This window comes from Capsicum annuum, chromosome 12 (genome assembly GCF_002878395.1).
Source record: "Capsicum annuum cultivar UCD-10X-F1 chromosome 12, UCD10Xv1.1, whole genome shotgun sequence".
Taxonomy (NCBI): Eukaryota; Viridiplantae; Streptophyta; class Magnoliopsida; order Solanales; family Solanaceae; genus Capsicum; species Capsicum annuum.
Window position 1 is genome coordinate 77368064 of NC_061122.1, and position 144179 is coordinate 77512242.

Genomic DNA, 144179 nt, shown 5'->3' on the forward strand with positions numbered 1-144179 from the left:
ATAATTTTGTAACCTTACCCTAGTACAATTGGGTCAAGGATTTCATTAGTATATTAGGATTTGGTTATTTATTTTATTAGTTTAGTAGGAGTAGGATAGGAGTATTATAAATACCCTATCATGTTAGAGATTTTAAAAGAGAAGAAGGGAGACATTCTGACAATTCATTCATCTCCTTACAATTAAGACATCTTCCTACAACCCATTCTCAATTCTTCATTCTTCTACTCTTAAATTCCACAACAAGAGAATCGTTACTTGCTACGGAATCACTAAAACCACACGCCAAACACCTACTATTCACGCCATCCACCATGCAAAACGTGATATCCTTCGCATTCATGGGTAACTAAATCTCTTAGTTGGGGTTATGGAAGCCGAATGAGTTACTATCTATAGCTATGAGTTTGTGAGTTCAAGACAAGTATATTGCTTATATCATTATTCTCTTCATCTTAAATCTACATTCTTTGCGGTTCAAACACAAGAACACGCCATTCTAACATCTAACCTGTTCGAGAGAAAGGTTATTTGTCTAGAAAAGAAGACGCATAGACCAACGCCAGTCTAACATCTGACTTGTTCGAGAGAAAAGTTATTTGTCTGGAAAAGAGATAATGTCAAGGTAGTAGGACACCCTTTCCTATTAAAAAGCTAGTGCCGTACCTGGACTAACTTCTTGGAGAATTCGTACCGTTAGTCACGCTTTAAGCTCGAGAGAGTTAAAGTGAAATAGTCCTTGTTTAGGTCGAGAGACGCTTGGATTTACCATCGACTACAATTCTCTATAAGCAATTACATGTCAAGACTCTACACACTCATAGCCAATAGAGACGTATACCTCAGAAGGTGGACATAACCCCAACGCCTCAATTCTCATTGTTTACAACACACGTGACAATCTCTCTTTATTTTGCTATTTTCAGTTCTTACATTCTTGTTTTGGTTACATACTACAATCCCCCCTTTCCTACGAGACTTGCACTAAAAGTCTAGTAATTTCTCTTGCTTGTTGGCCAAGCTATTCTCTGTGGGATCGATACCCAACCCAGGTTGGGTTCTATATTTGCTAACGACCGCTTTACACTCCCACGAGAGCTGTAGATTGAGCGTTATCACAACCCAACATTCTCACAAGATTAAGGAATCATTAGCCTATAAAAATAAGTGAAAAACAAGATAAATTAGGGATAAAATCAAGCCCTAAGGGTTTTGAGGTTTTGAGCAAATAATTAAGAAATTCCAACAAGAAAGGGTGAATTCGTACCTTAAACCAGAAGATTATCATGAAAATAAATATTAATTTGGTTTCCCAATCACTAGCAAGCTTTAATTTTAAGGTTTTACACTATTTAAGGCTTTTTATCTCAAGAGAATGATTGAATAATGAGTAAAATCAGGAAAATGGGGTCATTTATATCCAGTCCAGGTACTCGAGAGTTGCTATCATGGCCCTGAGGTGTGCGATCATCATATCTTGTTGTTTCACAGACCAATAGTGATCGCAACCTACCCTTAGTGATCACATTATATTTGGGTTGCACAGGCTAGTTACGATCGCAATCCATTCCAGGTGATCACACCATCGCGATCAAGGCCCTAGGATGGCGATAGTAGCTACACCAGATGACAATTCTGCCAAGGCCTCAAGATTCATCCAAAATTATATATATGCAAACAAACTATTTAACCACACTAACTTTAATGCTCCATATGCATTAGAGCACTTAAAATTTCCATCTGAGGTCGTTTCAACCAAATTTGAGTCCTACACCCATGTTTTTAATTTCTCAACTTTCTGACCAATAGGTCAAAATTAGCTTGGGTGCCTCAGGACCTAAACCAAAGGGCTATGTAGCCTAAAATCAACATTCCAAAGATAATGGCATAGTCAAAATTTGCGTGACATTATTTTTTTGAATTTTTTTCCCGGTGGCTATTTGGAACCACTGAAGACTTTAAAATAAAAAATTAGCTCTAAAAAACAAACGAACTATCCGGTAATCGAACTGTCAGCTCCAGCAAGTCATAAATGACTTGGTCGGCAATGGAAAGGATCTAACGATGAAAACATATAGAAATTTGGAAAATAGCTTAAAGGGTCATTACATGATAGAAGTAGCAATAGTGAGCACATGCTATGCAATCGGTTGTTGAAGCGACAACCACCATTGCTTAAGTTGCCCTACAGTAGATTGAACCAGATGAAGAGGTCAATATTTTAGTGATATGAATTTGTAAATTGACTATACTAACACCAACACGAGTTCTCAATAATTCAAAGTAGATGTAAGCATCTAAACCATGCTCAATCCTAAGGGGCAATTTTCAAACTCTAACAATAATAGCCTCTATTAGCAGTTGAAGAATTTCATTGGAATATGTGACATGTATAATTAAGCCAATATCCATGATGCATAATTAGACAAAGAGTATCCATGTACTATCTGATAGGAGAATTAAGAAATTGTCTCTATAACTTGCCTAAAATCTTCGCAGCCACATGTACAGAGTTAGAAAACAAAGAACCTATCTCCATAACTTATAGTTGTGGTTCCTTCAAACTTAAAAATATTAATAGTGATGACAAGATCAGACAATGGGTTATTAGGTGTCACAAGAGCCATTGTGCCCATCTTCCATTAGGCTACCGAAATATAGTCCCTCATAATGACTTAGGCGGTGAGTCATTGTATGTGATAATGAGCTGTCCTGGAACTCATCCATCACTAGACAGCAATTTCAGCTACATTTTTATTAGGGACCTTTTGGTTTTTTCCCACTCTTCAACACCTAAACTATGATGTTTAAGGCTATGCTAAGTGGGATTAAAGGGAACTAGTCAATTAGTTCGCCTCGTTATCTTTTAGAACTTAGAAAAATTTTAGAGAAAGCAATTCTTTTCCTCTCCAAAAAAAGAAAGCTAAATTTCCTCTCCTGAAGCAAGCAATTCTTTTCATCTCCAACAAAAGAAAGCTAAAGTTCCTCTCCAGAAGCTTTAAGTCTAAATTCTTAGCCATAATTCTCTAAATTCTAGGTATGTGGGTATTAAATGAGGGTCTCCTTTTTCCTCATACCCAAAGATGTTTTCAAGTTTAGTTTTATGAAATTCATAAATTAGGGAAGATCCCAATTATCTCAATTTTACTATTTCTTTTAGTTATTGTGTTTCTAGATATCTTATGACCATTAATATTAGTGTATGCATGATTTTAAATAAGGAGTTTATATATTCTGGCATGTAATAAACACACAACCCTAGATTCTTGAATAATAAGCATAAAACCTCAAACTAAAGCATAATTTCAAATGGGTATTCAATATACCATGTTTATCGTAATTTTCAAAGATAGTAAATAACATATAACTAGTTATATAGTCATCTTCATTTATAGTAAGTTGAGCTAGTTTATGTATTTTACTCAACTTCCATTATAATTATATGTATATGATCATGGTAATAGTACTTAGCACCAAGAGGACATGGGTTTAGATATTCCAAGTTTTAACTTAAATGCTACCATAGGTTAAAGGGGTCATTGCTAGTTGAGAGAATTTCCCTTAGCCAAACTAGTCATGGTTCTTACCCTTGGCAAGGTATAGAACACCCTCCCAACTTGAATTAGAGGTTGGATTCCCTATTTCTCATATGGTCTATGTTAATTTCGAGATCCTTCCACATTTTTAGACTCAATCTGGTGCATGACCCATAAATCAGTTTGTATTTGCTTAAACTCATGATTTTTAAGATTATTATTTCATATCCATGCTATACTTAATATGAGTGCATTCCAAACAAGGTCATTATACTTTGGTTCAATTTTATATCTCAGTATAGCATTTCAATATTTACCAGTATAGTTTATAGGTGCACAACTCGCATGCTTAGTACATTTTAAGTGCTAATTTCATACCCTTTTCTTGCATTGTATCATATCATGTTATAGGTTTGGAAGCTTGGCATTAGCTCTATAGTCGATATGTTCGGGTGCAATCCCAGCAGTTTACAGTGGTGAGTCCTCCTCATTAAAGGACAAGAGTCTTTATTAATTTTAGTATTTCTTTATAGTTTTCAAATAATCTAAAGTTAGTTGGGGACTTGTCCCAGCAACTCATTATTTAGTAGAGGCTTTCAAACAGACAATAGATTTTCAACTTTGTGGTTTATGTCAAACATTTTAGTTTTCTATTTTAGTATTATTTTTTGTTTAGACTCTTATATAATGAATTTAGTTTTATCTTATGCTCAGTATATTTTAAATATATCCAATATTCTTAGTATTATGTCATGGGCTAGCTTGGGGTCAGTTATGTCCCTAAGCACCACATTACGAATAGCATGTACTCCTGGGTCATAACTTGATGGAACCAACTCTTATGTCATTTAGGTGTTTCATCAATCGATACATATTAAAAACTACTTTTTCATCATTCAATCAAAATGTTAATTCTCCTCTGTTCATGTAAATAAGTGCCTTTTTTATAGCTGATAATGGTCACTTTGTGATTATGGGGACCTTAAAATCAACCCCGCAGTCCAAGATGGTGAAATCAATAGGAAAAATAAAGGTCTCAACCTTATCCAAAATATCATACAATAGTCTAACCAAACACTTTTCAGTGTGATCTACCATAAGTAGCCGTATATTAGTTGGTTTGGAGATCCCAGACCCAACTATTTGAATATAGTGTAATGGCCCTCTAGTTTATTACCTTCATTTATGTGCTTACCTAGAATTTTGATCCTTTTCACAACAGCTATAGGTCATTTATGACTTACCAAAACTGTTGGTTCAGTTATTAAAGAGGGTTTTAGGCTCATTTCCTTATTTTAGAGCTTTTACTATTAACAAAATAATCTCAGACCAAAACTCCTAATAAACGACCTCGAATGAGAATTTTGACACCGCCAAAAACTTTGAAACATTTATTTTAGGCTAAGGAACCTTTGGTTTAGGTCCTAAGGCTTCCAAACTTTATATTGGTGGATTATGAAAATGGGAATATAGGTATAGGCTCCCCATTAAGTCAAAACATTATCGAATGAAATTTTCCAAGGTCCATTAATTTTGAAATTTTGAATTTGGTATGTAGCATAGTTTATTTGCATGCACAGGTTTCCAAGTGAATCCCATGCACCCAGTCAGAGTCCATTTTAGACTTATCAATCAATTGCATGGCACCATCTGGTGAAACCATGTCACAACCTGAACTAGGGCCTTGCTGTGATGGATATCCCAAGTCCACCGAGGAGCAGAGACCACCCTTTTTCACCTAGTCAACCAGAACATAATATAATATAACAACAAAATTCCAAACATAAAATAATATAGATAAATATGACTTAGACTCAAAAAAGTCTAAGAGTTCAGCAACCAATTCCCATATCCACAGTACTGTCCAACAAAGCTGCTAACAAAACTAAAGATAGACTGGTCGGGACATGCCCCCAACCATAACAAAAAATAAGTCCAAAGTAAGACTCATAACATAAAGGAACCCAAATAAAGAAATGGGGTCTTCCAAAGAATGGAAGCTCACCACTTTAGTATAACTCATGAGCTGTTTTATGATCAAGTAATCAGTATCCCAAGGGAATGGAAGTATGGCCAATTCCTACATTGTATGGGGATACAGCATCTGAACACGGTTAATGGTTGGAGCTCTAGCATGTAACTAGGGGAATAAAGGATAACGTAATTCCATGAAACATAATACAAAAACCATTATAATTAGTGTACAAAATCATATTCAATACATATACATATACATATATATATATATCAACTAACCAAAAAAGGAATAGGGCTTTGCATGAATTTTAAAAATCTTAGCCGGGATTGAGTAGTATAACCATTATAATCAAGGTACCCACGGGCTATATGATCCCATCTCGCCCCCAGCTAGAAGGTCACCGGTGTGTGGAGCCGTACGAACCAGAGGATAATCATACGTGCATATGCCTTATGGGGGACTTAAACCTCCCAGCATATATCTAGGTAGCTTAAGCACCGAATTATGTGATATGGGGGACTCAAACCTCCCAATCATATAAAATGGGGGACTCAAACCTCCCGATCATTTAGACCCCTACGACGGCAAACACGGTTTCCAGTATTGGTCCTTCAGAACCTCCAGTTTCATGGCCCGTCCACACAGCCCTCTTTTAAACCAAATTAATAATATTTTGCACACATTCCCATTAATTGACCAATTGATTCATTAAGTTATCCCGTTGGTATTCCCATACCAACCCCACTTTCTAGTTCATTACCATGTCATAACCATTAACTATCTCACGGGGGGAATTTATGGCCTCTTAGGTTCAATTATTTAGTCATACAAGGAAAATATAGTTCCCAAAGTTCAATAAAACCAATCTGTGGTTCATTATCCATTTATTCTATGCAATAGTATAAGTGAACAAGTTCAATAATGTGAAAAAAAACCCTATTCAATATCAATTTCACCATTTTGGGGTTGAGGGACACAATTTCCAAAATCATTAACTTGGGGAAAACCATGGCCCCTTAGTTTATTCTCCATACCCATGCACCCCACAAGTTCAAAACCATAAGTAAATCATAAACGATCTTATGTAAACCATGGGAAACATTGTTCAAAGATAACATTCAAAACCCTCAACCTTTGTTCCAAAACCAACATCAAAACTATATGAATAATGAATCAATGTCATGCCATAAAGAAATTATAAGTATAGGGAAAGAGGTACATGCCTTAGACACACGAGAATTGAAAAGAAATTTGGAGGTTGAAACCCAAAAGATAAATATGCGTTGAAATCCTTAGGCTCCCTTGGGGTTTTGAGTTTTAAAGTGGAATTAGGGATGTTAATCCCTTAAAACTAAAAGAAATACGTCATATAATGCTTCAGGGCTGTACATAGGTGAAAAGACCCCAATACCCCTCATCCCAAATAAATAAAACAACACTACATGAATTTTTTATAGGTCTATGCCACAAACCTTATCACAGAGGATAAAATCCATGCCATAGACCCTAACATGGAGAATATGCTCCATGTTATAGACCCTAATAGAGACTATACTCCATGACACAAGGATATCATCAAAAACCACCCCAAACCCCATTCAAAAATTCTAAAACTCGTCTAGGATACCCCTTTAACATACCTAAACACAATTTGAGTAAAAATAGACATTTCGAATATGAGAGGACAAAAATAAAATTCTTAAAATTTTGAGGGTGTTACATTATCCCCCTCTTAGGATCATTCATCCCCGAATGGTGAACTAGGACACTTTTCGCATGAGAATAGCAATATTACACCAGAATAAAATGATAAACATGAATAATTATGAAGAAGACAAAATTAATACCTTAATCTCCTTCATCTGACATGTGAACAAGAATGGGTACATAGTCTTTATATCTTCCTCCGCTTCCCAAGTGGCTCTTCCACTCTATGTTTCATCTAAAGGACCTTTACTGAAGCTATGTTTTAATCCTCAATCTACGAAATTATCTATTAAAGATCTTCACCAGAACCTCCTCATAAGATGGGGAATCTGATATACCAATACTTTTAGTAGGCCCCACCAAGGAAGGATCACCCACGCACTTCTTCAACATAGACACATGAAATACAGGGTGAATAGAATCTTAACTTACAGGCAATTCTAGCTTGTAAGCAACATTCCCCACTCTTTTCAAAATCAAATAGGAACCAACAAAATGGGGACTGAGCTTCCCATTATTTCTAAATTGCATCACTCCCTTCATAGGAGACACCTTTAAGAGTACCCAACCACCCACATCGAACTTCAACTCTCTTCGCCTCACATCCTTGTAGGACTTTTGACGACTTTGGCAATCTTAAGACTATCTTAAATCACCTTCACCTTCTCCATAGCCTGGTGAACCAAGTCAAGACCAAATAACCTTTTCTCACAAATCTCAAACCACCTAATAGAAGATCTACACCTCCTACTAATATAAACTCTATGAGAGGCAAATGGTCAACCCATCTACCACCAAAGTCAATCACACAATCTAGAAGCATATCTTCCAAGGTTTGAATGGTCCTTTCCACTTATCCATCAGTCTATAGGTGGAACACGGTACTAAGGGTTACCTTTATCACCAAAACTAGCTGGAACAATCACTGAAAGTAAGATAAGAACCGAGTACCATAATCTGAAATAATCAAAACTGGAGCACCATGCAACCTCACCATCTCCTGAATAAACAACCTTGCATAGTTCTCAGTAGAATAATTAGTCCTCACCGGCAAAAAATGAGCAGACTTAGTCATCTTATCAATAATGACCCAAATAGAATTAAACTGGTTTTGAGATCGCAAAAGACTGGTAACAAAATTAATGTTAATCACTTTCCACTAACACACAGGAAACTCAATTTCTTGAGATAACCCATTGGCCTCAAGTGCTCCACTTTCACTTATTGACAAACTATTCACTTAGCCATAAAATTATCCACATACCCTTTCATTTTATTCCAACATAAATCTCTTTAAGGTCAAGATATATCTTTTCGAACCAGGATAAACCAAATAACACGACTCACAAGTTTTAAACAAAATTCTACCTCATAGCCCATCCACATTGGGAACACAAAACCTTCCTCGGTACCTCAAGATACCATCACCACCAATCATAAAATCCATCACCTTATGCTTACCCACATCATCCTTGATTTACATCAAGATAGGATCCAATACTTCTTCTCTTTCATATTGTTGCCAAGAGATAACTTCTCCACCTCTTGTACAAACACACCACGATCCTTAAAGTCTAAGAGACAGACTCCAAGATTAGCCAAATGGTGAATATCCTTCACCAAGTCCCACTTCTTTTTATCCACATGAGACAAACTCCCCATAGATAACCTACTAAGAGCATCAGTAACCATGTTAGCCTTACATGAATAATAGTGTAGACTTATATCATAGTCCTTGGTAACTCAAGCCATCTCTTTTACCTGAGATTCAACTCCTTCTGGGTGACTATATATTTTAGGATCTTATGATTTATGTAACACCCCTTACCTTCCAACACATATACAATTAAGTAAATTTGACAAAAATTATTTAAACTCAAGATAGTAATATAATGCCCGTATTCTGCGTATACTAATTCTAGTCATATGGCACTTGATGTAACCTCTTATGTAGGCTAGGTACCAAGCCTCTTAAAAAACTAGTAATGGTTTAAAATAGATTAGGAGTTTACTACAAAGCCCATACATTTCAGCATGTGTTTGGCCAAGTTAACTTAATGGAAGTATTTAAGTGTGAGATAGTAAGGTGGTATTCTATATTAAGGTTTATAGTGGCCAAGTATATATAGAAGATTAAGGTTAAAAAGTAAATGGGCTAAGATTTAAAATATAAAATAAAATAAGTGAGTTTTTTGCTTGACTTTAATTAAGCTAGTAGGTGACAAGTAGGTGAATCACCTACTTTGACTTATTGACCAACCTAAGAACCAAGTAGGTGCATCACCTACTAAGAAAATTTTTATAAGTGTATGGGCTAAAGTACAACCATTACCTACTATACAAATCTATCCCAAATATGAATGAGAAGAATGGGCAGCCCAAAATCCCCAATTTACAAGGCTCAATATTATTAATCCCAACAAGGCCAAAGTCCATTAAGAGTCATAAATTATGGACAAGTAGGTGTGTCACCTACTTTGGCATTTTACCAGCTTAAAAATGGCTAAGCAGGTGCATCACCTATTTGATCAAAATGTGGCTAAAATTGGAAAAAAATGAGGCAGTTAAGCCATCCCCATTTTAAGGTCTAAGACCAGCACTTTCTCTATATTTTTCTCTTATAAAATTTCATATTCTATTATTCTCTCTCAAACTCTCTCTTAGCTTCATATAGCAGCCCTAAAATCCTTTAGGGTTCCTAGAAATTCATCTTCTTTTCAAGCCAAGTGTAGGATAATTCTTTTTCTCCAAGCTGGTTGCCCACTCTCTTCAACTCTCTAATGTGTTTTATCTTATTTTCTTGGTCCAAGTTTGAAGAAAAATATTATGTTCTTGAAGGAGTAAAAGTTAAAAATCATAAATTTAAAATGAAAGGTAAAGTTACTTCCCATTCTTTACCCTTCCTTATATGCAAATTTGGTGGAGAATTTTGTAAGTCTTTTTTCATGAACTTGTGGGCTGGTTATTGAAATCCCGAAATTCAATGTATTCTTGTTATGTTACAGAATGTTTTAATCTATTTAGGAGTTGTTTTAGATGTGTATATTGGGGGAAAGTTTGGTTGACTTTGAAAAATGACATTGGTAGTTACATGTAAGTATGGACGGAGTTGGTGGTGATATACCACATAATTAGGGTTTATGGGAGCTTGTTTCTTATCATATTTTTCTTTACTATTTGTATGTTTTTTGAAGCCCAAAAAGTATCAAGGGATCTTTTATGAAGATAATATAGTATATAGATATGATTAGAGGAGAAGGAGGTGGAAGAGCATACTTGATTTGAGGAATTAGGGGCTACTGCCCAGATGGTATTTCGGTGAGGTCAAGTAGTTTCTAATTTATTAATTAGCTATTCATACTATTTTTTACCACTCATTTCATTGTAGATTAATAATCTAAAGGAGAGAAGGTTAAGTCATAATATTTGTGTTGTAAAACAAGGTATGTAAGTCCTTTCGATTCAATATTCTTTGGCATGAAATCTTATTCTTTTTTTACTGCCAACAAGGGGAGCTTCTACGTGATACTTATGGTAAGAGATATATATTGATGATGTGAAATCTCAATGTAGTTAATAATCACCTTCCAACTACCCATGGTTTCACAATTTTGTCAAAGTACTTCTACATATCTTTATTATCCTGTATCAGTGTGTTTGTACTTCCAAGTACTAGTACGATAAAGGTACTCTAAGCGCCAAGTTTTATAGGTCATACTCTAAGTAAACAAGGTTCATTGAGTCAATACGACCCTACATTACACATGTTATGAGTATTTATATGTTGGAGGCATATTATGTCCAATATATATTTTGCATATATCCTTATATAAAATGTTCACTTGTCCCTAATATGGATCTATTGTGGTCTCACAAATATGTTTTGTAAGTCCATATGTATTCATTTCTCTATTCTGCCTAATTATACTTCCAAGTATTGGTATGACAAAGTTATTCTAAATAGGAAGTTTTATGAGCTACCCTAGGTCAAATAAGGTTCATCTTGTTGGATGAGTTCTTAAATTGTTCCATTAAATAGTTTAGACGTCCTAACTTATGATGTATATTATGAGTTCTTAAATTGTTCCACTAAATAGTTTAGACGTCCTAACTTATGATGTATATTATTCTTATGTTAATCTGTCCATGCACTTTATTGGTTCAAATGTTCATGTAACCCCTTTCATTCGATATCATATACTAGGTATTTTACCATTATATCATTGAATTAAGTCCATATCTCGTGGCTTGATAAGTGAAATGTCTCCACTTGATATCTGTTTTAGTTTGAGCTATCAAACGCTTATTGTGTCATAAAAACTCCTAAGTATTACATTGGTGTTACAGTTTATTTTTGTGTCATTGTTACCTTAAGTTCATAATCATATATCTCCTACTATGGTTAGTTGTCCCAAAGCCAACACTATGGCCAGAAAAATAACAATCTAAAAGATTAAAAAACTGATATAAAGTAAATATACTTATATAAGGGTGGTAGCTCAGGAGCAAAAGCCTAGCATGGGATGATCCTAATTCATGGATTTATGAGTGGTATCCCAGGGGTGGAAGCAACACCTAGCATAGGTTGATACCATTATCAGGTGGTATCCCAGGGGTGAAAGAAAAGCCTAGCATGGATCGACCCCAATTTGTGTATTGATGAGGAATGTATCCAAGGGGCATAATGCCTAGCATGGATCATCCTCTTTTACCATTGATCAGCTGGTCACTTGTATCATATATTAACAAAGTTAATAAAACAAAGTAGAGCAAGTAAAGAAAGGAATGTAATGTATATGATTCCACAAGTCTAAGCGAAGGTGGTCTTTTATCATTATCTATACATTTGAACCTGATTTTTCATTTGAGCTCATGTTTTACATATAGTTATTTTATTCCTTACATATTCAGTACATTCTCTCGTACTGACGTTCCTAATAGGGCACACTATTCAATGTTGCAAGTATAGGTACTCCAGCTATAATAGATCTCCCCAATAAAAGTGGAGGATATTTTGTGGCTTGTGGTGAGCTCCAGGTTGATTTAGAGCTTTGCCGAGTCTGTAGCATGCATTTTTGTATTGTATTAGTTAAGTGTATTGCAGATTCCTATCCCGACCTAAGCTAAATTGTCTATCTCTTAGAGGCTTTGTAGACTAATGTTAAGTAAAGTGCAGTGGGGTCTTGTCTTTTGGTATTAAAGGGTTCATTGGCCAAGTTAGCCATGCCCATAAGCCTACATATGTTGGTATTTTATTCGAGCGTCTTTTTTATACTTGTCATAGTCTTAGGATTATCACAGTTGTATGTACGGTAAGCATAGGCAGTAAGTTTGTTCTCTTGGTCCGTTAAGGCATCGAGTGCATATCCATCTCATTAGTTTTGAGGCATAACAGAAGTGGTATCAGAGTAGGTTATCCTAGGGAATCTACAAAGCTGTGTCTAGTAGAGCCTTACTTATGAATGTTACGCACCATATTTATAATTAGGGGGCTGCTTGGACATTTAGGAAATGTCTCTTCTTTTGTAATCTAAATCGTGTGATAGAGCTAACTTCAAAAATATATACCCATCTATACTATGTTCTACCATCATATAAGTTATTCCTATTATAGATAATAACAAATATTGTAAATAGCTAAGGCTTGTATTTCTTATGAGGCAATCTCCAGAGAAAGGTCTCATGTTATTAAAAGTTAGAGAAAAGCTTGTTGAGGTTTCTACATTACTTGCATCGACATCTGTATTTGCACCTCTTGTATTATGTAGTTCATTGGAGTGGGATATAATAAGATTATGCATATGCTACAAAGTAAATAGTTACTTAGTCATAGAGATGGGCTACGGTATTTCTCTCTGTATAGCCTCTTAGGAGGATATGACTAATTCATGGGATCGAAATTTCCTCAAACACATCTCTTCAGTGGTCATAGGAATCCTATAATGAACATTTAGTACTTTGTTAGTAATATATTTGGAGTCTTTAGGCATATATTAGAGATAAAGGTGGTTGAACTAGCTTTATTTTAGTTAAATAATATGGCAATAGTATAGTTCGGTAGGTGAACCTCAAATGGTGTTGGTTACAGATTAGTAGGCTAATAGAGCCCATGTTCTTATTCACAATCCAGGGTATGTTAGTAGTTGGAATTATTGATATGTACATATGACAACCCTAAATAGGTAAAAACATGTAATCTTTTAAGTTGTTAGGAAACTCATAGGATAGTTGTTCAATTATTTCATGTAAGAAAAGAATATGTATAATAATACTGTCTTGTTGTGATCTATATTTTAGTTATAGAAGAAAATGTGACTAAAAATTTAGGTTGAAAATGTTAAGGGGTTAGATATAAGTTATGATATGCTAGAATATTCAAATTAAAGGAAGGCTCTATGTTAGTCAATCACTAGTACAATTGTATTTGGCTAGATGATATAAAGGAGAACGACATTTTTATACCGTATAATGGAGAGATAAGTTGGTAAAGTTCCCTAATATTATAGGAAGATAACATATAGGTGATGCATGGTGTACCCTTATTATAGAGGATGCTTCTAAAGCATATGTTGTTAAAAGGAGATATTAATGAATCAATCTTAACCAATTTTAAAGGCACACCAAAAGCACTCCTTAAAAAATGTCTTGAACTTTTATTAGACAAATAAATCAATTTAGTATCGATGTGAATTTTGGTACCCAGTTTTAATAGCTACGTCAACAAAGTGGGCAATCAAAAATATCACCTCAATTTGGTACCCTAGGGGTAAACATGAATTATTTGTATAAAGGTCATTTATTATCTATATGCATGTTGGGGTCAACTATATAAAGCTACTACAAGGTTCATTTGATGTATGCCTGTAGTAGAGCATTCGTATGATATACCAGTTGTTTTTATTAGTTCCTTTGCCTAGAAAGAGGATGGAGCATTTTTACTTGTTGTATTATGGTGAATCTGTTAGCATGGAAAACCTAACTTGTTAAGACAAAGTGGTTATTCCTTATGTGCTACAAAATCAAAACATGTGCTAACATTATGTATGATTATGGTGCCCTCAAAATTTATTTGTTCATTTGCTTATTTGATCCTTAATAAGGAATCAAACATCAAGTGTAATATGTATTACCGACCTGTAACAAAGACATAGTTAGACTCAATTCCCACTACTATAGACATATTTATAGGGCTCTCTACCCTTGTTCCAATGGTTGGATATACTCAGAAATTTGCCTGGTTTAAATGGTCGGAACACTTATGAGAAAATTCTCAAAAGATAAAAGACAGCATGGGAAATCAATTTCACATGTTTTGAGTAAGGAACACATACAGAACCACCCCACCCATAATTTAAACTAGTGGCAGTGTTCTTATACTTAAGATATGGCAAAGAGGTTCTATAGGATATACCTAGTTTTTGAAGGTTGCATGCCTTACATCTCATTTATTTGTAGGTCATATGCCCTTTAGGGGTACTTTTATACATGTTACATATGTTACTGAAAAACACTTTCATGTAGGTGTTATTTGCTTCATAAAATGCACTTATTACCATATGTTTTATAGGATGTTGTTCTATTTAATCAATCACTTGGCACAAATCACTTGTTCATATTTTATGTGTATTATAAATTACTATTTTATATGCTATAGGTAATACAGATTACTCTATACATATAATAAGTCATATGTCTAGATGCCACGTGATTCATATTTCATATTCCTTTTATTATGTGACTACATATCTAGTCCACTTATTTATATGTAATACACCTCTTATGCTTTAGGTCCTTCCGCTCACATGTTATATGCTTACCTAGTCCATTCTCTCAATGTGTTTTACAATCCACTTGGTCATGTACTTTAATTTTGTAATTTATCTAATGCATCTTCCCGCATACTACATCTCTTATAGTTTTAGTTTCTTATGTGCTACCTAGTTCACATGCCCATGTATTGTAGATTGTACAACTTACTTGTGTATCAATCCTACATCCCAAAATCTAAAATATCTATGTGTAGTATACCTCATACATATTTATCATATGCTAAATGCACTTTTTTGTAATTTATTATTCATATATAAGGTTATCTCTGTGCCCTCCTACTTATGTGTCATAGACTTTATGCGACTTATTTGTTTGTATATTATATGACCCTCCGTGCCTATAAAGTTAAGTATTAAACATGTTGGGATAAAGTTCGCCCATATTATGATGAAGTGAGGATTTGACAGAAAAGGTTGAGAATCTAGTAAGTGTTAGCATGACCCATACCCACAGAAAGATGGATAAACAAAATGACGTACTTGTAGCCTCCATCTAAGTATTATGAAGGAGTCAAAGCATTAAGAGGCTACATGGAAATAGGGTGACCCCATTAAGTCTAAGTATTCATATTTGTTTGAAGAACCTATATGTTATGTGTCTTTCTCAAATAATTTATAAGTTTCGTATGCAGATTCACTTGTTCATAGGTTTTATAGATCATTATTTAACTTGTTGCTCCCTTTCCCACATGCCATATGTTTGGACGTATAGTTCATAATGTGATTCTCGTATTCTAAGTATTTCACCTCAGATTGGTGTAAGAAGAGGGGGAAAAGAAAGGTAAGTTATGATGTGCATAATTTTTGTCACTAGATTATATACTCAAGAGGAGCCTTACTGGTTAGTTGATTATTTCATATGCTTTACTTACTAAAATTCCCAATGAAGTTTGTTTATACATGCTTCTGGCCAGTTGACACAATTTGGATAGTCGTGTTTACAAAGGAAACCCGGGTAAAAATTTTAGAGAAAAATCCAAAGTTAAGCTTGTTTTGAGAAATACCCCTCATTCGAGGATAAATGATCCAAAGAGGGGAATGATGTAACACCCCATACCTTCCAACAAATATATGATTAAGTGAATTTGATAAAAATTGTTTAAACTCGAGATAGTAAAGTAATGCACGTATTCTGTGTATACTAGTTCTAGTCATATAGCGCTTGATGTAATCTCTTATGTAGGCTAGGTACCAAGTCTCTTAAAAGACTAGTAATAGTTTAAACTAGATTAGGAGGTTACTACAATGCCCATACATTTCAGCATGTGTTTGGCCAAGTTAACTTGATAGAAGTAGTTAAGTGTGAGTTAGTAAGGTGGTATTCTATCTTAAGGTTTATAGTTTCCAAGTATATATATAAGAGTAAAGCTAAAAAGCAAATGGGCTAAGATTTAAAATATGGAATAAAATAAGTGAGTTGCTAGCTTATCCTTAATTAAAAAAGTAGGTGACAAGTAGGTGAATCACCTGCTTTGACTTATTGACCAACCTAAGAACCAAGTAGGTGCATCACCTACTAAGACTATTTTTATAAGTGGATAGGACAAAGTACAACCATCACCTACTTGACAAATCTGGCCCAAATATGAATTAAGAGAATGGTCAGCCCAAAACCCCCAATCTGCAAGGCCCAATATTATTAAGCCCAACAAGACCAAAGTCCATTAAGAGGCATAACTTAAGGCCAAGTAGGTCTGTCACCTAATTTGGCATTTGACCAGCTTAAAAATAGCTAAGTAGGTGTATCACCTACTTAATCAAAATAAGGCTGAAATAGGAAAGAAAAAAGTGGTTAAGGCAGCCCCTTTTTATGGTCTAAGACCAGCACTTTCTCTTTATTTATCTCTTATAAAATTTCAGATTCTATTATTTCTCTCTCAAACCTTCCCTTAGCTTCATGTAGCAGCCCTAAAATCCTTTAGGGTTCTTAGAAATTCATCCTCTTTTCAAGCCAAGTGTAGGATAGATTCTTTTCCTCCAAGTTGATTGCCCACTCTCTTCAACTCTCCAATGTGTTTTATCTTATTTTCTTGGTCTACGTTTAAAGGAAAAGATTATGTTCTTGAAGGAGTAAAAGTTAAAAATCATAAATTTCAAATTAAAGGTAAAGCTACTGCCCATTCTTTTCCCTTCCTTATATACAAATTTGGTAGAGAATTTTGTAGGTCTTTTGTCATGAACTTGTGAGCTGGTTATTGAATTCAATGTATTCATGTTATGTTACCGGTTGTTTTGGGCTATTTAGGAGCTATTTAAGATGTGTATATTGGGGGACAGTTTGGTTGACTTTGACAAGTGACATTGGTAGTTATATGTAAGTATGGAAAGAGTTGGTGGTGATAAACCACATAATTGGGGTTTATGGGAGCTTGTTTCCTATCGCATTTTGCTGTACTATTTGTATGTGTTTTGAAGCCCAACAAGTATCGAGGGATCTTTTATGAAGATCATATAGTAAATAATATATAGATGTGATTAGAGAAGAAGGGGGTGGAAGAGCATACTTGATTTGAGGAATTAGGGCTACTACCCAGTTAGTTTTTTGATGAGATCAAGTAGTTCCTAATTGATTGATTAGCTACTAATACTATTTTTACCACTCATTTCATTGTAGATTAATAATCTGAAGGGGAGAAGGTTAAGTCATAATATTTGTGTTGTACAACAAGGTATGTAAGGCTTTTCGATTCAATATTCTTTAGGATGAAATTATATTCTTTTGTTATTGCCAACAAGGGGAGCTTCTAAGTAATACTCATGGTAAGAGATACATATTAATGATGTACAATCTCAATGCTGTTAATAATCTCCTTCCTACTACCCATGGTTTCATAAATGTGTCAAAGTACTTCTACATGTCTTCGTTATCCTATATCAGTGTGCTTGTACTTCCAAGTACTAGTACGATAAAGGTACTCTAAGCGAAAAGTTTTATGGGTCATACTCTAAGTAAAACAAGGTTCATTGAGTCAATATGATCCTACATTACACATGTTATGAGTATTTATATGTTGGAGGCGTATTCTATCTAATATATATTTTGCATATGTCCTTATTAATAATGTTCACTTATCCCTAATATGGATCGTTCGTGGTCTCACAAATATGTTTTGTTAGTCCATATGTATTCATTGCTCTATTCTGCCTAATTATACTTCCAAGTATTGGTATGACAAAGTTATTCTAAATAGGAAGTTCTACGAGCTACCCTAGGTCAAATGAGGTTCACTTGTTGGATGAGTTCTTAAATTGTTCCATTAAATAGTTTAGACGTCCTAACTTGTGATGTATATTGTTCCTATGTTAAATTTGTCCATGCGCTTTATTGGTTCCCATGTTCATGTAACCCCTTTCATTTAATATCATTTACTAGGTATTTTACCATCATATCATTGAATTTAGTCCATATCTCGTGGCTTGATAAGTGAAATGTCTCCACTTGATATGTGTTTCAGTTTGAGCTATCAAATGTTTATTGTGTCACATAAAATCCTAAGTATTATGTTGGTGTTATAGTTGATTTTTATGTCATTGTTACTATCTTAAGTCCATAATCACATATCTCCTACTATGGTTTGTTGTCCCAAAGCTAACACTATGACCACCAAAATAACAATATAAAAGATTAAAGAACTGACGTAAAGTAAATATACTTATATATGGGTGGTAGCTCAGGGGCAAAAGCCTAGCATGGGCCGATCCTAATTCATGGATTTATGGGTGGTATCCCAGGGGTAGAAGGAACACCTAGCATGGGTAGATCCCATTATTGGGTGTTATCTTACGGGTGAAATGAAAGCCCAGCATGGGTCGATCTCTATTTGTGTATTGATGAGGAACGTATCCCAGGGGCATAATTCCTAGCATGGGTCATCCGCTTTTACCACTGAGCAGCTGGTCACTTGTATCACATATTAACAAAGTTAATAAAGCAAAGCAAACCAAGTAAAGAAAGTAATGTAATGTACACGATTCCACAAGTATAAGCGAAGGTGGTATTCTATCATTATCTATACATTTGAACCTGATTTTTCATTTGAGCTCATGTTCTACATATGGTTATTTTATGCCTTACATATTCAGTACATTCTCTCGCACTGATGTCCCTAATGGGGAACACTGTGTTTTATGGCACAGGTATAGGTACTCTAGCTATAATAGATCTCCCCAATAAAAGTGCAGGATTTTCAGCGGCCTGTGCTGAGCTCCAGGTTGATTCAGAGCTTTGCCGAGTCTGTAGAATGCATTTTTGTATTGTATTAGTTAAGTGCATGGTAGGGTCCTATCCCAACCTAAGCTAAGTTGTCCATCTCTTAGAGGCTTTGTAGACTACTGTGAAAGTAAAGTGCAGTGGGGTCTTGTCTTTTGGTATTAGAGGGTTCATTGACCAAGTTAGGCATGCCCATAAGCCCACATATGTTGGTATTTTATTCGAGCGTCTTTCTTATACTTCTCACGATCTTAGGATTTTCACAGTTACATGTATGGTAAGCATAGGTAATAAGTTTATTCTCTCGGTTCATTGGGGCATCGGGTGCATGTCCGTCTCATTATTTTTGAGGCGTGAAAATTTGAATAAATGTCAACATGGACCTCACATAGATAATTTCGCCAAATCTTTAATGCGAACACCACAATCAGCAACTCCAAATTATGAGTCGAATAATTCCTCTAATAACTTTCAACTGCCTAGAAGTTGATGCTACCACCTTGCTATAATGCATTAACACACAACCAAGTCCCACACGGTATGCATCACTAAAATAACAAAGCCATCAGTACCCTTGGGATGGGTCAAAATTGAAGCACAAGACAATTTATCTTTCAGCTTCTCAAAACTCTCCTCACAAGCATCGGACCACAGAAACTTCACCTTCTTTTTAGTCAACTTAGTCAAAGGTGTGGAAATCGATGAGAAGCTCTCCAAAAACCTCCTATAATAACTAGCTAAACCCAAAAAGTTCTGAATGTTGATTGGATTTGTGGGTCTTGGGAACTTCTTAACCACCATAACTTTTTGTGGATTCACCATGATCCCTTCAATAGAAACGACATGACCCAAAAAAGTAACAAAATTCAACCAAAATTCACACTTTGAAATTATAGCATACAATCGTTGATCTTTTAGGGTCTGCAATACAATACAAAGGTGATTGGCATGATTCATCTCACTCTTTGAATATACCAAAATATCATCTATAAAAACAATTACAAACAAGTCCCAAAGTTAATGGAATACCAGTTCATAAGATCTATAAATGTCGTTAGGGCATTGTTCAACCTAAAAGACATGACAAGAAACTCAAAATGTCCATACCGGGTATGGAAAGAAGTCTTAGGAATATCCTCCTCCTTAATCTTTAACTGATGATAAGCAGACCAAAGTTCAATCGTAGAGAAATACTTAGCACCCTGAAGTTGGTCAAACAGGTCATCAATCCTAGCAAGACGGTACTTATTCTTTACTGTTGCCTTATTCAATTGATTATAATCAATATACATCCATAGAGGACCATCCTTCTTCCGCACAAAAAGAATAGGAGCACTCCACGGAGACACACTAGGGTGGATAAAACCTTTGTTAAGAAGATCTTTCAAATGCTTCTTAAGTTCCTTCAACTCAGATGGATCCATTCTATAAGGAAGGATAGAGATAGAAAGAGTGTTTAGAAGAAGGTCAATCCCATACTCATTTTCCCTATCGGGAGGGATGCACAAAATATCATTAGGGAAAACCTTAAGAAACTCATCAAGCACGGGAATGGATTGTAAAGAAGGACCCTCTGAGTTAGAATCTTAGACTAGGACCAAATGATACATACATCTTTGCGAATTAATTTTCGGGCTCTAAGATATGATATGAACCTCTCCTTAGGAATTAGGGAACTCCCTTCCCACTCAATAACCAAATCATTAGGAATTTGAAATTAACCTTATGGCTCTAATAATCTAAGGAGGCATAGCACAAATGTAACCAATCCATCCCCAAGATAACATCAAAATCTAGCATGTATAATTCAATCAAATCCACCATAGTTACCCTACCACTAACAGATACCACACAACCCTTATAAACCCTTCTCGCACCAGTGAGTCACCCACTAGGGTAGAAACAAAAAAGGGTTCTGAAATACACTCGAGACAGAAACTAAAATGCACAGCCACAAATGGGGTCACATAAGAAAGGGTAGACCTCAGATCAAGTAAACCATACACATCACAAGAAAAGAGTTTTAACATACCATTGATGACATTTAGAGATGCATCAAACTCCTAATAGGTAGTAAGAACATACAGGTGATTTCAACCAAGGTCAGTAATAGAAGTGGCACTCTTTGGTGTAGAAGCTGATGAAGTAGCAGCAGGGACCTTATTGTCCCCAGAAGCTAATCTAGAAGGACAGTCCCGCTGCATATGACCAATCTAACCATAAATAAAACACCCATTCCTCCCCTTCTTACATTGACCATAGTGCAACTGACCATAGAATATGTAAGAAGGATAGAATGGAGCTAACTAGGCCCCACTAGCCTGAGATTAGGCACCCTGTTCCCTATAACCATCACCACTCTGAAAATAATGATCTTTGAATGGCTTCAAATAAGGTTCACAAGCCATCAAATAGGAACCAGAGTTGCTCCACTTTATCTTAGACAAGCGCACCATCTCTATCACCCTGTTGTTGACCTCCACCCTGATCCAAATATTAAAAATTCTTGCTCTGCCTCTCCCGCACCTCTGCTTGCTTCTTTTTTTCCTCTTTAACTAATTTATATACACCACCAGTCGAGAGATATCCATATACTTATTTAATAAGGCAAGTTTTCTCTCCACAATCAATTCTCAAGACAAACCAAAAGCAAAATTCCTCATTTTAGCCCTCATGCTAGATGCTAGCTCAGTAGAATATTATGATAGCTAGTGGAATTTCAAGTCATCTTCTATCACTGTCATCTGGTCTTGCAAGCAGCAAATTCCACATCCTCTACATTAGTAGCATGCATAACCCGGAAGATCTTCTCTATCCTTGAGGATCCTCCTCACCCTTAGTACCAGTGAAATTTGAAGGGCTTAAAATTATAAACACACCAACTCTAGTGGACTCATATCAATTCCCAACAATACTAGCAGAACTCATCTGTTGTGACTGAGATATCACTAAGTGGGCCAATAGATAAATAGGTTAGCAAAAGTCAGCCATTAGTAATATCTCTCTAGGGTGACTGAGTATGAGTACCACTAGATGGAGAAGGAACAGTAGATATAGGTGGAACTACATGAGGGCAATTAAAAGCAGTGATCTTTGATTGGGTCTACACCCCATGAGTTGGACGAGATCTGCCCACATTGTCCTCAGGTGGGATAGATAAGTTTTCATGAGATTCAGATCGTCAGGGAGAAATGATATAAAAGGTGAATAAATTGGAGTTATAGAAATCCAAGACCTTAGACTCTATATCCCAAAAATAATACAACAAGAAAGGGAAGTATTCCTAAACGCCTTGTAGTCTCTCCCTTATAAGTGTGGCATACTACACACCCATAAAATAAGGAATTCCAAACATAAAAAAAGTTAGAAGAAATAACTCAGACTCAAAGAAGTCAAAGAGTTCAGCAACCAATTCCCATATCCACAGTACTGTCCAACAAAGCCTCTAAAAAAAATAAAGAGAGACTAGTCTAGACATGCCCCCAATCATAGCTAAAAACAAGTCCAAAGAAAGAGTCATAATATAAGGGATCCCAATGAAAGAAATGAGGTCTTCCAAATGATGGAAGCTCGCCACTTTATTTTGACTCATGAACTATTCCATGATCACCTAATCACTATGTTGGGGGAGTGAAAGTATGGCTAGTTCCTGCATCGTATTGGAATACAGCATTTAAAGTCGATTAGCAGTTTGAGTGCTAGCATATAACTCAGGGATAAAGGATAATTTAATGCCATGAACCATAATACAAAAACCATTAAGGCCAGTGCACAACATCATATGTAATACATATATATATATATATATATATATCAAATATCAAGAAAGAAAATAGGGCTTAGCATGAATTTAAAAAATCTTAGTCGAGATTGAGTAGCATAAGTATCATAATCAAGGCACCCACAGGATATATGGACCCATCTCTCCCCTAGATTGAAGGGCCCTAGTATGTGTAGCCGCACAAACTAAAGGATAATCATATATGCATATGCCTTATAGGGGACTCGAATATCCCAACATAATCAATGTGATTTAAGCACCAATTCATGTGATATAGGGGACTCGGACCTCCCAATCATATAAAATGGGAGATTTGAACCTCCAAGTCATTTAGACCCCCTCGACAGCAACCACCGTTTTCAGTACTGGTCCCTCAGAACTTGCACTTTCACGGCTTAACCACACAACCCTATTTTAAGCCTAATTAAAATTATTTAGCACACATTCCCATTAATTGAACCAATTTATTCATTAAGTCATCCCATTGGTATCATCATACCAACCTCACTTGCAAGTTAATTACCATGCCATAACTATTAACCATCTCACGGTAGAAATTTATGGCCCTTAGGTTCAATTATTTAGTCATACGGGGAAAATACAGTTCCTAAAGTTCAATAAAACCAAACTGTGGTTCATTAACCTTTTATGCCATGCAATAGAATAAGTGAACAAGTCCAATCATGTAAAAAATTATATTCAATATCAATTTCACAATTCTGGGGTTGAGGAAACATAATTTCAAAACAATATGCTAAACCAAAATCATTAACTTGGAGAAAATCATGACCCTTTAGTTTATTTTTTATACCCATGTACCCCACAAGTTCAAAACCATAAGTAAAGCATGAATGATCATATGCAAACCATGGGAAACATTATTCAATGACAACATTCAGAACCCTCAACCTTTAATCCAAAAATAACATCAAAACCATATGAATAATAAATCAATGTCATGCCATAAGTTTAGGGAAAGAGGAACATGCCTTAGACACATGAAAATTGAAAATAAATTCAGAGCTTAAAACACAAAAGAATAACGTACGTTGAAATAGTTAGGATCCCTTGGGGTTTTGAGTTTTAAAGTAGAATTAGGGATTTCAATCCCCTTAAAATAGAAAAAAAATACGCCATATAATGCTTAAGGGTCGTACAAAGGTTAAAAGACCCCAATACCCCTCATTCCAAATAAATAAAATAATATTGCATGAATTCTTTTCATAGGTTTATGGCACAGACCTTATTGCGGAGGCTAACTCCATGCCATGAACCCTAACATAGATAATATCCATCATGTAACTAACCCTAATACAAATACTATCCTTTATTAAATGGGGATATCGTGGAGGTTACTGACTTCGAGGTCCAAAAACACCCCTAAACCCCATTAAAAAATTTTAAGAACTCTTCCATGACACTACCTTAACATACCTAAACACAATTTGAGTCAAAATAAATATTTCAAAAACGGGATGACCAAAAATAAAATGCTCAAAATTTTGAGGGTGTTAAAAACCCGTTAAGCATACCATTGGTCGCTTAAGAGGTAGCCAGTTTAGTGACCCTTAGCCATTTTTGCATCCTTGGACATTTGGCTGAGATCCACTTTAACGGTCAAGATACACTTAAGCATATATCTCCTTAGTAGCTTGGAAATCATTTTAGCAATGCACGTGTCCCGATGCCTGACCACTTTAGTGGACTTATGCCACTTAAGTGATAGGCACTTAAGAAGATAAGTGTCAGCTTTAGCGGCACCTGGAGATTGTTAAATCCCCTTTTTTCATCCAATTTTCCAGCATTTTCTCTACTATTTTGGAAGTTGAAAGGGAGGGAAAGAGTGGGAAATCATCCACTGAAGCCAAGGTAAGTTAACCTAACACTCCTTTGTCATTTTTCAGTATTTTTCCATCAATTTCTATTTTATTTTATTATAAATTCTTGAAAATTAGGTCTTTAAGTACTTAGAACCTAGGGGCTAATTTGGGTCCCAATTTATGCACTTTTTGTTCTCAAATTTTGAGCTCATCCTTGTCCTTCATAGGACCTCGTGATGGAATCAATTTTGGATTTTATTTATGGGCTCGGTGGGCCTATTCTTGACCCAAATTTTGAACCAACCTTTTATATTGAAATATGAGTCTCATTTTACTCCTAATTATATATAGATTATCATTTTGATCATATGGAAATATTTTAATGTTGTAGAGAAAAGACGAGCAATTTAGAGATGATTCAAGGAGTATAGTTTGGCAAAAAGGCATGATTTGATCTACTTTTACTTTTAAGATAATGTGTAAAGTATATTCCATGATAGGAGGGTATTATAGGACATTTTATGATTAGTATATCATGATTTAGCCTAATCTAGGAGTTTGGGGATAAAAGGGTGGATCGACTCTTAAGATGAAATACTTACGATAGTTATAGAATCCTATCATCCTAAGTCATAAGCAAGTTGATCATAGATAATATTAGAGATCCTTTAGTATAAGGTTTACAATTTGACCTGGTGGGTTGGATTATATTTTTCTAGATTATAGTATTATATTGTGTTAATCATATACTATTGGGACTAAGGTCATTATTATGATACCAGTTGAACTCTAGGTGAGTATTATATTCTTAGAAAAGTATGTGAACTAGTTATAGTACCAGTTGAACTCCAGGTGATTATTCTATCCTTAGAAAAAGGTGTGATTGTAGTAAAGGATACTTAGGCACCTTATGTTGTATAGTTTGGATACTAGTGATAGAATGCATATTATTATGTGCGTTCATGCTCACTTAGTTCCTACATTTCACTTATAAAATAGATTCTTTTATCATGGGGATCGTACCACTTTATTTGCTAATTTATGAGCTCTGGGAACTAAAGATGATATTTTGGAAATTAGATTGAGATAGATTTTGTTCCATGGTTTATCCACTCTTTTACCACTACTATTTACTTTAGATGTGATATATTCCAATCCATTATACTCTATTATGATGATTTAGTCTCGGGGTTGATCTGAGGCAATGGATTACTGACTACACTCTTTAACTATGATTTGAGACTACATATTATATATATATATATATATATATATATATATATATATATATCTAATATTGGACAGAGTATTCTAATGATGATGATGATTATAAATCCAAGTTTGGGACCAGGTAAGTGTAGATGGATATTTCTAAATCCCCTAGGGGCTCATCCAAGAGCCATTATATTAGAGAAGAGAATTCGTCATTGTAATACCCTGAGAGTCCCAACCGATAGTAGAACTTTGCTTCAAGCTCATGAGAAATGAACTTTAGTGTTTTGGTAGTTTTATGATCAAGTTTGATGTATATTAAGGCCTCAAATGCATCCTAGCTATTAGACGAAACAAAACATCCCTTACAGATTGAATTCTTGAGAAGAATATTGTCATAGTCAACTTCAAACAATCTTATATCCTGTTTTACATAGAATTTTTGATCTCATGACCCATCAATAGATATATAATTGAATTATCTTTCCAACGATACCAATTTCTCCAAAATTTGGTATCGAAGTAAAAAGTTATGGCCGTTTTACTGAGAGCTGTTCAAACTAACCAGGAGCGATGGGCAAGCTGATGAACCGTTAAGTCAGTGATGGAATATTACTTTGGCCATTTCAAATGAGGAAGTAAGGCCATTTTATGGCCCAAAACTGATGGTTGGAGTGATGGTCAGTCACCAGAGTGACGGTCCATCACCCAGACCGTTAACTTTGTCTGAAACAACGCTGAAATAATGTTTTAAACGGCTTTTGGGGTCTTTTTCCACCCTTTTTAACACCTAATTACATCAAATCAAAGCACATAACTCCTCATTCATCCATAACATCAAAATTAGGGTTTCTTTCAAGATCAAAACCCAAGAACAAGATTCAAACCCTTCTTCAAGAAAACTCAAGAATCAAAATGTCACCATTTAAGAACCTTCAAGAAAGGTTAACCTCCTTCAAGATTCAAGATTTTGAGGTATTTTATATGTTGATTCATGGGTTTCTTCCACCCATGAAGTTCAAGAATCCGTTTTGATTTATAAAGATTGTGTATTTATGATTTCCATGATTATGATTGAATTGAAGTTTATATCTATGTTATTGTTGGGTTATAATTCATGTTTTAGATTACAAGTTGAAAGTTTTGATCCTAGTATGTGATTATTTGCAAGATATTCCTGATAAACCCTTCAAATTACATGTTGATTGATGTAGCCATGTTATTTAGATGTATTATTTAGTGTATAACCAAAGCATGCTCCCCATATGTTTGATTAAATGCCTATGTGAATGAAGTAGTGCCATTATAGCATATTAATATGAAATCCCCATTTGTGTGCAAGTTAATGTATGCTAAGTGTTTGTTGAAAGGCTTTGGTGAATAAATTATGAGACATTAGTGTGCATGCCTATACATATAGAAGTTATGACTTTCAAATACTTAAAGAGACGCTTCATTGATTGTATTGTGAATGATAGACAATTGCCATGTTGTTCAAGAATTGTTATGCTTTACTTTTATGTTATTGAGTCTTGGGGGTATTTAATACCTGAATATTTAGCTAATTGTCTAGAGCCAGTGTCATTTTTCAAGATACTCTTAATCAAGCCTCAATCAGTAGAACTCAGTCAGTCACAGGACTTAGAAAGACTCAGTAATCTCAATATCAGTCTATTCTAGTTTAGTATGCAGTTCATACCTCAATAGTATTCAAGTAATCAATTCAGAACTCAGTAGCATTCAGCCAGTTAATATAATTTAGTAGTACTCCATCAGTCAATAGAATCTAGTGAACTCAGTTAGATTATCCAAGTAACATGATCACTAACAAATTTAGCTCAGTCTAGTACAGTCTAAGAATCAGTTTGGTATCTTCAGTTGGGAGTAGGATTCAGCACCAAGCAAGGGCAAAAATAATGGCCTCCCTATTAGTCAGCCAAAGTCGTTAGTAGAAATCCCTATGCTTCAGAACTGCATAGCTAGCACAGGATTAGGAGTCACCCATTAGATTAATTCTTGACTACCTCCCAGGAGTCACCCGTTAGATTACGCTTGACTTTTTATTTAGGGTCACCCATTAGACAGGTTTGACCATAGAAGTGTCTTTACCCATAGCACGGTACTGACACCCTTCTAGCTGGGGTTATAGTTTAGACCCTACTATTTTAGATTCGGGGTATGTCGGTTTGATAACTACCTCTCACAGTCTTAATTTCAGATTCATTCTTAGTAATAGAACTCAATTTAGCTATACAGAAATCAGGACTGTCAGATACAGTCAATCAGCTCAGTAAAGAACTTAGATAGTTTTAGAGATTCAGAGATCACCTGTTAGATAGGCTTGATCTCATATTTAGTCAATCATTATCAGTATCAGCAGATCCAGAGATAACTTGCTAGATAGGCTTGATCTTAGATTCAGTTAATCAAGTGTCATACATCAGTAAACCTAGTTATTAGTAATCCAATTATTAGAACTCACTATTCAGTGTTACTATAATTTCAGCTATAGTTTATGCATTTATGCATGTATTTCTCATTTAGTTTACTTATGTTATTCAGTCAGCTATAGTTCATGCATATGAGCCTTTGCATTTATCCTTACCTCATCTAGCATACCAGTACATTCTTATATACTGACGCCTACTTTTCTGCGCTATGGTGTTTTATACTATAGATTCAGAAGCATGAGATCCAGAGCACCCTCAGCAGTTTAGATTCAGCCAGCAGTAGCAGACTTAGTAGTGAGTCCTTATCATTCAAAGATGTTCTATTATTTCATTATATTTCTAGATTCAGTATTTTAGTAGATGGAGTTAGTTGGGGGATTGCCCATCAACTTCTTATTCATACAGTTTAGAGGCTTTCAGACTAGATGTTCCGATAGTTGCCTTAGTATTTTTGATACTTTATTTATTTGTATTTTAGTTTTGAACCTTATGGCAAGTTTTTGCCAGTTGTTTTCTGCATTTTTATAGTATATTATGCAGTGCTCAGTTATAGGTGCTAAAAAAGGGTTAGCTTATGGTCCTTCGGGATCATAAGAACTATGTAGGGTCTAGGGTTCAAAATTTAGGGCATTATAGTTATAGGTTCTTCCTTTGCAGGTTGTTGAGCTTGAAGAGGTGAATACACTTAGTATATTATGGAACTTGGATTGGTTATAGTACTGCAGATTTAGTTTGTATTTATTTATTCATATACAGTACCTATCACTAGTATGTTGTTTAGGCACTTATATTTATTAGCCTAATGGGGGTTGCATAGATATAGGCTATGATTGTTGTTTGCTGATTATTGATTGAACCTTTTGGGTCTATGAGGCCATAATTAGGTATTGTTTGCCTGGACTAGCTGATTACTTTATTGTTGTTACTGTGGTTAGCTTATGGAAAGCTAATTATGGATAGTTATTTATGTTAGATGTATGATTCTAATCCTTTTTTATGGTAATTACATTATGGCCATTGCATTCATGGTTAGACACTTGACTATAGGCTAGGATCGTGCTAGTATAAGCTTTTCTACTTGATTAGGATTCCGTGGAGAGGTTAGGTTGGCTACCTTAGGGTGTTACCTTAGAGTTAGTCTTGTCTACCCATATGTATATATATCTATAGCTATGGTATTACCATATATACCTCTTTTCCCTTGTTTATTTATATTTTATATGTCGTCCTTGGCTTTGTATACTATAATATATCCTTCTTCCATCCTTTATTTATATATTTGAGAGTATTATAAATTATAATACTTTAAATCCTGAATACGACTTGAACAAGATAGTTTATCCTTATTGCCTCTCCATCTTTATTATGTTAGCTATCTAGATATTTACATATAGTTTATATTCCTACTTACATATTATCTGTATTTGTATTATCATTGGAGCTCAATCGACAGTTGCCAACTAAGTACCATGTGTTTGGTACTCATATGACACTTCTAGTAGTCTGTAGATCATAGTATGAATTCTCACTATTGGTGTATACATCGTGCATAGCATATATGTATTAGATATTTAGGATGAGTTCCTAACATTCAGAGCATTACTTGTAATACCCCATACTTCTACCTTGCTTGAAATGATCCCAAGTATGTTAGAAAGTTACTTTGAAAGATGAATCCACTTTTATATATGTGGAATTTTTAATATTTTCACTTTATATCATATGGGAAATTAAATTAACTTTCCAACGATACTAATTTTGTCCAAATCCAACATCGGAAGAGAAAGTTATGGCCAAAAAATAGAAGGCAGTTAAAACTGCCTAGGTGCGATGGTAAGAGCCGATTGACCGTTGAACTAGCGGCGGACCCATCACCCAAGCCATTGCAGCAGAAGTAGTGACACTACCTTCTTCCTAAGAGTGATGGCTCAGTCCGATGGACAGTCGAGCTAGAGACAGACCATCGTACAAGCCATCACAGTAGAGGTAGTGAACCCTTATTCTTCCTAGGTACGACGGACAGGACCGACGGACCATCGACCCAACGATGGACCATCGCACCCACCGTTGTATAGTTCATTCAGTTATTTTAAAGTCATTTTTAAAAGGGTATTTGGGTCTTTCTCCACCTGTTTTAACCCCTAATAATATCATATCAAGGCTCATAAGTTCATTATCCATCTACAACATCAAATTAGGGTTTTCTCTCAAAGATAATCCTAAGAACAAGATCCAAATCATTCTTCAAGAAACTAAGAGATTTTAAGTTCTTTAAGTCCAGGAACTTCAATAAACTCACAACCCAGGTATGTTATGTGTTGATTCATGGGTCCCTTTCACCCATGAAGCTCAAGAATCTCTTTTCAAAATCCAAGATTTTTGTATTTATGAATATTCATGATTTAAATTGAATTGAAATTCATGTTCATGATGTTGTGGGGTTTTTATTCATGTTTGAAATTACATATTCCAATGATTGACCCTAGGATGTGGTGGCTTGCATAATAATCGTGATAAACCCTTAAATTTACACATTGATTGATGTATCCATGATTAGTAGATGTGTTGATGATTCTATTACCAAAGCATGCTCCCCATGTGTTCGATTAAATGCCTATTTGAAGGAAAAGTTCCATGCTAGTATGATAATATGAAATCCCCAATTATGTACAAGTTTATACATGTCAAATATTTGATGAAATGTCTTAGTCAGTGAATTATGGATACATGTGTAGCCCTTGTGGTGCTTTAGAGCTTCTACTTCATGAAATCTCCAACTTATTGTATTATGGATTATTATGTTGGTCATGTATTCAATAAAGTCATTCTTTTTTAGTGTCATGCTATCGAGTTTTGAGAGGTACTTGTACCTGACAATTTAGCTGTGTGCCTGGAGCTAGTGTCATATTTTCAAGATACTCTCAGTCGAGCCATGTCCATAGAACTCAGTCAGTCATATGACTCAGGAAATCTCAGTAATATAGAAATCTTAGTACTATTCTGTTAGTCAATGGAACTTAGTTAATTCAGTCCAGTTCAGTTCAGTAATCCCTATTCAGTGTCAATTCAGATGGGAGTAGGAATTAGCACTGAGTGAACCCAAGGATGGGAATATATACTGTCAGATGAGGGTGTGATTCTTAGAAGTTATCCTTGGATTCCAGAACTATGTAGCCAGTATAGGTTGAGACATCGACACTGTCAGATATTTGGCAAAAAGGGAAAGCTCAGTCCCTAATATGTCGGTCCCTCTATCGCATATTTCATTCAGTTATTTTAAAGTCATTTTTATAAAGGTATTTGTGTCTTTATCCACCCGTATTAAACCCTAATAATATCATATTAAGGCACATACTTAGAGATTCCAAGTTCTTCAAGTCCAGGAACTTCAAGAAACTCACAACCCAAGTATGTCGTGTTGATTCATGGGTCTTTTTCACCCATGAAGCTCAAGAATCTCTTTTCAAAATCTAAGATTTGGGTATTTATGAATGCTCATTATTTAAATTGAATTGAAATTCGTGTTCATGATGTTGTGGGGTTTTGATTCATGTTTGAAATTACATATTCCAATGATTGACCCTAGGATGTGGTGGTTTGCATAATAATCATGATAACCCTTAAATTTACATGTTGATTGATGTATCCATGATAAGTTGATGTGTTGATGATTGTATAATCAAAGCATGCTCCCTATTTTTTGATTAAATGCCTATGTGAAGGAAAAGTTCCATACTAGTATGATAATATGAAATCCCCAATCATGTATAACTTTTTTCTTGTCAAATGTTTGTTAAAATGTCTTAGTTAGTGAATTATGGATACATGTGTAGCCCTTGTGGTGCTTTAAAACTTCTACTTCATGAAATCGCCAACTTATTGTATTATGGATTGTGATGTTGGTCATGTATTCAATAAATTCATGCTTTGTCAGTTTCATGCTATCGAGTCCTGGTGGTACTTGTACCCAATAATTTAGTTGTGTGCCTAGAGCCAATGTCATGTTTTCAAGATACTCTCAGTCGAACTATGTCCATAGAACTCAGTCAGTCATGTGACTTAAGAAAGCTCAGTAACATAGTAATTTCGGTACTATTCCATTAGTTAATAAAACTCAGTTAATTCAGTCCAGTTCACTTCAGTAATCTATGTTCAGTGTCAATTCAGATGGGAGTAGAAATTAGCACTGAGTGAACCCAAGGATGGGAACACACAATGTCAGATGAGGGTGTGATTCTTTGAAGTCATCCTTCCATTCTAAAACTATATATCCAGTATAGGTTGAGATATTAATACTATTAGATAAGGGTTGATGAGGTTGATAAACACTATCAGATGAGGGTCCCACCATTCTCTTTTGGGTAAACTGTCAGATGAGGGTCACCCATAGCTTGTCCTTACCAGTAGTGTGGTATTGACACCCTTCAAATTAGGGTTACAGATCGGACCCTAACTCAGCTATAATTCATTATTTGGTTCATATTGGTTAGATGACTACTTCCTATAGTTTCAATTATAAATTAGGACTGTTAGATACAGTCATTCAGTCTCAGAACACAAATAGTTTTATAGAATTTAGGACTGTCAGATACAGTCAACTCAGAATAGCATCGAACTCAACTTAATCCATCAGAACCTATACTGTAAGATACAATCGGTCCATATTAGTTATTTCAGCTATACAATTATCACTATCTCATGTTATCAGCATCAAGCTCAGTAATCATGTTATCATCGAACTCAGTTACAGTTATTAGATATTCATACATGCAATCTTACATTCACGTTATCCAGTTAATTAGTAGAGTTTATGCATATGAACCCTTTATATTCAGCCTACCTCACATGCATACCAGTACATTCAAATGTACTGACATATTTGTACTATGGTATTTTATACCATAGGTTCATAAGCACGAGCTCTAGAGCATCAGTAGCATTCTAGTCTCAACAGTCAGAGTTAGCAGTGAGTCCTCATTCTTTGAGGACATAACCATTACTTTATTATCTCATTAATTAATTTATTTTAGTAGTTGGAGTTAGTTGGGGACATATCCCATCAACTCCTTATTCTGACAATTTAGAGCCTTTCGGACTAGCATGTTCAGACAGTTATTTCATATGTTTTAGGTATTTCATACCCTCTCCAGATGTTATATTTTATCAGTTATGTTACAGTTTTGAACCTTATGGTCTTTTAGCCTTTATTTTCATATTCATACAGTATATTATGCAGTTTCTAGGTACAGATATCAGTCATGGGTTAGCTTGTGGTCCTTCAAGATCATGAGCATTGTGTAGTATTCTGGGTACCAAATTTGGGGCGTTACATTACTACTCTCCTTCTTATATATTATATCAATATTTAGGTTGTCTTCAAAGGTTGTATGTGTATACTTATTCAATATTTGACTTTGTACTCATATTATATTAGAAGCTCTTGTACTAACTTTACTAGATCTTAGGGTTGCTTTATTTTTATTAACCCCGTTATCATATTTCTTATATTGTTTTTATTCATTTCTCTTGATAGTTCATTACTATACTGGTAGGTTATAGTAGGTGTCATCATGACTTGAGAAATTAAATTGTAACAAATTGGTATCAAAGCCTAGGTTTACCCATGTGTTAGTACAAGAGATAAGTGTTTAATAGAGTTTTATGGATTAGTGTAAAGACATTTGTATCCTATCTTTAAAAGCCTACAACGTATTCTTAGGAAATTCCATTCTTTACTCCTTGTTATGTGTTCATATTTCTATGAACCTATAGTAAATTTTTTTACTCTATTATGTTCTATATGGATGATATGAGGTTATAAATAGATGAAGATGGGACTTCTGCACATATTTTCTAGAGTTTTAGTATAATGTCATAATAGGGAGTCAGAGATTAATATTAAAGATTTGCAGTACCAGCAAATGGATTTGGGGCTAGCCTAGGCTCCGATGGAGTTTGTGAGTACTTTATCCTTTCAAGATTTAGTATTGGGGATTTTGAGACTTTTTATGGATACCTCACATCCAAATATAAGATCTGATTCATCGAGTAGTTCTCAAGCCAGAGTTTAGTATTTTGGTATTCAGTAGGATTCCTTGTCGGTTTCAAAGTATAAAATTGGGTATCTTAAGTAGGGCAAGCATATTCCTATGCTATATCCTTCTGGGAATGAGATGGTAAGTAAATTTATTAGAGGACTAGCATTGCCACTCCATTTAGCGTTGGAGTATTTGATAGCAATTGGGTCCTTTTTCTCTTAGGTTAATGATTACATGAGTTATGGAGGTAGTGGTAAGAGGTCATGTCATCAGTACAATGCTATTGGTATTTTATTCAGGAGTAGGGATCTTTTTGACGGGGATAAACTTTACTTTTAGCCTGTTAGCTACACTTAGGTAGCATCTTAGGCTATAGATGGTTCTCAAATTAGGCTTGGTAGTCCTAGGAGGCTAAGTTCTTGTCAGACCTTGTGGAGTATTCAGTATGGATCTTTACGCTGTGATAGTCATTTTAGATCAGTGGGTGTAGTACCTCAAAGTGTTCCAAGAGTTTATCGTGGTTGTGGCAAAATTATTTATTGGTGTAGAGAGTGTCACAAATATGAGTTTGTTGTTCATACAGATTTAGCATATGTTCCAATCCATCCTAGAGTTCCTAGGTATATTATCATCATAGAAAGGATGATTATTTTAGTAGGGAATGTCCCCAGTGTTAGTTGGTCAACCAGTTGGGGTCAGCTTATATTTCTTGCTAAGTTAGGGCTTCAAGGATTTTCTATGACTGTAGAAATATCTATCACTAGTATAGAGAGTGTTGTTGATGTAGGATCATTAGCTATTCCGCTCATCTAGATTAGTCTTATAGTGTTATGGCACCTTTAGTTAGAGACATCATACTTACTACCATAGTTGATGATTCATATGCTTAGTTTAAGTTTTGACCTGATCAGATTCATACCCCTTCAGGCACATTAAGCTTGTGATTTTTCATTTTCTACCATGATAGGTGCATCTTTTATTTCTATTATTTACCGTCTATTTTTATTTGAATTGGGATTTTCATACCTATAGATGCCTATATGTCATGGTATTTTATATTGGTTGATGTATGCCTTAGTGTAGAGTTCATGATTAGTAACTAACCCTGTGGATGATTTCTTTAGTAGTGGAAAGTATGTATCGGTATGGATATTTCCTTAGGGGTGTAGCATTTGGGTTGGAGTCACATTTACCGTGGCATATTAGCATTCTTATAACCTTATAGTGGTACTTTTTGTTGATTTTCATTTTTGTACCACTTACTATTTATAATGATGTTTATATGGCTGTTGTTATTATTGTCATTATTTGGTGTTGATTGTTTCTTACTTAATTGGCATCTAGACTAGCATTATCTAGTTAGAATTCCCTTTCTTATAATTTTTGTTCTTTAGCCTAGTTAGACTAGCATTTTTGGTGTTGATTTTTGTATGTTTTTCCTCTTTCAACGAGGTGAGGTTGGTCGTTTTCTACTTTTGTTATCGAGATTAAATTGATTGTTAAGTGATCTATAGAAGTGAAGGTAGGTTGGCTTTTTTTGGTTCTGTTATAGTTTTAGAGTTGGTAATTTTATTATATTGCCCATTTTTGAGTTTGAGATTCTAGGACTTGCCTTATGGTTTGTAGAGATTTTTAGCTTTGGCTATCCTTCTATATAAATCCCATTAATGAGATTAACTAGCTTGGGATTCTCTTTTCTAATTTGTCTAGTTCATTGCCCGATAGTAGTCTTAATATTGATGTCAAGAGGTTTTTGGCTTGCCTTTAAGGTCTGTTGGGTTTGTTTCTTGGTGATAGTTTTGATCTAGATATTGGTGTGGAGTTGGATACTTTATTTTTATGGTGATGTGATTCTTGTTCTAGTAGATGTAAGAGAGGTAGGATAGGTGATCTTTTCCTATTATAGCTTCTTAAGTTGGAAAATTAGGAATTTGTTATCTTGATTTTCTAGGTTCATTTTTTGATAGTGTTCTTGACCTTGGCACTGATGTTGTGATTGTTATATATTCTTTAGTGATGCGATTCATGGTTTAATTAGGTTAAGGTTGTTTCCACAGGTGGAACTAGGAAATCCTCTTTCAATATTTATTCTACCTAATATGACTTTGTGGAGTGCTTCTCCTTTGTGATGTGTACCAATGGGTATTAAGGGAAGTAAATCGAGTATTGGATTGACCGAATTCATGATAAATTTATATTTCGTTAAGGTTCTTGAGTTTTGGTCAGCACTAGTATAGTTTGCAACCTTGGTGAGTTCTTGGTTATGCGTTGTGGTGTATTAAGGCTTCAGCAGATGTAAAGCTGACTACTTGTGTCTTTAGTCGATAGTGTTCCCCAGTTGTGGTTATGTTCTTCAGTGATATTTTTCTTTTGGCCCTAGTAGGAACCAATAGAGATATGCCTGATTTATGATAGTAAGGTAGATTTGAGTATTTGGCATTAGTCTAAACTTGTCACTTCAATTTTGATTTGATGCCTTAGAATGGCAGCTTGATGGTTATAATAGGCTTGGAGTATGGATGCTTACCTATCTACACGATTATTTTGGATAGTTAAGATTAAGCGATTCAGCCTTGGTGTTGAGATTTCAAGTAGGAGTTGTAGAGCTTGGGTGCAAGATTTGTTTTCAAATTTATCTTATTGGGGTTTCACCTATAGGCTTGCTAAGCCTACTCTTTATCTACCTATTTGGTCGTTTTTAGTTTAGATAAATTGTGGTTAATTGATGTCTGGGGGATAGCCCATTGACACTAGATGATGGTTTCTTCTGCTTTTGATGTTGATTTTCAATTTTCATCAAAATTTCAAATTATCTACTCAGTAGAAGTGTTGTGCTCAGGTGGGGCCTAGCATGGTTTTATCCTCAGATGGTGAGATATCTTGGAGTGGATCATTCAGTAGTGAGTATTTATACTTCGAACTATCGATTATCATTTTTAAGGGTCATCTAGACCAGCTATAGCATTGGCAATCGGTTGCAGACATTGGTCATCAATATTTGTGAGCCCAGGTAGTACCTTATGGGTTTATACTTATGCTCACCATTATGGATTCTGGTGGATCATCCTCATTTCTCTGAGTTTAGGTTCAGGGGTGTTGCACGGACAGGACTGGGAGGACTTTCTACTTGGATTTAAGTGGAAAGTATGTTAGGAAAGGCAAAAATAAAGTTATATTTGAGTGTTTGAGTTGGTTGCATGATTCATGCCTTGGATTTTCTTTGACTTGTATAAGTTTTTACTTGGTTGTGCTGGTATCGATGCGGTACCAATGTGTTGTGGTTTGGATTTGTGTGCATCAGCCTTCCTCAATTCAGTTGGAGGTTATTTGGTCGTTGAGGTTGAGTTTTTGTGGTTTGAGATGTAAAGAAAGTTGGTTGAAAAAGGGTTACGTAGAGCAGAATCCCTTGGAAGTATTGTATCTTTCTAGAGACTACTTATGCAGTCTTGCTTGGAGCATGTAGGCCCAGTACCTTGTCCCTTCGAGATTTCATGCTCTTTTTATTAAATGAGGTCTGCAGATGAAAGTCCTTTTAGTAGTGGATATTATAACGAACTTCTACTTCGTTACCTTGATTTATGCTCATTCCTAGTGTTTTGAGCTTTCCCACAGCACCTACGACTCATTTATGACTTGCTAGAATGATTGTTAAATTATCAAAAAAAAAAATTTGGGGTTTTAGTCTCATTTCCTATTTTGAAGCTTTCATTGATAAAGAATTGGTCTCAGACCAAAACTCTAAGTAAATGACCTCGAATGAATTTTGACAACCCTTCAGGTCATTTTCCATATTTTGCTTATTTTCATGGTTAGATCTTTTCTATCGCTACCCCAAGTAATTTATGACTTGCCGAACTGACAATTTGGTTATCCAGCAGTTTGTTTGGCTTTTAGAGCCAATTCTCTATTTTGAAGTCTTCGCTAGTTCCAAATCAACACCGGGAAAAAACTTTAGTCAAATTAAATCAAATACAAATTTTGACTGTTACAATAGCTTTGGAATATCGATTTTAGGCTAGGAGGAATCTTATTTTAGGTCCCAAGACACCCAGGCTCATTTCAACCTATAGGTCAGAAAGATAAGAAAATGGAAATTGGGTATGGGACCCATATTTTGTCGAAATGGACTCGGATGGAAATTTTGAGTCTACCTTTCAGCCCGCATAAAATTTGATATGGTTACATAGTACATTTTCATATATGGGATTCCAAATGAATCCCAAGGTCTTGGCGGAGACTTAGAAATTTTCCAAGTCTCCATGATCGTGGATCATGGATCGCAATCACGATCTGACAGCATCGGCAAGTGCCGTAATTGTGACACTTCAAGTTATGAGTGCGACTCCTTGGGCAGGACAATAGAACCACGATCGCGATGGGGTAATGTCGCGGTCGCTACATCTTCGTCTGGTGCTTTGAATCCCAATCACATAGTCGGGCCATGATAGTGAGACCTGAGCACCTGGTAAATGTATAAATACTATATTTTAGCTTGACTGTGCTCATTCTTCATCCATTTTCTTGATAGCTAAAATTCTAAATGGTGAGATATATTACACTTGGAGCTTGTGGATGATTTGGGAGCTTGTCAAACATGTGTTTACGCGATTATCTTCCAATTTGTGGTAAGATATCACCCTTTTCGTGGTAGAAATTTCCATTTCTCTTCCAAAAATTCCAAAACCTTAGGGGCTTTATTTAACCTTAAATTAGCTTAGATTTTACCCATTTTAGAGGGTAATGACTCTTTAACATGAGGGAATATTAGGTTGGTTTTGGAAACCTGGTTTTTAGTAAATAGGACCCACATAGGATTTTGGATGATTTTTGGACCCGATGCATAATAGATCAAAATGGGTATCATTATTCTCATATGAATGTGTCGAATGTGGTTTTGATATCTTGGTATCTTGCAGAAGCTTCTTGAAAGGGAAAAGTGGTGATTTAGAGAATCTTTGAGCTTTCTTCGGCATTAAGGTAGGCTAGGTTTTACCCCTGTTAGATTGAGCTAATTCATAGTATGTTTATGATAATGTGTTAGATTTGGGATGGGTTTTAGGTGGTTGTAAGATGAATTATAATGCTTGGGTTAATTGGACCATTTATGTTATTTGGAAACCACAATTTAGGCATAATTAATCTAGTTGCTTATGTTTTAGGTGAATTTCTTATTTTAGGGATAATTGAGGCTTGGTTAACATCGAAAAGTGAATTTAGATACCTTTAGACTAGTTCGGGTTACCTAAAATATAACTTTTGGGATTAGAAGTAGGCCTTGACCAACCTTAGGCTAAGATGCGTGTTAGCTTATGTAGACCTTTATACGCTTGTTAGACTCTTGGAAATGCTTATTGGGGTAATATTGAGAAACCTTGACACTAGATGGATATATTGGTTGATGCGAGAGCTGATGCGTATTGATTATGCTATTAGTTATGCTATTGATGATACTATTGATTATATTGATATAGTTATAATTATGATTTGAGTCCGGAAGATGCATATGATATTGATGATATTTACCTGGTTCGACTTCGGAGGATGATTATGACTATTGATTATATACTTATTGGTTCAAGTCTGGCTATTAATTATATTTACCAATTTTATTTTGGCTATTAATCATATTTACCGGTTCAAGTTTCGCTATTAATTATATTTACTAGTTCAAGTCTGGCTATTGAATATATATATATATATATTAGATTTAGTTTGGATATGCATATTATACAATGATGATATACTTATTTATGATATAATGACATTGGGTGTGGATTGATAATTTAGCTAAGTGGAAAATAAGGAAATGGTTACAATATGATATAGATGGATATGATGACATTGGGGTGTGGATTGATAACCTAGCTAAGTGGACAACAAGGAAATAGTTATAATAGGGTATGATATAGATGTATTCTAATGAAATAATGATTAGATGATAAGTGTTGATTAATTGACAAATGATGAATATGTACAACAGATAGCTATAGTGTGGCATGACTTAGATAAACTTCAATTGTACTATGAGAGTTGATAAATAACGGTGGTAGGTTATTTTATCTTTTTTGTACCTTCCTGACTTATGGGGTCTTGGGATGGGCTATTTACATTTTTTACACTAATTGGCATATGGGAGCCAATTTTGTAGTTATGATTGTGTGTGTTGATGCTTTACGTTATGTTATGCTATTATTTTGGTTTGCTTACCTATTTATGCACAGCGATGTTGGAGATGATTCAGGTTCATTCCTACCTTGACTTAGTTATGTTATCTTGCATTTTATCATATTTATATCATGATTTAGCTCAGTCGCCTGATGACGCCTACTGAGTACCCGTGGTTTTGGTACTCATACTACACTTCTATACCTTTTTGGTGCAGATCTCACTACTAATTAAGTCCTTGATCTCATTTTATGTCGTGTTGATATTCGGATATAGGGTGAACTCTTGGAGTCGGAGTCACCTATTTCTTTCTTCATGTCTAGTATTTAATTTCAAGATCGGATTATGTTCACTATTTTAAGATTTAGGTTTATTATTGTTACTAGATACTTTTGTACTAGCTCTACTAGGTTGTGGGATGGTATCTATGTTGATTTTTGTTTATTACAAATATTATGCTTCTTTATAAGTTGTGTTGTTTATTTTCCCCTATGTTGGGCATTTTCCACCAAGTTAACCCATTACGTTTAGCTCTGGATTACAGTTTGGCTTACCTACTAGCGGGATAGAGAAGGAGCCAGCATGATTCATAAATTTGGTCATGACACTAAGGCTTCTGGACTCATTTTGGGTGGATTTTATGAAAATGGGACAATAGGTGCAGGACCCATATTTATTTAAAATGATCTTGGATGAAAGTTTGATGGTTCCATTGAGTCCCAAATGTCAAATTTGGCATGGTAGCATAATTCATTAGCGCATGGGATTCCGATCAAATCCTAAACACCTGATCATAGTCTATTTTGGAAGTAGAAAAATCTAGTACATGGCACCATCTGGTGTAACCGCTTAAATGGACCATTGGTCGCTTAAGCGGCAGTCACTTTAGAGACTTGTATCCACCTTATTGTCCTTGGATATTTGGTTGAGGTCCACTTTAGCGGTTAAGGACCACTTAAATGGACAACGCTTTAGCGGCTAGGATACCATTTTGGCGATGCCCACATCCCTAATGCCTGACTGCTTTAGCAAACTTGTGTCGCTTAAGCAGTAGACGGTTAGTAGACAAATGGCCACTCTGGCGGCACTTGGGGATAATTAAATCCCTTTCTTCATACAATTTTGCAATATTTTCTCCACTATTTTTCACTAATTTAGGAGCATGAAGATAAATATTGAGGAATCATCCACCGAAGCTAAGGAAGTTAGCCTAACACTCCTTATTCATTTTCCATTAGTTTTTCCATCAATTTACATCTCATTTCATTGTAAATTCTTATAAATTAGGTTTAAATACTAAGACCTTAGGGGCTGATTTGGGCCCTGATTTATCCACCATTTGTGCTCAACTATTGAGCATACATTCCTTGTTCTTCAATGGACATCGTAAGGGATTCAATTTTGGATTCTGTTTGCAGGCGTAAAAGACCCATTCTTGATCCAAATTTTGACTCGACTTTTTATATAGCAATATGGATCTTATTTTAATCCTAATGTCATGTCAATTACTATTTTGATAGTGTGGCAGCATTATGAGATCATGGAGCAAAGGTGAGCGATTTAGAGATGATTCAAGGAGTGTAAATCAGCGTCGACGTAGGCTTCGATCCAATTTTCTTCATAAGATGATATGTAGTGTAGATTACATGCTAGGTGGGTATGATAGACATGTTTATGATTAAGATATCATTATATATCCTAATCTAGGAGATGGGGGTAGAAGGATGGACCGACCTTTAAGATGAAATACTTTCTATAGTTATAGAATCCTAACACCCTAGGTCATAAGCATGTTGATTATAGTAAATATTAGGGATCCTTTAGTATAAGGTTTACCATGTAACATAGTGGGTTGGATTATTTTTTTCCCAAATTAATATATTATCATTATGCTAGTTATATACTGTAGGACCTGAGGTCGTGGTTACAATACCAGTTGGACTCTAGGTAAGTTTTCTACCCTTAGAAAAGTGTTTCATTATAGTTATGTATGCTTAGGAACATTATTGTTTGGATGTTGGTAATGGCATGCATTCTACTATGTGTGTTCATGCTCATTTAGTAGTTGATTCCAACCCAAACCATGATTTAACTACTATTTTATAAAAAGGGATTAATTCCTACTTTTCACCTGTAAATGAATTATTTAATAATGGGGATTGTATCACCTTATTTACTAATTTATGAGATTTTGGTCCTAAAGATAATGTTTTGAAAATTAGATTGAGATAGATTCTAGTCCATGGTTTATCCACTCTCGTACAACTACTATTTACTTTGATCGTGAGAAATTTTAATCCTTTCTACTCTATTATGATGATTTAATTCCAGAGTTGTGTAATGACCCTTCATTTCATTTTCCATATTTCTGCTTATTTTTTCTATAGCATCCCCAAGTCATTTATGACTTGCTGAACTGATAGTTTGGTTACCGGATAGTTCATTTGGCTTTTATAGCGAGTTCCTTGTTTAGAAGTCTTCGCTGGTTCCAAATAGCCATCGGGTAAAAACTTTAGTATAATGATCTAGAATGCAGATTTTGACTATGACAGCAGCTTTGGAATATCAATTTTAGGCTAGGTAGACCTTTATTTCAAATCGTGATACACCCAAGCCTATTTCGACCTATTGGTCAGAAAGTTGAAGAATTAGAAATTTAAGAGTGGGGCCTACATTTGATTGAAACAACCTCAAATGGAAAATTCAACTTCATCATTGCATCTGTAAAGTTTAATTTAGCATGGTTTCATAGTTTATTAACATATATAGGATTCCGAATGAATCCCGAGGCATTGGCGGAAATTTGGAATTTCTTAAAGTTTTAGTTGTCACTGTGCTGACAGCAAGTAGTGCGATTGTACAAAGGAGTATGGTGATATCCATACCTGCTCCTGCAGCCAAGTAGTGCGATTGCACACTTGGTTGTAAGATTTCCACATCTGAGGACCTGGCATGGGTATAAAAAAACCCCTTAGGTCACATTTTTGCCATTTCTCACTCATTCTTGAGAGCCAGAAACCCTAAAATAGTGCTCTATCATTAAATTGTGTCTTGGGTGACTTAGGAGCTTAATTAACATATATTTTTGTGAATATCTTCAAATTTAAGGTAAGAATCTTTCAAATTCAGGCTTGAATTTCTTAAATTTTTTACCAAAGCGTTAAATCCTGTAGGGATTGATTTATCCCCAAACTTAGCTTGGTTTTCACCCATTTTTAGGGTTTTGACTCCATGAACTTTATCTAATGTTGGATTGGTCTCAAAAATATGATTTTCATGAGTGGGACCACATAGGGTTTTGGCGTGATTTTTGGACTCGAAGCACAATGGTGTAATATGGGTATCGATACTCTCGTATTGATCTGTAGAATTTTTTTTGATAGCTTGGTATCTTGGAAAGGCTTCTCGAAAGGTGAAAGCAAAGGTTTAACAGATTGTTGAGCATTCTTCAACATTGAGGTAGGTTGGGTTTAACCCTGTTTAGATTGATCTACTTCATAGTATATTAATGATATTGTGTTGGATTTGGATGGGTTTTAGGTGTTGGTTTGATGGGTTACAAAACTTGGGGTTAGTTGAGCCATTTAAGCTATTTAACACCGTAAGCTTTAATCCTTTAGCTTGTTTCCTTGTGCTTTAGATGAATTGGGCTTTATCCCTTATGCTTACCAAAAGAATGACTTAGGTTACTCATATTAGTCATAATTAACCTAGTTACTCATGTTTTAGGGGAATTTCCTAGCTTGGGGCTAATTAATGCTTTGTTGACATCTATGAGTGGATTTTGATATCTTAAGCCTAGCTTGAGTAGAAATTTGCCTAAAATGGAACTCGACGAATAGAAGTGGACTCGTAACCAACCTTAGGCTATGCCATGCTAGTTTTGGTGAACCTTTATGCTTACTAGACTCTTGAAAAGGCCTAGTGAGGCATGAATGAGAAATGTTGATACTTAATCATCATGTGGGTGATTTTTTTAGGATTACTTTTCTTGATATTTATGTTATTGATGATGTTATTATTATGATGGTTATGATATTTATGTCCAGTTCAATTCTAAATCTTGTTGATACTTATGACTGATTTAAATTCGAGTCTTGTTGATACTTATGACCAATTCAATTCCAAGTCTTGTTGATATGTATGAACTATTCAATTCTGAGTCTTGATGATACTTTTGACTGGTTCAATTTCGAGTCTTGTTGATATTTATGACCGGTTCAATTTTGAGTCTAGTTGATATTTATGACTGGTTTAATTTGAGTCTTAATGATATTTATAACCAATTCGATTTCGGGTCTTAATTATATTTATTCCCGATTCAATTTCGGATTGATGAGTATCGATATTCCATGTTGCAATATGGTATTAAAAATTATATTGGTTAATATTATGATGGCAAATGATAGAGAATGCCTAGTTTGTAATAATGGTGAATAGTGTATGGATGGTCGATAGTTGATAAATAATGTTAGTGATTAGAGGAAATCATTGGCTAACTAGTGGATTGTAGAATGATATTGGTAAATTGCTAAGTGATGGTATAATTCCAAACAGTGATGAATAGTGAAATAATGGTTGAATTATGGTGATAGTTAGTGTAAATGATGCATGTGTAAATTATTTTATCCTTGTGTGTACTCTCTATTAGTATGGGATGTTGTGATGAGTTCTTTACTTTTTGCACCGATTGACACATGGGGGAAAATTTTGTACTTATGTTTGTACGTGTTTGATATTTTTACGTTATGTTATCATATTATTTTAGTTTATTTACTATTTATGTACAGTGATAATGGAGATGTTTTAGGTTCCATTCCATACCTTGATTTAATTATGATTATTTTGCATTGTATTATTTTTGTATCATAATTTAGCTTAGTCGGCCGATGATGCCTACTGAGTACCCATTGTTTTGGTACTCATACTATACTTATGTACCTTTTGGTATATATTTGAGTATTAGTTGTCGATGTTGACAGCTATTCATGTAGAGTTGATCTTTCAGAGATAGGGTGAGCTCTTGCAGTTCTGGGTTGCCCATTTCCTTCTATATTACTGTTATTTGGTCATTTGTATTGAGATAGATGTATTGACTATATTTCAAGTCTTTTGGGTTGTATTATTGTCATTAGATGCTCTTGTACTAGCTCTACCAGGTCATGGGAATGGTATTTATATGTTGACTTATTTATCTATTTAGAACACTAGGGTTGTTTATGACTTGTATTTATTGAATTTGGCCTGTGATGGGCATTCCATGCCAAATTAACCTATTGCATTAGCTTGGGGTTATGGTATTAGCTTACCTACTGGTGGGATTTAGTTAGTGCCATCATGACTAGTAAATTGGGTTGTGACAAATTGGTATTAGAGCTTAAGTTTCACCAGTATTGTTGGTACAAGAGAAAGTGTCTAGTAGAGTACTGCGATTGGAACGTTGATGTATATTTCCTATCTTTGAGAGGCTTTGAGACATTATTAAGAGTTCTTCACTTCTTTTACTCATATCGTGGTAAGAGTCCGAGTTGGTTTGTAAAAGTATTCCTTTGAATTTACTCTTTCACATATGGCCAAGACACGTGCTACTGTTACATGAGATGAGGGTCCTGAAACTGAGCCCAAGGATCTTTCTCCTATTCATGGATGGCCTAGAGGTCGTGGAAAGCCTCAAGATGTTTCCCCTACTAGGGGCCAGGTATGCCACCTTCCCCAGACCCTATTCCTACACCTAAGCTAGAGATTCTTCCACCACAGCCAACGGTGGGCCAAGGACCAGCCCAGGCTCAACCAGGTTTTGTACATTCTGTAATGTTTAAAGATGTGTTGATTCAACTTTTGGGGCTATTTAGTGGTGGGTCATCTGATAGTGCATAGTCTACTAGTCAAAGTGGTAATGAGGCGGGGGTCACCTATATCCAGAGTTGAGGTTCCTCCTACACCGGTAGTTGCTCAACTAGTGATTGCCCAGCCTGCTATGTGTTCTGAGGAGCAAAAAATATTGGGTAGATTTTTTAGATTGGCTCCGCCTAGATTTTTTTATGCTCCAAGCAAGGATGCATATGAGTTTCTGACTACTTGTGAGGATAGGCTTCGTAATTTAGTCCTTGTTAAGAGTCATGGTATGGATTACACCACATTTTAGTTGGACTTATTTGCTCGTCATTGGTGGAGAGGTTATATGGATTCAAGACCAGATAGATCTTTTCCCTTGACTTGGACTCAGTTCTTCGAGATATTCTTGGAAAAGTATATGTCTTGTAGCCTTAGAGATCGTTTGAGGAATCAGTTCTCTAGATTGGAGAAGGACTCCATGATAGTTAAAGAGTATGAGGCTCATTCATGAGTTGGCTAGGAATACAACTTTTATTTTGGACAGTAAGTATGATAGAGTTTGTTTCTTTGTTAGAGGGTTAAGACTTCCTATTCGTATGTCTACTCAGAGCTTGGTCACTACGGGTAGATCTTTTGCTGAGGTTTTAGATCATGCTCGTATGATAGAGGAGATGCATCATAGGGCCTTAGAGTGCAATGATAATAGGGATAGATATCAGGGCAGTTTTAGTGGGAGTCGTAATGGTTCCCAATTCAGAGGTAGAAGTTCTCATAGCGGTATTCTCTGCGTCCATCCTATCAGCCTAGTCATCCAATTCAAGCAGGTCAGTTTAGTGTTAGTAATCACCCTAGTTAGGGCAGTGGTCAGTCTTCTAGGGATTCACCCTCTGGTTATTCTTGTTGTGGTGTCTATTCTGGGTCAGCCGGATCTATTGGTTTTGCATCATCTCAGATGGTGTGTTATGATTATGGGTCTTTTGATCATCTTATGTTTGAGTGCCCAAGTCGTGAGGCGATTGTTGTTTCAGCACAAGGTGTTTCCCCTATTAGAGCAGTTCATCCCTCATCCAGAGGTGGTTTTCATAGTCACAGGGGTAGTTCTTAGGGTATTGAGGAGGTTCTTAGGCAAGCAAAATAGGAGGTCGATTAGGTGCCCAGCCAAGTGAAGGGTATGGTCAGTTGTATACAGTACCTACTAGAACCGAGGCTGAGACTTTGAATGCTATTGTTACAAGTACGATTTGGTGTGCCTCCAGTCGGCCTTACTTTATTTGACCCGGGATCCACTTAGTATTGCGCCCAAGCACACACACAAGTGTACGTGGTCTGACCAAGTAGTAAAGTGGCCCTTTAGAAGCTAAGTATCGATCCCACAGGGACTTGTGTTGACAAATATCCTATTCTAGTTCACTATTGGGATTAGTTGATACAAGCATGAAGAGCACAAAGAGTACAAGGTCTTGTAGAAGGTTCAAGTTTTAGTTTTTTCAAGTGATTAAAGACCTTTTTGAAGCCTTTTCAAAACCTTGTCCAAGTGAAGAAAGGAAGAGGGTTCCCACACTCAAGAGGCGCCTCAAGTGAAGTTTAATGAAGACATTTTACACTCCAAAATGACACTCAAGAGGCGCCTCCTTTAAGCTCTCATTAAGGGTATTTTTGTCATTTGGCATGTAATACTATAAATAGACCATTTCTTCACTCTTTTCATTAGACTTTGATGAAATAAAATTAAGAATTACTCTTAGTGTAGTTTCTTTCCTTAGTGTAGGGATTGGAGAAGCCATTTTAGTGTAGGTCTTGGAAAAGACATCAAAAAACTTGAGAGTTTAATACAATTGTTGGATTTCATTTGTTTTGAACATTTGGCAAGAAAGGTGTGATTGAGGAAGTGTAAGTCCTTTGGTCCACCTAAGAGAAAGGTTTGAGCTTTTATTGGTGAGGTGTGATTGATGGTTTGATACACCATCTTTTGTTAATTACTTGGTAGGAGTAAAGGTCTTTCTACTATCTTTACATTTTATGCAATCTTCTTCATCTCCCTTTCTTCTAGTTGCTATTTTTTGTTCTTTGTGGGGGAATAATCAAGTACAATTGAAAGTACAAGGGGGGACGAATTCATTTGAAGCTTCAAAAGGGCTCCAAACCTTTAATTTTTTCCTCCCAAATGAAGATTCTTCTTCTCCAAGGGTGTTCTAGGCCGAGACTTGAAAATTTTGGGTAAAAAATTCTGAAAACTCAATGCCCAATCATTGAATTCCATGTCATCATAGCTCAACAGCCAAATTAAGTTCTTAGTTAGATTTTGTAGTTGTTAATTGTTGTTTCTAGTTTCAATTTCGTTGGTTCTATCACTAATTAGCAAGCTAGTAACAACCTACTAGTTTGGTAATTAGACTAGAGTCTGTTTGCTTCGCGTCTTTGATTTTTTGTGTACTTTTCTCATTTTTAAATTCGTAGTGGTTTGTTGGTTCAAGTCCATACATCGTTTTATTTGAATCATATCAAACAAAAATTGATTCTGAACCAAAGCATATTCACCACTCATTCACTTGCCGAGTATTGCCAAGTTTTCAACACTCGTGAAACCAAGTGTGGGGTAAGAAAAGAGTGTGAGAGTGGTGAGGCCTTTTTTAAACTAACTTGTTTGTTCGTTTTGTAGGTTTTTGCCTTTGCTGTTTTTTCTTTTGCTCTTTTAGGTACATTTGCCATGGGATTCGAAGGTACTACTTCCCAACCTTTGGGAAATGATGCTATTGGAGCCTTGATGGCTCGGCTTGAGGCCTTGGCCCAAAAAATAGATGATGATAATAATAGTGCTTTAAGGAGTGATAGGGATGCTTTTAGAAGAGATATGAAGGGTTATGTGGGATCAATGAAGGGTGACATGACTAGAATAAAAATGGGCGTTGATTGACTATGTCCACCAAACCCTCAAAAATTGAACCAAGTCCAACAAAAGGGACTTGGTACTCAAATGCTACCCAAAATCCAAACTATCAAATCCCAAACCCAATTAACCAAAGACCTTATCCTTCTCTCCAAATACCACAAACCTGAAATCTCCCCATCTAAATAGAAGAAGAGGAGGAGTTAGAAACCCAAGAGGATGAGGCTAAGCCTCAAGATGGAGATAAAATAGATGGTGAGATACAAGGGGGATGTGAAGGAAGGAGGGAAAAGGAAAGGGAAGCCACGGGTAGTGAAATTAGAAGGGAAAAAGAACACTTGATGTGGATCTTGTCCACAAAGGATCCTTGATATTCACTAACCCAAATACTAGCATTTTACCTAGTATTTTCTCTTCTCGTGTGCAGGTTCAATACCCTAGCAGTCCCAAGGAGAAGCCCGAGGAAGTTCCCTTCAAGCCCTTTGGCCAAAAGTCCCAATTTTGGGATAAGTGATGAAGAAGTGAGTCCAAAGGGAAACCTTGACATATTCCCTTATAATGTGGATCATGAAGTCTGCCATGATGCAAAACCAAGTGAAGAACACACTTCCCATGATCTACAAGGTAACAAAGCTATCTTCTAAACCCCTAGAAACTTGAACTGTTATGATGTGGCTAGTAGTGGCCAAACTAGTGTAGTTTCGGATTTGCTTAGTGAAGAAGTTATGAATCTTCCTTTTGTGATACTCTTGGTATTGTTAGGTTGCATAAGTACCAAACTCTTGTTGTGAGTACGCAAGCACTAGTTGATCCTTTAGATGACAAAATCAATTTTTTTTGTAAGAATGATTTGTGTCCAAGGTGAATCTACATTGGTATGTGAGTTACCAACAACTAGTGAGGGTGTGCAAAATGATCAATCGGGTGAAGCTGACCTTGAATTGTTGGAATATGTAGGAAACCCGAATTGTGATTTTTCTTGTGAACATGTTTTTGTGTGTGATCCTTTTGCTTCTCATAGTGATTTATATCTATATGGGGATTACTCTCTTAAAATATAAAGTGGTGCATGCTTAGAAATTCCATTTATTTCTTCTTTGTGTGTTTCCTATGTTGAGCATCCTAGTGGTGATGAACTTGGAATAGTGAGTACTTGCATAAGGGAACCATAGTTGAAGTTAATTTGTGTGATACTTTTCTCTACTCTCTATTTTTCTTTGATGATGTGTATGCTATTGTAGAGAGTATGTCTTTTAGATTGGGTGAAGCCTATGCAGAAAAAGTGTATTATCTAGATCCATGTCTAAGGCCACTCTTTCCATTTGACCCCCGTGCCAAATATGGATATGATGATGCTGGCCCACCCAACTTGTTGCTTGGTATACATGACAAGCAAAGTATTATTCTTGAAAACCCGAGGGAAAATGTGTCATTGTCATCTTGGGATAATGCTTCTAAATGTGCATCCTTTCTTGACACACTTGTGCTTGAATTGAATGAATCCCAACTTGTGGATGCCAAATTGATGTTTAACTTGAAAGAAGGAAGTCATATGTGTTTAAATTACTTGATTCCAACCTTATGTGCTAAGCCTATTGAATCAATTGGCATTCTTATAGATGATAGCACCTTGGATGATGACTTTACACTTGATGCCTTCCTATACTACCTCTTTTCTTATGATGATATCCATGCAAGACTTCGATTTGTTGTATGTAGGGGTAGGACATTTGTTTGTTGGTCCACTTGGAGTTACAATGCTATATGGCTTTTGTGGACCTTTATAGTTTCCTTACCTCTTGATGCTTGCCTTATCCGTATCCTTTGTTATGTTTGTGGTAGGTGTTTCATAATCATAATGAAGGATAGTTGGTTGTATTTCAAATGTGTACCTCCTTGGAGTGTTTCTTTGAACTTGTGTGTTGAAAACCATGACATTAACCTTGTTCATAGTGACCTTGTGTATGGCATAGTTGTCTTTAATGTCTTGGATAATTGTGAGTTGGATCCCCAAGTAAAAGGGATGATTAGTCTCATCTTATGCCCTTTGTTACTTTGACCCTTTGATCCCAGTGCATTCTTGAAGTATGGGAGGGATAGCCTCGGATTATGTCATTCCATTTTTAATGTTGATCCTATTCACTTTCTTTGTGCTATTTATGCTAAGTCTTTTATGTTACAAACAAAGGACCCATTGATATATGTCAAGTGTAAGCGACCTTGGCTTATCTATATAACTTGTGGTACTAATGCTAACCTTCCTTCCTTGAGGATTGTGTGCTTGTTTTCTCTCTCTTTAGTTTTGCAAGGTGCAAATTTGAGGACAAATTCCTTTCAATATGGAGAGGATGATACAAGCATGAAGAGCACAAAGAGTACAAGGTCTTATAGAAGGTTCAAGTTTCAGATTTTTCAAGCGATTGAAGACCTTTTTGAAGCCTTTTTCAAAATATTGTCCAAGTGAAGAAAGGAAGAGGGTTCCCACACTCAAGAGGCGCCTCAAGTGAAGGTTAATGAAGACATTTTATACTCCAAAATGACACTCAAGAGGCGCCTCCTTTAAGCTCTCATTAAGGGCATTTTTGTCATTTGCCATGTAATAGTATAAATAGACCATTTCTTCACTCTTTTCATTAGACTTTGATTAATTAAAATTGAGTATTACTCTTAGTGTAGTTTCTTTCCTTAGTGTAGGGCTTGGAGAGGCCATCTTAGTGTAGGTCTTGGAAAAGACATCCAAAAACTTGAGAGTTTAATACAATTGATGGATTTTATTTATGTTGAACATTTGGCAAGAAAAGGTGTGATTAAGGAAGTGTGAGTCTTTTGGTCCACCTTAGAGGAAGGTTTGAGCTTCTATTGGTGAGGTGTGATTGATGGTTTGATACACCATCTTTTGTTAATTACTTGGTAGGAGTAAAGGTCTTTCTACTATCTTTTCATTTGCATTCTTCTTCATCTCCCTTTCTTCTAGTTGCTGTTTTTTGTTCCTTGTGTGCCCATTTTCGTGTTTAGCCTTCCGTTAGGCTACCACCGGTGGAATTTGAAAACTAAAGTTAAGTAAAAAATGTGTAAAATAAATGGCTTAGACAATTAATGAGAATGAAACCTGGGGTTAAAGCACCACAAACAATCATACTATGATATTGAACTTCATTAGTTAAGTTACTTATCTTAGTTGTTGATTCACGAGGTTGATTTTATGATCATGGTCTCCCGACCTCTAACCACCTATCTAACTTAGACCCACAACTATATCATTGAGTAGGGATGTGAGAACTAAGATAAACATATTTATATTTCATCCCATAGTGAACCAAGTAAGGCTTCTAGGTATATCCATATCCTAGACGCTAATTCAAATCCCTTATTTTATAAAAGAATAAGAACCCTACTCTATTTGCCCCCATGTTTTATCCTCTTGTTCCCCCTTCTGGGCTCACAAAAAGACAAGAGATATATTCTAAGGTTAGATACTCCTTAAACTAGTTAAAACAAGGATAAATAAGAAACAAAATATGATAAGAAATCGAAACAAACTCAATTCAAAGCAATAATAATGATGTTCTTGGCCTTAACCCCAGAAAGGGGGCTTTAGCCACTAATGGACATAACCGTAAACACGATGAATGAATACATGAAATAATCCATAAATAAACAAAAGTATAAAAATAAAAATCCTAATTTAATTTTTTTCCAGCCCCTCTCCAAGTCTCAAAGACGTCCAAGGTGTATCACAACAAGTACAAGAGTTCTATTTATAGGACAAGGATTTTTGTCGTTAGTGGAACAAGGGTCACATCGTGGGGGTCATTTTACTAGGATGGGGATTGCGACACGAGCTAATTGTAAAAGAACACTATTTTGGGCCCCGTAGGAAGATGCCTATGTTTGTAACATGCCCCACCATACTTTCTAAGGTCCTACACGTTCTGGTGACATCAAACATGTCTGTTTTACGTCAAGTGATGTCTTATGCTTCTGTTGATCCATTCCTAGCCTTGTGGTATTGCTTACACTTTATTTAAAGCTTTTATATCATTCATATATCATAATAATCAACTCAACAAGCATACTATAATATCAAACACTACGGATTAGATCTCAACACAACATAATCTCAAGAATAGTGAACTAGAAACTCAAGCTAAGACTAGTCTTTCCCACTTTGATCTTTAACTTATTGTTTGACTCTTGACTTGATTTAATTTCACTTTTAACACTATAAAAAAGTTGTTTCACACATAATTACACAATAATAAACTTAGTAACTCATTAAACATATTAGAATCCATCGAGATAGACTAGACAAACACCTAACTCAAGCTGGTAACATTAGTTTTCTCGTTTGAACTCTAAGTGAATCAAGTAAGTAAAAACTTGTTTTAAAGACACCTTAAACACTGTTCTCATAGGCTTAAACATTTAGATTCTCAATTATATCATTATTAATACCTTAATCACATGAAAAGTCCTTGAAACAAAGCTAAATAAGCTAGGATAACCACACTAAGGTGTATAAATCTACATCAAATCACTTAGTCTTATATTTTTTATTATTACACCACGGTGGTAGTTGAATAGTCATATATTATCTATGCTATTACATGTATCTACTCCTATGGGAGATTCTTTAATAGTGGATTAAGTTTTCAGATCATGTGTTGTGACAGCTAGTGTTGTTGATACTTGTGTTAATATTATTATTTTGGATATTATGGATTTTTATGTAATTCTATGCATGTACTGGTTATCCCACTATCATGCAATCATGGATTATTTTGCCAAGATCGTTACCTTAGCCATGTTTGGTATACCCCCAGTAGTGTGGCAGGGAACTGTTAGCCATGAGCCAATGGGGATTATCTCTTATATGTGTTCTAGCAGACTTATTTTGAGCTTTTTGAGTCTTATCTCATTATATCTGTGATACTAGTGTGGGGAGTTCATTGTTTGACTTTATTCCATTTTTTTTGTGAGTTCATGATGTGTTCCCTATTGATCTATCTGGTATTTCCCCTATTCGTGAGATTGATTTGGCTATTGTTACCAAGACTGGAACCCACCTATTTCTATGGCACCTTACCTTATGGATCATGTCGATCTTAAGGAGCTGAATTCTTAACTTCATGATCATTTTGGTTAGAGTTTTATTAGACTAAGTGTGTCTTTTTGGGGATCTCCTATCTTGTTTGTAAAGAAAAAAGATGGTTCCATATGCATGTGTATTGATTATAGGCAACCTAATAAGGTGATGGTGAAGAACCATTATCTTATTCCTCACATTGATGATTTGTTTGACCAACTTCAGGGTGCAGTAATGTTTTCTAAGATTTATTTAAGGTCTGGTTACCATTATTTGACGATTCGGGCTGAGTATATCCCAAAGACAGCTTTTAGGACCCGTTGTGATCATTATGAGTTCTTAGTGATGTATTTTGGGTTGACTAATTGCTCAGCAACATTTATAGATTTGAGGAATCACGTATTCAAACCTTATTTGGACACCTTCATGATCGTGTTCATAAATCACATCCTTGTGTATTTGAGGAGTAGTGAGGAGCATACGCAGTATTTGAGGATTGTGCTCCTGACTTTAAGAGATCATGTGTTTTTCACCAAGTTCTCCAAGTGAGATTTTGGCTGGATTCAGTGACATTCCTAGGACATGTGGTGTCTAGGAAAGGCATTAGGGTAGACCCAGCCAAGATTGAGTTGGGTTAGACCTATATCTTTGACTGAAGTTTGTAGTTTCATTGGTTTGGCTGATTATTATAGATTCTTCATCGAGGGTTTTGCTACAATTTTAGCCCCATGACCCGATTGACTTGGAAAAAGGTTTCTTTCTGATGGTCAAAAGAGTATGAGTCAAGCTTTGGAAAGCTCAAGATATTTCTTACTTCATCTCTTGTACTATATCTTTTTGTTGAGGGTGAGGGATTCACCGTGTTTTATGATGCTTCTGGTGTTGGTCTAGGTTGTGTATTAATACAGTAAGGTCATGTTATTACTTATGCTTCTAGACAGCTTAAAGGTTCATGAGTGCAACTACACCACTCATGATTTTTCATTGGCGGTGGTAGTTTTCGTGCTTAAAATTTGGAGGCATTATTTTTATGGTGTACATTATGAGATTTTCACCGATCATCATAGACTTCAACATCTTATAACCCAGAGAGTGATTAATGCTCGACAGTGTAGATGCATGGCGTTGCTTAAGGACTATGATATTTCCATCTTTTATTATTCGGACAAGGCCAATGTAGTTGTAGATGCCTTGAGTCGCAAGGCAGTAAGTATGGGAAGCTTGGCTTGTACTTCAGTATCTCAGAGGCTGTTAGGATGGGACATCCAGTCCTTAGCTAACTTGATAGTTTTCCTTGATATTTTAGATCCTAGGAGGATTTTGGCTAGTGTAGAGGTGAGGTCCTCACTATTTGATTAAATTTGTAATCATCAGATTGAGGATAGCAAGCTTGGTTTCCTTCATTATCAGGTGTTGAGTAGTGTGTTTAAGAGGTACACTATTGATTTCGAGGGTGTTTTGAGATTTGATAGTCATATTTGTGTATGTCATCTTGATGGAATGGTTCAGTTGATTTTGCATGAGTCCCATAGCTTTTGATATTCTATTCACCCCTACACAGCTAAAATATGTAGGGATTTAAGACATCATTATTGGTGGAGTGGTATGAATAGAGATATGGAAATGTAATACCCCAAATTTTATTTAGGTCAAATCTAGTTAGTGATGACTTCCTAAATGATTAATGTTGAAAAAAGATAGAATTTCCCCAATTTTAACTTTTTATCATGTGGGAAATTGAATTGGCTTTCCAACGATACCAAGTTCATCCAAATTCGGTATCGGAGTAAAAAGTTGTGGACATTTTACAGAGAACTGTTGGAACTGCCCAGAAATAATGGTCAGGCCGACGGACCATCAAGCCAGCAACAGACCGTCGAGCCAGTAATGGACCATTGCCTAAGTCATCCCAACTAAAGCAGTGAACCCGACTTCTGTTCAAGTCAACGGTTAGGACTGACGGACCATCGAGCTAGCGATAGACCGTCGCTTAAACCATCACAGATGAGGTAGCAAGTTTAGGTTTTGGCCAAGTATGATCGGATGGACTGACGGACCGTCGAGCCAGTGACAGACCATCGCCCAAACCATCGCCACTTTCGATCAATAATTTTAAGCTATTTTTAAAAGGGTATTTAGGTCTTTTACCACCCCTTTTAATCCCTAATTTTACCAGACCAGAGCTCATAACTTCTTTATTTATCCATAATACAAAATTAGGGTTTCTCTTAAAGATCAATCCCCAGAACAACAAACCCTAGGTGTTTAATCCCAATTCAAGAATTCAAGCTTTTCTCCACCAATCTTTAAGAAATCATCCACCCAGGTATGTAAAGTATTGATTCATGGGTTTCTTTCACCCATGAAGCTCAAGAATCCAATTTTTAAACTCATGAATTATGATTTCCATGTGGTGGGTTGATTTTAATTATGTTGATATGGTTGTATGAATCCCAAGTTGGAGTCTTTATATACTTTTCATGAAATTATACTAGTATGTGGGTTGGAAACTTTTAAATTGAGTTGATTAAAGTAACCATGATGTATGAACTAGTGTATATGCCTAAGCCTAAGGTTATGCATGCAATGTGTTTTATAAAATGCCCAAGAGAACAAGAATCATGCTTTAGGACTCAATTATGACCAAATTGATAAACTTATGCTTTACCCTTATGTTCAAAATGACTTCCATGTTATTGTTATGCATTAAAATTGTTTGATGGATTTCATGAGATTAGCCCTATGAAATTATGAAATATTTATATGCATTCCTATTCATGTACCAAACCATCATAATTAAGTGCCTCGTGAAATTCCCCAATTATTGTATTATGGATTATTGATTATGGTCGTGAGTCCAGGAAGTGTCATGTCTTGTCAGTTTCATGCTACTGAGTCCTGGGGGTACTTGTACCCGAAAAGTTAGCTATGTTCCTAGAGCCCGTGTCAGCTTTCAAGATACTCTCAGTCAATCCATGCTTAGTAGAATTCAGTCAGACTCATGACTCACAAAAACTCAGAAATCCCAGTAATCTCAAAAATCTTAGTAACTCAGTAATCTCAGTAGTATTCTGCCAGTCAATGGAACTCATTGATCTCAGTCCAGTTGAAATCAGTCAATCATGTTTCAGTGTCTATTCAGATGGGAGTAGGAATTAGCATCGAGTGAACCCAAGGATGAGGGTACACACTGAAAGTTGAGGGTATGATCCTTAGAAGTAATCCTTGTGTTCTAGAACTATGTAGCTAGTATAGGTTGAGACATCAACACTGACAGATGAGGGTTGATGAGGTGGATTAACACTATCAGATGAGGGTCCCACTGTTCTCTTTTGGGGATACTGTCAGATGAGGGTCACCCACAGCTTGTCCTTACCAGTGGAGCGGTATTTATACACTTCTAATTAGGGTTAAAGATTGGACCCCAACTCTGCTATAATAGCTTATTAGGGCCATGTCAGTTAGATAACTACTTCCCACAGTTACAGTCTCAATCTTAGTCTCAGTAACAAAACTCAGATAGTTTTATAGAATTCAGGACTGTCACCTACAGTCACCCAATTCAATAAGGAACTCATCTAGTTTCATCAGAAACAATACTGCCAGACACAGTCATTCAGATAATAGTATATCAGTCATACAAAAGTTATGTTATCAGTATTCAGATTCAGTGATGTCATGATCTCAGTTACAGTTCACATATTCATGCATGTATTCTCATGTTCATGTTATTTAGTCAGTTAGTATAGTTCATGCATATAAACCCCTTGCATTCAACCTACCTCACTTGCATACCAGTACATTCAATCGTAATGATGCATTTGCATTATAGTGTTTTATACCATAGGTTCAGAAGTACGAGCTCCAGAGCATCCTTAGTAGATCAGACGTTCAGTAGTCTGACTAGCAGTAAGTCCTCATCATTCGAGGATAGCATGATTAACTTATTACTTTATTATTTTAGTATTCCAAAGTTAATTGGAGATATATCCCATCAACTCCACAGCTTTTAGGCAGTTTAGAGGCTTTCATACTATAGCATTTCAGACAGTTATTTTAGTTTTGGTATGGTGATACTGTATTATTCAGATGTTATGTTTTATCAGATATTTGAACCTTTTGTCCTTTAATCTTTTATTTTATATTTATACAATATGTCATGCAGTGCTCAATATAGCTATAAGTCATGGGTTAGCTTATGGTCCTTCAGGGTTATGAGCACCGTGTGGTGTTTTAGGTACCAGATTCAGGGCATTATAGGAAAATTTTATAGCTCATTGCCTATGTTGTCAATAGGTAAAGGCAGAGCATTAGCGACTTGGTGGATTAACTTAAAGGTTACCTATTCTCGAGTAGAAATGGTAATAGATTACCATGGATTTCATTATTGGGTTGTCTCGTTCTTCCTATGGTTATGATTGTATATGGGTCATTGTGGATGGTTTGACCAAGTCAGCATATTTTATTCTGATTTGGATGACCCTTAGTGCTGAGAGATTAGCGCATATCTATAATTGAGAAATAGTTTGATTGCTTGGTTGCCCATTTCTATCATTTCAGACAATGGTTTTGTGTTCACTTTGAGGTTTTGGAGAGTATTTCAGAAGCAGTTGGGTAACAGGTGGATTTAAGTATAGCCTTTTATCTAAAGATCGATAGTCAATCCGAGCAAACTATTTAGGTTCTTAAGGACATGCTTCGAGTCTGTGTTATGGATTTTGGAGGCCAGTGGGAGCAGAACTTAGCCTTGGCAGAGTTTCCAAATAACAATAGCTATCATTAGAGTATTGAGATGGCACCTTTTGAGGCTTTCTATGGAAGGAGATATCGTTCTCTGGTTAGATGGTTTAAAACTTCTGAGGTTAGGCCATATGGTACATATATGCTTCAAAAGTCATTGGATAGAGTGGGGGTGATTCAATATAGGTTGAGAGTGGCTCAAAGTAGACAGAAGGCCTATACAGACCATAGGCTTCATTCCTTAAGATTTGGAGTTGGTGACTGTGTATTCTTTTATGTGGCACCCACAAAGGGAGTGGTAAGGTTTAGGAGGAAGGGTAAGCTCATTCCAAGATATGTTGGACCTTTTGAAATTCTTTTCATAGTTGGTGAGGTAGCCTATAGATTTTTCCATTGTACATTAAATTTTCCATGTCTCTATGTTACAGTGATATATTCCTAATCCTTCTTATGTGTTTAGATGGGACTTGGTCCTTTTGCATGAGTGTTTGACCTTTGTAGAGGAGCCGGTGCTCATTTTGGTGAGTGATGTAAGGAGTTTATACACTAGAGATATTCTTGTAGTTAAGGCTCAGCAGAGACACCAACCAGTGGAAGAGCCCACATGGGAGATCAAAAGAGAGATGTGGGACTAGTATCCTCACCTATTCGAGACTACAGGTATTTTCTAATCTTTACTTTCGGGGACAAAAGTTCCTTTAGTAGTAGATCTTATAATGACCCTTCAGGTAATTTTCCATATTTCTATTTATTTTTATCGTTAGAGCTTTTCCATAGTTTCCCCAAGTCATTTATGACTTATTGGAACTAATAGTTTGGTTATGGGGTAGTTCATTTGGTTTTTATCACCAATTCCTTAATTAAAAGTCTTCATTGGTTCCAAATGGCCGCTAGGAAAATACCTTAGTAAAATAATCTTGGATGTAAACTCTGACTATGCCAGCAACTCTAGAATATTGATTTTAGACTAGGTAGACCTTTGGTTCGGGTCTTGATGCACTTGTGCTCATTTTGACCTATTATTCAAAAATTTGAAAATTAGAAATTTGGGTGTGAGGCCCATATTTGGTCAAAACAACCTTGGATGGAAAACCTGACATCGTCACCACATCTGAAATATTGAATTTAGTTTGGATACATAGTTTGTTTGTGTATATCAAATTTTGAATAATCCCAAGGGATTGGCAGATCTTGAAATTTTTCTAAGTTTCAGTTGGCAGCTGTGCTAACAGCAAGTAATGCGATTGCATAAGGAAGTATGGCTTTCGCCATACCTGCTCCTACAGCCAAGTAGTGTGGTTGCATACTTGGTTGTGTGCTTGCCAGCCACATCTAAGGACCTGGCATGTGTCTAAAAAGACCTCATAGGCCGCATTTTTGCCATTTCTCACTCATTCTTGAGAGGCAAAAACCCTAAAATAGTGTGTTGTCATTAAATTGAGTCTTGAAGGTGTGTTGGAAGCTTGATTAACATATATTTTCGTGACTATCTTTGGATTTAAGGTAAGAATCCTTCAAATTCCTCCTTGAAATTCTTGAATTATTGTCCAAAGCCCCAAATCCTTATGGCTTATTTTAGCCCCCAAACTTATCTTGGTTTTCAACTATTTTTGAGGGTTTTGACTCTAAGAGCTTGATAGCATATTGGATTGATCTCAAAAACATATTTTTTTGTGAGTGGGACCCACATGGGGTTTTAGCATAATTTTTGGACCCAAAGCACAATGGTGCAATATGGGTATTAATACTCTCGTATTGATGTATAAAATGTGTTTTGATAGCTTGGAATCTTGAAAAGGCTTCTCAAAAAGGGAAATCCAAGATTTAGCAAATTATTGAGCACTCTTCAGTGTGGAGGTAATCTAGGCTTAACCCTTGTTACATTAAGCTATTTTATCATAAATTTATTATATTGTGTTGGATTGGAATGGGCTTTAGTTATTGGTTTGATTGCTTGCAAAACTTGGAGTTAGTTGAGCCATTTAGGCTATTTGACATCATTAGCTTGAATCCTTTAGTTTTTTCCTCTATGCTTTAGATGAATTGGGATTTATACCTCATGCTTAGCATGAGAATGATTCACGTTACTCATATTAGGCATAATTAACCTAGTTACTCCTATTTTAGGGGAATTTTCTATCTTAGGGCTAATTAAGGATTATTGACATCTAAGAGTGGATTTTGATACCTTAAACCTAGTATGGATAGAAATTTGCTTAAAATTGAACTCGAGGAATAGAAGTGGACTCGTAACCCACCTCAGGCTATGATATGCTAGTTTTGGTGAACCTTTATGCTTACTAGACTCTTGAAAAGACCTAATGAGGCATGAATGAGCAATATTGATGCATAATCATTATGTGGGTGAGTTTTTTAGAATTACTTCCCTTGATATTTATGCTATTAATGATGTTATTATGATGAAGGTTGTGATGTTTATGATCGATTCAATTCTGAGTCTTGTTGATACTTATGACCGTTTTAATTTCAAGTCTTTTTTATACTTATGACTAGTTTAATTTTGAGTCTTGTTGATATTTATGACCAGTTCAATTTTGATTCTTGATGATATCTATGACCAGTTCAGTTTTAAGTCTTGTTGATATTTATGATCGATTCAATTTTGAGTCTTGATGATATTTATGCTTGGTTCAATTTCGAGTATTGATTATAATTATTCCCTATTTAATTCTGTATTGATGAGTATAGATATTCCATGTTGTGATATGGTATAAACAATGATGTTGGTCAATATTATGATGGCAAATGATAGAGAATGCCTAATTGGTAAAAATGGTGAATAGTGTATAGATGGTGGCTAGATAAATAATGCAATTGATTAGAGGTAACTAATGGCTAACTAATGGATTGTGGAATAATGTTGGTAAATTGCTAAGTAATGGTATAATGCCAAATAGTGATGAATGCCTAGTTGGTAAAAATGGTGAATAATGTATGGATGGTGGCTAGTTGATAAATAATGCAATTGATTAGAGGAAACTAATGGCTAACTAATGGATTGTTAAATGATGGTTGAATGTGATGGTTAGTGTAAATAATGCATGTGTAAATTATTCTATCCTTACATGTATTCTCCAATAGTATGGAATATTGTGATGAATTCTTTACTTTTTGCACCAATTGGCATATGGGAGTTAATTTTGTAATTATGTCTGCACGTGTTTGATCTCTTTATGTTATGTTATCGTATTATTTTGATTTATTTACTATCTATGTACAGTGTTGATGGAGATGCTTTGGGATCGATTCTGTACCTTCACTTAGTTATGATTATCTTGCATTATATCATCTTTGTATCATGATTTAGCTGAGTTAGCCAATGATACCTATTGAGTACTCATTGTTTTTCTACTCATACTCTACTTCTGTACCTTTTGGTGCAAATCTGAGTACTAGTCATTTTCGTTGATCGATATTTGTGCAGAGTTGATCTTTTGGAGATAGGGTGAGCTCTTAGAGTTCTGAGTCGCCCATTTTCTTGTTTCTTATTGTCATTCAGTCTTTTGTATCGAAACATATATATTGACTATATTCTAAGTATTTTTGGTTGTATTATTATCAGTAGATTCTCTTGAACTGGCTTTACCAGGTCATGGGATTTGTATTCATGTGTTGAGTTGTTTATCTATTTAGAGCACTATGGTTGTTCATAACTTGTGTTCATTGAATTTGGCCTATGATGGGCATTCTTTACTGAATTAACACATTGTGTTAGCTGTGGGTTATGGTATTAGATTACTTACTGGCGGGATTTAGTAGGTGTCATCATGACTCATAAATTAGGTCATGACAAGTTGATACCAGGCAATGGATTTAAAAACTACACTCTTTTAGCCTCGATTTGGGTCTGTGTGTTTATTATATATATATCACTCTAGTACTAGATAGAGTAGACTGAAGATAATGATGATGACTGGAAATCCTTAATTGGGACTAGCTAAGTATATATAGATGTTCTTGAATCCCCTAAAGGACCCTTCGTATGGGATCCATTATGTCGGTGAAGAGGTCACCGTATGTCCTACCTTTGTAAGTGTTAAGCTACGAGAGATATATACACTTGGTACATTATGGACCTTGGATCGATTATGGTACTATGGATTACTTTTCATTCATCCATTAATATGCATTGTTTATCACCAGTATGTCATTTGGGTGCTTATATCTATTAGCCTTATGGGGGTTGCATAGGTACAGGTTATTATTGTTGTTTGTTGAGTGGTTATTAAACTTTCTAGGGTTATGGGGCCCCGATTAAGTATTTTTTTTATTCATACTATCCGGGTACTTTATTATTGTTATTATGGTTAATTCATGGCAGGTTGATTCTGTACTGGTCTTAAGGTTGGAGGTATGATTCTGATCCCTTTCCTCCTTACTATAAATTACATTATGGCCAGTGCATTCATAGTTAGAAACTTGACTATAGGCCCAGATCATGCTAGTATTAACTTTCCATATTTAGGATTTGTGGAGAGGTTAGGTTGGCTACCTTAGGGTGTTGCCTATGAGTTAGTTTTGTATATTCATATGTATATATATCTCTAGCTATGGTATTACTGTATATCCTCACTTCCCTTGTTTATCCATATTGTATATATACTCCTTGACATTGTATGCTACTATATCCTTTTTCGATCCTTTAATCATATGTTGGTGAGTGATATATGGTATAGTTCTTTAGCTCCTGAATTTGGCTAGAGCAAGATAGTTTATCCTTATTGCATCTCTAGCTTTATTATGTAGCTTTCTGGATAGTTTCCTATAGTTTATTTCTTGCTTGTATGTTATCTATATTTTCATTATTTTTGGATCTTAGTCAGTAGTTGCCTACTGAGTACCACGTGTTTGGCACTCATACTACACTTCTGCAGACTATATATCATAGTGTGAGTTCTTGTCGTTCGTGTGTGCATCGTATGGACCAACTATATATTAAAGATTTGGGGTGAGCTCATGATGTTCGAAGCACTAAAACTCTCCCTCTTACGAATTAGACTGATCCCTAGGTTGTATTTAGAGATGGGTTGTACATATTTACTTATTCAGTATTTGACTTTGTACTCTTATTGTATTAGAAGCTCTTGTACGAACTTCACCAGGTCTTGTGACTTCATTATATATATTAGAACCTTTATTATATTTATTCTGTTGTTTTCATTCATTTATCTTGATAGTCCGTTACTAGCAGTTTTGGACTACAGTCAGCTTACCTACTAATAGGTTATAGTAGGTGTCATCATGACCTGAGAAATTGGACCGTGACACACATCAAAAAGCATAATCTTAATACTTGCACTAAGATCACACAATGCCTTCGAAAAATTAAATGCCTTAATATTGCATGGAATGGTAAAAACCCCAGGTTCCTTCTTTTTCTGCATAAGAAAACGGGAAGCTATTGCACTAGAATGGTGCAAATTATCAATGGACTCAAAATTCATAGTCCTCTTTTTCATCATAAAATCCTTCATGAACATAGCAAAGCTAAGCATCTGCGCAAGTGCCTTAACTAATGGGATTTGCACAGACAACTACTTCAACATGGATATTAACTTATGGAATTTGCCATCTTCCACTTTCTTCTTCAATCTTAGTGGGAAGGAAGGTGGAGTCATGGGAATAGGAGAACATTTTAGGGACCTTCTTTTTCTTCCCCATTTCAATACTGGCCTCCTTTGAAATACTTGGAGAATCTTTAGCTTCCTCATATTTTTCATCAACCATGACTTACTCTTCCTTATGTTCACATTTGTTTGCTTAAGAATATCAACAATAATAACTACCTCATGATCACCTACAAAAACAAACTCAAGCCACTCATTCATACAAAGACTTGGATTTGGCACACTATCACTTGGTAGAGTACGATTCTTCCTTGGATTTACTGTGATAGATATCGTCCCTATTTGTTACTCGAGTTGTTTCAAGGTTGTGGAGTGAATGTCAATAATTTGACACACCTTGGGAACTTTACATTTTATCTCCTTAATCCCAGAATCAGTAGAATCCATCCATTTTAGCATCTTTTAAAGCATGTATTCTTCTCTTGAATTACTTGACTCTCATTGATCATGACCCTTTGAAGGAACATAGAGACCACTACGGTTGTAGCACTCTGCATTTTTCGATAGAATTTGAAATTGTCGTTCCTATGTGTATAAGCTCTAATCCAATGATTCCTATTTAAATATAAGTTTCATGATTATTATCCTAGTGTGAAGAGTGCTTTTGAGGTGAAAAATGTTCATAGGAAACACTTAGAGCAAAGCTGAGCTAAGAGCTTTTGATTCAACCAAATTTTGGTATTTGATTCTTCTAGGATCAACTTTGAACGTGTATAAATTCTGGAATATATGAAAGTTTTTATCTTAAGACCCACCAAATTATAGATAATTGAGTCCTCGTTCCAATGCATCCAATTTTGCCTTAATTTGATACACGAGCGAAAAGTTATGAGCATTTTTGTGAGGAAGCAGTGAGGGTCCGCGATTTCAGCTTGGGACAGACCTTAGGCTCCTTGTTTTTCAGCGTGACACGGACCTTAGGCTCCGTGTTTTTTTGCATGTCATAGACCTTGTTCCGGAACATTAAAACACGGGTTTCTCTTCAGTTTTTCAAGGGTAAACAAATATTTACACCGTAAATCATCCTAAACTATCTTATGACTGATATAAACAAATTTTTATCACTCCATAACCTTCAAATACACAAATTACAAAATTCCACTTCTCCCAAATCCTCAGGAACACCAAATAATGGTTCTTCTTCAAGAATTCAACTTCCAAAGATCCAAATTCATGCTTCCCTTCAAGAAGTCAAGAAATTCAGGTATGTGGGGTATTCATTAATGGGTCCTTCCACCCATTAAGTTCCTAGAACCCTTTGTATTTCATGTATAAATCCTTTTTCCCTTTCTTTTATGAAATTATAATATTGAATATGAATTTACTTAATGTTCTCGTGGTAGTTTTGATTTCAAGCCATGCCAAAATGTTTTCCCTAGTGAATTTCATTATAAAATGCTTTAAATCTTAATCACTCATATCATGTTCAGTTGACACCATGTTAACTTACCAATTCATGAATCAAACCATGTGAGCATGTTTTCCTCATAAGTATAACATATTCCCATACCCATAATCATAGATTCCATTAGTTAGGGATATATTTTATGTTTTGGGTCTCTGAATCATGAATTCCCTTCTAGTGTTTTAAAATAATTTTATTGTATTCAAGGTATTATTCATTGTTATTTTCAAAATGACGTGATTAGATCATATCAGTTATCAGTGCACGTACTAGTTTATGCTTTGTTGTCAGTTCTGTTAGGAGTAGAACTTAGCACCGAGCTAATTTAAGGATGAAGGATATCCTGTCAATCGAAGGTTAGACCTTTAGTAGTAGTCCCTAAGTTCCAAAACTACTAGCCAGTGTAGGTATGAGAGGTTTTCCTGCCAGTAGAGGGTTGATACTCTCTTAGGGGCATCTGCCAGTCGAGGGTGTCACCATAGTCCTTCGAAATATTAGTTTAGTGGATCCACATAGCCAGTGTTGGTACCCATGGAAAGGTACCAATACCTTTCCAACTAGGGTTACAGGTTGAACCCCGATTAGCTCAAATTAGGGTATATCAGTTAAATATTAGCTCCCACAGTCTCAGTTCAGTATTCAAACCACATCAGCTCAGGTTTTCATGACAAGTGTTCATTTTATCAGTTGTGTAGTTATTGAATTTTACAGATTATTGTAGCACATACTTTACTTGGTCTTGCATTTATCTTACATGTTCATACATTCATGCTCAATATTCATACATGATCCTCTATATGGTTTTACTCCTATTCAACTTTAACTTGAGATCTACATATAGCATTCATGTTTCTACCGCTTTCCCTCTTATAAAAATATTTTTAGCTCATGATATAGAAATTTTAATAAGTCTTACAGCTTTTACGCATAGCCATGATTTAAATGTATATTTCAAAAAATAGTTTATGTCCTCAATTTTAAAGCATAGATTAAGTACTTCTACGATTTACTACATATGTCACATACTCAGTACATTCCAAAGTACTGACTACATATATGCATTTGTGGCTACATTCCTTCATGATATAGGTACCAGATGTAGCCCAAACATTAGGGTCAGACAATTCATAGCATTCATCCAGCAGGTGATGAGTTCTCTTATTTCGAGGACTCAAGTCAGTTGTAGTTCTTGTATTGTATTTTTCCTTATTCATATATATTGATTTGGGATAGTTGGAGGCATGTCCCAGCTACCTATAGTTAGTATTAATAGAGGTTTCGTAGATGGTCAGTCAAAGACAGTATTTGTATTTAAGTTTCTCTCACTCTTAGATTTTGGTATTGTAAACTTTGATCAGTTATGTATTGAAATGACTTATCTCATGATGATTATGTTTTTTCTTTGTTATTTAGTATTTATGTGTGTGTGTGTGTATTTATTTATATATTAAATTAGTTGCTAAAGTATCATACCAGTACATGGGTTAGTTTGAGATCGCTTGTGGTTCTAAGCATGGTGTTACAACTAGGGGGTAGTTTCGGGTCGTGAAAAACTTGGTATCAGAGCACAAAGTTCAAGTATTCTAGGGTGTCTATGAAGCCGTGTCTAGTAGAGTTTTGCAGAACGGTACAAAATGTCTATATTTTTCTTTGAGGGGCTGCAGGCCATTTAAGAAATATTTCCCTTCTTTCATATCTAAGATCATACAGTAGATATGCTCTCTAAGAAGCTTATACAAATTCTCTTCTTGCTCCATTCATGCTAAATATGCCTTATTCTTGGGGTAACAAAAATAGTCAAGCTTAAATTCCTACTGATAGAGTTTTCTTAGATAGTTATAAGATTGTTTGTGGGCTTAAAAGGATCCCATTAGTTCCCTTAAAATTCCAAACTTTGAAAGTGTTCATTCTTATTTTTAAAAATTGTGAATTGAGTTAAAGTTATATATGCCCTCAGATCCTTTCTCAGAATCCTGTGACAGCATATGATCTAGAGTTAGAAGCATGAACCTAGAAGTTTAGCAGCAATAAAGTAGGGATAGTGTTTATCTGAATTTAGTAGATTATGTATCCTTAGTGCCAGAAAGGTGTTATGTACCTTTTTTAATAGCATTTTTAGAGATATTTCTCAGTTAAGGAAGACTTAGAGTATGTTAATGCTTTAGTCGGGATAGAGATTGGGCAGTGACCACCATGATAAAGGAGCTTATTAAGGTTGAGTATGTTTATAATATTTTGTGTGGATTATGTTTAATGACTCCTATCCAGTAGTAGTAGGTGGGTATTAGTGCATGAGAAGTTGCGTGGGTATCCATGTTAAGTATTAGAATCTAAGTTTGAATTATGGATGATTAAGCTAATAGAAAGAAGATGTTGAAATTCTAGATGGTGTGAACTCTAGGCATAGTGATAATCCTAAAGATTCTAAGTTAGTAAGTCTTTAAGTTATTATATGATGACTATTGGGGTTATAGAAATTTAAGAGTTGTATCTTAGAAAGAAGTACCAGTAGTTGGTTTTACATTTTAAGATATAGTCTTTTAGGGTGAGTTTATTATTTATGTGTATTGTTATATCTCGAACTCTAGGGTAGAGTGGTTACAGTTCAGTTTAAATTTATTAAAAGAGTCTATAGACTTAGAACGATGCCTGAAATCTAAGGGGGAGATGATTGAACAAGGAATCGAGTCAATTTTTCTGATTCTAGTAGTGATGCTAATAGTAGGTGAAGAAGATGCCCGATCAATATTATCTTAGTACAAATTTTGTACTTCAGTCATTATGACATCTACTCAAGCCTTCCAAGTCAGCTCCATGATCGTAGCTAATATTATGCAATTTCCATAGAATCATGTACGTTCCAAGTTCCTTGTATAAGGAATTCCAATTCACTTAGAAGTACGAATCATATTCCATGAATTTATGAATTCCAAACTCAGTTCATGCCGCTCATGACTTATGTACTCATGCTTTACAGTCTGCTCACTTCCCATTACTCATGGTGCACCTTTAATGACTAATAAAATTCAGATTATGGCATGTACACCCTCAGTTTAGTTCTCTTTAATGAATTCATGTCGTTGATACTCTACTCCTCAGTCCTCAGTTAAGTTTCGAAGTTATACATAGTATCTTTTTAAGTTTCAAGTCCTCATGTTCTAACCTTTCAGTGACCTCCTTATGTAAAGATAATGGTGATGAAAATTGATGAACAATGGTTTAGATGGGGGAGAGTAAATGTTCCTTATTAGGGAAAGATTAGTGTATGCTTGTTTTATCTAAGGCTATAAGTGTGAACTAAGATTAAGGCCAAGATTTGGTATATATCATAGTGAGTTGAAAATTCTAGGGGTGTATTCTTGGTAATAATGCAAGAAAGTTGTTATTGATAGAGGTATTAGAGAATATGGGAAAATTCTTAGGTAGGTTGGTTGCCTAGAAGTTCATACAAGGTTATAATGATAGGCTTGAATGTCATGTTGGTATATCAATGGATGAATACATTGTGCATTAGTGAATTCCTAGTAAGAGGTTGAAGTTAGTTGTTGAAGTGGTAAGGAGTATTATTCTTGAGATGAGAGCTCTGAAAGCACATAGGATATTGAATCCATGGTTTAGACTAGTATTATGGTGTTTTGTATAGTACCTTGTGATTTCAAGTTAGGCTTGAACATGGTGAGACAATTTAGTTCAGCTCAAACTTTATTGGATGGAGTTATCAATGCCATGCGAGAATTGTAAGTTGCACCAAATGAGCATCGTATTTAAGACGAAAAGTATAGTTAAGAGAGTATTTGAGAAGTGTGGCTACGCTTGAAAGTTAATCATTGCATTTCCTAAGAAAAAGTAATCCTATTTTAGCTTCTATACTATATGCCTATATTCTATGTTACAGATTTGTATCAATGTTGTGATTCCTTACTCGAATTCTATACCCAAATCATGCCCACAATTCTTTCCCTTGATTGTTATTAGAAGTTATAATAAGGAGAGTTTAAGGAAACTCCTGTTCCATTCTTAGTAAATCTTGGAATTTTATTTCATCGGCTATCACTTTGCAATTCTATATGTGTGATTGTGTCATGAACATTTCAAGTGATTTCTAAACTCTCAGCATGAATCAGCTCTTTATAGTCAATTAAGTTACCGCAGAAATCAATTTCATGATAGAAGTTTTAATGTTTCAGCTCATCTATATCCTTCATTAGAATACATGTCATATCTACATTATTTCATACTTCTAAAGATTCAAAAGGTTCCTATCCGCCATTCGAGGATAAAAGATTCCAAGGGGGAGATAATGTAACACCCAGCATTTTCGAGTGAGAATTTGAACCGTTGTTCCTATTTGTATAAGCTCTAATGAAATGATTACTATGTAAATATAAGTGTCATGATTATTAGCCTAGTGTAAAAAGTGCTTTTGAGGATCATAGGAAACACTTAGAGCAAAGTTGAGCTAAGACCTTTTGATTCGATCAAATTTTGGTATTCAATTCTTCTAGGGTCAACTTTGAACATGTATAACTTCTGTAATATATGGAATTTAGGAGCTAAAGACCTAGCAAATTATATATAATTGAGTTCTCTTTCCAACGCATCTGATTTCGCCTTAATCTGATACTCGAGCAAAAAGTTATGAGCCATTTCATGAGGAACTAGTGAGGGTCCGCGATTACAGCATGGCACGGACCTTAGGCTCTACATTTTGAAGCATGGCTCTGCATTTTGAAGCATGGGACGGACCTTAGGCTCCGCGTGTTGCCGCGTGACATGGACCTTGTTTCGGAACATTAAAACACAGGTTTCTTTTCAGTTTTCAAGGGTAAACAAATATTTACACCCTAAATTATCGTAAACTATCTTATGACTGATATAAACATGATTTTTCTCACTTAATTATCACTCCATAACCCCAAAACACACCAATTACAGAATCTCTCTTCTCCCAAATCCTCAAGACACCAAATAAGGGTTCTTCTTCAAGAATTCAACTTCCAAGGATCCAAATTCATTCTTTCCTTCAAGAAGTAAAGAAATTCAGGTATGTGGGGTATTCATCAATGGGTTCCTTCCACCCATTGAGTCCCAAGAACCCTTTGTATTTCATGAGTAAACCCTTTTCCCTTTCTTTTATGAAATTACAATGTTAAATGTGAATTTACTTGATGTTCTCTTAGTAGTTTTGAATTCAAGCCATGCAAATATGTTTCCCCAGTGAATTTCATTATTAAATGCTTTAAATTTCAATTACCCATATCATGTTTAGTTGACACCATGTAACTTACCAATTCATGAATCAAACCATGTGAGCATATTATCATCATAGGTATAACATATTCCCATACACATAATCATGGATTCCATCAGTTAGGGATATATTCTATGTTTTGGGTCTCTGAATCATGAATTCTCTTATAGTGTTTTAAATTGATGTCATTGTATTTAAGTATCATTCAGTACTGAAGCGTTATGAATACTTGATATCTATATAGTCATGCATGTTTCAAATTTTCAAGTTACACATCATCCAGACCATGTTTGTATTATTATATTTAGATTATCCTATTTATATTGAGCATTTATCAGTTGTTGAATTTTTGGTATTTATTCATTAAATTCCCTTTTTATGATTAGCTTACATAGTTTTAAATACTTTAGATTATATATGCATTATTATTTTAAGAATACAATGACGTGAGCATATCAGTTATCAATGCTTGTACTAGTTTATACTTTAGTGTCAGTTCAGTGGGGAGTAGAACTTAGCACCAAGCAAATTTAGGGATGAAGGCTTTCCTGCCCGTCGAGGATGAGACCTTTAGTAGCATTCCCTAAGCTCCAGAACTATGTAGCCAACATAGGTATGAGAGGTCTTCCTACTAGTAGAGGGTTAATACTCTCTTAGAGGCACCTGCCAGTCGAGGTTGACACCTTAGTCCTTCAAGACATCAATTTAGTGGATCCATATAGCTAATGATACAAGAACAATGAGCCTCAAGAGCACAAGATATTTTCTAAGGGTCAAGGCTTCAGAATCGGCAAGCAATTAAAGAATTTTTGGAGTATTTTGAAGCCATGGTCAAGAGAAGGAAGGAGGGGAATTTATACACTCCATAGGCGCCCCAAAGGAATGATAATGAAGACTTTTTTTTCACTCCAAAAGAGTACTCTATAGGCGCCTCCTTTTAAATCCTCGTTAAGGGCATTTTTGTCCTTTGGCATGTAATAGTATAAATAGACCCTTTAGCTTGTATTTTCATTAGACTTTGATGAACTGAAATTGAGTACTACTCATAGTTTGTAGATTTAGTCTTGTAGTTGTAGCTCTTAGAATCGAAACTTGGTCCATGAACATTTAAAATTTAGGGTTTTCACTTGTCTTAGATGATTTGGCAAGAAAGGTGTGCTTGAGGAAGTCTGTTTCCTTTGAGTCATCTAAGAGGAAGGTTTGAACTCTTATTTGTGAGGTGTGTTGAAGATTTTGAAACATCTTCTAGTGCTAATCATTGAATAGGAGTAAGGGTCTTTCTATCTATCCTTTAATTTCAAGCATTCTTCTTCTTCAACTCCATTCTATGTGTTGTTTTCTCTTTATTTGGTTGCTGAAATTTACATCTTAGTATCCAATTTCGTGTGTTTGGTAGTCTTTAGGCTATCATTTGGTATCAAAGCCTTGTTTAGGGTTGTTCCAACATACCTAAATCTTGGTTTTAGTGTTCTTATATAGAAAATCTCATCAAAAAAGAGTCCAAAGTCAAGAAAATAAAAAAAATAAATGTTTCACGTTTTTGTGTTTTGACAGAATTTTAGATCTTAGATCTACATGTTTTTGTGTTGTTTTGTTGGTTTCAAGTGCTATATTCTTGTTCCCTAGCACCTAGGAAGTTTAGATCTACTTTTAGAGTGAAGTTTAGTTGATTTTGAGCTAGATCCACCATGGTTATGGCGTTTTGAAGCCTCAAAAAGTAGATCCATGTGGTTTTTGTGTTGTGGACGTTGGTTGGTTGTGATTTATTGTTATTTGAGCTCACATTGGCCTAAGGAACCTAGATCTGCAAAAAAAATCAGATTTGGAGTTCATTTGGTTAGGGGCCAACTTTTAAATATTCATCTTGTTCTTCCATGTTCATCAAGTCTTGCTAAGGAAAAATTTTCAAAGAGTGTGTTTGATACAAAAAGAGGAAGAAAGAGAGTGTACTTTGTGTTTGTGAAAGAATATTCCTTGGCATATTCATTGTGATCCAAAGAAAGAAGAGACAAAGGAATAATCAAAGTACAAAATCAAGTACATTCCAAGTACAAAGGGGGGGACCATTTGTTTTTTAATTCATTTGTAGCTCCAAAAAGGCTTTCAAACCTTCATTTTTCCCTCCCAAACGAAATTCTTCTTCACCAAAGGAGTTCTAGGCCGAGACTTGAGAATTAGGGTTGAAAAATTTGAAAACTCAACGTCCAATCACAAGTTGCCACATCATCACTGGCTAATCGGCCAAATTGAGTTCTAAAATTAGATTTCCTAGTTTCTATTTTTTCTTTCTAGTTGCTTTTGTGTTGATTTTATTACTAATTAGTAAGCTAGTAATTACCTACTAGTTTGGTAATTAGATTAGAGTCCGTTGTTTCGCGTCTTCGATTTTTCTGTGCTTTTCTTGTTTTCAAGTTGTAGTATTTTTGTTGGTTCAAGTTCATGCATCACTTATTTTGATTCTTTTCAAACTAAGATCCATTCCAATTCAAAGCTTCTCACCTCTCAAGTAACTTGCCAAGTATTACTGGTTCTCCAACACTTGTGAAGCCAATTGTGATGTGAGGTTGAGTATGACTGAAGTGAGGCTTTTGAACTAACTCGTTTGCTCATTTTATAGGTTATTTTTCTTGCTTTTTTTTTGCACTTCGTAGGTACATTTTTCATTGAAACTGAAGATACTATTTTCCAACCTTTGGGAAATGATGTTATGGGAGCTTTGATGGCCCAAATGGAGGCCTTGAGTCGAGAAATAAAGAGCGGAAATGATGCTATAAGGAGTGATATGGATTCATTGAGGGGTGACATAATTAGAACTAAAGCAAGGGTTGATAGACTATGTCCACCAAAATCTCCACAATTCCAAACACCTCAATTCCAAAGATCCTATACTTCACAAAATCCAATGACTCCTCTCCATGAGTTAGAAATCAAAGAGAGTGAGGCCAATCCTTAATATGGATAGAAAATTATTAGTGAGGTACAAGAAGAATGTGAACAAAGAAGGGAAAAGGGAGGGAAAACCATGGGTAGTGAAGTTGGAAGGAAAAAAAATACTTGATTGTGGATCTTGTCCCCAAAGGACCCTTTTTATTCACTAACCCAAATACTAGCATTTTGCCTAGTATTTTATCTTCTAATGTGCAGGTTCAAGACTCTATAAGTCCCGAGGAGAAGCCCAAGGAATTTTCCTTCAAGCCCTTGGCCGAAAGTCCCCATTGTGGGACAAGCGAAGAAGAAGTGAATCCAAAGGGAAGCCTTGACATATTCCCTTTTAATGTGGAGCATGAGGGCTGCCATGATGTGAAACAAAGTGAATAAAACACTTCTCATAATCTACAAGGTAACCAAGCTATTTTCAACACTCCTAAAAACTTGAATTGTTGTGATGTGGCTCATAGTAGCCAAAGTGGTGTAGTTTCGGACTGTATTAGTCAAGAAGTGTATAAATCTCCCTTTTGTGATACTCTTGGTGTTGATAGATTGTATAAGGACCAAACTCTTGTTCTGAGTATGCAAACACTAGTTGATCCTTTAGATAACAAAATCAATTCTTTTCGTAAAAATGATTTGTGTCCATCTAGTGCTAGCACTTATAACTTGAATAAGGTTCCATTATCATGTGACAAGAGTATTCACAAACTACATGACCCTCTTGTAGATGATAGTACCTTGGTTGATGTCTTCACACTTGATTCCTTCCTATACTACCTCTTTGCCTATGATGATAACCATGTTAATTTTGAATTGATATTATGTAGACGTAGTAAGCTTGGTGGCTGTTTTCCTTTCTTGAATGAAGATGATTGTGAGTTTGATTCTCTAGTAAAAGGAATGGTTAACCTCGGCTTAGATTTTTGTCTATTTCATCCATTTGATCCTGGTATACTATTGGGGTGGGGAAGGATGTGTTTCGGATTGCATTCCTTTTTCCTTGATATCTCTCTTAACCATGTCCTTTGTGATGCTTGTAATAAGTATTTCATGATTGTAACAAAGGATAGTTGGGTGTATTCCAAAAGTGTACCCCCTTGGCATAATTGTATTGTTGATCTTGATAAAGTATATGGTCCTTTGAACGTGTGTAATGAAAGCCCTTATGTTAATCTTGTTCATAATGACCTTGTGCTTTTCCTAGTGGTAGGTAATGCCTTGAATTATTGTGAACTTTATAACCTAGTGAAAGGAGTGGGCCATCTCGACTTAAACCTTCATCATTTGCTCCCATTTGACCCCGGAATACTCTTGAGATGTGAAGGATATAGTTGCTGGTCGTGCTCACTTATTTTTTATATTGGTGCTATTCATGTCTTTTTTATACTTTATGCTAAGCTTTTTTATGTAAAAAACCAAGGATATGTTGGATGTATGTTAAGTGTGAGCAACCATGGGTTGATGATATAAGTGTGGTGCTAATACTAACCCTCTTACCAAGAGGATTTTGTGTTTGTTTTTTCTCTCTCTTTGGTTTTTGCAAGATCTGAATTTGAGGAAAAATTCTTTCAAGATGGAGAGGATGATATAAGCACAATGAGCCTCAAGAGCACAAGATATTTTCTAAGGGTCAAGGCTTCGGAATCGGCAAGCAATTAAAGAATTTTTGGAGTATTTTGAAGCCATGGTCAAGAGAAGGAAGGAGGAGAATTTATAAAGTCCATAGGCGCCTCAAAAGAAGGATAATGAAGACTTTTTTTACACTCCAAAAGAGCACTCTATAGGCGCCTCCTTTTAAGTCCTCATTAAGGGCATTTTTGTCCTTTGGCATGTAATAGTATAAATAGACCCTTTAGCTTGTATTTTCATTAGACTTTGATGAATTGAAATTGAGTATTACTCATAGTTTGTAGATTTAGTCTTGTAGTTGTAGCTCTTAGAACCGAAACTTGGTCCATGAACATTTAAAAGTTAGGGTTTTCACTTGTCTTGGATGATTTGGCAAGAAAGGTGTGCTCGAGGAAGTGTGTTTCCTTTGGGTCACCTAAGAGGAAGGTTTGAACTATTATTTGTAAGGTGTGTTGAAGATTTTGAAACATCTTCTAGTGTTAATCATTGAATAGGAGTAAGGGTCTTTCTATCTATCCTTTAACTTCCAACATTCTTCTTCTTCATCTCCATTCTATGTGTTGTTTTCTCTTTATTTGGTTGCTGGAATTTACATCTTAGTAGCCAATTTCGTGTTTGGTATTCTTTAGGCTATCAGCCAGTGTTGGTACCCATGGTAAGGTACCAACACCTTTCCAAGTGGGGTTACAAGTTGGACCCCGATTAGTTCAGATTGGGTCATGTCGATTAAATGTTAGATCCCACAGTCTCAATTCATTATTCAGACCATATCAGCTCGAGTTTGCATTACCAAGTGTTCAATTTATCAATTATTTAGTTATTCAAATTTACAAATTATTTCAGCACATGCTTTACCTGGTCTTGCATTTGTTTTACATGTTCATGCGTTCATGCTCAGTATTCTTACATGATCCTCAGTACGGTTTTACATCCTATTCAACTTTAACTTGAGATTTACATATAGCATTTATGTTTCTTGCACTTTCCAGCTTACAAAAATATTTTCAGCTCATGATATAGAAATTTTAATAAGTCTTATAGCTTTTACATACAACCATGATTTAAATGTATATTTTAGCAAATAACTTATGTCCTCAATTTTAAAGCATATATTAAGTATTTCCATTATTTATAGCATGTCTCACATACTCAGTAATTCCAAAGTACAGACCACATATATGCATTTTTGGCTACATTCTTTCATGATGTGGGTACTAGATGTAGCCCACACATTAGGGTCAGACAGTTTGTAGCATTCATCCAGCAGGTATTGAGTTCTCTTATTTCAAGGACTCAAGTTAGTTACAGTTCTTATATTTTATTTTTCCTTATTCATATGTATTGATTTGGGAGAGTTTGAGGTATGTCCCAGATACCGATAGTCAATATTAATAGAGGCTTCATAGATGGTCAGTCAGAGTCAGTATTTTTAATTTAAGTTCCTCTCTCTCTCAAATTTTAGTATTGTAACTCTAATCAATTATGTATTTAAATAGCTTATCTCATGATGATTATGTTTGTGATCAATTATTTTGCATTTATATTTATCTATATTAAATTAGTTGCTCAAGTATCATGCCAGTACATTGGTTGGATTGGGATCACTTGTGGTTCTAAGTACCACGTTACAACTAGAGGGTAGTCTCGAGTCATGACAACGGTTGTTATTGTAACCATCCTTCTATCTCCAATTTTCTTTATCTCTACCAAGACTTATATCTTGATACCCAAATCAATCATACTTATCATTCTTGTAGTAATTCCAATCTTGATTTCCTTGAACTTAAAACTATGAGTCTTGGTTATACCATCGGATGTTGGCCTAAAACCTCCTCGTCTAGTTATTCATAATTTGATTACTCTTCAAAATTAGAGTCATTGTCATCATGCCTTGGAGTATTACCTTAGGACCCTACCGCATGCACTTTCTCAAAGCTATCCCCCCAAGAAGCGCTTTAAAAGTAAATCAATCTGAGTCCCCATGCTAGCCATATTTTGATTTTGTTCCTATTCTTTTAAGAATTTCTTTATGGATATGCTTATAGAGTAAGAACCTGTAGAGACCTCAAACTCTCTATTATGCCATGATTTGTTCATCATAGTCACCCAAGAAAGCATCATAACTACCTTAGCATAAGTGTGTGACATCAACAACCCTCCAGCAATAATGTCAGTAATTAGCTTTGTTGTAGAATTCAGTGACCTATAAAATATATCTCCAAAAGATAGTCATAAAAAAATTATGGTTAGGGCATTGTTCCACTTTCTTGTTGAACCTCAAGTACGCATTATGCAAAGCTTCTCTAGGAAGTTGCCCGAAATTATTAATCTCATCCTTAAGTTAAAGCATTCTAGAGAGCAGGAAAATTCTCTCAAGAAAAGTAGCCTTTGATTCCCTCCAGTTAATAAAAAAGTTGTCAAGAAGCTTATCCAACCATAGTGTTGTTTCCCCATACAGTGAAAAGGAAAACAACATCAACCTGATAATATTTTGACTTTTACCCGGCAACTTCTACGCCTTACAAATTTCACAAAATTGATCAAGCAAAAATTTGTATCATATTCTGGAAAATCTCTAAACGGACCCTTCAAATTCAACAGCCGAATCATGGTACTTGCGATGTCAAACTTGATGTAGGAGGAATAACGGCACCAGTCATGCCAACTCCATCCAAGTCGACCTTGTCCTCATCATACTAAATAAGTTGTCTATTATGCCAGGCCCTAGGCCTATTGTTGTATTGAGAATTACCAACATCATTAGCATTTGCTACATTTTCTTTATTCAAATTGTCTACATTTAGTGAAACCTGTCATTCTATTGTAGCTTGACAACCTGCCTCTAGCTTGGTAAGGTGCTTCTTGCTTTGAGTTCATTCAAGTGCGTTATTTATGGGAAGAAAGGGTTAGCCATGAATCAGATATTTGACATCAACTACATCTACACCAACAAGAGGGATAGTAGTACTACTCTAAACACCAGAAGCTCACCCCAAATCTCTGATCCATAGCTGCTCCACACGATGCACACAACAATGGCAAGAACTCGTACGATGATCTACAGGCTGCAGAAGTGTGATATGAGTACCAAACACATGGTACTTAGTAGGCATCGACTGACTGAGCTTCAAAGATAGTACAAGAATATATAACATGTAAAGTAGGAATATAATCTCTAGGAAATTATCCAAGATACGAAACGTGATAATGCTAGATGAGTAATAGGGATAAACTTCTCCTATCCTAGTAGAAATTAGGGTCTAAAGTGCAATATCATATATCACTAATTAGTACTCAAGAAAGGGTAAAAGAAAGATATATAATAGTATATGATTCCAAAAATATATATAGGACATGAATAGGCAAGAAAGAGATGGATATATGGTGATACCATACATATATATACATATACACATGTATGTATATATATGTATGTATATATGTATATGTATATGTATATGTACATGTATATGTATATGTATATGTGTATGTATATGTATATGTATCTATCTATATGTATGTATATATATCTATATATCTATATATATATGTGTATATATGTATATATATAGGACAACACAAGGTAATAACCTAAGGTAACCAATCTAAAGACATACTAACAAAGTAGAAAAGAAAGTTTTGGCATAATCAGGGTTCCAATCATAATTTTTAACCATAAGATAACTATTAATAACATAATTCACCAGAAAAATAAAAGGATCGAAATCATACGGATAACCTCTGGTACTAGTACATAATCAACTTTCCACAAATAGAACACAATAACAACAATAAAGTAACAGAACAGTCCTGGAAAATAATACCCAATTAGGCCCCCCTAAGCCCGAAAGGTCCAATAAACACTCAACAAATAGAAAACATAACTTATACCTATAAAAACCCCAGAAGGCCAGTAGATATAAGCACAAAACAACTATACTAGTGATAGGCAATATATATAAATGAATTAATGCAAAGTAAATCAATAGTACTAGGTATGATCTGAGTTTCATAATGTAACAAGTATATACACCTCCTCTAGCTCAACAGCTCGCAAAGAGTAGGACTTATGGTGTTCTTTCTTCTTTGCACTATGGCTCATAGATGAAGGGGCCCGTAGGGGATTCGAGAATATTCGTATAAACTACCTGGTCCTGAACTAGGACTTTTAATAATTTTCATGATCAATTTACTCCATTTAGTACTAAAGAGATTTTTATATAATAAGTGCATGGACTCGAACCGTGACTAAAACAATGTAAGTTTGTAAATCCATTGCCTGAGATCAACATCGAGACTAAATCAGTAAACTAGAGTAAAAGGGCCATATCTCTCTCGACTGGAGTAAATAGTAGAGGTAAATGAGTTCATAAACCATGAACCGAAATCAATCACAGTGCAGTACGCAAAATATCATATTTGGTTTCATTAGTTCATAAATCATTAAATAAGATGGTATGATTCCCATTATAAAAGAACCCATTTTAAAACTAAAAGTGAGAATAAATCCCTTTTTGAAAATAGTTGTAAGATCATGATTTTGGTTGGAATTGTACTACTAAGTGATCATGAATGCACCTAAAAGTATGCATGTCATCATCAATATCCAAACTATACAACAATAAGTGCCTAAGTTCCCATAAATTGGAATAACACCCTTTCTAAGGATAGAATGCTCATCTGGAGTCCAACTGGTATCATAATAATAGCCTCAAGCCCAGCAGTATATTACTAGCATAGTAGTAGTACTATAATCTGAGAAACTATAATCCGATTCACTAAGTCAAATAGTAAACCTTATATTATAGGATAGTAGCATCAAACTATGGTCAACATGCTTATAATCTAGGGTGATAGGATTCTCTTTCTATAAAAAGTATAAAATACTAAGGTTCGGGTCACATTTCTATCCCCAAACTCCTTAGTTAAGCTAATTCATGACACACTAGTCACAAACATGTTCTGTCATCCATATCTAGCATATAATCTGTACTATACACCATCTCATGAAGTAAAGTAGACCAAAGTCTACCTCAATATCGCAACCCCAAGTCTTAAATCGTCGCAATCTCGAAACACCACCACTCTATCAAAATAATAATTTACACATCAATAGGAGTAAAATGAAATGCATATTACTATAAAAAAATTCGAATTAAATTTGGGTGAAGAACGGTCTCGTAAGGTCTACAAAAAAGAATCCAAAATTGAATCTATCACGAGGTCCACAAAGAATGTGTTCTCAAAAGTTGAGCACAAATCGAGGTCTGATACATGCCCAAAGTGAAGGAGTTTAAAGACCTAAATTTTAATAATTTACAATGAAAAGGGATGGAATTTGATAGGGAAAATAAAGGGAAATGACCAAAGAGAGTATAAATAACTAACCTTAGCTTTATTGGTGATTTCCCAAACCTTCCTCTCTTCAAGCTCTCAAAAATAAGGGTAAATAAATGAGAGATAAATGGAAAATTAGAGTGACAAGGGGGATTTAACACCCCAGGTGCCACTAAAGTGGTCATTTGGTTGATTAAGCAACTACAGCTTAAGAGGCACAAGTCTACTAAAGCAGACAGGCAAGGAAAGGTGGGAATCTCTAAAACAGCATCCTGTCCACAAAATCGACGTCCACTAAGGCGGATAAGGAGCACTTAAGTGTCCCTCGGCCAAATAGCCTAAGTCGCTAAAGTAGCTCAATGTCACTTATGCAACTACATCTTAAGTGGTCATTTTGCCGCTTAAGCAGCTGCACCAGCAACTTGAGTCATCAGATCTCTCTAAGTCTAAATGGACTCTGATTAGGTGCTCGAGGTTCATCTAAAACCCATACCAGCAATCAAACTATGCTACCATACTAAATTTGACATTCTAGACTCAATGGAACCATAAAATCTTTCATTCGAGATTGTTTTAACTAAATATGGGGCCCACACCTATAGTTTCCTTTTTCATAGAATCCACCTAATATCCTAAAATAAGTCCAAACATCTTGGGACCTGAACCAAGGGTCCCCCTAGTCTAAAATCAACTTTTTAAAGTTAATAACACTGTTGGCTTTCTCATCCGAGGCCATTTACTAGGAGATTTGTTCTAACACTCATTCCTTAATAGTGATAGCTCTAAAATAGAGAAATAAGCCTAAAACCCAAATGAACTGTCCATTAACCAAACCGACAATTTCAGCAAGTCATAAATGATCTTCAGTCACTTTGGGAAGGCTTAAAACACCATAATACACAAAGATTGAGGAATGGTCTTGAGGGTCATTACAATAACCATTACTAAAAGGACTTTCATCCGTAAGTCAATGGATAGAAAGAGCCTAAAAGCTTAAAAAAATAAGGTAATGGGCCCACATGCCCCTAACATGACTCTCTAGATAACCTCTTCGGAGAGACAATGCTTCCAAAGAATTTTTATATAGATATACCTTTTTCAACCAACTTTCTTACTTCACTTTCCAAAAATCCAAATTCAACCTCAATAACTAATTGGCCTCTAACTGAATCGATAAAGGCTAATGAACGCAAATCCATAACATAATACACAGATATCACACTAATACAAGCACCACCCAGCAAAAACTTAACCAAGCTAAAGGCAATCCAAATCATGCGACCAACTCTAATATCCAAATTTAACCTTCCTTTTCCTTTCCAAACCTATCATCTACTATGTACCACATGAAATATCATTTGATTTCTATCTACCCAACCCCATTACTCTAACCTCGAAGAACTAAAGTTGATCCACCAAAAATCCATAATGGCAAGTATAAGTATAAGCCCATAAGGTGCTACTTGGACATATAAATGGTGATGACCAATCTCCGAAATCAATGCCAAAGCCGCTAACTGATCTGGATAACCCTCAAACCTAATAGTTAGGAGTCCAAAGCATAAACACTATGAGTAAGTACAAATACTAAAAAAAATTCAATGGATAATTTTTCTCTCTCTAAAAATTCTCTTCCCTCTCTCTAGAATTTTTCGTTACTATTTTTGTTGAAATGGCTTCACAGCTGCCGGTGGAAATTTTTTGACCTCTGGAATGATCAAATCAATGAGGTGCATCCATCACAAATAGGAGCTATCAAAAATTCATCCCACATCGATCAAAAATTAAATAAGTTTAAAGTGATATTTGGTTCCATTTCTGAAGAGTAGTGGGTTATGGTTCAAAACATGATTACCCAAGATGATTGTGGACTAGTGGATGAGAGTATAAGTCATTAAATTGATTCAATATCTCATATTCTACCAACTAATACAAAGATGAAGCATTCAAATGATCCAATTGCAAAAATTATGAAAAATAGCACGAATAGTGGTTCATCCAAATTACTTGATATGAATCTTAAAAGTTGACCAATTTTCGTGCAAATTGGAGTCAATTTTAGTGAGGTAAAGGATAAAGGAGATCATTTCAAATATCTTACTCCAAGTTCTGTCAAAGAAGCTGTGAGTAGCACTGTCAAAAAAATGCAAAACTCCAGTGCTAATGAATTTTTTATTGAATCTAATCAAATGCAATGCCAATTGATTGTCGTGGAGGTAAGGAAGTATTATCATACAAAATCCCCAATTAGTTCAAATCATAACAATTCCAATTATGAAATTAGGGTTTCTAGCCCTAATTTGCCAAAAATTAGGAAAAATGTTGAATTGGGTGATAATTTCCAAAATTCCTAACCTGGATCTTCTTAATTAGGTATTGAGAGTATTGAAAAAACAAAATACCCTTCAAAAATCACTGATTCTTTGACAAATTTCAAATCTCAATCTGCTACACCAAATATTTTTACTGGAGTAGGTACTCTTGTTAAGTTGAATGGTGTTGAGCACTTGGGGTTGACTAAAGAGGTTATGGGAATGATGAATTCTGTAAAACCCTTTAAAATTATCCTAAACAAGTTCCTAATTCAAATGCTAAAGCTCCAGCTGATTGTGTTGATATTCAAAGCTCAGATGATAAAACAACTGAGCATACTAGTGTTGATACTGATGATTCCAACCAGCAAAGAGATGATAATATCAGAGGAACTAATGTTGATATATCTAATGATCAAATAGGTGATAAGGTAATGATTTCTAAGTCTTCAACTTTAGGTAAGGTTGTGCAAGACCCCGCAAAGGTCCCTCATAGTTCGAGCCTTAGAGCGTATCAAGTAAAGTGTAATTTCGATCCTAAAAGATTAAAAAGAGACTTCCTAATGATTAGTTTTTAAACCATATAGAATTTCCTCAAATTTGACCTTTTTCCATTTAGATAATTGAATTATCTTTCCAACGATACCAATTTCATCCAAATCTGATATCGGGGTGAGAAGTTATGGCCTTTTTACCAAGAGTTGTCAAAACTACCCAGGTGCGACGGACGATCCAATGGACCGTCGAGTCTGTGATGGACCATCGCTCAGCCCATCACAACCAAGGAAGTAGCTCCCTTTTTTGTCCCAAGTGTGACGGCCAAGATGATAGACCATCAAGGATGCGACGGACCATCATTGGGATCGTCGCGTTAAGGCAGTGTGGCCTTACCCTGGCCATCGTGCGACAGACAATCCAACGGACCATCAAACTTGCGACAGACCATCGCTCCGACCATCGCATCAAGGCAATGTGTCCCATTCCTGGCCAATATGCGATAGACGATTCGACGGACCGTCGGACTTAGGATGGGCCATCGCTTTGACCATCACAGCCCCCGTTCAGTGGTTTAACTCATTTTAACAAGGGACTATTAAGTATTTTCCTTTTTAACCCTCATATATATTCCAAATGAACTTGATAGCCTCATTATCTCACAAAACATCCAAAGGATAGGGTTTCTCCCTCAAGAGTAAATCTAAAACCCTTCTCCAAGAAATCCAAGAACTCACCATAGATTCTACAAATTGAGTTAAGATTTGAGTTTCCCAAGTTCAAGGGTTGCAAGAAACCTCTCTCAAGAGTAAGAATAAGAGTTTAGAGAAAGCTTGTTCATCTAATTTCATAATCTAAGGTATGTGGGGTTTTAAACATGGGTAATCCTTTCACCCTTGTTCCCAAAGGCTTATTTAAACTATAATTTTCTGCAACTTATGAGATTTTACATGAAATTAAATTAGGGTTTTTCACCCATTGTTATTGGTTGCAAGCTTTTGATGTTTCCCATGAATTGAGAGTCTAATGGCATGATTTTTACATATTTTCTTGAGAAATTGCAGCTGGGTCTATACCCCATGATTTTAATCCTTGAGAAGTTAATAGTTGAAATTTTTTAGATATTAAGTATATGAGTATATTAAGATTATGATAAATTTCTATAAATTCTAGATTTCTATATGATTTACGAATTTATATGTTATCTAATATGCATTTTGATGAGTTTTAACTTGAGATTGAATTATTGGTCACTTAGCACTACTTGAGACTTGTAATTTTATGAACTATTGTGCTATAAGCACCCATGATTTGAGTATTTTAAGATTATTGAGAAATATTTTGACCTAATGGTCATAGAGTTTTAAATTCCACTCTATGAACCATGAGATTATTTTAAAAGTGGACTTCCATGAGATGAGTGAGATAAACTAAAGGGAGTAGTATTTAGCACCAAGTTGGGTAAGTTAGCATGGTTTCTTACCCCAGAACTACGTGCCACTATAGGTTTAAGATTTTGGTCCTGAGGCAGAGATGATTGGGCTCGAGGCCAAGATAAGTGATCACTGAGTTGAGGTTATACTCCTTGGAAAGAGTAAGACGCCTCTCCCCAACGTGAGGTTTCTTCCTTAGGAGGACAAGATGTTGGACTCCATGTAGCTCGCATGGTTCATGTCGGTTAAGAGAACATCCCTAAACTAAAGTATTTTTCCATTGAGATAAGATATTTTCCTTTAAAACTAAAATACTTTCCCTTGATATGAGTATTTTTCCCTAAAGCTTGAAATGAGATATTTTCCTAACATAAATGAAATGCCTTCAAGTATGTTCCAAAGTTATATGATTTCAAATTCCAAGTATTTGAGTTCAAAAGAGTTACGAGTTCTTTAGCATTAGAGAAGTTTTACTGTCCATGAGACATATGAACGTGTTGAAAGTATTGTTTAAAGTTTCCTTTAGTCTATGGGCAATGAGAATAAGAGAAGATTACTAATTTCAAAGTTAAACTATGATGACTCACGAGATTGTGTTATATGTTCCATTTTACATGATTCATGAGCTTTACATTTTATACTTATTCAAGCCATGTGAGTTATTACTTATTGCATGCATGATTTGATTAAAGAGTATTGATGTTATTTTATATAAATGCATGCACCCCTACATACTCAGTACATTCCCAGGTATTGATCTACATATACGTCTATGTGCTACATTATCTTATAATGTAGGTTCAGGTGCTCAGTCCCAGCCTCGTCGGTGGCTTTCAAGTACCTCTATCTATATCTCTACAGTGGTGAGTCCTCATGGTTCGAGGACTTTTCGTCAGACATTTCAGTATTTGAGAGACTAAGTTATTACTTTCAGTTTATTTCGAGTCAGTTGGGGACCTGTCCCAATAGCTCTCTAGTTCATGCATTAGTAGAGGCTTTGTCAGACTATTTATTATATTATGGTTGTGGCGACGTTTTTTTGGTATTTCTTGGTCATTTGGACCGAGCATTTTCTCCGTATTTTCTTTCATATGATATGAGTATGCTAGTGTTTGAATTATTTTATATTGAACTGAGTGTTATTAATAGAAATAGGCTCAAAGGGTTAGCTTGGGGCTACTTGTATCATTAAGCACCGTGTTACGTCCAGGGAGGCAATTTTGGGTCATTACGAACTTGGTATCAGAGCCTAAGGTTTTAAGGATTCCTAGGGAGTCTGACAAGCCGTGTTGAGTAGAGTCTTGATCATCGGTGTGTAGTGCGTCACATCTGAGCAAGAGGCTATAAAATGTTTTAGGAAAAAGTTTTTTTTTCTTTCAGGTTCTATCGAGCCTACAGTTGTCCCTCTCATCTAATAATTCATGCTCTTCTATTTTTAGAAAAGGCCTAATGGAAGAGTGAATGTCCGTGGAATCAATGATGAGCAACACACACCTGTTGACCCTTTGAATGAGATGGTGTCTCATGCTGAGTTTCAAGCGGCCTTTTAGGAGTTAGCCCAAGAATTCACCGTCAATGTTTGGGCCAATAACTAGGCCATAATTGGTAATCAACAGGGTTTTTTTTCTTTCAGGTTCTATCGAGCCTACAGTTGTCCCTCTCATCTAATAATTCATGCTCTTCTATTTTTAGAAAAGGCCTAATGGAAGAGTGAATGTCCGTGGAATCAATGATGAGCAACACACACCTGTTGACCCTTTGAATGAGATGGTGTCTCATGCTGAGTTTCAAGCGGCCTTTTAGGAGTTAGCCCAAGAATTCACCGTCAATGTTTGGGCCAATAACTAGGCCATAATTGCTAATCAACAGGGTGGTGATGTAGTCGTGGGTAGAATTCGTGATTTCATATGGATGAATTCGCTAGATTTTTATAGGTCTAAGACAGATGAAGACCCACAGTTGTACCTTGAGGAGGTGAGAAATATCATACAGGTGATGTATATTTCTGAGGAAGAAAGTGTTGAGTTGGCGTCCTCAAGGCTGAAGGACATTGCTTATGACTGGGTTGTATCGTAGAGGAAGGGTAGAGGCAAGAATACCACTCCTATAACTTGGCAGGTGTTCTAAGATGCATTCTTGGACAAGTTCTTTTCTCTTGAGATAAGGGAGGCAAAGATTGAGCAATTTATAAAATTAAGGAAGAGCTCCATGACTGTTAAGGAGTACTGCTTGAAGTTCAATCAGTCGGCCAAGTATGGTCCTAATTTGATTTCTGACACTCGGGCTAGTATGAGCAAGTTCGTGATAGGTATTTTGGGTTTAGTATTGAAAGAGTGTAGGACTGTGATATAGCATAGGGATATGGATCTGGCTAGGTTGATAATTCATGCCCAACAGATAAAGGAGGATAAAATTAGGGAGAGAGATCTAGTGAAGAGTAACAAGCGGGCTAGATTTGAGTAGCATGAGTATTGCTAGCTTAGGTTCTATGGAGAGAACCGCCCTCAGTTTTTGAAACATCCGTCTATACCAGCGCCTTCATCAGCTAGTGCTCTCGTGCCTAGAGACAGGCAGGAGAAAGGGGGCAGGTCTTTTATGTCTAGGTCACAGAACAGTATTGGTAATAGGCCCCACTATCCTCCTTGTGATAAATATGGTAGGGATCATGCCGGTGAGTGTTTCATAGATCTGAGGGGTTGTTTTGGTTATGGAAAGCAGGGACACGTACTTAGAGATTTTCCTTAAGCTAGACAGGGGAACAGAGATGCTCGACCTTAGGCACAGGCTACTAATGCACCAGCTCCTGTACCCCATCCCGCCCCTGCTCAGGGTGTTTCATCTAGCACTGCTGGCGGTCAGCGCCAGAATAGATTCTATGCCTTACCATCCCGTCAGGAGCAGAAGGCCTCTATCGATATTATTACCGGTATGCTCTGTGTCTTTTATTTTGATGTCTATGTGTTGTTGGACCCTGGGTCAAGTCTTTCTTATGTGACCCCACTTATAGTTGTGAATTTCAAAATGAATCCCAAAAAGATTTCTGAGCCCTTTCTATTTTCTACACCAGTAAAGGAGTCAGTTGTTACTAAACAAGTGTATAGAGATTGTCATGTTACTGTTCTTCATAAAGTCATACTTGCTGATTTGATAGAGTTAGACAAGGTGGATTTTAACCTTATTCTGGGTATGGATTGGCTTCATTCCTGCTATGCGTCTATAGCCTATTGTATCTGTGTGGTCAAGTTTCAATTTCCTAATGAACCAGCTTTTGAGTGGTTCATTTTATCTCCTATCTCAAAGCCAAAAAGCTAATATCCAAAGATTGCATCTATCGCCTAGTTAGAGTCAAAGACACTAAGTCCGAGGCTCCAACTATTCAGTCAGTCGATATTGTTAATAAGTTTCCAAATATTTTTTCGAAAGATCTCCCAGAGATACCTCCTGATAGAAAAATAGAATTTGGGATTGACCTTCTTCCCGACACTCGTCCTATTTCTATTCTGCCATACCATATGGAACCTGCTGAGCTTAAGGAGTTGAAAGAGCAACTCAAAGATCTTTTAGATAAGGGTTTCATTAGGCCCAGTATTTCTCCTTGGGGCGCACCTATCTTATTCGTGCGAAAGGAATACTGCTCTTTACATATGTGCATTGACTACCATCAGCTTAACAAGGTAACCGTCAAGAACAAGTATCCTCTTCCGAGAATTGATGATCTATTTGATCAGTTGCAAGGTGCAAGTTATTTCTCCAAGATAGACCGTAGATCCGGCTATCACCAGCTTAAAGTCAGGAATGTGATGTTCCAAAGACAGTGTTCCAAACCCGCTATGGTCATTTTGAGTTTCTAGTCATGTCCTTCGGGCTAACGTATGCCCCAGCCACCTTCATAGACCTCATGAATCTAATGCTCAAGCAATATCTTGATATATTTGTCATCATTTTCATAGATGATAGCCTTGTGTACTCCCATAATGAGAATGACCATGCGAATCATCTTAGAATTGTCTTGCAAACCCTCAGAGATCACCAGTTGTTTGCCAAAATCAGTAAGTATGAATTTTGGCTAAAGTCTATAGCCTTTCTGGGATATATTATTTCAGCTGAAGGTATTAGAGTTGATCCCCAAAAGACAGAAGCTATAAGAAACTGGCCTAGACCTATCTCTCCATCTGACATTAGAAGTTTCTTAGGTCTAGTCAGCTATTACCATAGTTTTATTGAGGGTTTCTCTTCTATTGCGCCTCCCATGACCCGTTTGACCCAAAAGAAAGTTAAGTTCTAGTGGTCAGATTCCTATGAGAAGAGTTTTCAAGAGTTGAAGACTCGACTTACTTCAGCCCCTGTGTTGACTTTTCCTGATGGTTTTGTGGTGTATTTTGATGCCTCTAGAATTGGTTTGGGTTATGTGTTGATGTAAAAAGGTAAGGTTATAGCCTATGCCTCTAGGCAGTTGAATCAGCATAAAAAGAATTACCTAACCCATGATCTTGAGTTAGCTGCTATGGTCTTTGCTTTGAAAATCTGGAGACATTATCTTTATAGTGTCCATGTTGATGTGTTTACTAATCATAAGAGCCTGCAGTATGTGTTTACTCAGAGGGAGTTGAATCTTAGGTAGAGAAGGTGGTTGGAGTTGTTGAAAGACTATGATATGAGTGAGTTGTATCACCCGAGCAAGGCCAATGTAGTGGCAGATGCCCTTAGCAGGTTGTCTATGGGTAGTGTTTCCCATGTAGAGGAAGGTAAGAAATAGATAGCTCATGATATGCATTATTTGGCTAGATTGGGTGTTAGGTTGCTTAATTCAGCTGAGGGAAGTACTTTGGTCCAGAGTAGTTCCAAATCCTCTTTAGTTTTGGAAGTGAAGGAGAAGAAATATAAGGATCCTAGTTTGGTCAAACTAAAGAAAGCAGTTAAGGACCAAAAGGTAGAGGTTTTCTCCCAAGGGAAAGATGGTGTGTTGAGATTGCAAGGTAGATTATGTGTTCCATGTGTTGATGATCTGAGGTAGAGGATTATGGCTGAAGTGTATGGCGCACGATATTTTATTCATCCCGGCACTACCAAGATATACCGCTACTTATGGGAAATCTATTGGTGGAATGATATGAAGAAGGATATAGCCAAATTTGTCAGAAAGTATGCAACGTGCCAACAGGTTAAGATAGAGCATCAAAGACCTGGTGGTGTGATGCAAGAGTTTGGTATACCCACTTGGAAGTGGGAGGTGGTGAATATGGATTTTGTGACCGGGTCGGCTCTTTTGCATCATCATCATGATTCGATTTAGGTTATTGTGGATAGGCTGAATAAGTCTGCGCATTTCTTACCCATGCATACATCTTATACAGCTGAGGATTATGCTAGATTGTATATCCGAAAGTTAGTCAGGCTACATGGAGTTCCCTCGTCCTTCATTTTGGATAGGGGCACCAAATTTACTTCTCAGTTTTGGAGGGCGTTTTAGCAGGGTCTTAGTACCCAAGTTTTTTTGAGTTCCACTTTTCACCCTTAGACAGATGGTCAGGCTGAGAAGACCATTCAGACCCTAGAGGATATGTTGTGGGCATGTGCTCTTGATTTCAAGGGTAGTTGGGATGAGCATTTGCCATTGATAGAGTTTGCTTATAACAATAGTTACCATGCTAGCATCGGGATGGCACTATTTGAGGCCTTGTATGGTAGAAGATGTAGATCACCCATAGGTTGGTTTGAAGTGGGTGAATTTGTCATGATTGGTCCTGATGCAATATTTGAGGCTATGGAGAGAGTTAAGTTAATTAGAGAGAAGTTGAAGACCGCCCAGAGTCATCAAAATTCATATGTCTATGTGAGGAGAAGAGATCTTGAGTTTGAGGTGGGTAATCTGGTGAACTTGAAGATTTCACCCATGAAAGGGGTAAAGAGGTTTGGTAAAAAGGGAAAGCTTAGTCACCGTTATGTTGGCCCATATAGAGTCTTGAGTCGTGTTAGTAAAGTAACCTATGAGGCTGATTTACCTGCGGAGTTGTCAGTCATTCATCCTATTGTTTATGTCTCCATGCTTAAAAATCATATTGGTGGTTCTATTATAGTAGATCCCTCAGAGAGTGCTGATTTTCAGAACAGTCTTTTATTCGATGAGATTTCTATTGAGATCCTAGATTTTCAGATCTGTAGGCTGAGGAACAAAGAGGTTCCCTTGGTCAAAGTTTTGTGGTGGAACTAGTCTATTGAGGGTGCTACTTGGAAGGCAGAAGCAGACATGTGAGTCAAGTACCCGCATCTCTTTTTCGTGAGTTCAGGTCAATCTGAAGGTATTACTCTTCCTTAATTCAGCCCTTCTAATCTAAAGTGCGGCTATTTATCTATTCTTGCATGAGTTCTTGTAATTTCTGAGGTATTCAAGAGTTTAGAGAGATTTAGCTATATGTACTCTAGTGAAATTAGAGGACGAATATTTCCAAGGGGGAGATATTGTAAGACCCTGCAAAGTTGCCTCGTAGTCCAAGCCATAGAGTCTGTAAACTGAAGTGTAATTCTAGCCCTAAAAGATTGAGAAAAGACTTCCCAAGTGATTGGTGTTTACACCATATAGAATTTTCTTAAATTTGCCCTTTTTCCATTTAGAGAATTGAATTACCTTTCCAACGATACCAATTTTGTCCAAATCGGGTATCGGGGTGAGAAGTTATGGCCATTTTACCAAGAGTTGTCGAAACTACCTAGGTGCGATGGATGATCCGATGGACCGCCGACTCTACAACGGACCATCGCTTGGCCCGTCGCAACCAAGGAAGTAACTCTCTTTTTTGTCCCAAGTGCGATGGCAAAGACGACGGACCGTCAAGGATGTGAGGACCATCATTGGTACCGTCGCGTTGAGGTAGTGTGGCCTCACCCTGGACATCGTACGACAGATGATCCGACGGACCATCAAACTTGTGATGGACCATCGCATCAAGGCAACGTGTCCCATACCTGGCTAACATGAGACGGATGACCTGACGGACCGTCGAACTTGCGACGGATCATCGCTTCGACCGTCGCAGCCTTCGCTCAGTGTTTTAACTCATTTTAACAAGGAGCTTTTGGATTTTTTGCATTTTAACCCTCATAGATATTTCAAATGAACTCGATAGCCTCATTATCTCCCAAAACATCCAAAGGCTAGGGTTTCTCCCTCAAGAGCAAATCTAAAACCCTTCTCCAAGAAATCCAAGAACTCACCATAGATTCTACAAATTGAGTTGAGATTTGAGTTCCCCAAGTTCAAGGGTTGCAATAACCCACTCTCAAGAGTAAGAAGAAGAGTTTAGAGCAAGCTTGTTTATCTTATTTCATAATCTAAGGTATGTGGGGTTTTGAACATAGGTAATCCTTTCACCCTTGTGCCCGAAGGCTTATTTAAACTATTATTTTCTGCAACTTATGAGATTTTACATAAAATTGAATTAGGGTTTTTCACCCGTTGTTATTGGTTGCAAGCTTTTGATGTTTCCCATGAATTTAGAGTCTAATAGCATTATTTTTACATGTTTTCTTGAGAAATTCCAGCTGAGTCTATACCCCATGATTTTAATCCTTGAGAAGTTAATAGTTGAAATGTTTGAGATATTGAAGTTTATGAGTATGTTGAGATTATGAGCTAAATTTTTGTAAATTCTATATTTCTATATGATTTATGAATCTATATGCTATCTAATATGCATTTTGATGAGTTTTAACTTGATATTGAATTACGGGTCATTAAGCCCTACTTGAGACTTGCAATTTTATGAACTATCGTGTTATAAGCACCCATGATTTGAGTATTTTAAGATTATTGAGAAATGTTTTGACCTAATGGTCATAGAGTTTTGAAATCCACTCTACCACATGAGATTATAGATTTGATTGCTGGGTTCTTATGAACCATGAGATTATTTTGAAAGTGGATTTCCATGAGATGAGCGAGATCAACTAAAGGTAGTATTATTTAGCACCGAGTTGGGTAAGTTACCACGGTTTCTTACCTCAGAACTACGTGCCACCGTAGGTTTGAGATTTTGGGCCTAAGACCGAGATAATTAGGCCCGAGGCTGAGATAAGTGATCACTGAGTTAAGGTTATACTCCTTGACAAGAGTATGACTCCTCTACCCAATGTGAGGTTTCTTTCTTAGGAGGACAAGATGTTGGACTCCATGTAGCTCGCATGATTTATTTCGGTTAAGACAACCTCCCTAAACTAAAGTATTTTTCCATTGAGATAAGATATTTTTCTTTAAAACTAAAATACTTTCCTTTAATATAAGTATTTTTCCCTAAAGCTTCAAATGAGATATCTTTCTAACGTGAATGAAATGCCTTCAAGTATGTTCCAAAGTTATATGATTTCGAATTCCAAGTATGTGAGTTCAAAAGAGTTATGAGTTCTTGAGCATTAGAGAAGTTTTACTCTCTATGAGACATATGAACGAGTTGATAGTATTGTTTAAAGTTTCCTTTAGCCTATGGGTAATGAGAATAAGAGACGATTACCGGTTTCAAAGTTAAACTATGATGACTCACGAGATTGTGTTACATGTTCCATTTTACATGATTCATGATCTTTACATTTTATACTTATTCAAGCCATGTAAGTCATTACTTATTGCATGTATGATTTTATTAAAGAGTATTGAGGTTTTTTTATATAAATGTATGCACCCCACATACTCAGTACATTCCCAAGTGCTGATCCACATATACGTCTATGTGCTACATTATCTTATAATGTAGGTTCAGGTGCTCAGTCCCAAGTCAGTGACTTTCAAGGACTCTGTCTATATCCCTACAATGGTAAGTCTTTATGGTTCAAGGACCTATCATCATACTTTTTAGTATGTGAGAGACTATGTTATTATTTTTAGTTCATTTCGAGTCAGTTGGGGACCTGTCCCAATGGCTCACTAGTTTATGGATTAGTAGAGTCTTTGTAGGACTAGTTATCAAATTGTGGTTGTGTTGAGGTTTTTTGGTATTGCTTGGTCGTTTGGACCGATCATTTTCTCTGCATTTTCTTTCATATTGAAGTGAGTGTTATTTGTAGAAACAGGCTCAAAAGGTTAGCTTGGGGCTACTTGTAGCCTTAAGCACCTTGTGATGTCTCGAGAGGCAATTTTGGGTCGTTACAGGTTGTCTCTACAGAGATTGTGAATCAAATTAACAATATTGATCATGTTAAAGGTGTTTTGTCAAAGAATAAATAGAAAAATATTGAGAATTCTCAAAAACCTGCTCCTAAGCCGTTAATCCTAACATTAAACCCATAAAAGTGTCTAATAATTTTGCAAAGCATAATTCTATGGACCCGAAGGTTAATAAGCTACAAATGATTAATGGATTGATGATGGAAATGATAGTGAAGTGAATTATGAAGCTGTTAATCAGGTAGATTATCTTGGGGAGAAACAAAAGGATGTCAAGGCTGATAATAAAGGTAAGATTCAGCCTAATGCTCTGAACACCAAGGTCCCCGGTCCTAATGCTCCTATGATATCTCCTGCCCTGGTAACTAAGTAGAGGGCTCAAGAAGCACTCAAAGCAACTGTTATAGATATTACTGTGCCTAAAATTACTATCAAAACAAGGACTACAATTTGTGGTATTCAATTCAGATGATTGAAAGGTGAAGGTTGCTTCAAGATGTAAGTATACTATTATTGGTATGTTTTCTAACCCTATGCCTAAGATGGAAACTATTAGGAAACAATTTGTTTTGCAAACTGTACTCAGAGGTAGTGTTAGGTTGACACATTTCAATGCTATACACTTGTATATTGATTTGGATGATGAGTATGATCATTCTACGATTTGGTCTGAAGGTAGAATGTATATTGAAGGCCAAATGATAAGGTTACTGTTATGGAGGCCAACCTTTAAACCCGATGTTGAAACCCCTTTGGTTCCTATTTGGGTTGTGTTATCGAAGTTACCATGGCAGTGTTATTGCATGGAAATTTTGGCTCCTTTAGTATCTCCAATAGGTAAAGCTTTGTTCTTTGACTTGGCAACATAAAGAAAAACAAGAGAAAGTGTGGCTAAAGTGAAAATCCAAGTTGACTTGGCCAAAGATAGACCATCTCATATATGGATGGGGTATGATGAAGACGAAAATGGTGAAGGCATGTGGCAAAATATACAATATGAGAGAGTACCTTCTTATTGTAACTATTGAAAACACCAAGGACATATACCCATGGATTGTACTGTGAAACATAAATATGATGAAGCTAAGAAGGAAAAAGAAAGGAAAGAAGCAAGAAAAATGGTAATTTGGAGCCGAGTGAGAATGGGAGTGACAGCAACAAATTTCAGCAAAATGAGCTTGAAAATTGAGCACATCAGTCATGGATTAACAACAAAATACAAGAAGATGATCAGTGTCAAGTGCAAAGAAGAATAAATAGGAAAAATAACCTAGCTCAACAACAAAATCAGTAACAGCAATGTCACAAGGATATGAGCAATCACCAACAAGTTTATAGGCCTAATCACCACAAAATAATCAAGCAGCAGGCCAAAAAAACCATCAAATGGATCAACCACTTCATCAATAGGGGGACAGATCAAAATCTCCTCAAAATAACACTGCAGCAACCATCAGAAATCATCAGCAACAACTTACAGGTATGACTTCTTCCACTAGAAATAAGCAACATTGTAACATTGATTCTGGAGTCCAGAATCAACAATGCCAATCTCCTACTTTTACCAATATTTTATTTCTCCTATTCCTCAAATCCCAAGCATACTCAAAGTAAATAAGCTAGCAAAAAGGTGCAGACGGAAAATGAAAAATCTAGAGCAAAATCTGGTGAAGAAATAAAAAAAAATTGAAGCAAATGTTCATAATTTGAATAATTCAACAGTTGATCAGGTTGAGGTGGAACAAACTCAACACGAACATGTTGCAAGCACTGGAAATGTCCTTAATAGGACATCAGGTATTGACTCAATGCCTCATAAAACCCACCCTGATAATTTTAATATTTTTGTTGGGACCACTGTTGTAGTTGATGGGGGTGAGGATGATGGTCAGGAGAAGTTTACTAAAATGTAAGAAGGGGTATCCAGGAAGGGGGGTTTAAACTCCAAAACTCTTGCTACCACTTTTCACAAATAACAAGAAGATGTATTGAATATCATTGATGTGAATCAGTCTATTTTGGTTAACAAAGGGATACATATAGAGGTTAAAAATCTTGGTATTCAAGTGTAGATTCAGAGCTTTGAATTTGTTCAACACACTGATAGGAGGGTTGCGGATTCTAGTATTTCTATTGATGTTGAGTCAGATAATGGACAAGATCATTCACAGGGTGTTAGTACAAATATAAGGGTGGGAGAATCTTCCTACCCTCTTAATAATAAATCTATTTTTAGGTTGAGCAAAGAAAAGAATAAGATCAAAAAGAGACAGAAAAAGTAGACAATAGAGAAGAAAAGCAAAGGCAGAGTGATAATCAAAAGTTTGTTTTAGTGACTGAGAAAGCAGGTTTACATGTTGACCCTCTGATTTGCTATGATTAGAATCTATATAATACTAAAAATCTCTGCATACTCAACACTATTTCAGAATCAAAAAATGTCAAAAATATACAAGATGATTATGCAGTTATTCATTTAGAAGATGAAATAGATGAAGTTACTCTTCCTTGGATGGAAGAGGAAAAATATAGAAATACTGACAAGGTAATTGGAACAGTTGATTTGACTTTTGATAAGGACATTAAAGAGGAGGTTCAAAAAATTAATGGTAAGCAAGGTTTATCACCAAGAGGTCACAAGAAAAAGTTGACTAGATCCAAGCATACTACCACGAGTAAGTCTATCGAAATTAACAGAATCAAAACAAGGTCCCAATCCAGTAGTTTAGATGATTAATATAATTTGTTAGAATGCCAAGAGTATTAATACTCTAGGAGTGTTGGATAGACTTAATAATCTTAAGAACTTGCATAAGATCTCTATGATTGTGATTCGTGAACCAATGACTGATAATTTCAAGCTTGATTTTTACAAAATTCAGCTTACCATGGAGCATGCTGCCTGTAATAGAAATGGAAAAATTTGGTTATTTTGGAATCATGAAGTGAATTGTACGATTTTAGATCATGATAATCAATAATTTACTTGTCAAATTAAACATGTGGCTCATCCCAGTTCTTATCTCAATACTTTTGTCTATACTAAGTGTAGAGAATATCTGAGGAGAGATTTGTGGGATAAAATATTATATTTTTCTAGTCATAACACACCATGGTGCATTATCGGGGACTTTAATGTTATTATGGGTACTGAAGAAAAATTAGGTGTCCAAATGTATAACATAAACAAGAGTTTTGATTTTATCAGGGTGATTGAAGTTTGTGGTTTGACTGGTTTGGTCTTCTATGGTCAGAAATTTACCTGGTGTAATCATAGAGAAGCTGATGCTAGAATTCAAAAAATACTTGATCGGGTAATGGTTAATGATCAGTGGCTTGCAATCATGCTTCACTCCTCCATCACTCATCTTCCATCTATAGGGTCAGATCACTTCCCTCTTTTACTTGAGGTTGTGGAGAGACAAGATACGGGTATCAGATACTTCAAGTTTTTGCATTGTTGGGTTGATAATCCAACTTTGATTAATATTGTAAAAGCCTACTGGACAAAACCTATTGAAGGCAGCCTAATGTGGAGGTTTCACATAAAAATGAAGAGGTTTTCTAATACTCTTAGTAATCGGTCTAAGAGAGAGTATGGAGATATTTTTGATGTTGTGAAAGAGTTTGGCGAAAAGGTTAAAGCTGTAGAGGATGATATTATCAATAATAACACAAATAAAGCTAGAACAAAGTTGAATTGCATCAATGCAGAGTATATCAGGTATCTTAATTTGGAGCAGGCCATTTTGAAACAGGCTCAAAAGGTTAGCTTGGGGCTACTTGTAGCCTTAAGCACCTTGTGATGTCTCGAGAGGCAATTTTGGGTCGTTACAGGTTGTCTCTACAGAGATTGTGAATCAAATTAACAATATTGATCATGTTAAAGGTGTTTTGTCAAAGAATAAATAGAAAAATATTGAGAATTCTCAAAAACCTGCTCCTAAGCCGTTAATCCTAACATTAAACCCATAAAAGTGTCTAATAATTTTGCAAAGCATAATTCTATGGACCCGAAGGTTAATAAGCTACAAATGATTAATGGATTGATGATGGAAATGATAGTGAAGTGAATTATGAAGCTGTTAATCAGGTAGATTATCTTGGGGAGAAACAAAAGGATGTCAAGGCTGATAATAAAGGTAAGATTCAGCCTAATGCTCTGAACACCAAGGTCCCCGGTCCTAATGCTCCTATGATATCTCCTGCCCTGGTAACTAAGTAGAGGGCTCAAGAAGCACTCAAAGCAACTGTTATAGATATTACTGTGCCTAAAATTACTATCAAAACAAGGACTACAATTTGTGGTATTCAATTCAGATGATTGAAAGGTGAAGGTTGCTTCAAGATGTAAGTATACTATTATTGGTATGTTTTCTAACCCTATGCCTAAGATGGAAACTATTAGGAAACAATTTGTTTTGCAAACTGTACTCAGAGGTAGTGTTAGGTTGACACATTTCAATGCTATACACTTGTATATTGATTTGGATGATGAGTATGATCATTCTACGATTTGGTCTGAAGGTAGAATGTATATTGAAGGCCAAATGATAAGGTTACTGTTATGGAGGCCAACCTTTAAACCCGATGTTGAAACCCCTTTGGTTCCTATTTGGGTTGTGTTATCGAAGTTACCATGGCAGTGTTATTGCATGGAAATTTTGGCTCCTTTAGTATCTCCAATAGGTAAAGCTTTGTTCTTTGACTTGGCAACATAAAGAAAAACAAGAGAAAGTGTGGCTAAAGTGAAAATCCAAGTTGACTTGGCCAAAGATAGACCATCTCATATATGGATGGGGTATGATGAAGACGAAAATGGTGAAGGCATGTGGCAAAATATACAATATGAGAGAGTACCTTCTTATTGTAACTATTGAAAACACCAAGGACATATACCCATGGATTGTACTGTGAAACATAAATATGATGAAGCTAAGAAGGAAAAAGAAAGGAAAGAAGCAAGAAAAATGGTAATTTGGAGCCGAGTGAGAATGGGAGTGACAGCAACAAATTTCAGCAAAATGAGCTTGAAAATTGAGCACATCAGTCATGGATTAACAACAAAATACAAGAAGATGATCAGTGTCAAGTGCAAAGAAGAATAAATAGGAAAAATAACCTAGCTCAACAACAAAATCAGTAACAGCAATGTCACAAGGATATGAGCAATCACCAACAAGTTTATAGGCCTAATCACCACAAAATAATCAAGCAGCAGGCCAAAAAAACCATCAAATGGATCAACCACTTCATCAATAGGGGGACAGATCAAAATCTCCTCAAAATAACACTGCAGCAACCATCAGAAATCATCAGCAACAACTTACAGGTATGACTTCTTCCACTAGAAATAAGCAACATTGTAACATTGATTCTGGAGTCCAGAATCAACAATGCCAATCTCCTACTTTTACCAATATTTTATTTCTCCTATTCCTCAAATCCCAAGCATACTCAAAGTAAATAAGCTAGCAAAAAGGTGCAGACGGAAAATGAAAAATCTAGAGCAAAATCTGGTGAAGAAATAAAAAAAAATTGAAGCAAATGTTCATAATTTGAATAATTCAACAGTTGATCAGGTTGAGGTGGAACAAACTCAACACGAACATGTTGCAAGCACTGGAAATGTCCTTAATAGGACATCAGGTATTGACTCAATGCCTCATAAAACCCACCCTGATAATTTTAATATTTTTGTTGGGACCACTGTTGTAGTTGATGGGGGTGAGGATGATGGTCAGGAGAAGTTTACTAAAATGTAAGAAGGGGTATCCAGGAAGGGGGGTTTAAACTCCAAAACTCTTGCTACCACTTTTCACAAATAACAAGAAGATGTATTGAATATCATTGATGTGAATCAGTCTATTTTGGTTAACAAAGGGATACATATAGAGGTTAAAAATCTTGGTATTCAAGTGTAGATTCAGAGCTTTGAATTTGTTCAACACACTGATAGGAGGGTTGCGGATTCTAGTATTTCTATTGATGTTGAGTCAGATAATGGACAAGATCATTCACAGGGTGTTAGTACAAATATAAGGGTGGGAGAATCTTCCTACCCTCTTAATAATAAATCTATTTTTAGGTTGAGCAAAGAAAAGAATAAGATCAAAAAGAGACAGAAAAAGTAGACAATAGAGAAGAAAAGCAAAGGCAGAGTGATAATCAAAAGTTTGTTTTAGTGACTGAGAAAGCAGGTTTACATGTTGACCCTCTGATTTGCTATGATTAGAATCTATATAATACTAAAAATCTCTGCATACTCAACACTATTTCAGAATCAAAAAATGTCAAAAATATACAAGATGATTATGCAGTTATTCATTTAGAAGATGAAATAGATGAAGTTACTCTTCCTTGGATGGAAGAGGAAAAATATAGAAATACTGACAAGGTAATTGGAACAGTTGATTTGACTTTTGATAAGGACATTAAAGAGGAGGTTCAAAAAATTAATGGTAAGCAAGGTTTATCACCAAGAGGTCACAAGAAAAAGTTGACTAGATCCAAGCATACTACCACGAGTAAGTCTATCGAAATTAACAGAATCAAAACAAGGTCCCAATCCAGTAGTTTAGATGATTAATATAATTTGTTAGAATGCCAAGAGTATTAATACTCTAGGAGTGTTGGATAGACTTAATAATCTTAAGAACTTGCATAAGATCTCTATGATTGTGATTCGTGAACCAATGACTGATAATTTCAAGCTTGATTTTTACAAAATTCAGCTTACCATGGAGCATGCTGCCTGTAATAGAAATGGAAAAATTTGGTTATTTTGGAATCATGAAGTGAATTGTACGATTTTAGATCATGATAATCAATAATTTACTTGTCAAATTAAACATGTGGCTCATCCCAGTTCTTATCTCAATACTTTTGTCTATACTAAGTGTAGAGAATATCTGAGGAGAGATTTGTGGGATAAAATATTATATTTTTCTAGTCATAACACACCATGGTGCATTATCGGGGACTTTAATGTTATTATGGGTACTGAAGAAAAATTAGGTGTCCAAATGTATAACATAAACAAGAGTTTTGATTTTATCAGGGTGATTGAAGTTTGTGGTTTGACTGGTTTGGTCTTCTATGGTCAGAAATTTACCTGGTGTAATCATAGAGAAGCTGATGCTAGAATTCAAAAAATACTTGATCGGGTAATGGTTAATGATCAGTGGCTTGCAATCATGCTTCACTCCTCCATCACTCATCTTCCATCTATAGGGTCAGATCACTTCCCTCTTTTACTTGAGGTTGTGGAGAGACAAGATACGGGTATCAGATACTTCAAGTTTTTGCATTGTTGGGTTGATAATCCAACTTTGATTAATATTGTAAAAGCCTACTGGACAAAACCTATTGAAGGCAGCCTAATGTGGAGGTTTCACATAAAAATGAAGAGGTTTTCTAATACTCTTAGTAATCGGTCTAAGAGAGAGTATGGAGATATTTTTGATGTTGTGAAAGAGTTTGGCGAAAAGGTTAAAGCTGTAGAGGATGATATTATCAATAATAACACAAATAAAGCTAGAACAAAGTTGAATTGCATCAATGCAGAGTATATCAGGTATCTTAATTTGGAGCAGGCCATTTTGAAACAAAAAACTCAACTTCAATGGTTTAAGGAAGGAGATTTAAATTCCAAGTACTTTCATGCTTTGATGAGGGAAAAAGGGGGAGGCTTTATCTTCATAAACTTGTAAATGATCAGGGAGAAAGGATTCAAGGTGATGATGATATTGCTAAGGCTGCATGTGAATATTTTTAGGAAAATTTTACTAGTAATGCTAAGATTATTGATGAAAATGTTATTAAATGTATTCCTATCAAGGTTAGTGACATCCAGAATCAGCAACTTTAAGACATGCATGTATTGATGAGCTAAAGCAAGTAGTTTTCTCTATGAGTATAACTCTATTGCTGGTCCTGATGGTATGAGTGGTCTATTCTTCCAAGCTTGTTGGGATGTTATTTGCAGTGATCTTCTAGATGTGGTGCATTACTTTTTTTAAGGCCATAAGATGCCTAAGTACTTCTCTCATACTTATTTGGTTCTACTTCCTAAAGTAGACCATCCTAATAAACTTTAGGATTTCAAACCTATATCTCTCAGCAACTTCACTAGTAAAATTATTTCTAAGTTGATGTGTATCAGATTAGCTCCTATTCTTCCTCATCTTATTGCTAATAATCAGTCAGGATTCATTAAGGGTAGAAGCATATCAAAAAACATCATGCTTGCTTAGGAGATTATTCATCAGATCAAAAAACCAAAGAAAGGCAATAATATAGTTATTAAATTAGACAAGGATAAGGCTTATGACAGGGTCTCTTGGTCTTACATTTGCTTGATTTTGAGAAAAATAGGTTTTGGTGAAAAGTTTATTGATATGGTATGGAGAATTATGTCCAACAATTGGTATTCTATTATTGTGAATGGGTTAAGGCATGGGTTTTTCCACTCTATAAGAGGTCTCAAGCAGGGAGATCCTTTATCACCGGCTCTTTTCATTCTTGGTGTAGATGTTTTATTCAGGTTCATGAATAATTTGCATACTCATTATCTTTATCAAGGTTTTCACATGAAGGTTAATGGTCCACAGGTGAATTATTTGAGTTTTGCTGATAATGTCATTATCTTCACATCCACTTGTAAATATTCTCTTCAGCTTATTATTAAAACTTTGCAAGTTTATGAGAAGACTTCTGGGCAGCTTATTAATAAAGATAAGAGTCACTTTATGGTTCCTTCTAAAGTGCCTATTGAAGTGATTGATAGGGTCAAGTCCATCACTGGCTTTACTCACAAGGGGAGTCCTATTACTTATTTGGGATTCCCACTTTACATTGGAGGTCCTAGAATTATTTATTTCACGGGTATGGTGGCTAAAAAGGTCACTAAGATCAAAGTGGCAAAGTAAAATATTGAATTACAGAGGCAGAGTTATACTGGTGAAGCCAGTTTTGCAAGCTCTTCCAATACATTTGTTCATGTCTATCACTCCAACTTCTACTACTCTTAAACAGATTAAAGGTTTAATTGTTGATTTCTTTTGGGGTTGGAAGGAAGAGAAGAAGAAATATCATTGGGCTTCGTGGAACACTCTCAGCTATCCTTATGAAGAAGGGGGTGCTGGAGTTAAACATCTAGATGATATTTGTTTAGCACTTCAATACAAAAAATGGTGGATTTTTAGATCAAAGAAAACATTATGGAATGATTTTCTCAAGGCTAAATATTATCAAAAAGCAAATCCGATCATCGAGAAGTGGCATACTGGTCACTCTCTCAACTGGAAACAGATGACGAATAATAAGAGCTATATTGAACCTCACATTCAGTGGTACCTAAATTCGAGTACTTGTTCTTTCTGGTGGGATGAATGGCTTGGAATGGGACCTCTTGCTTGTCATAATTCTTTATTCCAAGATTGAACAATATGAAGTTTCCCAGGTGTTGCATAATGGAAACTGGGATGAAGTATTGGTGAGACATCATGCTCCTCATAGTTTGGTTCATAAAATTCTCAACACCCATTTACGTATAAGGTGGGTGTTCCGGATCAGGCCATTTAGAAGCTTTACAGTAGTGGGAATTTCACTTGTTCTTCTGCTTAGGAGTTGGTGAGAAAGAAAAAGAACAAAACTATGTTAGATTGTCTTACTTAGCATAAACAAGTTCCTTTCAAGACTTATTTTCTGTTGTGGAGAGCACTTAGAGGGAAGCTTCCTACTAATGAAAAGATCATCTCATTCGGAAAGGATGCAGCAAATTATTCCTGTTTCTACAGACCTGGGCTTGACACGATAGATCATATATTTATTTCTGGGAATTTTGCTAAACATGTATGGCAATATTTTTCTTATTGGGTGGGCTTGGAGTATACAGTCACACCCTTGTGGAACTTGCTTATGAAATTGTGGCTGGCCAAATCAAAAAATGAAGTCCAAAAACTTATGCTTCATACTCTCCCTATCTTTATTTGCTGGAATTTATACAAGAACAGATGTGCTAGTAAGTACAGGGGCAAACCGTCAAGTGCTAGAAGAGTTAAATTTTCCATCATTAAGTAGGTTATCATGCTTTTATATATTGTTTATCCTTATATTCAGTGGCCTAATAGATGGAAGGACTTACTCTTGATGATCGAGAGTTGTCAACATGAAATGAGGGTGATACAAGTTAAATGGATAAAACCTCCTTCTACTTTGGTTAAGCTTAATACGGATGGTGGTGATATTGATAGTTCGGGAAAGATAAGAGTTGGTGGCATCATCAAAGATCTCACAGGTAAGTTAATATATGTTTTTCCATCTTCTCTTGGAATCGGTTCCAACAATCAGGCAGAAGTCCAAGCAGCTACATTTGGTATTACTTGGTGTATTCAGCATGGTTATAGTAGGGTTATTCTTGAAGTTGATTCGGAGTTGCTTGTTAAGTGGCTCAAACAGGTTATTTCACCTCCTTGGAACCTTATTCATTACATTACTGAGTTATGGGATTTGATCAAATTACTGGATTGTTATTATTCTAAGCATGTCTATAGAGAAGTAAACTATCCAGCAGATATGCTTTCCAAGCACAGACATATAATCGACAGTACAGAGTAGTATTATACTTATCATTAGTTACCATATGATACTAAAGGTTATTATATACTGGATTAGATGGGAATGATTAATTTCAGACAAAAGAAGTTGAAACGCATAAAGCAGCCTCCTTAGATTCACTTGGGTTGGATCTTCTTATACAGGTACTCACTTATTTTGCTTATCCCATCTCATCATCTTCATCTATGCTATTCTCATTAGTTTATAGCTTTCATAAAGAGATTAAGTTTTGTTTTGATTTTCTTCTTACCTTGTAAGGGGAGAGTCTCCTTTATTTATATTTTCCTAGATTATATTGTACTAAGAAGAGTCCTCTCTTCAAGGTGCTTAGATCTAGGTTTCATTTTTAGTATCGGGGATGAGTCGATTGGCCTTAGTAGGTTAGTTGACTTTGAACCACCATAGGTCAGAGGTAAGGTCTATGTCCCCCTTCTTGTACTTTCATTTATTTTATTTATGATAAGGCTTGGGGTGTGTCTCTCAACTCCTAACCGCCACGGGAGGTGAGAGCCCCAGGTAAGGTCTTTTTCTCAAAAAAAAAAAACATAAACACTCAAAATTGATGATCTTCTCCAAGGTGTCCCACCAAATGAAGACGAAACCATGCTAAGTTCAACTAGAGTATACTTCTTCTACGGCATATTCAAAATTTCTGACAAAGACTAAAAGCCAAAGTAAAAAGTAGAAGAAACCATTCTCAAGTGCCAACAGACCATCATCCAAACCACTAACAACCATAATCTATCTAAACTAAAAAGGACCGAATAGGTAGATAAAGAGCAGGCTTAGCCAGCCATAGATGAATCCCAACTGAGTCAAACTAAAATATGAAGAAGGATCCATAGTTTTTTATTAATGAGGTTAGTAAAATTACTCAAATTATGTATGTTATAGAATAGAAGAGTGTGGAATTAGCATCCTATCAGCTAAAGGATGATGTTGATGATTGGGTAACCACGTTGAAAGAAGGTTGGGGTGAAAATGTGACTCCACTAAGTTGGAATGTGTTTCAGATGGCTTTCCTAGATAGATTTTTTCCTCGTGATATAAGGGAGGCTTAGGTGGATGAGTTCATGAACCTCATGTAGGGTTCTATGTCAGTGAAAAAATATTATCTTAAGTTCATCCAGCTATTTAAGTATGTACCAGAGTTAGTGCCAAATTCCAGGACTTATATGAGTAAATTTGTCACCAAAGTATCTAATTTGGTGGTCAAGAAGTGTAGGACTACCATGTTAATTGAGTATATAGATATTTCTTGATTGATGACCCATTCTCAATAGATTGAGGATGAGAAGTTGAAAGAAAGAGAAAAAGGGAGACTAAGAGGACTAGGACTGGACAATTTGATAATGGCCAGCATAAGTCAGTCGTTCGTCAGCACCTGCACTGCCTTCAGCTAATGCCCTCCACCCAGTATTAAGGAGTATTAGGGTAGGGCACCGGCTTCTAGATCTGATGGTAGAGTTTCTTGGAGAAGAACTAATCCAACGTGCAAAAAGTATGGCATAAATCATCCGTGTGGGTTCATCATGGGTAGATATAGTTGTTATTGTTGTGGCAGGTAAGGCCATAGGATCACAGAATAAACTTTGACTAAGCATGGAAATAGGGATACTCGCCATCTGGCTCAGTCCACCACTTCAGTAGCTTAGTCAGGTCGTCCAGCTCCAGATAAGGGCGTATTATCTAGTACTGGTGAAGGTCAGCATCAGAACCGATATTATGCTCTATCTACCCTTTAAGAGTGGGAGAGATCTCTAGATATAGTAACTAGTATACTTTGTGTCTTTCAACCTAATACTTATGTGTTGTTAGATATAGGGTCAAACTTCTCTTTTGTAACCCCGCTTATCACTGTGAACTTTTGTGTAATTCCTGAGAGTTTTTCTCAACCTTTTTCTGTAATACAGTCCTCCATAGGGCTACTTTAGCAGATTTAATAAAAATATAGATGATAGATTTTGATGTCATAATTAGTATGGATTGACTTCATTCATGCTATGACTCAGTTAATTGTCGAACTCGAGTGGTGAAGTTTCCATTTCCTAATGAGTCAGTCTTGGAGTAGGAGGGTAGTTTAGTAATTCCTAAGGGTGATTTCATCTTCTTTCTTAGAGACGAAAAGTTAATCTCAAAAAGGGGCATCTATCACATGGTTCGAGTTATAGATACTAAGTCTGAGACCCTAACCCTTCAATCAGTTCATGTAGTTAATGAGTTTTCTAAAGTCATCTTAGAGGATCTACTCAAGGTACCTCCCAATAGAGAAATTGATTCGAGATTAATCTCCTTTCAAATACCTAGCCCATGTTTATTCCTCCCTACCGGATGGCTCTGACAGAACTTAGGGATTTGAAGGAATAGCTTAAAAACCTTTTAGATAAATGATTCATCAAATGCAGTATTTCTCCATGGAGTGATCCAATCCTATTCGTGCATAAAAAGGATGGTACTCTCCAAATGTCTATAGACTACAGACAGTTAAATAAAGTCACCATCAAGAATAAGTACCATATCCCCAGAATTGATAACTTACTTGACCAGCCTTAGGTTTTCGTTGGTTTTCGAAGATTGATCTTAGTTTAGGATATCATTAGTTGAAAGTCAGAAAATATGACATTCTGAAGACTGCTTTTAGAACTTGATATGGTCACTTTGAGTTTGTGGTTATGTATTTTGGGATAACAAATGCTCCTGCAACCTTTATAAACTTGATGAACAGGGTTTTTAAGCAGTATTTGGACATATTTGTCATCATCTCACATATGACATAGTTGTCTATTCTTGGAGTGAGGAGGAGCATGTAAACCATTTGATGATAATGTTGTAGACCATTAAAGATCGTTAGTTGTTTGCAAAATTTAGTAAGTATGAATTTTTGTTGGATTTAATTACCTTTTTAGGTCATGTGATTTAGGTGAAGGTATTCATGTAGACCCTAGGAAAAAAATATAGTGAAGCGCTGGGCTTGGCCAATTACTCCATCCTACATTTAGCTAGTTATTACAAGAGATTTATTTAGGGTTTTTCCTCAATAGTTGCACCATTGATCAAGTTGACACAAAAGAAGGGAAAGTTCCATTGGTGCGAGAAAAGTTTTAAAGAATTGAAGGATAGACTAACTTCAGCACCCATATTAGCTTTGCCAGATGGATTTACTGTGTATTATGATCCCTCCAAAGTTGGGCTAGGTTGTGTTTTGATGAAAATGGAAGGGTAATAGCTTATGCCTCCAAGCAAATTAAAAATATTAGAAGCATTATCTGACTCATGATTTGGAATAAGCATTATGATGTTCACCTTGAAAATTTGGAGTCATTATTTATGTGGTATGTATGTGGATATTTTCACTAAACATAAGAGTTCCTAATTCGTGTTCATGTGGGAGGAGTTAAATATTTTCAAAGTAGGTGGTTGGAGTTGCTAAAGATTACGACATGAATATGCTCTACCATCCGAGTAAGGCAAATGTGATAGTTGATGATTTGAGTAGGTTGTCTATGGGAAATGTAGCCCATGTGGAAAAGGAGAAGAAGGAGCTTGCCAAAGAGGTGCATAGATTAACTCAACTAAGAGTTCGTTTGCATGACAAGGATGCTGGTGGTTTAATGGTTTAGAATGATTTAGGGTCATTCTTAGTAGTTAAAGTGAAATATAAACAATTCAATAATCCTAAACTAAGTTAGTTAACAGATGCAGTTCATTAATAAAAGGTTGAAGTTTTCTCCCAAGAGGAGATGGTATCTTCGCTATAAGGGTCGTTTATCTATTCCTAATTCTGATGGGTTGACCAAAAGGATATTGGTAAAATCTCATAGTTCTAAGTATTTGATTCACCCTAGAGATACAAGGATGTAACATGATTTGCGGGAAGTTTATTGGTATAATGGTATGAAGAGGGACCTAGCAGAGTTGGTGGCTAAGTGCCCCAATTATTAGCAAGTGAAAGTTGGGAATCAAAGACTAGAAGGTACATTTTAGGATATTGGCATCCCTACTTGGAAGCGGGATGCCATTAATATGGATTTTATTACGGTACTTGCTCACACCAGATGTGAACATGATTCAATTTGGGTCGTCGTGGATAGAATGACCAAGTCAACCTATTTCCTGCTAGTTAAGAAATTAGATAGGTTGAATATTATGCTAAGTTATATGTTGGCGAGTTAGTAAGTGTCACGACCCAATTTACGAGTCATGATGGCACCTACTCTATCCTGCTAGTAGGTAAGCTAAACCATAGCCCGAAGCTAGATGTAATGGGCTAACTTTGTGGAAAATGGACTAAAAACGAAAAATTAAGAACTAGAGATTCAAATAGAAACAAAACAGTCATAAAGTTCTAATACATAGATAGAAACCAACAAACATCCCAAGACTCAGTAATATGGGTACAAGAGCTACTACAATAAACTATAAGTACTGAATAAACAAATACAATCCTTCTTGAAGATGAAAGAATATAAATAGAGATATGAAAGGAAAAAGTGTAACTCTGACACTAAGAGATCACCCAATCTCCAAAAGTAACTCTGCACGAACACCAAATCAGTGGCGGCAACTAGTAATTGAATCTGGACCAAAAAGGTACAGAAGTGTAGTATGAGTACCAAAACCACGGGTACACAATAGGCATCATCAGCCAACTGAGCTAAATCAGGATATAAATATGATACGATACAAGATAACAAAAGCTAAGTCAAGATAAAAAAAAGGAAAACCTGGAAATAAACTCTGACACCATTTTACATGAATAAATAAATGCATACGAGAATGATAACATCAATAACATACCATTAAATACAAGATTGGCCCCCATAATCTAATAAGCGCGGAAAAGTAAATAACCCAACGCAGGCCCCCATAAGTCTGGAGGGTACAATTGAGGAAACCAACAACCGAATAATCGTAATTTACCAATTGTCATGTCATAACCAAGAATCCATCCGTCACATCATAAATAATCCTCAATGCTAGATACAAACTAAAACTCAACAGCAACATCATTAGTCTCATCAATTTTGCCAGACTTGAACCAAAACTCATATTATCAAAACCATCAACAATTGCAAGGCTTGAATCGGGACTCATATTTATAAACCATATCAACAAACCATTTTAGTGAGCCATTTCAATAAGCTAACTCAAAAGATTATACAAATAAATCATAGCTATAAAATATTATTTTACTCATTTTTATACATTTGACCAAGAATCATATCCACAGGTCTTATCCATAATCACATCTATAAGCCATATTATTAGTCATTTTTGGAATCCATATCAATACTAATGTCTATAAGCAACACGATTAAGCATATCTAAAATTCATACCAATAGTCCTATCTATAGGCCACAATTATATCTATAAGTCGTTAATCGCATTTATAATTCATATCATATCTATGAGCCATATCATATCCATAAGCCATATTATAAATATAAGTTATTTCACCTCGATATCTATATCATGTATATAATTCATACCATATCTATAAGTCATTTCATACCTAGTGGTCATATCGTACTTATAAGTAGTATTAAGTACAAACGTCGTGTCTTGTCTATAGGTTATACCATTTGATCACATTGATCTTAATATCATTAAACATATCCATAGGCCATATTATTAATCATATTCAGAAGCCATATCAATAATCGCATGCATAAGTCAGAAATCATACTTATAAACTATATTCTTAATCATGCATATGAGCAAATATCATTAGCGATACTTGAAATTAGCATCAATCCTTCAATATCTAACTACCATACTCTATAATTATATTCGACATCCTAGAGTGTGAAACCTACCATCAATAAGAATATATTATACGCTAATAAGTCTACAGGGTTATTACAATTCTTAGCCTAAGGTGGGATAGAGGGGCCCACTTCTAATTCTCAAAAATCCTCTTAGGCAATTTATACCCCGGACTAGGTTAAGGTATCTAAGTTCATTCCTAGATGTCAAGTAATTCACAATTATCCCTAAGACATAGATATTTCAAAAACATGATTAATTAAGGAAATCCTACCTAGAACATTAGCAACTAAGGCAATTCCCTAAACTTAAGCAATTATGGACAATTATACTCTAACATGAATAAGTAGGGAAATTTCACCTACCTTGAGTAACGAAGGCATTTTCATTCTAAATATCTACCATGAAGCTCAATCCACCTAACCATGAATAACTACACTAAACTATCCCAAGTTTACGGTTTCAAGATAGCCTAACGGCCCAATTAAACCAAATATTCTCATTCATATTTCCACCACCTAAATTCTACCCCATATCCAGCATAATACCATAAGCATAGTACGAAATAGCTCAATCTATAAGGAAGATAAGTCAAGCCTACCTGGGAATCAAAGAAAGCTCGAAGAATCCACTAAATCACTAATTTCCACTTTTAAGAAACTTTGCAAGGTGTCACGCTATCAAAATCACAATCTACTTATCACAACGACAGCAATGATACCCATATTGCATTATTGTGCTTCAAGTTCAAATAAGTAAAAATCCTATGTGGGCTCATTTATGGTAATCATATTTTAGAAACCAACTCAACATCCCTCTATTCTCAAGAAATATTTATCCTCAAGAACGAGTGAATTCCGAGCTATAATGGTGTTAAAATCAAGTCACCAAGCTTATACAATTTTAGGAAAAGAAGGGAATTCTAGCATGAAATTAATGGAAACTCACAACAAATTGGTAGGAGAACCGCGTAAATTATCTTTACCCAAGCCCCAAAATCACCCACAAATGCTATCCCTAAGCTTTCCCACTTTTTAAGATTTAAATATCTTAGAAATAGTGAAAAATAGGCTAAATGGGGTATATACCCTTTCCAGGTACACAGGTATCACTTAAACAAACTTTGGGTCACCTATGCGATACCTGGCCCCGACACAGATTTGCTTACGTGAAAAGTCAATCGTTTACGCAATATCTGGCTTATCCAAGAAGATATCTATTACGCGATACTAGTATATCTTATGTGACAATAGTATTGCATATGTGATACTTGCTCTGCTACTAAGGGAGTTGCTTACGTGAAAAAGGTGTCGTGTATGCGATACTTATACTGGTTAAGCAATTGAAGGCATCTCAAACGCGATGCACCAGCACCAGCTAAGACTTGAAAAGTATCTTCTAACCCTTGGGAATTCATTCATAATCTCGTATACATACACAGACTATGCTCCCCTATTATATTCGATGTTCAAAAATCAATGGCATAGTCAAAATTACCATCTGAGGTCATTTTGCATAAAATTAGGTCCCGCGCCCACTTGCTATTTCTCTTAACTTCCGCTAATAGCTAGAAATGAGCTTGGAAGCCTCAAGACCCAAAGCAAGGTTCTATCTAGCCTAAATTAATATTTTTAAGCTGTTGAAGCAGTCAGATTTAGCATACGAGATCCCTTGCCTGAAGTTTTTGCCCGATAGCCAATTTGAACTAGTGAAGACTTCAAAACAAATATTTGTCTCTAAAATCCAAAGAAACTGCTTGGTAACCGAGCTATCAGTTCTAACAAGTCATAAATGATTTGGGTAATCTATAAAAAAGCACAAAATGGCAAAAATAATGCAAAATTTAGAAAATGACCTGAAAGGTCATTCCAATATCCACTACAAAAAGAACTTTCATCCGCAAAAGTAAAGGATTAGGATGTACCTGAAGCCTTGAAAAGGTGAGGATAATAGTTCCACATCTCACTCTTGATCTCACAAGTAGCCTTATCTATTGGGCAGTGCCTTTAATGAACCTTAATAACAGAAATCTCCCTAGTGAGCAAACGTCAAACATCACAAGGCAAAATGAGCGTAAGCTCCTCCGCGAAGGTCAAATGCTCATCCAATAGGACTAAGTCCCATAAGTACATGGGATGGATTGGGAATGTATTGCTGCAACATAGAAACATGGAAAATCAAATGAATAACAGCAAAATCTGGGGGTAAGGCTAAGATATAAGCCACCTCACCAATGGTGCGAAGAATCTCAAAGGGTTCAGTATATCTGGTAATGAGCTTACCCTTTCTCTCGAACATCATCACACCCATCATGGGCGATAATTGGAGGAATACCCAATCATTAACTCCAAATCTCAAGGCACGAAGTCTAAGATCTGCATAAGCCTTATGCCTACTCTAAGTAGCCCTCAACCTATCTTGAATCACCCTGAATCTATCCAATGACTACTAAAGCAAGTCAGTACCAAGGGTCCAATCTAAGAAGTCTCAAACCATCTAATCAAGAAATGACATCGCCTACCATATAAAGCCTAAAAGGGCTCTATCCTAATACTCAAATGGCAATAGTTATTATATACGTACTCTGCCAAGGCTAAGTGCTGCTCCCAGTGACCTTTAAAATATATAACACAGGCTCAGAGCATATCCTCAAGATCCTGAAAATCACACTCCAACTGCCCATCCATCTATGGGTAGAAGATTGTACTAAGATCTACCTGAGTACCCAGCTCCTCTTGAAAAACACTCCAAAATCTAGAAGTAGACACTGAACCCTAGTCTGAAATGATAGATTTATGCACACCATAATATATATAGAGCCGATTCTAATGCTACCCACTGGTGGCACTAGAAGTGGTGCTCTTTTGAGTCAAGGGACCTACTGGAGCTGAAGAGGAATTAGTATGACCCTATTGATAAAAATACTTACCCCTCTGGGAAACCACCAGACACTCTCTAATCTTGTAGTCTAACTTGCCACACCTAAAACACATATCACTATCAGCCATACACTCAACCTTGTGATTCTTATAATATCTCCTACAAACAGGATTGATGCGACTACTATTAACACTACATTAGGACTTAAAGCCTGGAGCTCTATCCTGATGATCCAGTCTAAACTTAGGCACTGGAGCACTAGTAGATGATAGGGATAGGGTAGAAGATTTTTGGCAGAATTGAGAATGATTTCCATTATTAGATCTTTGCTAAGAAAAGTTAAAACTACCGATTCTAGCCCTATTATTCTCATTTTACTTTTCTTTGGGCTTCTCCTCCTTAATCTATTAAACATGAACCATCAGCCTAGAGAGATCCATCTCTTTAATCAACATAGTTGTTCTGATCTCTTTGACTATATTCTTAGAAACATTATATACAAACTTGCTCATCCTGACCCAAAATTCAGCCACCATGGTTGGAGCATACCTTGCTAACTGGGTGAACTTGAGTGAATACTCTTTCACACTACTTTAAATTAATTTCTTCCTTATCTTACTCTATAAGTGTTGCATTGGTACCTCTGTCCGCCTTTCACTACTTCATACAAGTATGAGCTACTCATTCAGATGGTAAGCAACTAAGTCAACACTCTTATATGAGCTACTCATTCAGATGGTAAGCAACTAAATCAACACTCTTACTCAGAGTAACACCCATGATATCTATCATCTTCTGCACAGTCTAAAAACTCTTATGGGTCCTCCTCAAACTTGGATATAGAGAATATTAGAGGATTCATCTGAGTAAAGTCCTAAATTCTAGTTGTTGTTGTATTACTTATGAGGTTGGCTAGGTCAATGGCCTGCTATTTATTATGGGCGGCCATAGACTGAGCCAAAACTATAAAAGCAGCCCTGAATTCGACATGATAAACCTGCTCATTCAGAGGGTCTTCCTGAACATGTGGTGCAGGTTGGTCTCCATTTCTCCTTCCATTATCACTTCTAGGAGGCATTTTATGTAAATGAGAGAGAATAACAAGTTAGGAGGAGAAGTTTAATGGAGCTCATTCCCCATCTCATGATATGAATACAGAAAGAAGGAAAACTTTCCTAAAATGTCTCGTAGCCTCTCGCCCATAAGTGTGGCGTGATTCACACCCATGAACAAGACTCTACTTAATGCAGCTTTCAAAAACCCTAAGACACTTTAAACCTTGTACTCTGATACCAAGTGTTTCATGACTCGAGACTATCCTCTAGTCGTAACACGGTGCTTAAATCACCAAGCGACCCCAAGATAACCCATGATTTGGCACAAGCAGTAAATACTAAAAGAAAGGTAACAAAATATTATGCGGTAGTCATTCAATGAGTGTTTAAACAGTTAAGTCAAAAACAGAGAAGTTAGAAACACATCACTAAAAACAAAACTAAATGTCTGGCTATCTGAAAGCCTCTAAACATGATGAGTTGTTGGGACAAGTCCACAACTAACTCTGGCTACTAAATTAATAATGAAATAAAATACAGGAAAGTATGATAAATAATATAATTACTCCTTGAATGATGAGGACTCACCAATGTTGTAGCTGAGTAGCATACAACCTGTCTAAGTATGATTAGGAGTTAAGCATTCTAACCTATGTTATAAGACTTAACCTATGTTATAAGACAACATAACGCAAAAGAAAATATGTGGTCAGTACTTTAAATGTACTATTATATGATATAAAGACTACTTAATATGCGTATATACGGAGCATAATGGAAGAACATAAATATCAAATGTAAAGCCAAGTATAAACAAGTAATCAGAATAATTAAATAACTGATATATAGACACGTGGTCATGTAAACCTCAACTTATAGGATCTGAATACTAAATTGAAACTGTAGGAGCTATCATATAACCGATATGCCCCAATCTGAGCTAATTGAGTCTAATTAGTAACCCTAGTTGGAAGAGTGTCAGTACCTTACCATAGGTACTAATATTTGCTATGTGATCCACTAACATGATGTTCGAAGGACTAGGGTATCAGTTCTCTATTGGTAGGTGACCCTTAAGATAGTGTTAGTCCTTAACTAAAGGGTGACTTCTCATAACCTACACTAGCTACGTAGTTTAGGAACGTAGGGACTTCTAATAAAGGTCTCAGTCCTCTACTGGCAGGTGAGCCTTCATCCCTAGGTACGCTCAGTGCTAAGTCCTAATCTCAACTAAACTAATGCTAATACTGATGAAAGGCTTAACATGATTGATTCTGACATACGCTCAACTTGATAGTATTCAGAATTTAATGATACAAGTGTAATCTGAATGACTTGTAACTTAAAATTTGACACATATATGAATAGAATATCTAGGTATCGGGTGTTCCTAACCCACCAGAATATTTCAATAATTAGGCATGATGTAGACATTTGCATTACCAAAAAATAGAAGTACAATTATTATGAGAGAATATATTTTCATGGAGGAACTTGGGAGTTTAACTGAAAAAATTATAACTTTCATACTTCTCATGGAACCCTAAACAAAAGGGAATTACAAATAAGTTTTTGGAGAACTTTGGGACTCAATGGATGAAAGAAACTCATTGATGAATATCCCACATACCTGAAGTAGAAGCCTTGAAAATATCTTTTTGAGAATTGGACTTGCTTGAAGAACCCTAGTTTTCTCTTGAGGGAGAAAGAAATCATCTCTTTTATTCCTCTTGGGTGAAATTGATAATTATGTTATGATTTAGGGCTTTGGGGTCTTTTATACCACCCCTTGTAAAGCCAAAAAAACATGGCTTTGGCTTTTAAGGGAATGGGCAAAGACATAAAAGTCCTTGGGAAAACATATACAAAAATACACTCCCAGTCGTTACGACTCATCTCATGAGTCGTTACGACTGGTTATGAGTTGTGGTCTGAGTCATAACCTGGGATCTTAGAATTTTGGATACATTCTGTTATGACTACGACTTTCCACCTAATGACTCATTATGACTGACTATGAGTCATTGGGTGAAGTCGTAGTCTGAGGCTTGATTCTTGAATCTTTTACTGGTCAGGCTACGGGTCCACACACTGACTCATAACTTTTGACTATGGGTCATGTGCTAGACTCGTAACCACCGAAAGGGATGTTCAGTTATTTACGATATTGAATATGAGTCACTCATAATAACTCGTAGCCACTGATTATGGGTTCTTAGGGAAGGAGTAGGCACTGGGATAAAATATGGGGCTTTCTATAGAACCCCACAAAATTCTCTCATAGTCTGAGCCTTAGAGCGTGTTTAATAAAGTATTAATCCGGCCCTAAAAGGTTGAGAAGTATCTTCCTAAGTGAGAAGTATTTTGATCCATGTAGAATTTCCCTAGTATCAACTTTTTGTCATGTAGAGAATTGAATAAGTTTTCCGTTGATACCAAATTCGCTTAAATCCGACACTCGAGCAAAGAGTTAGAGCCACATTAGTAAGACAATGTGCCACCTGGCACTTTAGCGCATCACGGAGCCATCCAAAATGGCAATCGTCAAAATCCAGTGAGTCTCCACAATTATGGTGCATCATGCCAAGGCTTAATTTCAAAATTGTCAATTTCCAGTGCACCAGCGTGATTCCACTGCGTCGTGGCGCCTTTCCAGTTTGCAATCAAGGTGGCAATGTAATTTCCACCGCGTTGTGCCACCTAGCAGTTTCTCAATTGTCCAATTTCTAGTGAGCTGGCACGTTGCGCCAGTATGTAAAATTGATATTTTTTAGTTTATTTCCAGAGGTGAAAGGGGTCATTTTGCTACCCCTATATATACTCCTTAACAAGGGATTTGGACTTATTTTAACCTAAAAATACTAATTTTATCTCAAGTTGTTCAAGAACAAGAGCTAGGGTTTCTACAAAATCAAAACCCTTCCTTCTTCTTCAAGAGAAATCAAGAAATCAAGAATCTCTCCAAGAGCTTTCAAGAAAGAATTTTTCTAAGGTATGCAGATGTTGATTCTTAGGTCCCTTTCATCCAAGAAGCTCAAGAACCCTTTTCTAAATTTCAAAGCCTTTATGTTTATGAGTTTTCATGATTCATGTGAGTTAAAATTGATGTTCATGCTATTATTGAGTTGTGATTCATGTTTGTTTATAAGGTTTTCAAGATTTGACCCTAGTATGTGATATTCATGTGATGTTTATGATAAACCCTCTTCAAGTTTCTTGTTAAATGGTGTCTTTATGTCAATAAAGTGTAGAAATTGTTGAATAAGCAAAGCATGCTCCCCTTATGTTTGGTAAAATATTTATGTAAAGGAATTAGAGCCATTATAGCATGTTGCCTTGAAATCCCCAATTGTGTGTAAGCCCATGCATGCCAAGTGTTTGTTGAAAAGCCTTAGTGAATGAATTATGGCATGATAGCATGAATTTCCCCAATTATATGCTCTTCGATACATTCTAAGACTTTAATACATGCTAAGTGTTTGATGTAAGATCTTGGTGAATGGAGTATGAGCCAATAGAATATCCCCCTACACTATCACATGTTTATGATTTCTAAATACTTGAAGAGATGCTTTAGTGATTGTGATGGTGAATAAATGTCCATAGTCTTGATTATTCAAGAATGGTTATGTTTTACTTTTATGTCATCAAGTACTGGGGGTATTTATACCCAACAATTTAGCTGTAGTCTAGAGCCTTTATTAGTTTTCTCGATAATCTCAGTCAAGCTACGACTCTCAGAACTCAGTGAGTTATAGAACTCTGTACTCTCAGACAAATACAGAACTTAAGAAATCTCAGTAATCTTTTTAGTCTCAGTATCGCTAGTAATATAGCCTCAGTTCTGTACTCAGCTCAGATCTAGCAGTATTCAAGTGTTCAGTTCAGTCTTCAGTAGTATTCCTCAGATACGAAACCAAGTGAATTTAGCTTAACTCAGTCAGATCATTCGAGAAATATGATTATTATCAAATTTATCTTAGTTTGTGTTCAGTTAAGAATCAGTTCAGAGTCTTTTAGTTGGGAGTAGGAGCTAGCACTAAGCGAGTGCAGGGATGGGGGCTCCCCGTCGGAGAGGCAGTCATTAGGTACAATCCCAGAACTCCGAAACTGCGTAGCTAGTATAGGATGCAGGAGTCACCCGTCAGGAAAGGCTGGTCACCCATCAGATAGGCTTGACTATTATATTGCCTTAGGCTTGACTTCCTGCGAGGGTCACCCATAAGAGAGGTTTGACCAGAGAGGTCTTTACCCGTGGCACAGTATTGATACCCTTCCAACTGGGGTTACAATTTGGACCCCACCATTTGATATTTGGGGCATGTCGGTTAAGTCACTACTTCTCACAGTTACAGTTTTAGTATCAATCTTTAAAAATTAGGACTGTTAGATACAGTCATCTATCTCAGTAAGGAACTCAGATAGTTCCATTGATTCATAGACCACTCATCAGATAGGCTTGGTCCCATAAAAAGTTATTCATAATAGATCTAGAGATCACCCGTCAAATAGGCTTGATCTCTTCTCATATTCAGTTGAGTAATCTCATTATCAGATCTCGAGATCACCCATCAGATAGGCTTGATCTAAGTCTCATATTCAGTTGAGTAATCTCATTATCAAATCCCGATATCAGCCGTCAGATAGGTTTGATCTCAATCTCATATTTAGTTGAGTAATCTCATTATCAGATCCTGAAATCACCCATCAGATAGGCTTGATCTCAGTCTCAGATTAAGTTGAGTAGTCTAGTTATCAGATCTAGCGATTACCCGTTAGATAGGCTTGATCTCATCTTAGATTCAGTTGAGTATTCTTGTTGTCAGATTTGGACATGATCATTTCTTATCATTGATAGTAGATTCCATAATCATCTATTAGAGCAGTTTGATCTTTGATACAGTCAGTCAAGAGTAGAAAGCTCAGAATTCAGTCATTGATATAAGTAAATTCAGTTAATCAGTTTTAGTATCATCAGTGTTTGAGATCACTCACTAGATAAGACTGATCTCAACTTCAGTACTCAGTTATCAGTATCAGATAATTCAGTGTTCAGTATCTCAGGCATTAGTAGTGAGTTCAGATAGAAGTAAAGTAGTATTTGAGTTTCAGTATTTTATGTCATAATGATTTCAGTTATGGTTTGTGCATTCATGTATGTGTTCTCATTCAGTACTCTCATGATTATTCAGTTAAATAATTAGTCATGCATAAGCCCTTGCATTTAGCCTTACCTCATCTTTATACTCGGTATACTCCCGTACTGACGCATTTGCGCTATGGAGTTTTATTTGACACCTAGGTTCAGAGGCACGAGATCCAGAGTACCCTTAGCAGCTCAGTCCCAGTCAGCAGTAGTAGACATAGCACCGAGTCCTCTTCAGTCGAGGATGATCCTTATTTTTTTATTATTATCGTATCAAATTTGGTTTAATTTTAGTAGACAGAGTTAGTTGGGGATATATCCTATCAAATCCACAGTTCAGATAGTTTAGAGGATTTTCAGATAGGTGTATCAGTATTTAGTCTTTAATTTTGAGTATTTTTAGATGTTTTGAACCTTATGGCCAGTTTCTGTACTTATTATCTATATTATGCAGTGTTTAGGTACAGATATCAGTAGAAGGTTGGCTTGTGGTCCTTTGGGATCATGAATACCATGTGACATTTCGGTTCCAGAAAATTGGGTCGTTACACTTTCACTGGAATGACTATAATTTATTCGTGATGACTCATCACGTATGGAAATGACTCATCACGACTGAGTCGTTACATCAGTGTGTTGGGCCCTTAAGAAAATTTTCCATAACTTTTTGCCACAACATTAAATTAAGACGAGACTTGAAGCGTTGTAAAACTAACTTAGTGGCCTATATTTTAAGGGGTCTAGAGGTTGAAAATTAGGGGTATTACAAGTTTCAAGATAGCCTAACGGCATAATTTAACTAAATACTCTCATTCACACTTCCACCACTTAAATCCTACCTCATATCTAATCATAATATTATAAACATACTACGAAATAGCTCAATCTATGAAGAAGTTGAGCCTAGTCTACCTGAGTATCTAAGAAAGCCCAAAGAATTTGCTAAATCATCGATTTCCTCTTCCGAGAGCTTCCACAAGGTGCCATGCTATCAAAATCACAATTTACTCATCAACACGAGAACAATGATACCTTTATTGGACTATTGTGCTTCAGGTCCAAAATTACGTAAAAATCTCATCTGGGGCTCATTCATGGTAATCATATTTTTGAAACCAACTCAACATCCCCCTATGCTCAATGAATATTTACCCTCAAGAACGAGTGAATTTTGAGCTATAATGGTGCTAAAATCAAGTCACCAAACTTCTAGGGATTTTAAGGAAAGAAGGGAATTCTAGCAAGAAATTAATGGAAACTCACCATAAATTGGAAGGAGAACCTTGTAAATAATCCTTATCCAAGCCCCAAAATCACCCACAAAAGTTATCCCAGAGCTTTCCCACTTTTTAGGGTTTATATATCTTGGAAATGGATGATAAATGGGAAGAAAGATAAATAGGGTATTTATACCCTTTCTAGGTACACGGGTTTTGCTTAAATGAACTTTGGGTCACTTACGCAATAACTGGACCTAGCATAGATATCACTTGCGCAATAAGCATATCTGAGCAGATGTTGCTTATGAGTTAATAGTAGCGCTTACGTCATACCTGCTTTTCTTCTAAAGGAGTCATTTACACGATAGATATATGAAGTATGCAATACTTACTACTGGTTGGCAGATCTCTTAAGTGATCGAAGGTGTCATAGACGCGATGCACCAGCACCAGCTGAGACTTGGGAAATTTCTAACCCCTAAGAATCCCGTATATGCAAATTGACTATGCTACCCTATCAAATTCAATGTTTCAAACTCAATGGCGCAGTCAAAATTCCATCCTAGGTCGTCTCACTTAAAAATGGGTCCTACACCCACTTGCCATTTTTCTTAACTTTTGACTAATAGCTCAAAATAAGCCTGGGTGCCTCAGGACCCGAACAAAGGGTCCACTATGACTCCTTAAGTGTTGACCACTGAAAATTCTAAGTTTTTGAACTCCAAAGTGTTCTACTTTGAGTACGACTAGACTCAACGAGTCGTAATGACTCTATACAAGTCGTAAGAGACTAATCGTAGGGTGACTAGGTGTACCTAAAAGTTTCTATATTGATTATGACTCAGACCCTACAAGGTGTAGCGAGTCCTTCGAGTCGTATAGTGACCCATAATTATTAGCGATAATTTTTTAGCTTTAAAATTAAGGGCATTTTAGACATTTCCCTTTTTCCCTAAATATAACCCACGACTTTAAAACTTTATTGGGACCCCATTCCTATATATAACACACTAAAATAACTTCTCTTTTCTGATAAATTATGTCAAGTAAGAGCGTTAGGATTTTCTTAAAGTTGATTATCTAGAGCTTTCAAGGGCAAATTGCTTCCAAAATTGTGATCCTTTCAGGTATGTACCTCTTTCCCCAAATCTTATTTTGTTAAAAGCATGTGCTTAGGTGGTTACTCCTGTGGTTTAATTATTGGTTTTTTAGATATAGGTTAAGGGTTTTTAATGATTGTTGTTTATGTGATGTTTCATGTTTACATATGTATTGTTTATGTTTTAAATAGTGGTTTTGAAACCAATTTGATGCATGGGTGTGAGAATTGAATCGAAAATGTGGTCTTCCCTAAGTTATATGAGTTGATGAGTTGAAGCTTACAATAACCCCAACCCAATTTTGTAAATTGGCTTTAAACATGAGAATTTGCTTATTGAAAAGTATTTTGAAACCTTCTACGGTATAAAAGATTAACGAAATCTAAATTTACTTTTAAAGAGGGCTTAATGTCCATGAATTGAATTTGAATTGAAAACTTTGGAGTCCTATTAGCCAAGGGGTTAGAGTCCCACTTGGATAGATGATTTGGTTCCTACTTAGGACTTTGGATTCCCATTGGCTAGTTAGGTTAGAGTCCTACTTGGCTACATAGTTTAGTTCCTACGTAGAACTTTGGAGTCTCATTGGCTTATTAGGTTAGAGTCCCAATGGAAAATTGATTAATTTGGCAAAGTGACATGTGCTTGAAAGCTACAATCAGTATGATGATACTACTTGATAATGCCTTAATGAATGGCTCCTTGTTTGATGATCGAGAATGTGAGAAAAGTGTTTTAATTAGGATTTAATAAGGGTTGTGTTGCTATGTCGTAAAAGTAGAGGTCCCAAAGGGCCAATACTAGAAATTGTAGTTGTGGATGCAGGGGTCTAAATGATCGGGTAGTTCGAGTCCCCCATTTTATATCTTTGAGTGCTTAAGTCACTCTTGATGTATGTTGGGAGGTTCGAGTCCCCCATAGCACATATGCATAAGTGATTATTCTTTGGTTTGTTTGGCCACAAGAGTTGGGGACCTTTCAGCTAGGGGGGAACTGGACCCGTATAACCCGTAGGTGCCTTATTCTGGCGATTATGCTACACAATCCAGGTTAATGATTTTAAATTAAATGTTAAGCCTTGTACCTTATCCCGACATTTGATATATAGTGATCCGGTGCTTTGGATTTTGACAAATATTTATCTGCTGATCATGGCATTATTTTACCCCTTACCCTTGAGTTACATGCTAGTGCTCAACCCACTAACCATCTTTGGATATTGTATCCCCACATGATCTAGGGTCTGAAGGCAATCCTATTTTTCCTGCACAGTGTTAGGTGGATCAGTTCATCGGTCATTTGCGGTGAAGTGGTGAGCTTCTATTCTCCAAAAGACTTGATTATTCCAGCAGTTTTCTTCCATAAATTAGAACTGAATACTTCACATCAACATTATCACTGTCATTGTCATTGTCAGAGTTGGGGGCATGTCCTGGCATAGGTTGTTTTGATGGTATAGAGGTCTTATGGATTACATTGGACGGTATTGGTTATTGACTTTCATAGACTTTTGAGTCACTATTTACTCTATTTTGTCATATGTTTAGAACTCATTCAATGTTATGCATTTGTACGTGTTCTATATGGTTAGGCAAAGAGGGTGGTCCCCGGTCCTTGATGGACTTGGGATGCCCGTTAAAGTTAAGCCCTGGTTCGGGTTATGACATCCGCTAAGACTAAAATTAATATTTTAGAGTTGTTGGAATAGTCAGATTTAGCATACGATATCATTTGACTGAAGTTCTTACCCAATAGCCAATTTGAACTAGAGAAGACTTCAAAATAGGGTAATAGCTCTAAAAAATAAATGAACTGCTCGGTAAATAAATTGTCAGTCCCATCAAGTCATAAATGACCTGGGCCAGCTGTAAGAAAGCTTTAAACTGCAAAAATGAGTGGAAATATTGAAAAGTCCTGAAGGGTCATTACAGTAAGACTCCATGGGAACCCTTTATCTATCATTTCAGTTTGAGGTACTCAGTTTACCTCTCTGTTTTTGCAATCATTTCAAAAAGGCCTTGGTAAAAAGGTGAAGCTTAGTACTATTTTCCATCTGCAGACAAATGGTCAGGCTGAGCGTATTATTCAAACTCTAGAAGACATGTGAGAGCTTGCGTGATTAACTTCAAAAATAATTGGGATGATCATCTACCTTTGATTGAGTTTACTTATAATAACAGTTACCATGCTAGTATGCAGATGGCTCTATTTGAAGCCTCGTATGGGTATAGGTGTGGATCAACTATAGATTGGTTTGAAGTTGGTGAGGCTTATTTGATTGGACCAGATTCTATTTTTGAAGCTACAGAGAAGGTTTAGTTGATTCGTGATAGGTTCAAAACCCTAAAGTCATCAGAATTTATATGTAGATATGAGGAGGAAAGAACTAAAATTCGTTATGGGTGATTGGGTATTTTTAAAAGTGCCACCAATGAAGGAAGTGGTGAGGTTTGAAAGAAAAGAAAATCTAAGGGTGATTGGGTATTTTTAAAGGTATTACCCATGAAGGGAGTGATGAGGTTTGGAAGGAAAGGAAAGCTCAATCTCGATATATTGGTCCATATGAGATGTTAAAGTGTGTTGCAGATATCTCTTATGAACTAGATCTCCCAAAAAATTAGACGTCGTTCATCCAGTTTTTCACGTGTCTATGCTGAAGAAATGCATTGGAGACTCATCCTTAATAGTGCTGATAAAACGTATTGGAGGGAAAAATAGTTTATCCTAAAAGGAGATCCTAGCTGAAATTCTTGATCACTGGGTTCAAAGGTTATGGAATAAGGAAGTGGCTTTAGTGAAATTTCTATAGAGAAATCAGTCAGTTGAGAAAGCAACATGGGAAACAGAAGTGGACATGATGAGTTGATATCCTCATCTATTGACCCCTAATACAGAGTTATATTGAGGTTAGAAGCCCCTCCTAAGCTATTATACTCACTAACATCTTTACTTTTATTTATTTAACCTATAAGGTTCATGTATAGTCCGTTATTCAGTTGTATGCTTGCTCTTGGGGTGAGTTGTTTCAGTCACAGCATAAAATAAGCCTCAGATAGTAGTCTAACATACCCATAAATAGTTCTTTCTCCATCCTGACCTTTATTCGAGGATGAATAGTCCTAAAGAAAAGATAATGTTATACCCCAAAATCTCAATGATATTAATTTAATAGCTCTCATGCATTTTAGAGTGATTTATAAGTTGAAAAATGATAAGGGATGTTAACTAGACCAGTAGAAAGTGTTTTGAAATTTTTGGAATGAGTTTTGAGATATTTTGGGACTCTAAATCAGTAAGGGTCGGTGATTAAGATGAGCTACGGAGGCAAGGCACACCCTGAATGCGAAAATCAGTAGTTTGTCACAATAAAGGTGTGTCATGTATTCTAGTGATTGTGTTAAGTACGTGTCATGCCAGTGGCATGGCGTGATAAGGACGTGTTATACTAGGGGTTGTGTCGAGGCCCAAATTCCATGTTCTCTTTAGTTTCTCAAGGGTAACTTGATTTTTTACATCCTAATTAGTCCTACAACTAGTACTAAAAGGGTTTTCTCCCCTCATAAGTCAAAATTACACCATTCATCTCCTCCCAAGATCTCAAGATCACTCAAGAAGGGTTTCTTCTCCAAAACTCAAACTTCCAAGTCTCCAATTCAAGTTTCCTTCAAGAAATTCATTAAGTTTAGGTATGTGGGGTTTGAACAAGGATTACCTTCCGTCCTCAATCTCATAAACTCAGTTTTACATGAATTTTATAGATTTAATTATTAGGGTTCATACCCATTTTTCATGCTTTTGAAATTATGATGTTCCCATGTGATTTAAAGCTTGTTTGGCATAATAATTCACATTTTACTCATATTTTTATTCACATAGTTGATATTATGAAATGAGTTTTAGTAATTTGACATAAAGTTCCATAAGTTGATAAATGTACATAATTGTCAGCATGATTCGGTCAGTTTATAAGATATTCAAACATAATATTTTAGACTTTAGTCTATCACAGTATGATTATAACTTCAGCTTTTGTCTTATGATCTCAGATAAGATATGAAATTCACACAGTTATTCATGAGCATGATTTAGTAACATAAGCATGATTAATTTTTAGATTTATAAACCCATATGCTTAATTTAAGGTGAATTAAATATATTATGAGCACAAATATATTTTGGGAGTGGTATTTAGCACCAAAGGGATGTGGGTTCAGTGCAATCTATTTTTTAAAAACTATGTGTCACTGTAGGTCAAAGGAGCCTTATCAGAGAATGTCTCCCTTACACAAATAGGCTCAGCTTGGTGATTACACCAGTTCAGGTTCTATATCAATGACAAGGTATGGGACAATCCTCCTCAATGTGGGTTAGACATTGAACTTCATGTTAACTCATATGGTTTTTATCGGTTGTAAGAATCTCTCACAGTTTTGAAAATTATAGAAACTAAGCGTAATGACTCACAAAGTTTATTTACATCCTATTTTGTGAATTATGCTTATGCTTGGTATCAATTTTACTTATTGCCTTCATCCCCCATATACTCAGTACATTCCAAAAAGGCTGACCACATGTATGTCTATGTGGCTTCATTATTTCATAATGTAGATTTTGGTGTTCGTCCTCAACAGTACGATTATCCATGATTGTCACCTTCTATATCCCGCCAGTTGATGAGTCTTTATATTTTGAGGGACAAGTCTATGCTTGTTTTCAGATGTTCAGCTACTATCAGTTCAGACTTTATGTTTTTAGTTCTTTAGGTCAACTGGGTATGTCCCAGAGGCTTGTCAAAACTAGTCAGTTGGTTTACTTTCCCTTCAGACTTTCATGAGTTTTAGATGTTGATTCACAATGTTTAGTTGGGATTATTTACTCCTTTTGAATTTAGATTATGAATGCAAGTTTTCACTCATGTTTTAAGTATATTATTCATGGTTCAGTACTGAGTAGATATCATAGGTTAGCTTCGGGGATGCCTGTAGTCCTAAGCACCGTGTGACGTTAAGGGGATAGCCTCTGGGCATTACAAATTCCCAAAAAAGAATCTATTATAGTCACTTTAGTATCATCGATATTTATATCTCTTAATTTATACTGTTAATATTTGTGTGTGTTTTTCTCACACATATTGTGGCTACATACATTACTGCAAGGCTTCATCTTTTAGTAATGAAAAGCCCACATGTTTTCCCAATAAACCCTAAAACCCCTTTGTGAGAATTCTTTCAGGTGACTCAATAGAATGGGTGAACTAACTCAAACGGTAGAAAAGAGACCTTAAGTTTATTTAATAACTTTTTTTTTTTTGTGTATATATATATATATATATATATATATATATATATATATATATATATGCATTAACTTCTTAAAATATATGGCAGTTAATTATAATATGAGATATTTTTTCAATTGATAATATAATATTTCTTGTAATATTTCGTAAGACACGAGCATTCATATATAAATTATTGTACGTTACGTAATATCAAAAATGTTTAGATCTTAGGCAAATTATTCTTCATTATAATTTTGAAAATTTATTCAATTGTTACGTGAACTATCAAAATTATTCTAGAAGTAAAAAATATATTTAAAAATTGAAGTATAACTTTACTTAATTGTATGCAAATTAGAGTATCGCCTTTTTTTTAACTTGTATAATATATGGTATTACTTTTAATTGCGAAAAATAGGTCTAAACCATCAACATTGTAGTGATTGATATGCTTTAGAAGACATTCAAAGTTAAGTCAATATTTTTATAAATCTAAGTATTTGATAATCTAATTAATTTGAGTTTGAAATGTCCAAAAAGACATTCAAATAATTGAATTTTATTTTTTTTTTACAAAGCAACGCTAGAAATATGATTGATTCAAATTAAAGTGGATTATACAAAATTTAAAAATAGAAAGTAGCTCTAAATTTAATTATTTACTACTTCCAATCATAATTACATCAATTGTATTTTCCAAAAATAGTAAATATTACTACTATGAATATGTGTGAAGAAGCAGGCAGCTTGTCGTCAACATGTCTGCTTCTTCACCTGCTTCAGCTGCTCCGTAATTTTATTATATTATCTCTAATTTATTATTTTAAGTAATTTATATATAAGAAAATTAATAATATTTAATTAAAAAAAAGTGAAATAGATATTTAAGACATGTCTGTTTCAGCTGCTTCAATCATAGTTTTATTATATCACCTCTAATTAATTACTATAAGTCATCTAGGTATTAAAAAATTATTAATATTTAATAAATAATAAAATAGACATAAATGATAAATTAATTCCTGATGTTTTAAATTAATAGGACATCTTATATGAGACTCATTTAAAAAAAATTCACAAATATATTTGCTCTATGATTTTACTATATCCCCCTAATTAATTATTGTAAGACATTTACATATAAGAAAATCAATAATATTTAATTAAAAAAAAGGTAAATAGACATGAATAACATGTCTGCTTTAGTTGCTTCAACTGTAATTTTACTATATCACCCCTAACTAATTATTATAAGTCATTTAGGTATTAAAATAATGATAATATTTAATAGAAAATAAAACTGATATAAAATAATAAATTAATTCTTGATGTTTTAAATTAACATGACATCTTATATGAGACTCATTTAAATTTTTTTTCACAATTATTTTCTTATAGTAATTTTGCTATATCACTTCTAACTGGGTATTATAAATCATTTAGGACATATCCGCTTAGCTGCTTCAATCATAAAATTTGATTGACTCTCGAATTTATTTCAGTGCCACTTACATTGGAGTAGAAAAAAATTATAAATCATAATATTAAAAACTTAAATTATTTTAAGAATATAATTGACTATCAATGCCACAAAAATTGGATAAGGAGAGTAACATATATTATTTAAAAATTAAATAAAAAATATTATAAATTATAATAGCTAACAATTTAAAATATTTAAAAATATATTAAAAATATGATTGATTATTTAAATTATATTTGTGTCAAATAAATTCAGGGTAGTTTTGACATTTTATAATTTGCACGTTTTAATGTTTTAATTTAGTAATTTGTTGATCCAAATGATGTTTTCGAATTTAACTTGTTTTAAAAATTTAGTACTTTGTTTATTTTAATTTATTTATTTTATTTTGGTAAAATATTATTATTTAAAAAATTATGCAAAAAAATAATTATAAGTCATAACTATTACCATCTTATCAGATTTTAAAAAGATATAGTAAAAAATATGATTGACTTTTGAAATTTTAATAGTGTCACATAAGTTGCGATAAAGCAAGTAACATAAATTATATGAAATTACATTAAAAGATACTAAAATCACAACGATTAACAACTTAAAATATTTTTAAAAAATATATTAGTAAAAATTTGAACTCTCGAAATTCTATAATTGGGACAAAGCAAGTAACATAAATTACTGAATTACGTAAAAGGTACTATAAATTACAATGATTAACAGCTTAAATTATTTAAAAATTTATATTAATAAAAATTGGATTAATACTCCAAATGTTGTTTGTGCTACATAAATTGAGATAACATAAATAACATATTTTGGACCCGTGCTGGCACGGGTAACAGTATCTAGTAAGCATAATAATTGGTAAAATTTGACAACAAACTATTAAGAAAATTTTAATTAAGATAAATACTATAATAATAAATATATAGTAATCTATATATGTATACATATAAAGGAGACATTAGAGGCTACTGGTGTGGCACTTCTCAATGACTTTCATTCTCATTTTTCTTTTTTCTCAGCTTTTTAAATCTATTTTAATTTATTTTTATTGTAACAAAAAATCTAAATTGTTTTAATATATGTATTAATGTTGGTCATTATTGTGAAATTAGAAAAGGTAATTATATGGTGAACATAAATGATAATTTTATTGTTGGAATAGGAAAGAGAATGAAAATTTGTAACAACAAATCAACTGAGAAAAGTATAAAATATGAGCTTAAATGATCATTTTCATGATAGAAAATTTCATTATTGAAACATCCACCATAAGATATAAAATAATTCAGTAGAAGCACAGACGAGAAAAATAGAAGAAACAGCAGGAGACGAAAAAAATAAAAGAAGAAGCAGGAACAAATTTTGGCAATAATGAATGCAATAGTACAATACAATAATTTTTAACTAGGAGTAGCAGAAAAAAGAAACTATTGTTGTGCATTGGCAGCAAATTCTTTCAGAGACTTGAGGCAATTATTTTGTCACGTCCTGACCGTGTATTCTTGTGAATGATACCATTTGCTTCAAACTCTACTGTAATAGATACAATACCATTCTCTCGAGAGACGATATCCTTCTTCTTTTTGTAAACTTTCTGGTCACATAGTTCAGTTAACTCTCCAATTGGCTAAAAAGAAGCAAGAAAAAAAAACCAGGAAGAAGAAGCACAGATGGAAAAATAGAAGAAGAACAGGAACAAGTCTTGGCCTTATTATTAATTTGTTAAGCATTTTATTTTCTTATTGGTGTAACTATTCTTTAGGAAAATTTAGTTAATAGCTTTTATGAGAATTTCGTAAGTTTGGAAATTCTATTAATTGTGTGTAAATTTGTTGCTAATTTTTAGGAATCACTTTGTAATATGAAACTTATGCCAATAATATTGCATCAAATTTTTAATTATTAGTTTTTAATTTCGCATTCGGTATTTGGTAACTGTATTACAGTTCAATTAAATTTGAATTCACATCGAAAAGTTCAACATTAGAGATAAAGCACCCTTCTAACAAAGAGTTTTTACTGTTGTTGTTACGCGATTTCAATATAATTGAATATATTTTTCACTTCAAACCTATGTATGAATGAATTAATTTTAAAACTAGGAGAAGAAAAAAATGAAAAGTACATGGAATATATGAAGAATATTTTTAAAATTAAATTGTAATTTGCAAATAATGGTTCATTTATTTAATTTTATATATAGTCATTCTAGGTATGTGGAGAATAAGAATTGACTTTTGATTTGAAACGAATTTTAGAAAATAAAAGAAGAATAATGGTCGTAAAAAGGAAATTGGCTTAATTAACGTGTGAGGAAGAAGGAAAATTAAATAAAAATGGAAAAGAATAACATAAAGGAAAAAATAAAAAGGGGTGTCGAAGATTTGAATTTAATTGTAAATTTCCTAATTTTTTTTTTTTCGATTCTAGTTCATTTCATATTAATATTAGTATTCATATATAATAATAAAGTTAAAATAATTTTTAATTAATGTTACCTTAATTTAATAAATAAATAAATAAATAAATAAGCAATTTGTGATATGTATTTTTAGTAAGATGACTAATATAGAACGGTACCTCTCTTTAGTCACATTAGTATTTATCAAGTCCTTAATTTTTTCCTCTTTTTTTCCAAAAAGTTTTTAAAATTTTATTCAATTTACTGTTTAAAATAATTTTTATGACAAATAATTAATATAATTAATGTACTAATTCAATTATAATTATTTTACTATAAATTAATTTTCAAAATGACTATTCTCTCCGTTTCAATTGGATAAATTTAATTTAAATTTTTATTTTACTCCTATAATTGATTATATCATTAAATGGTGAACAAATATAATTTTAAAGTCTATTCTTATGTCCAATAAATATCTGATATTGTAAATGGTAAAATAGTAAAATTCATTATTCAATTTATGATTTCTTAATCACCATATAAAATGAAATATGTCCAACTAAAATGAGATGGATAGAGTCTACGTCTTAGTGAGAAGTAATTTTTTTTCTTTTGCTTGTATAATAATATAGGAGAAACTTAAGCTTACTTACGTGAGAAAATTGAAGGATAGGTGTCTTTTAAGTCTTGAATGAAGGATTGGTGACATTGACAAACAGATAGGGTAAAACATTATTAGGAAACTTGATCAAGTTAATTGTGGACTTGATTAATATTTTTAAAACTTTCTAATCTTTTTAAAAATACAAATCAACCCAACCCACACCCTCTTCAATCCAAATCAACCACTCTCTTCTCTCTCTCGATAGCTTCTCTCAACTCTCTACCCACCAACAGTTCTGCAAAATTTCTTCCTTCAACCCCCGACGATAAATAGTTGGGCTTCTAGTTCCCCTCTTCAATTCAATCAACCTGTCTCTCATCCCTCTCTCGACAGCTTCTCTCAACTCTCTCCCAACCAACTGTTCTGCAAATTTCTTATTTCAATCCTTGGAGACTTCAATATCTGACTATAAATAGTTGGGATTCCAGTTCCTTTTCGACTTCAATCGACATGACAGCCTTGTTCTTCGGCCACAACAGCTTCGAATTCTTCATCGGTCCTTTTCTTCTTTCACAGGTAAAAATTTATGGCCTTTTTAGTTTTGAAAAAAATGAGGAACTTGATCCAACTTCTCTTATAGTATTGGTTAACAATTTCAATATTTGTTGCTCTAATTTGAAATGCGGTCTGAATAGAACCCAAATTTCTAGTATTTTTTCTCTTCACTTCTCTTTTCAAAGTGAATTATGATATTTTGTTGTTTGTTGTATTTTTTTGATGTTTGATTTTTATTATTTGTGTTTGTAAAAAGAAAGAACAATTTGGTTTGATTTGTTCTGTTCTTGTTCTTGGTAAAAATGGTGAAATTATTGTTTTTTGTTTAACAAATTTATGCTACTGTTTCCTCTGACAGATTACCCATCTAGTGTAACATATTAACCATCTGATGCAACAGATCAACCATCTGATGCACCAGAGGAACCATTAGATTACAATTTTGATGCAACAGATTAATAATCTAATGCAACAGCTTTACCATATATTACAATAGATTAAGCTTCGAATAAAAAATCTAATGCAACTAATTAACCATCTGGTGCAATGGAAGAACCATCAGATTAATGATCTGATGCAACAGATGAACCTCCTGTTGGATAAAATCCTACCAACTCTTCCTAAAGGAAAAGTCCAAGACTTGATTTTTTCAACTGATCACTCATCTGCCGTGATAGACGACCCTATGTTGGAAGAAATCTAAACAATATTGACCGTTGATAACTATTCCAACAGATCACTCATGTGTTGCAACAGATGTGTGACCTGTTGCACAGACCATTCATCTTTCTCAACAGATGAGTGATATGTTTTGTATTGTCGCAACAAATTACTCAGCCGTTGCTACAGATTATTTAACTATTCCAACAAATTACTCATATGTTGCAACAGATGATGTCACAACAGTTGTGTGATCTATTGAACAGACCATTCATCTATCTTAAAAGATGAGTGGTATGTTTTGTATTGTTGCAATAGAGTACTCATCCGCTGCAATAGTTTGATTATATGCTACAACAGATATACAACTGGTACAATAGATCTGTGATCTGTTGCAACTATTATTTTATTATTTTGCTTGTTTGATTTACTGTTATCCCTTTTTAATGATGCATTAATCAACAATAATATATTATTTTATATTCCTATTAATTTTAGATAATATGGTTCCCAAAAGAACAAAAGCCGAATCAAGTCCAAGTAAAGGAACAAGTGAAGCAGCTAGGCTACATCCACCACTCTATGAGCTTACTTTACAAGTGTTATCTCAATCGGGAGCAGAATATAATAAACACGGGGAGGAGGAATATTTCAAAAGAGATAATGCAGATGCTAATAGCCCTTCCACCGAAGAGCTGGTCAAAGCCTTCAGCATTGATCGCTATCCTATGAGAATACAATGCGATTGTGCCGCAGATTTAACGGGTGATTTCGTGGTTAAGTCAGCCATGGGAAAATCTTTCGACACCTTTAGAAAAATACTTCGAGAATAAAAATTGGATGGTTATTTCAGGGACAGTTGCTTTGGGAAATATCTTAATTTGTCGGAGGACAACAATGCTCGTTTCCAAATGAAAATGGTATATGAACTTCTCAAGCGTAGGTTTATGTATGAAAATAAAGATAAGATGGATGAGGTGTGGATAAATTACTGTGGCATGCCTGTTTATTTTGGTTGGAAGGAGTTTGTCATAGTTACTGAACTAAAATGTTATCCTCCTTTTCAAGTTATACCTATTCTAACCCAAAAAAAACACCCCGCACACCCAAAAAATGCAAAGGCAAGTCGTGTGATCGTGATGACCTGGTGTTCATTGTTGGTCCAAGCTTTAAAAACAAAAATTTTATAGAAGCGTTGAAAGGTAAAGGACTTTCAAAGAAGCATAACCAGACATTGTGCTTGGTTTGGTTTGTACATAATATTCTTTAGGCAAGAGACATTAACAACAACATAAGCCTCGGTTTAATAAAGCTCTCCGAGGATCTTGAGGCGTTTAACAGCTATCCATGGGGGTATGAAATCTTCAAAATGGCTATCAAATATTTGTTGACTCCGTTAGCGCCAAAGACAGTCAACTTATATGGTTTCCCATGGGCTTTCATGGTAAATGTTTCTTTCTTCTATTATGATATCATTCATTTTTTTCGCTCAATAATGGTTTTGATTTATTGGCGTTATTTTATAGGCTTGAGCATTTGAAGTCATTCCTTATTTGAGACAACAAGTGAACTACCAGGAAGGAGTTTCCTGTCCAAGAATCTTGAGATGATTGTCGGCGAAAACTCATAAAAATGCAAAATTTCTTGATCTTTTCAACCCCCCGAAGGATGCAGTAAGTATAATTATAATTAGTTTTTTTAATTAATATTTTTTTTGAATGATCTAATCATCATTCTAATATGTGTTATGATTTATGTTAGAATGTGCATCCGTCGCTAGTTATGACCAATCGAGAGTTGAAGATGCCATTTTTTCTTACATTACGGTCTGTGCAAACTTTATCGGACCCTAAGGTCATCGACAGAATAAAAATGGAATTGTTTGGAGCAACAACCATTATAAGAAAAACAATTTTGGAGGGTGGACTTGTTGTTGTTGATGGAGTTGTTAATGGTGGTAGTGGTGCAACTAGTGGTGCTAATGATGCTCCTCTTACAGTATTTAAAGCAAACCATTATGAGTATGATCATACTGGTTATATAGATTTTGCCTTTCCCAGCGAATGTTCTGCATGCAAATATCAAGATTGCAGGGCAAAACATAATGTAGTGATTAATGTTATTAATACATTAACTGCTTCTATAAAGGAACTGACATCTAAGAGGGGTCTCATTCCATCAAAGAGAATTTTATTTATATCCGCTCCATTAGAGATTAGAGCTAAGAGGAGAAAGAGAGTGATTTCAAAGGCATTATCAGACATTCAAAAAAGCAAAATTATAATTCCTCTGTCTGCGTGTTGCACTGAGCAACGTATAATGTCCAAAGGAGAGCAGCACAAGCTGAAGAAGGTGAATATATTATATGTATTCCAACTGACAAAACAAAGAGACACATATCTGTTTCAACAGATGATATATCTGCTGAAAATTATCAAATAGATATATATACATCTGTTGCAACAGTTGACTAACCTGTTGCACCAGATACTTTATCTGGTGCAACATATGTCTTGTCTATTTTAGTAAATCAAACAACTCTTCGTACAACTTTTATTTGTACCAACAGATGACCTATCTGCTGCAACAGATGATTCATATGTTGTAATGAATGGTTCATCTATTGGAAATTATCACACAGGGTCTTCCTCATGTAGAAATTTGTTCCAACAGTTGATTCATTGTTGCAACAGAAATATAATATGTTTGGGATAATTTAAAATGAGAGGAAGACCTGTTTGATTTGCTAGAAGAGATGAGTTATCCTTTTTCATTTTATTGTATCTCCGTGATTAGCATTGACCAATTCTGACTTTTCAGGTGGATGTAGAAAAAGCTACTGCTACGCAAGCGACAATGAAGATCCACGACGAGCAAAGCCGAATTCCATAGCTGCAGATGAAGAACAACTTGTCCATACTGAGTAGATCTTTATAGCTTGAGCTTGTCAAAGCAATCCTTGGCAGTATACTTAAATTATTATTGATGTATTTGTTGAGATTTGTACCCATAATAATTTTTTTACACTTCATTTATTCGTTGACTTATTTCAGCTAATTTATGAAGGCTTCAATTTATTTTATTTTGTCTATGAATTTTATTTATTCTTTAGATTTGAACTTATTAATTGAAAAGGAATACTAGATTCAAATATTACAACAGATAATGTATCTGTTGCAATAGATAACACATCTATTAGAAAATTCAAATAGATTTAGACATATATTGCAACAGGTAGGTAATTTGTTAGAATTTATCAAACAGGTCTTCCTACTGTTGCAACAGATGGACTTTAGATAAAAACATTAAGATAACACAACATATGACACATCTATTGGGGAAAAAGAATAGATTTAGATATATGTTGCAATAGATGGACTTTATCTGTTGCAACAGACAGCACATCTATTGGAATAATCGAATAGATTTATACATATGTTGCAACAGGTAGGTTATCTGTTGGAATTTATCAAAAATGTCTTTCCACTGTTGCAACAGATGGACTTTAGATAAAAACATCGAGATAATGCAATAGATGACCAACCTATTGCAATAGATAAACTATATATCAGAACAAATAGGATAATTGTTACAACGGATGAAGAATCTGTTGCATTATAAAAACTCAACTTTTGTTGGACATAAAAAATTTCCACTACGTTTGATAAGGTTAAAGTGAATTGAAATAAAAAAGGCGCAACCCATCGACGGTGTTCAGTTCAAACACCTAAAATAAAATAGGCACCAAGTAGACATATTCATTATAAAGACGTAAAATAAAATAGGCATCAAATGGGTTAGTATCGGTCCTGGAACATTTCGCTGACTTGCCGTCACTTGGCCCCCAACGGTCATTTTTTTCCCTCATTATCTTATATATTCATCTTTCTCCTAAAATTTAACTCAAAATTCTCAAATCTTCTTCTTCATCGTCATCTTCTTTTATCTATCCAAATTCTTTAAATTATTACTTTCATTTTTTCCAACTGACCTTGACAATGTCGAGCCCATCTTTCACTATTTTTTGTGATAAAGATTTTTAATATTGTAAGTGTGGTCATGAAACTCTGTTAAAGACTTCTTGGACTCAACAAAATTCAGATCGTAGGTTTTTACTTGTAAGATTCCAAAGGTAATATTTTTTTATTTAATTAATTGATTAATTATTGACTTGTAATTATTTTGTAATTGTGTTCTCTTTTTTATAGAAATTGGGTGGATGCGATTACTTTGATTGGTATAAAGAACGACATCCTTCATAATCAAATCGTATAATCTGGGATTTGTTGAACAAAGTCAAGGTTTCTGAAGAAAAACAAAATCAAGCAAGAAGATACTACATTATTGTCGTTATTGCTACTGGTTTGGTGTTGTTGGGCACATGGATATTGAAGCCTAATTGCTGAAACTTTCATGGTGGTGTGTGTATTTGCTACTGGTTGGTTATCGACGAGCACATAGATATTCAAGTGTAATTGTTGGAAAATATCAAAAAGATTTAGGCATATGTTGTAAAATTTAGGTCATCGGTGGAAATTATCAAACAGGTCTTCCCACTATTGCAATAGATTAGACTTAGATTATTCATAGAAATTATTAAACAGGTTTTCCCACTATTGCAATAAACTAGACTTAGATTATTAGATTATTAGATTATTCAAACAGGTCTTCCCACTGTTGCAACAGATTGACAATCTAATCTATTGCATTATAAAAAACTCAACTTTCATCAGAAAAAAATTATAGTCACTACATGTACATATAATAAAGTGAAGGGTGACTTGAAATTAAAAATTTCTATTTCATAGAATCTTCTATATACACAGGCTTCAAGCGTCCAGTTAGTACCCCATAAGCCCAGACCTCTTGCAAGTTTGCCACAGCGTTGTCGCACAGAAAAGTCGTTGGCTTGGCTATTTTTGTGCCGGTCAGCAAATATTCGATGTATGCAAGAGCGTGCGATCCGCTCGCTTTAGTGGCATCATCTTTTGGAAGGATTATTCCCCTTTTTCGACCTTCAAAATCCCATGATTTCTTCCTCGACACTTTCTTTGGCAAATGATTCATCAGTTTACTCTCCCTCAACAAAATGAGCAACAGCATTATCAGTGGCTCTACGAGGAGAAAAAGATCAAAATCATCGACGAGAGGTACGTTGGAGTCATAAATATTGATCTTTCCCTCCTCATGTAGTATCTCAACAGCCTGATAATGCATGTCGTTCACGCTAATGACTGCAAGAATCCTTTTTGCCTCGGTCCAACTCTTGTCGTGTGGATTGGCCTGTCTCCTCTAACATATCTTAATATTTCTTTATCATCCAAGACCAACGTAGGAACTAGGAAATCAAGTCCCACACCAAGGGATGACGCCTCTCCATTGAGCTGATCGTACGTATCCTTGAGCTTCTTGTAGAAGTCGAGGTCCATTATCCTATCGGTAGCGTCATAAGCTTCCTGATACGTTAATTGCCTTTTCCTCATGAGGTAATTATGTCAATATGTTATGAGATAAGAAGTTAATTTTTAAAGAAGTCAATTTTTAAATAAGTTAGTAATTGTAGAGATGCAACGGATGGTCCATCTATTCCATAGGGTTCTTTGAATCAATAATCCAATGCAACTTATGCAATAGATGGATAATAAGTTGTAACAGAACCACAACCAGTTGCACCAGTATACCCAGCTGTTGCAACAGATGTGAAATCTGTTGTGTAGCTTCTTCTTCATGGGGTAGATTAGAAGGGCTAGGTTAGGAAAAGTAAACTTGCCTTATCCTCGTACGGCATACGCATATCAGTCATAGTCTGGAAGTCTTGGGGGGAAGGGAGGCCTGGGGTAATCTAGTGCGCCTGGCTTGGCATTCTTGGCCTGTCGCAGATCCCTCTTCTCTTCGGCGCTAAGTTCCGCGTATATGTCCACCTTCTTGACTGGCCCCTGAACTTCAATACTTTTGGAGAGGGAGGAATTGCAATTTCTTTTGATTTCTGAGCAGAGAGTACGTCTCTAATTGCTCTTTTCTTTCTCCTAACCAACGCTGTAGAAGTGTGTGGCTCCCTCACCTTCTTGGATGGTATGACACACCTCTTGGATTTAAATTCCTCAATAGCTTTAGAGATAGCCTGTACTTTTTTAAGGATTTTATCCTTTCTTTCCTTGCACTCATCGCATTCGCAACGAGAACACGAGGGTGAAAAGGGGTGAGAGAGACCTATATAAGGGCGAAAAGGGGTGTTTTCAAACATATTTATTCTTTGGTAGCAACATCAGCATGCCTGCCACCAACACCAACAACTCCACCAGAAGAAGCACCCGGATATGCCTTAGTTAAAGATTGGTCATGAAGAGCCTCAACATTAGGCTGACCTTGCCTAACTGCTCTTCTTATGGCTGTTGCTCCAGCCAATTCCTTCTTTATTAACTCCACCATTGGGTCTGCAATAGTATCAATATGACCAAGAGTAATATAAGAAGTCATCACTTACTCCGCCTCAGTAGGCACTATACATGGATGCACAACCTATAAAAAAAAAGACAAATGTATTTAAATTATATAATATAATAATTTTCACAGTTGGGCTACATTTAAAAAAAAGACCCATCTGTTGCATAGTTTGCAGTATATGGTTAAAATCTATTTGAGTCTGGTTCAAAGAAACAGAGCAACAAATGGATAATCTAATGCAAAATATCAATCATCTGTTACAACAGCTGCACAAGATGGGTAATCTATTCTGCAATAGATGATCTGTACATCGTAACAGATGAACGATATGTTATTAGATTAAATATCTATTGCATAATTTGCAGTAGATGGTTAATATTTTAGGCGTCGGGTTCAGAGAACCAAAGCCACAAATGGGAATCTGATGCAAGATATACCCCGTCGCAACAGATGTCCCATCTGGTGCATCAGATATAACATCTCATGCACCAGATATAACATCTGTTCAATATCTTTCTTATCTTTGAGTAGAATTATTTTACTTGAAGAAGATGTATTACATCATCCGGAGGATTAAAGAGATCAGCCTCCTTAATATTGGTGTTGCTCTTTGCAGCTAACCACCTAAACATCCTTGAATGAGAAACCTTATTCGGGTATCAATTAATTACTTTCGGATGGAAGGAATGGCTTCAAATGCCCAAGCCTAAAAAGTGTAAACCGGAAGCAAGCAAAAAAAAAATCATAATAACTATATTCAATATAAATTAATAGATGAGTAAAATTAGTGATTAATTTTACCATGAAAGCTCAAGAAAAGTCGTATAATGTGGTTCTCTTTCTCTTTCTGACTCTCCGATTCCTCCTCTTTCTCACTTTCATTTTCTTCATCACCATCTACGGACCCTTGTTCACCTCCCTCAACGTTGTTTTCATATCTCTCCTCAGCTTCACTTTTCTCTGACTGAGATTGTTTAGGAAGCTCTTTCGAATCCCTCTATACTGTAGCCTTTTTTTAGTGGTCAGACGTTGATCTACTTTCACTTTTTTTGTTTTAGGAGACATGTTTTACCTACAGACAAAGAAAAACAAAAATTACATTACAGTTATGTATGCATAGATTTTAAAAAATACATTACAAACACCACGAATACCGACACACTAACAGCAACCACCACAAATACTACCAACCAATGCCAACAAATAAATAAACACCACGAATACCGACACCACCAACCAATGCCACCACCGGTGCCACACGACGACCACAAACACCACCACCACCAATACCATTTAACTATACCATGACAGTCAATGGAACACTGCAACGGAAACTAGAGATTTCTTGAGTTCTTCCTACAATTTTACCATCAAAACTCAAAATTGTAAACCCATTCTCAAAGATAATACAACTAAAAGTTTTATTTTTCATCATTAACTTAAAAGCCCTTATTTAAAAAAAAAAAAAAACAAATATAGAGCTCTTCTCAAACTCTGTTGCCTACGAAGACAAAGAAAATAACTGATACAAGCAAGAATGATGTCGAAAATAACACCTATGTAGTCGGAAATGAGAAGAAATGTGATCTGTTGTGGAGGGTTGAGCAAATTTATTGAGTAGTTGTTGTCTGTACTATATTATTGAGTGAGAATGAGAGAGAAAGAGCCAGACCTTGAGATTTGAAATGATGAAACATTTTGTATGGGTTGATTTGTATTTTGGAAAAGAATGACAAGTAGTTTTGAAAATGTTAATTTGGTCCGAAATGATCTTAATTATTTTTAAAATCATAAAATATATGCGTAATTTTTAAAATCATATAAAAACAATTGAAGTTGTAGTTGACTGGGTACTCTAGGAGGTGACCCTATGAAAACTTAACCCTGGTCCTAGATTAATCAATTGAGGAGTCTAACATATGAACTCAATTGAAATTGTAAAAAACAAATGTTCAACATGTTGCATCAGATTTCTCATCTGTTGTAAATTATCAATCAGATTAGGTAATAATAGATTACGAATCTGATATAAATAATCAAACAGATTAAGTCATCTGTTCTGACAGATTACCCATCTATTGTAAATTATCAAATGGATTATCATATGTCGCAATAGATTACCCATGTATTGTAAATTATCAAATAGGCGCTGCCATCTGTTATGGCTGACCCTATGAGAACTCAACCCTAGTCCTAGATTAATCGATAGTTTACCCTATAAGAACTCACCCCTAGTTCCAGATTATTCAATCAAGGTATTAGTACCCTAGTCCTAGATTAATCAATTAAGGTATTTGTCTAACATATGAGGTAGTAAGAATCAGTTCGGCTCAGACTGATCAATCGCCGACTTTGGTCGGGAGAAACGTAGTACCATTTCATCATGCAATTGACAAAAGACTCAATTGAAGTTGTAGTTGACAATATGAGAACTCACATTCAATTAAGGTATTAGTGTAACATATGAACTCAATTGAATTATATATAAACAAATGCTCAACCTATTGCACCAGATGTCTTTTCTGTTGGATTAAATCAAACATATTATGTAATCTGTTGCAATATATTACACATCTATTGTAAACTATCAAACAGATTAAGTCATCTATTGCAACAGATTACCCATCTGTTGTAAATTATCAAATGGATTGAGTCATATATTATAATAGATTACCCATCTATTGTAAATTATCAAATAAACGTTGTCATCTATTGTAGTTGACATTATGAGAACTCACCTCTAGTCATAGATTAATTAATTAAGGTATTAGTTAGACATATGAGGTAGTAAGAATTAGTTCGGCTCAGAGTGATCGATCAACGACTCTTGTCGGGAGGAATGTAGTCCCGTCTCATCATGCATTTGCCAAAAGACTCAATTGAAATTATAGTTGACCCTATGAGAACTCACTCCTAGTTTCAGATTATTCATTAAGGTATTAGTTGAACATACGAGGTAGTAAGAATCGGTTCATCTCAGAGTGATCGATCGATGACTCTTATCGGGAGAAATGTAGTACCGTCTCATCATGCAATTGCCAAAAAACTCAATTGACGTTGTAGGTGACCCTTTGTGCTCATTCATCCATCCTTAATTCCACCTAGATCAATGTAGGTACTATTATTAATCTTAACATTAATTTAATGAGAACATATTTCAACTCAACGTGATTAATTGATGACTCGGGTCTGGATGAATGCAATAGTAACACCATGCAAATGTAACGACTCAATTGGATTTATAATTGACCCTGTAAGCTCATTCATTCATCCCTCGTTCTACCTAGATCGATGTAGGCACTATTATTAATCTTAACATTAAGTTAGTGAGGAGCTCATTGTTTCATCCCTAGTTCATCCTAAATCAATTGCAATGAAATCCGTTGAAATAAACAACTGAGCTGTTGGAGAATTTCAAACAGATAACAATATCTATTGCAACAGATGACATTTCTTATTTAATTATCAAGTAGACATTTGCATCTGTTATGACGGATGACTGAGGTATTGAAAATTTTCAAATAGATATTGATATCTGTTGTAACAGATGACGTTTCTAATTTATTTATCAAATGACATTTCCATCTGTTGTCACAGATAACTGAGCTGTTGGGATTTCTCAAACAGATATCTAAATTTATTGCAACAGACGACATATCTGTTTGAAAATTTTTTTGTTTTCTTTTAATTTTAAAGTAAGCTACTGTCCGAGTAGATAAAGTAGTATTACTACTAAAGGCGATAAAAAATATTTCTTGGATAACTCAAAAATCTTATTGAGTAGTCTTGTCCTGTCTTTTCAATGTCACTCCTTTTCTTTCTCGTACCCCTCAAATTATTAGTGAATATTAATTAATAAATATTGAAACCCCTAATACTTCTTCCTTTTCATATTGACTTGGCACTCCCATCAAGAAAATATTAATTAGGGGTTTATTTTACTACCAAATTAGCCTTATTAATTATGCTTTGTAAATACAAATTTGAATAAATACACTTTTTTTAGTCATTTAATATTAAGGGTAGTACATCTAGAAATTAGAATTATCTCATCTCTCCCCTCCTCCCCTTTAGCCCTAAAACTC